The sequence below is a fragment of the Parasteatoda tepidariorum genome, chromosome 6, assembly GCF_982258835.1.
Source record: "Parasteatoda tepidariorum strain Cologne lab strain chromosome 6, Ptep-v5.0, whole genome shotgun sequence".
Lineage (NCBI taxonomy): Eukaryota > Metazoa > Arthropoda > Arachnida > Araneae > Theridiidae > Parasteatoda > Parasteatoda tepidariorum.
In genome coordinates this window covers 115,078,878-115,223,056 of record NC_141760.1, presented here as the reverse complement: position 1 = coordinate 115,223,056, position 144,179 = coordinate 115,078,878, and the positions used below count along the sequence as shown (strand labels likewise).

General features: G+C 29.7%; 3 protein-coding genes across 4 annotated transcripts in view; 1 reads left to right on the top strand and 2 right to left on the bottom strand.

Moving 5' to 3' along the window:
- LOC107439768 (rhodopsin, GQ-coupled) overlaps positions 1-9,521 on the bottom strand; it is a 15,595-nt gene extending 6,074 nt beyond the window's left edge. Inside the window, exon 1 of the mRNA XM_016052465.4 lies at positions 8,832-9,521. Coding sequence (XP_015907951.3) covers positions 8,832-9,013 — 182 coding nt within the window. The 5' untranslated portion in view covers positions 9,014-9,521. The remainder of the gene's footprint in view (positions 1-8,831) is intronic.
- Positions 9,522-29,551: 20,030 nt separating this feature from the next.
- Positions 29,552-46,404, top strand: LOC107441960 (uncharacterized). Of its 2 annotated transcripts, none has more exons than XM_016055377.4 (5): positions 29,552-29,816; positions 31,854-32,078; positions 34,381-34,484; positions 41,462-41,594; positions 46,202-46,404. In XM_016055377.4, exons 1-4 carry the CDS (start codon positions 29,774-29,776, stop codon positions 41,591-41,593), a joined length of 504 nt encoding a protein of 167 aa, XP_015910863.1. In that variant the 5' UTR covers positions 29,552-29,773; the 3' UTR covers position 41,594; positions 46,202-46,404. The 2 variants fall into 2 exon arrangements, with proteins under 2 accessions (XP_015910863.1, XP_087022627.1); XM_087166501.1 differs by having other exon boundaries at positions 29,562-29,816; positions 31,858-32,078.
- A 6,143-nt stretch (positions 46,405-52,547) lies between these two features.
- On the bottom strand, positions 52,548-111,294 carry LOC107441959 (putative lipid scramblase CLPTM1). The gene is made up of 12 exons (XM_087166500.1): positions 111,058-111,294; positions 107,126-107,338; positions 103,857-104,009; positions 98,806-98,923; positions 79,217-79,302; positions 79,017-79,134; positions 75,780-75,882; positions 64,341-64,579; positions 60,216-60,502; positions 59,238-59,373; positions 55,920-56,087; positions 52,548-52,875 (listed from the first exon to the last, which is right to left on the bottom strand). The coding sequence occupies exons 1-12, from the start codon at positions 111,124-111,126 to the stop codon at positions 52,712-52,714; spliced, it is 1,854 nt and encodes a 617-aa protein (XP_087022626.1). The 5' UTR covers positions 111,127-111,294; the 3' UTR covers positions 52,548-52,711.
- Positions 111,295-144,179: the final 32,885 nt, after the last annotated feature.

The following is a 144,179-nucleotide window of genomic DNA, read 5'->3' as shown; positions in this document are numbered from 1 at the left end:
TCCTCACTTTTAAACTACAATAATTAATACATGCGTTGCTATGGCGACCGCTGCTGCTTGATAGATAATTTTTTTTAGAATTCTTTTTTTCTTTCGCTTTTTTTTATGCATTAAGTTGGTGAGTCTTATTTTTGAGATACGGGACCAGAGAAATCCCATAAATACTTCTTGAGTTGTTAATAAAAAGAGAATTTCTACATTTGAACGATATTTTTGTTTTTATTGTTTTAATTAAGAATCTAAAATTCTAACTGACAGTTCAAACTGGATCGTTTCCATTACTAATTCAGGTGAATATGACACATAAAGAGGGTCTAAACAGATGGACACGGTTCCAAAAGTTAGAGTTGAAGCAATAAAAATAACGATGCCAAGGCCTAAACTTACCGAGGCTGGCAAAGCCAAAGAACGTAGACTGTGGAATACCTTAAGCGTTACACCCAAACGGAAAAACGAAAAGATTCCGTTCGCAAACGCAAGCATGAAGCCCGTCCCTCACAAAAGTACCAAAGTGGTTGAGAGAATTGAACCCTACCGAAGAGCGAATGGTGACTCTCCTTACCCCTTTCATGCAAATAAGAGAACTGGGTGTTGATCATCAGTTACGTATAAAAGGATCCATTGTTAACGTACCCAATGACTTGCACAAGACCGTAGACTGTCTTCCACGCAATATAAATGATTCATTCACTATTCGTCTCGCCGTGGACTGATCTCGTTAAGACACGGTTCCCAGCAGATCACCGAAGTCAAGCATCACTGGCTTCGGTCAGTGTGAGGGTGGGTGACCACTTGGATCAGCCTGCGTAGGGACCGAGGATGTGTGGTATTGGTCCTCGTTAAACTGTTTTACGTAAAGTGCTCGACTTCGCGTGCAGGTCGTCGAGCTACCGAAGCGGGAGTGCCATCCTCTCTGCAGAGGATCAAAATTGTGATTGCATGTCTTCGGATTATCTTCAGGGATGTTTCCCGGGCAGTCGCCAATAGCCCATTGTGCAGCCTAGTGTGACGTAAAGGAACAACAACAACAACATTCACTATTCGTGTAAAATTTAAGAAAAAAGCCTAGCCTTCAAATTATGTTTTATGTATGAACTTGTGAATCTGAAACGGGTGAATGATGCAGCTTATTATCTCCATCAAACACCATTGTACTATTCCGAAAATGTTAATATTGATCTCGATTGGCTGTTCAATGTCTATTCCGTCATCAAAAAATTTATACAGAATGTGTCTGGGCTGCATTCAAATATGTCTGCGAAATTCTGTACCGAGCAGTTCAAGATTAACTGCAAGATGAAAACGCAATAAAGTTGTTCTTCCAAAAAAAATTAGACAGCAACCATTTTGCCAATGGGTAAAATGTGATGGCCGCAAAAAAAAAAAAAATTTTAATATAATTTTTTAAATTTGAACCACACCCAAACATATTGCTAATCTTTTTTTAAAAGTATAGTGCTCTCAAATAAGACATTTTTTTTCCTTCTTTTTCTGATGCGTCATTGTTACGTCATTGTTACGGTTCCCGTTAAAAGATGTCTTAAGGCATGCAGAATCTATGTGAATTGTGTTTTGAAAGACCAAAAGGGCATATATATATATATATATAAATGGCTCGTCATTGAATTTCTTTCCTCCGTCTCCAAGGAAACGGGCTCCCACGTATTACAGTTTTTAAGATTACGTTATTTTATTCTGATCAGCAGAAGTACGAAATCTCAGAAAAGTGTTCATACTTTCACATACTTCTAACAAAACATTTGGTGAAAATACAGTCAGTGGATAAATTTTCTAGGTGTACTATAAGATTCTATATAAAATCTTAATTATCAGTTAATTCTATACAGCATTATTGTTTTTACGCGATTGAAACCGGTTTGTACTTGTTTACGTTCGTGTATCAATTGGTTAAATTACACGATATATGATGTAAGTTAGACGATATATTATGTAAATATACAATATTTATTATAGCAGGGTATTATATTAGTATATTATAATAATTAGACCAAATTATTAGACGCATTGTAGTGTTTTAATAATTGCATGTTTTGCACGAATTTAGAGACAATACTTTTATATTTAAACACACGTGTTATGAGTTTTATTCAGGAGATTTTTTATATACTTCCTATTTGCATACATATATTATTTTTTACGGTATTGCATAACAACGTTAACTAATTGATTTTTTCAATATGAAAATTTCCTTCTCAAAACCTATTGCATTTTAATACTGAATTTTAATACTGAAATTTAGTAATAGAAAACCTTTCTGATGCAAGGGCAGCTCCCTAACCCCTACACAGGTCGGTTGGCGAATTTGTTTAGTAGAATAAATGAATAATATAGTTTTTTTAACTTACTGAATTATAGAACTTCAATTATAGAATTTCAGTAACAGAATTACTGAATTTTATAATGATGCTGATTTTACTGAATACTGAATTTTAATAATGAAAAAATTGTTAAATAATAGAATTTTTTAAAAAATATAATTACTGAATGATAGATTTTTTTTAACTCACTGAATAATAGAATTTTAATAATACAATTATTGAACTTTCAAATAATACTGAATTTATTGAATTTTAATCATGAATACTGAAATTTAATACCAGAAAAACTTACTGAATAATAGAGTTACGAAAAAATGGAATATGTTCAATAGAATTACTGAATAATATAATTTATTTTAACTTAATGAATAATAGAATTTCAATAATAGAATTACTGAATTTTATAATGATACTGAATCTACTGAATACTGAATTTTAATAATAAGAAAATTTGCGGATGAATAAATTTTTTTTTGCAGAACGATAAGTGCAGGAATCAAAAATGAACTAAGCGAACGTTATTAACGTTATTATAAAGAAGAGTATTTGGGACGGTTAAAACAAGGCACTTATGGGTCACAAATTGCTAAAGTAAGACAAACAAATATTATTAATGAATAATATAGTACAATTAATGATTTGACGCTTACTTTGAGAAAACAATTCGATTTTTTAAAAAATTCCAAAAAAAAAAAAAAAATTTGACACTAACTTTGAATACAAGAAATAAATGTCGTTCATTTTATCATTTTACAGTCAATAACTTGATTTTTGATTTTAAAAAATAATATCATTTAAAAAGAAACACAGTGATTTAACGCTTATTTTGAGAAAACAATTTGATTTTTAAAAAAGATAATATCATTCTAAAAAACGCACTGATTTGACACTTAGTTTGAGAATACAATTTGATTTAGAAAAATATAATCGTTCAGAAAAAGACGCAATGATTTGACGCTTACTTTGAGAAAACAATTTATTTTAAAAAATAATAATATCATTCCCAAAGAAAAACGCAATGATTTGACGCTTACTTTGAGAAAACAATTTATTTTAAAAGATAATAATATCATTCCCAAAGAAAAACGCAATGATTTGACGCTTACTTTGAGAAAACAATTCGATTTTTAAAAATAATAATATCATTCTCAAAGAAAAACGCAATGATTTGACGCTTACTTTGAGAAAACAATTCGATTTTAAAAAATAATAATATCATTCCCAAAGAAAAACGCAATGATTTGACGCTTACTTTGAGAAAACAATTCGGTTTTTAAAAATAATAATATCATTCCCAAAGAAAAACGCAATGATTTGACGCTTACTTTGAGAAAACAATTTATTTTAAAAAATAATAATATCATTCCCAAAGAAAAACGCAATGATTTGACGCTTACTTTGAGAAAACAATTCGATTTTAAATAATAATAATATCATTCCCAAAGAAAAACGCAATGATTTGACGCTTACTTTGAGAAAACAATTTATTTTAAAAAATAATAATATCATTCCCAAAGAAAAACGCAATGATTTGACGCTTACTTTGAGAAAACAATTCGATTTTAAATAATAATAATATCATTCCCAAAGAAAAACGCAATGATTTGACGCTTACTTTGAGAAAACAATTCGATTTTAAAAAATAATAATATCATTCCCAAAGAAAAACGCAATGATTTGACGCTTACTTTGAGAAAACAATTTATTTTAAAAAATAATAATATCATTCCCAAAGAAAAACGCAATGATTTGACGCTTACTTTGAGAAAACAATTTATTTTAAAAAATAATAATATCATTCCCAAAGAAAAACGCAATGATTTGACGCTTACTTTGAGAAAACAATTCGATTTTTAAAAATAATAATATCATTCCCAAAGAAAAACGCAATGATTTGACGCTTACTTTGAGAAAACAATTCGATTTTAAAAAATAATAATATCATTCCCAAAGAAAAACGCAATGATTTGACGCTTACTTTGAGAAAACAATTTATTTTAAAAAATAATAATATCATTCCCAAAGAAAAACGCAATGATTTGACGCTTACTTTGAGAAAGCAATTCGATTTTTAAAAATAATAATATCATTCCCAAAGAAAAACGCAATGATTTGACGCTTACTTTGAGAAAACAATTCGATTTTAAAAAATAATAATATCATTCCCAAAGAAAAACGCAATGATTTGACGCTTACTTTGAGAAAACAATTTATTTTAAAAAATAATAATATCATTCCCAAAGAAAAACGCAATGATTTGACGCTTACTTTGAGAAAACAATTCGATTTTTAAAAATAATAATATCATTCCCAAAGAAAAACGCAATGATTTGACGCTTACTTTGAGAAAACAATTCGATTTTAAAAAATAATAATATCATTCCCAAAGAAAAACGCAATGATTTGACGCTTACTTTGAGAAAACAGTTTATTTTAAAAAATAATAATATCATTCCCAAAGAAAAACGCAATGATTTGACGCTTACTTTGAGAAAACAATTCGATTTTTAAAAATAATAATATCATTCCCAAAGAAAAACGCAATGATTTGACGCTTACTTTGAGAAAACAATTCGATTTTAAAAAATAATAATATCATTCCCAAAGAAAAACGCAATGATTTGACGCTTACTTTGAGAAAACAGTTTATTTTAAAAAATAATAATATCATTCCCAAAGAAAAACGCAATGATTTGATGCTTACTTTGAGAAAACAATTCGATTTTAAAAAATAATAATATCATTCCCAAAGAAAAACGCAATGATTTGACGCTTACTTTGAGAAAACAATTTATTTTAAAAAATAATAATATCATTCCCAAAGAAAAACGCAATGATTTGACGCTTACTTTGAGAAAACAATTTATTTTAAAAAATAATAATATCATTCCCAAAGAAAAACGCAATGATTTGACGCTTACTTTGAGAAAGCAATTCGATTTTTAAAAATAATAATATCATTCCCAAAGAAAAACGCAATGATTTGACGCTTACTTTGAGAAAACAATTCGATTTTAAAAAATAATAATATCATTCCCAAAGAAAAACGCAATGATTTGACGCTTACTTTGAGAAAACAATTTATTTTAAAAAATAATAATATCATTCCCAAAGAAAAACGCAATGATTTGACGCTTACTTTGAGAAAACAATTCGATTTTTAAAAATAATAATATCATTCCCAAAGAAAAACGCAATGATTTGACGCTTACTTTGAGAAAACAATTCGATTTTAAAAAATAATAATATCATTCCCAAAGAAAAACGCAATGATTTGACGCTTACTTTGAGAAAACAGTTTATTTTAAAAAATAATAATATCATTCCCAAAGAAAAACGCAATGATTTGACGCTTACTTTGAGAAAACAATTCGATTTTTAAAAATAATAATATCATTCCCAAAGAAAAACGCAATGATTTGACGCTTACTTTGAGAAAACAATTCGATTTTAAAAAATAATAATATCATTCCCAAAGAAAAACGCAATGATTTGACGCTTACTTTGAGAAAACAGTTTATTTTAAAAAATAATAATATCATTCCCAAAGAAAAACGCAATGATTTGACGCTTACTTTGAGAAAACAATTCGATTTTTAAAAATAATAATATCATTCCCAAAGAAAAACGCAATGATTTGACGCTTACTTTGAGAAAACAATTCGATTTTAAAAAATAATAATATCATTCCCAAAGAAAAACGCAATGATTTGACGCTTACTTTGAGAAAACAATTTATTTTAAAAAATAATAATATCATTCCCAAAGAAAAACGCAATGATTTGACGCTTACTTCGAGAAAACAATTCGATTTTTAAAAATAATAATATCATTCCCAAAGAAAAACGCAATGATTTGACGCTTACTTTGAGAAAACAATTCGATTTTAAAAAATAATAATATCATTCCCAAAGAAAAACGCAATGATTTGACGCTTACTTTGAGAAAACAATTCGATTTTAAAAAATAATAATATCATTCCCAAAGAAAAACGCAATGATTTGACGCTTACTTTGAGAAAACAATTCGATTTTAAAAAATAATAATATCATTCCCAAAGAAAAACGCAATGATTTGACGCTTACTTTGAGAAAACAATTTATTTTAAAAAATAATAATATCATTCCCAAAGAAAAACGCAATGATTTGACGCTTACTTTGAGAAAACAATTTATTTTAAAAAATAATAATATCATTCCCAAAGAAAAACGCAATGATTTGACGCTTACTTTGAGAAAACAATTCGATTTTTAAAAATAATAATATCATTCCCAAAGAAAAACGCAATGATTTGACGCTTACTTTGAGAAAACAATTCGATTTTAAAAAATAATAATATCATTCCCAAAGAAAAACGCAATGATTTGACGCTTACTTTGAGAAAACAATTTATTTTAAAAAATAATAATATCATTCCCAAAGAAAAACGCAATGATTTGACGCTTACTTTGAGAAAACAATTCGATTTTTAAAAATAATAATATCATTCCCAAAGAAAAACGCAATGATTTGACGCTTACTTTGAGAAAACAATTCGATTTTAAAAAATAATAATATCATTCCCAAAGAAAAACGCAATGATTTGACGCTTACTTTGAGAAAACAGTTTATTTTAAAAAATAATAATATCATTCCCAAAGAAAAACGCAATGATTTGACGCTTACTTTGAGAAAACAATTCGATTTTTAAAAATAATAATATCATTCCCAAAGAAAAACGCAATGATTTGACGCTTACTTTGAGAAAACAATTCGATTTTAAAAAATAATAATATCATTCCCAAAGAAAAACGCAATGATTTGACGCTTACTTTGAGAAAACAATTTATTTTAAAAAATAATAATATCATTCCCAAAGAAAAACGCAATGATTTGACGCTTACTTCGAGAAAACAATTCGATTTTTAAAAATAATAATATCATTCCCAAAGAAAAACGCAATGATTTGACGCTTACTTAGAGAAAACAATTCGATTTTAAAAAATAATAATATCATTCCCAAAGAAAAACGCAATGATTTGACGCTTACTTTGAGAAAACAATTCGATTTTAAAAAATAATAATATCATTCCCAAAGAAAAACGCAATGATTTGATGCTTACTTTGAGAAAACAATTCGATTTTAAAAAATAATAATATCATTCCCAAAGAAAAACGCAATGATTTGACGCTTACTTTGAGAAAACAATTTATTTTAAAAAATAATAATATCATTCCCAAAGAAAAACGCAATGATTTGACGCTTACTTTGAGAAAACAATTTATTTTAAAAAATAATAATATCATTCCCAAAGAAAAACGCAATGATTTGACGCTTACTTTGAGAAAGCAATTCGATTTTTAAAAATAATAATATCATTCCCAAAGAAAAACGCAATGATTTGACGCTTACTTTGAGAAAACAATTCGATTTTAAAAAATAATAATATCATTCCCAAAGAAAAACGCAATGATTTGACGCTTACTTTGAGAAAACAATTTATTTTAAAAAATAATAATATCATTCCCAAAGAAAAACGCAATGATTTGACGCTTACTTTGAGAAAACAATTCGATTTTTAAAAATAATAATATCATTCCCAAAGAAAAACGCAATGATTTGACGCTTACTTTGAGAAAACAATTCGATTTTAAAAAATAATAATATCATTCCCAAAGAAAAACGCAATGATTTGACGCTTACTTTGAGAAAACAGTTTATTTTAAAAAATAATAATATCATTCCCAAAGAAAAACGCAATGATTTGACGCTTACTTTGAGAAAACAATTCGATTTTTAAAAAAATTACAAAAAAAAAAAAAATTTGACACTAACTTTGAGAAAACAAAGTAAGTGTCAAATAAGAAATTAAGAGAAAACACTAAACAAATAAGAGTAAACAATTTGATTTTTAAAAAAATATTATTCAAAAAATAAACGCAATGATTTGACACTTACTTTGAGAAAACAATTTGATTTTTTAAAAAATTATATCATTCCAAAAAAAAAAACGCAATGATTTGAGACTTACTTTGAGAAAACAATTCGATTTTTAAAAAAATAATATCATTCCAAAAAAAATTTTTAATTTGACACTAACTTTGAGAATACAATTCGATCCAAAAAAGATAATATCACACCAAAAGAAACGTAAGTATTTGACACTTACTTTGAGAAAAAAAAAGTAAGTGTCATGTCAAATAAACAATTAACAGAAAACAATAAACAAATAAGGGAAAACAATTTGATTTTATCAAAATAATATCATTCAAAAAATAACCGTAAGGATTTGACACTTTCTTTGAGAAAACAATTTGATTCATAAGAAAAATAATATCATACAAAAAAAAAAAAAAAAAAAAAAAAAAAAACTTAAGTATTTGACACTTACTTTGAGAAAAAAGTAAGTCTCAAATAAACAATTAAGAGAAAACAATAAACAAATAAGGGAAAAAATTTAGTTTTTAAAAAAAACATCATTCCAAAAAAAAATTCAATGATTTGACACTTACTTTGAGAAAACAATGACCACTAATAGATTTCCCGCCACACTTAATATGCAGATAATAACTAGTAGAATGCCCACTGTGTAGTGGGCAGTTGAGGACACGCTCTCAAATTGGCACCAATGCCCAAACACTGTTTCATTTCCGTAACTTTCTATAAAATCCCTAGATTTGTCACATATCGACATTTGTGGTCACTTTGGACATTTGTGGCCACTTTTATTGAAAATCATTTTAAATCTTTTCAAATATTTTCATACGCTTTTCTTTTTCAAAAGTTTTGATCAATTTCTTTCCTACTTAAAAAAAACAAACAAATTATGGTTTGAAAGAGGGTGGACCTGGAGAACAAGTGGTCGTTGTCGTTTGTTGTCGTTTCTATAATGACAAAGACAGAGAGAAGATCCCCTCTCGGAAGAAGATCCCGGAGAGAGCATCCCAGTTTTTGTGCGCATGCTCATCTCGGGATTCGTGAAACAAAATGAATCTTAGTTTCTCAGACTGGTTTAAATAAATGAGGTTTCTATAAATAGAATAGAATGCTCTTCTCCAAAGGTTTTCGTACGAAATAGGAAAAAACAAAATGAAGTTTTAATAATCCTCTTTCGGAATTATTATTCTAATCCTTTCTGAAAGTGCTGATTGCGAGTGAATTAAAATAGATGGTGTTTGGCTCTCATTTCAAAACTGATCAATAAAATTGTCATCTACGTCATACTTTCAGGAATACGTCAAAAGATCTTTTTACGAGCCGTGATGGCTCAGCAGATAGAGCCTTCCAATGAGGTGAACAGGGTTTGAATCCCGGCGATACGAATTCCGCATCCGGTTTGCCCCGACCACAGTGCTGACGTGAAATATCTTCATGGTAGACGGATCAAGGGTTAGAGTCCCTCTGCCGTCAGCTAACCGTTTTCTTGGTTTTCCTCTCCATGTAACGCAAATGCGGGTTTGTTCCATCAAAAAGGATCCAGGTGCAAATCCAGGAGTTCCCTTGTCTTCTGGATAGGGTTCAAAATTATAAGCCTACGGAGTTGAACATTAGTAGTCGTAAATCTAAAAATTAGGGTCAGCTGTTCAACAACTGTTATAAAATAAAAAATATGTTTTTACAATACTTTGCAAAGGTTTGCCAACTGACGTTCCTCATATTCTGAATGGTGTCTTGTAGAAGCAGGCAGAGTGAATCTATTATCCAGTTAATAAAGAGACGCGTTTATCGTCTCAGATAAAGTGGAATACCAGTAGTAAATGGCTTCATAAGAATATATTTCCAACATTTTCTTAAAAGTCTCCTGAAAACAATTTTAATTAAAGGTCTCTTCTCTGTTAAAATTAGCACCAAAATGTAAGTACCAAGGAAAAAAATTAAATTTTTTTTTTCTTTTTTTGAATTTGTATTTCGCATCGATCTATTGTATCCACACCGTAAAAAAAATTCCAGTAAAAATAGTGGAAAAAGTAAGAAAAAATCAGGATGAAATTGCTGTTTTTACCGTAAAATCCATTTTAACGTCATCATAGTAAGTAAATATTGCTGTAAAAAGTACTGCATAAATTTTTACTGTAAAAATGGATTTTATGGATGCGACTCTCAGAGTGCTTTTTACCATACTTTGATCTGGAATTTTTTACAGTACACATTGTAAGAACTGCTATGTAATTACCTTTTTCGAATTTAGTGCAGAAAAAATCCTAGACTTATGTGAATGAATAATTCAGTCGAAAGCTGAATCGCTTAGAAACTTAGAAAAGGTTTAGTTAAATCCAGATAACCCATACTGGAAAATCCTTACATCAAGTACAGACTTATTTACACTATTAAAGAATTGCCCCTAAAACGCTATGTTTAGGGCTAAAGGAAGCCTCCCCCCTCCCCAACAACGGAACTACAAAAATTTCTGAAAATTGTCTCTGAAACTTTTACAACGATGTACGGAAGTATATTACGGCTACCGAAGCGTATTCAATGGGTATGTAATTCACCGAATATTCTCAGCATTTCAGTTGTGCTATACAGTACGTACATTTTAGTTGTGCTATACACTCTATAACAAAAAAATCGACGCACCAAAAACGCACTAAGACGCGCAAAATCGACGCTCGATCAGGCTGGAATGATGCCGACCGGGGCGTATAGTCTTTAGCGACGAATCCCGCTTCCAACTGTGTCCTGACGATCAGCGAAGACGCACAGGGGAGAGGGGGGATCCTGCCTTCACTATTGCACGCCACACCGGCCCTCAACAAGGCATTATGATCTGGGGTGCCATTTCCTTTGACAGCCGGACCCCTTTGGTCGTCATTAGAGGTACACTTACTGCACAGCGGTACGTCGACGACATCCTAAGACCTGTTTTGCTACCGTTCCTTTTGCAGCGCCCTGGGGTGGTTTTTTAGCAGGATAATGCCAGACCACATACGGCACGTGTTGCTATGAACTGTCTGCAAGCTTGTCAAACTCTTCCTTGGCCTGCCAGATCACCAGATCTCTCTCCCATCGAGCATGTCTGGGATATGATGGGAAGGCGATTGCATCTGGCACAGAATGTTGATGACCTCGTTCGACAATTGGATCGAATTTTTGCACGAAATACCGCAAGAGACCATCTGGGAGCTTTTTCGGACTATGCCACGCCGTGTGGCAGCTTGTATCCAAGCTAGAGGCTGGTCAACACCTTATTGAACTTGTTACTGTAACTCTACAATAAATTATTCAATTGTTCTGAAATTTTAATCATTTACTATTCTGTACATTGTCTTCCTATCCACCAATTTTCGTTTCAATCGGACAACTCCTTCTTGGTGCATCGATTTTTTTGTTATAGAGTGTAATATAAATATAGAATATTTATTATTTCAGGTATTATACTAGTAAATTATAATAATAAAGTCAAATTATAAGACGCACTGTTGTGTTTTAATAATAACATGTTTTGCACGACTTTAGCCAGAGTAATAATTCCCTGTTAGTCATAATTCCCACACATCTATTCTATTCCTTTATGGATTGATAGTTCTTTTCCTCACTGAGAGGTTTTTTCTTTTGGCTCATTTCATTTCAACAAAATTATGACAGAAATCGCCTATGTGACAAACATTACAATAACTGCGATAAAATAAAATAAAAAAAACAACAAACCTCTTCACTCTAAAAGTGTCAGATACGAAAGATCTTTCAATAAAAATAATGGTAAAGTGAGCAATAAAATTGATCATTGATTGGAAAATATACAACGTCCTATCAGTCATCTTAAGCGCCCTCTTGTATCATAATCTATATGGATTGTTCACGCAATCTCTTACAGTCATTTATTCTCTGGTAACTTTTTATTTGGCTTTGAATAGACAGTTTATCTATGCAATTTTAAAGCAATGTATTTGTATCGGTTATTTTTATTTAAAAATTAGTGAAAAATCGTTATAAGATACTTTTTAAAATAATTATAATTGTTGTTTTTTTTATTTGATTTGATTTGATTTGTTCATTTACGTCGCACTAGAGCTGCACAATGGGCTATTGGCGACGGTCTGGGAAACATCCCTGAGGATGATCCGAAAACATGCCATCACAATTTTGATCCTCCGCAGAGGGGATGGCACCCCCGCTTCGGTAGCCCAACGACCTGCACGCGAAGTCGAGCACTTTGCGGTAGAACAGTTTAACGAGGACCAATACCGCACACCCTCGGTCCCCACGCAGACTGATCCAAGTGGTCACCCACCCGCACATTGACAGCAGCCAGTGATGCTTGACTTCGGTGATCTGCTGGGAACCGTGTCTTAATGATCAGTCCACTGCGGGACTGTTTTTTTTAAATGCACTAAAACGAAGAAATTATTTTTAATTTTTTCAGATCTAAAACAAAGAAAGAAAGTGAGGCGGTAGGAAACTCTCCAGTTAAAACAGTGGCCACTCTTAATTTGTCGTTGAACAACCCAATAAATTGTGTAAAGGAATAAACCGGGTTCGAGTATCTAGATCGATACGAATAATCCGTATCCGGCTTGCACCGACCACAGTGCTGACGTGAAATATCCTCAGTAGTAGGATCATGGGTTAGAGACCCTTTGTCGTCATATTAACTGTGAGAGATTTTCGTGGTTCTCCATGGAAAGCAAATACTTGTTAGTTCCATCTAAAAGTCCTCCACGAATGTAAATTTCACCCGATACTTGATCCAGTAGTTCCCTTGTCTTTTGGATTGGGTTCAAAATGACAAGACTATGGAGTTGAAAGTTAGTAGTTGTAAACCAAAAATTTGGGTCGGCTGTTCAACGACGATTATAAAATATAAAATTATAAGGTTAACAATCGAGATTTCATATATATTTTAAAAGGCGTATTTCACACTAAACTTACGCTCATTCACACTCTGATGAATTAGTTTTCGCCTTATAAATTCCATTTATGTTTTATTTATATATTTCACGTTATTTTAATGGCAGTATAATTATTTTTACGAAACAATTTATGTCGATAACTTTTAACTTAGAATGCATGCGCGATATGATTCTTGAAATAAAATTTATCACAGAGAAATCATGAAACCAAATTCGAATTAGGCTTAATAAAACAGAAGAGAATATATATCATAAAGTTAAAAGACTGATCTCTTATAAGAACTCTTTATAGAAAACATATATCAATGAACGTCTGTTACTGTTAAATGTTCAACATCTTCATCAAGTCCTCCATGTTCCCATAACAAATCATACCTCTGGGAGTACTGAGCCAGGAGTTCCCTTGTCTTCTGGATTGGCTTCAAACTACAAGGCTACAGTATTGAACATTAATGGTTGTAAACGCCAAAAATTGGATCTGCCATTCAACGACTATTATACAATAATAAAATAAAAATAACACTTTCCAAAGTAATTGATGGAGACTACGCAGCTTTTCTGTTTGCTTTTTTTAAGATAATGATGATTATCCTAAAAAGAAAAACAATATTAAAATTTGATAATAATGTGGCAGTTTAAAAAGTTGTTTTTTCGCAAATAGATATTTTCTTTTAAAATTCCTTTTTGCAATTGTACCTCAATAATGGTACTCTTTATTTTTTAATGAATCATTTGTACAAAGCATTCTGACTTGTCGTCTGATGTAATCAATGCTCGAACTTAATTTCATTAATTCAAGTTAATTTCATGCAAATTAATTTCATAATTTCATTGAGAGTATTACTTACAAACTTCTACCCAATTCTATTTACATTTATGATTTTTATTTTCATATGTAACGCAACACGCCTCTCATATGTAACGCAATACGCTTAAACGCAATACGCTCATATGTAACGTAATGCGCATCTGTACATCCGAAGGTAAACTCATGATGTCGTGAAAACTAAACTAGTAATAAGTAATAAAAGTCAATTCCTACGAAGAAAAATTCTATTTTAGTTACTTTTTAGAAAATAATTAAAAAAAAATTTCCATATAAAACTGAAATTAATTAAATAAATTTAATGAATTATTTAATGTTTGAAAAAACTGTATTAATATCAAGTGTCCACTACAAGTTCAAAAAAAAAAATTTTGAACTTGAATAAAAAGTATTTAATTAACGATCGAAAATTTGAACAAGCTATAGGGAGAGTGTGATCTAATAGTATTAATTGAATAATGGAGAAAAATGGATGAAATAACAAAAATTACAGCCTTTTAGACTTCTCTAGAAAAATCAAAGCAACACGCCAATTAATTAATAGTTAATTTGATTCTCCCATAATCATGGAATACAAAGAGAAATATTGTTTCAAGACAGCATATTACTATTACAAGCTTATAATAAGAATAAAAAACTACTACAAGCTTATAATAAGAATAAAAAAACTATTGCAAGCTTATAATAAGAATAAAAAGAACTATTACAAGCTTATAATAAGAATAAAAAGAACTATTACAAGCTTATAATAAGAATAAAAAAACTATTGCAAGCTTATAATAAGAATAAAAAGAACTATTGCAAGCTTATAATAAGAATAAAAAGAACTATTACAAGCTTATAATAAGAATAAAAAGAACTATTGCAAGCTTATAATAATAATTTTAAAAAAAACTACATGCTCGTCGTTAAAAAAAAGTTCCATTCTTTATTCGGATCAACGAGATTCGATTTGAGTAATCGATGTTAATCTGTACTATATTCAGTCAAATACGAACTCCAACTCAGATAAAGAAAACATACTTACTTTTAAAACATTTCTTTAAGAGAAGTTACGTAAAAAGTATCATACAAAAATGGAAGTACAAATAAAATCTTTCTTAAAAATAAGACACAAACTTGCCCTGTCTCCATAAATAATTTAATTCAAGAAAATAAAAAGGAGTCTATTGCATCTGACAGGTTCGTATGTTGTTAATAGAATTCCTTTTAAAGATTTACTTTTATAAATTCAATTCAACTTAGAATTTATAAAAGTGAACAGAAATTCTATAGGCTTTGGAAATGTTTTTGTTATCCAACTTACAATAGAACAGTTTCTCTCTCAGTGATATCTTCTATTCTTTTTTTCTCTTCATCTCAGATTCTTTTTTTTTTAAATTTTTATTGATACCAAACGAAAGAAAAATATATTCTCCTTTGTGACTCTAGACAGATTAGTAGAAATAAAATTCTAAATACCTATACAAATTAGTAGAGACACAAAATTCTAAATATATACACAAATTGGTAGATATAAAATTTTAAATACGTTTACAAATTAGTAGATATGAAATTCTATTTATATATTTATATATATATATATATATATTATTTCTTTACATAAAATTTTTTTAACTCTGCTACTAAGTTCATTTAAGTAAGCCACTAAAATGTTGTTCGGTGGCTGTGGAAGGATTAATTTGCTCTTTTATGGATATCTTTAAAAGGTTAGAAGAAAATCGATATTTTAAAGCCATGATTTATGTATTTGAAGCTCCTTATAGTCCAGATTCAGAAACACTTTTCAAGACTCAACTGACTACATATTTAAAATGACATTCTTTGTACGTCAATTCATTGATTAGCAATTTTGAATTAAATGAACAAGCAATTTTTACAAATATACCTTTTATTTATACATAATCGATACGAATGTAATTTTACATTCTAACTTGCAGCTGCTCCTGTTTGTACGCTAAAAAAATAACTAAAACTAAATAAATAAGTTTCACCAAAATGGAGCCTTTTGCATCGTTATGGGAAATTTTTTTTTTCTCAAAGTTGTATAATAAAAGAGTCTCGGTTTATTGCATTGTGTCGCTGAATAGAAAAATGCTCGAAATGCACTTGTTTTGTTTTCATCACCAGAAGAAGAAAAAATATTCTTTTTTTACACTCCACGTATCGGTCTTTGAAAGTACTTCTTCAGTTGTGTAGACAGAGAATCTTTTATTTTTGGAAGGAGGGAAACTTCCATTTTTCCGAATTAACTTCTTAATTTGTCCGAACCATGAGCAAGAAATGTAATTTTTTCAAAGTCAATACCTATTTAGGACAATAAGGAAATACTTTATTTTGTTACTTTTTATCAAATAATTAAAAAAATTTCTTTCATAAAAAAACTTAAATAAATTAATTAAATTTTATGAATTAATTAATATTTGAAAAACTGATGCCGGGTGCGGAATTCGAATCAACCCGCTATTGCTGGGATACGAATTTCGCATGTGATGGACGGGTCCATGGGTCCTTTGCCGTCAGTCTAGTCGCGTGAAGGTTTCGTGGTTTTCATCCCCATGTAATAAAAATGTTTGTTGGTTTCATCACAAAGTCCACCACCCATCAAATTTCTCCCAATACTTAATCCAAAGCTGCACTTGTCTTCTGGACTGGGTTCAAAATTGCAAGGTTATGGAAATAAACATTAGCAGTCGTAAATCCAAGAAATTTTGTTTGCCGTTCAGCGACGGTTATAAAATAAAATATAAAATTATGATTGAACACTGTATGCAAGGCCTAAATAAGGAAGTATAACTACGGAGTTATTCAGTTGAATAATTAAAAAATTAATCCTAGAATAAATTGCATTCGTGAAGCTTCAGATTTGTGTTTATGTGGAAACTTCTCAAAGTGTTTGCAATTGATTGTTCTCAGAATCAATGTGAAAAGCTATTAAGTCGCAATAAAACACATAGCTTAAAGTTCGGTGAAAAGGTCAGTCTTGTCATCATTAATCCGATCGAATAAGTTAATAGGTGCCTTTATTTTCCCTTTCAATCGGCCATTCAATCAAGTTCTTGTGAATTATATTCTTTCTCGGAGAAAGAGTTTTTTTTTTTTAATGGCGGGCACTTGTGTCTATTTCCCATTGGCCACAGAATTGCTACTCTCTTATGATTACCCGTCCAGCACTGAACTGATCGTAAAGATGTGGTTCCCAGTAGAACACCGAAGTCAAGCATCCCTGGCTGCTGTCAGTAAGCGAGTGGGTGACCACTTGGATCAGACTGCGTTGGGGCCGAGGGAGTGCGATATGGGTCCTCATTGAAACTGTTCGACCGTAAAGTGCTACACTTCACGCCCAGGTCATCGGGTTACCAAAACTGGGGAGCCATCCCGTTTGCAGAGGATCAAAATTGCAATGGTATGTTTCCCAGACCGTCGCTAATAGCCCATTGTCGAACTCTAGTGCGACGTAAATAAAGTACCTACCTTATCGTTATCCAGTGGGCACCTGTGACTAAGCCACTATGGTGGAGTAGCGTCACCCACATCCACAAACCCGTTTATAGTGCGGGTTACATTCACACAGAAGAAAGGACGTAGAACACAGAGAAAATGACATCCATGCCTGCTGTGGGATTCGAACCCACAACCACTGGCCCCTTAGTCCAGTGCAGAAACCAATAGACCAGGGATCGGCACGCAAAACCGTTAATAAAAATGTTGATTCTATTATATGAATTTAAGGGGGAAGGGTGATTCTCTCTGAAAAAGGGAAAAAACCCTGGTATTTTAAGAACGCCGCTGGAATTCAAACCGAAACTCTTGCAATATAATATAATGAACCGACGCAAATTTCGTGGAAAAAGTCTGTAATTAGGCGTTAAAACTTTAACTTATAATAATAAATCATACCTTTTTAATACTCTCTACTAATTTTCATTTCAATTTAATCTTTTCACAGAAAAGAACATATTTGAAATGAAAAAGGATTCCCTCTATGTTAACCTAAGCAGAATTATATCAATAATTGTTAATTATTTCTTACTAATTACTTATAATTGCTATTACTAATTACTTTCTAATTACAAATTATTTTTATTGTTTCATTTTATTCATTGAATTGCGCCTTTCGAAACATTTTTTTAAAGGTAATAAGTATTTTGTAACACTTTTCAAAAGTTTTAAAAAATACTTCTGTTGTCGTCGGCCATTGAGGCAGAGGGGGTGCGATATTTCTTATTTTCCAATGGCGCCATCTACGGATAAGAATTCGACTTCTACCACATCCATTTTTAGAGTGGAGCTACTCATACATCCATACACTCATCGGCAGATCGTAATTGTGACCTGAACCAGAAAACGATCAATCTCCGATTCAGTACCCAAACAGATATTGATTTGTTATGGGAGTATGGAGGACTTAGTGACCCGACAGATTTAACGTACACCAGCCACCATTTATTACACGGTTAGTCTTCAGCCGACTAAATTCGAATCTTGCGATCTGTCAACCAGGCGATCCCGGCCAAAAATACTTCTAAATTTGGCAATTAACTTCATTAGAAACATTTTTATAAATAAAATGAAACAAAAAGTATTCATAGAAATTTATAAAAACATATCCGAGCTGGAAAACAGTCTAAAATTAATAAATAAATACATTGCATATATTGTAGTACGGGAAAATAAAAATGGATTACTCTAAATAATTTTTGATCTAATGCTCGAATCGTCACAATCCAATTTTCCAATTTTTTTGAAATTTTGTCAACCCTTTATATTTTGAGTCTCAGGAATCCAAATCTTATGAAAAATATATGTGTTTGTTCAGAGAAAGTACGTTTTAGTGTCTGATTTCGTAACTTAACTGATAATTAGCTATAAATAATTAGCATATTTGAGATCACCACCAGAAACCATTGAGATTGACACTTAATTCGTTAAAATCCGATCATTTATATCCGATCGAAAGTTATTCAGCTCAATATCTTTTTTATTTTGCGCACTGTACATTGAGCCGAAAAAATGGACCACTCTGAATAACTTTTGATCTAATGATAGAATCAATCTTAATGATTCTAGGAAAGTTACCTTAAATATGCTAATTAATTAGCGCACATGATGTTACGAAATCAAACACAAAAACGCACTTTCTATAAATAAATACTTTTCTTCGCCATTGATTTGAATTTCTGATCCCCAAAATACAGCGTGCAGTCGCAATTTTCGAAATATAGTCCTAATAGTTTAGTCAGGAAAGCTATCCAAAATTAATCCCTTAATGTTAATTTAACTTTTTGACTATTTATTTGACATAACATAAATATAGAACTTCATAAGTGAATTTAAAAGTTTTTGCATAGAACTATGAATTTCATTTATCTTAAGACAAATTCGACGCAAAGAATAATTTGTCGTAAATATAGTTTTTTATTATTTTATTCAATAATATTCAAAAAATTTTAAATTGTGAAATAAGCAATGTTTTACATCATTTTTAAAAATGTAATTTTACAAGATACAATTTAAAAAAATTGTGCGAATTCGGCCAAATAGATCATGAGAAATCGAATTTCAAAAAATTAGTACATTAGAACATATTTAACCAAATTTTCGTCGATAAATTTTAAACAATTATTTATTTTGAAAATAAATATTTGTGCTATATACATTTCTAAGCTCAAATAGCTTACAGAAAATTAGTTTATCCATTAGTGTATAAGCATAACAGCTTATATAAATAATTAATTGCTGCTATGACAGTTGGATAGCTAATTTATTACGTTAATTTAATAGGTCAGAGCATCTATCTTAGAAAATCATCCAAGTATTAAAAGAGAAAATAGGCCTTGGCTCTATGCCATAAACTCACAACATTGATCGTTTGGCGTAAACAGTAGCATTTTATACGCTATAAGAACAATTTTTAAAAAAATAAATTTTTAAAAATTCAATTTTTTTGAAAAATTTGAATTTGAATTTTCTGAAAACAAATGTTTTTAATTTTGTAGCAATGTACAGTCCGCAAAAAAAAAAAAGATATCACCCTGAATAACTTTCGTTCTAATGATCGGATTTTCACGTACTAAGTGCCAATCTTAATGGTTCCTGGGGGTGACCTCAAATATGCTAATTAATTATTGCTAACTATTAATTAAGTTACGAAATCAGACACAAAAACGTACTTTCTCTGAATAAACATATAATTTTTTTTTACATATTTGGATTCTTAACCTTCAAAATATAGGGGGTAGCCGCAATCTGGGAAATATGGTCCCCATAGTTTGGTCAGGAGAGCGATCCAAAGTTCGTACCCCTTACTGTTAATTTCACTTTTTACGTTTTTAGTCATATTTTTAAAACTAATTAAGCAATTCAAAGAAAATTTCACCCAGTCATAAAAATCACTTACCCAAAAATAATTTCATGAAAAAAATAATTTTTAATAATAATTAATTATTTTTTATTATTTAATTAAATTGAAAATGAAGAAATATTGAATTATAAGGTATGAATTTTTTTATACCATATTAATCTACATATTTTTCAATTGAAAAATCTAAAGTTTCAACTGTTTTTATTTATTAGAAGCTGAGAAAAATTAAAATTAATTATTTAAAAAAAATTAATTTGGCGACAATAAAGAAATGATTAAATAGGGCGATTAATATTAAAATGTGATAAACTTGCGAGAACTAGACTTCGCGCGCGTCGCGTAAAATTTCATTCATATTTTTTTCGCTAATAATCGTTTGCTAATCTTTTTACTTTTATTTTTTTTAAACTATAAAATACAATGTTTCTTTTTTAGTCTTCTAAATATCGATTTGCAATTTAGTAAAGAATTTGGAATATGAATAAATTTGGCAATGAAGAATATGAATAAATTTGGAATAAAATATTTATCAATTTCTTGAATATATATTTTATAAATATCAATAAAAATGCGTAGTCAACATTTTTAAGCATCTCTCACAACATCGCAAATTTCTCAACATCTTATAGGGTAAACTAACCAGTGAATGAACACTTAAGCTTAACTTGCCCTTAAAAAAAAATCATAAAAATCTCAAAATTTGTAATTTTAGCTAAATGATAGTGTCGACGTATTTGTTATTAAATGCAAATTATGTAAAAAAAATTTAGATAACTTACATAATATTGTTTTAAGCTTTTGGTGGCTTAAATAATAAGTAGTAAGATAACCAAGTGAAGGAACAGTTCTTACCAGTGAATAAACACTAAATTTTCCAGTGAATGAACACTTAATTTTGAGAATGTTTGATGCTCGTTAGGAATCCATAGGCCACACAAATGCCTAAAAACAAGATTTTTCTTGGAATTACAACATATAACCACAGTTAACGTGGAAAATGTTACTTTTTTCAGGCATGGAATGGAAAGTAAAATATGTTTGAATACATAATTTAAAAATATGTTTTTCATTTTTTTTTCTCACAGTTTAGTAGTCCGTTCTAAATTATGAGCGTTTATCATTGTGTAATCCGGTGATGTTTTTATTATTATTATAATTAGATCATTTTTTTGTTTACTTTTTTCCCTATATTTTTTAAGCTTTTTTTAAAATTTTTTTTAAGTATTTTTCTTCTCTTCGTCATACTTTCTGCTATAACTTTTTTTTCCAGCTCTTTCAATCTCTTTAAATTTTCGTTCTTTTTCTGAAGTTAATGCAAAAAAGTAATTTATTTCTTTTTCTTTTGATTTAACCTTCCTCTTTTTTCCAAATTTTTGGCCAATGTAAATGTATCTTCAAAATTTCTTTTCATTTTTCCAGTACCATTTCTAGAATTCCTCAGTGGATAATAAATGAGAAAAAGGAGTTTTAAGTTTGAGTAAAATCCATCTCCCATTGACTTATATCTAGTGGATCTTCAGCAGTACTTACCATTTACTTATGGAACCAATTTTTTTGCAACTAACAATGCCTCAAGAGGGCTTATCTCAAAATCAGTTTTCAAGATACTTTCATTATCAATGTTAGTTGTATCAGCTTCAGTGCCAAAATTTGATTAACCAAATTTTCTTTTTGAAATAAATTCTTCAATATTGAGAAAAGCACAGGCTATTGGATATTTGGGAGATAAAATTTTTCTGTCAATGTTCCTTTAAAAATTTGCAACATAACTTGTGAGATTTCCTTCACAAGCTTCTGAAGAAATAGAGCATCGTTACTCTCAAAGCATGTGTTTTGTTAATAAGCTGTCTTGCTCATTAACTCTTGGTGTCTGTCTCACATGCATTTGTTAAAGTAAACGTTTTCTACATCGAATGGAAAAATATCGCATTTCATAAAAGCATTTTAACTTCATCAGTTGATGCCTTAAAATCTTATTTAAAAATGGATGTAAAATTTTCCCGGCATATGTTTTACTATTCTTTTGTTTTCAAGATCTAACGGGAGAGTTCCATGAATTAGGTAGATAACTAAACCAGAAAATTTGTTTTGATGAACATAACTTGCTCAGTTTCTAATGAATATAAGATTTATACATATCCAAAACAAGCAAAATAGGGAATTTGATAGCATTTTTAATTAGCCATGGGTAGAAACATTTGCAATATATTTGTAAAATGTCGCTGCGGTCATTGTTTCATTTCAAGAATCGCTTCTTCCAATGAAATATGTAGCAGGGACTGATTCTGTAATATCTCAAAGAATTCTTCAGTAAGGAAAAACTACCAGTGGAGGTACTTTTTCTTTCCTGGGTACTTAAGAATATAAATCCTTGTAATTTTTAGGGCCAAGGATTTTTCCCGTTTAAGGGCAGTATTCAATTCTTGTTTCGTTCGCATTGTAAATGCAATCACTTTCTAAAAGGATGCCAGGGCTACTTCCCTCCTAAAGATTCATCCAAAGTTCGTAAAACCAGTATTTCGAATATTATTCTCTAAGGGAAGTTTTGCCTTTTGAAATTATCTTCGCATTGCACTGAGTTATCGGTGGATGTCGCCTTAAGAAAAACTTTACCCATTTTTCACCTGAATGATTGTCTTTAAATGGATTTTTCCTACTAGTTCCCGTCAGGACATTAAAGACCGCAATAAGATAACAATTTAGCTCATTATTGGCACAAAAGCCTGCAAAGAAATTTCCCATTCAAGCTTTTCTTATTGTATTTAGTTGTTATATTTAGTCAGTAAGCATAGTTTATTAAGGTATCTAAGGTATGATGTAATAACTAATCACTACATTTATAAAAATAAATAACAATAAAATTAATACCGTAAACCGGGGCGAGTCTACCCATTTTAGTTTTATTTAATTTTCACTATTTTAAATTGCAAAAAAAATTTTTTTTACCGACGGAGGACTTAGTTCAGACTCTAAGGAAGATGGAGCTGTAGTAGTTTGATCCGTTTTTATTTATTTGTTGTCTTTTTAACCGACCTGTTCAAACGTCTTTTGAGAGATTTGTATTGAAAATCAGCAAACTTTTAGTTGGTGCTCCGTAAGTATATTATTATTATTATTATTTTCACTTTGGTTAAGTGATAAACTTATCTAAGACTAAGATTACATTAATTTTATATGAAAAAAAACAAAAAAATGTAAGTTTTGCTGTTGTGAACAAAAAGCCAGAATTCGCGGGGCGAGTCTACCCATTCGTATTTAGTTTTAATAAAGCATAATAATATAATTTAGAACTTTGTTTATATTAAAATTAAGTAATTTTAAATGAATTTGAGTATATTATTTCAATTCTGCATTGATAAATTTATCAGTAATAAGAAAATTTATAGGTTAAATATAAATGTAAATATAAAATATGTTTATTTTACCTATTTTTTCAATTTTTATATTACAAAATTAACTTTTTTTATTTAATATTATATTTCAACGAGAAAACATTGTAAGAAAAATCACACCTCCCAAAAGAATGGGGAAAGGATTTTTCATGATTATCCCAATGTTTGAATTTCGATTTTGTTAATAATCTTTAATTATTATTATTTATTAATTATTTAATTGTAAATTTATATTAATTTTAATTTATTTTTATCAACAATAATGAGAAAAAAATGTTATTTTATAATGTTAATGATTATAAAAACAAAACTGTGATCAAAATGTGATAATCGATCAAATACTCAATTTGTGTTATTTTATGAATAAAAAAATGGAATATATAATAAAGTTAGGAATTTTACTTCATACATATCCCATATGGTAACTAAAATAACAATTTAATAGTAAAATTTGATTATTTACAATGTTAACATTCATTTTAGTAGAATGGGTAGAGTCGCCCCATACGAGAGATTTGTCAGCAGTTCTATAAAAATATACAGTAACAGCGTAACTGTTAATATTTTCTAAAATCGATTTCACAGCTTTAAAGAGGGATAAATAGCGATTCCGAAACACCTATTAAAAGCCTTTTTTCTTTAATATTTACAAAAGTTTGACCACTTGAAAGTTGACAAACTGAAAAAAATGGGTAGACTCGCCCCGGTTTACGGTATTATAATTCATTAAATAAATTTAGCAATTAAATTTGCATTTTGAAATGAAATTGTTATAGGAACTATTCATGCAATATTTAACTGAATTTTAGGAGTCCTCCATGTCACAGAACTACTAATTATCCATGTAAAATCATATTTCACACATACTGTTCATTCACTGGGAAATCTATTCCCAGTGAAGGAACATGCCTGTTCCTTCACTGGTTAGAAGTTGTTTTTCGTATTTTTAACATAATTTTGATGAATAATATGGCAAAAGGTACAAGAAGATTAAAATTTTTCTTTTATTTTCATTAACTTGAAAAAATCCCAGTAAAGGAACACTTGTTTATTCATTGGTTTTTTATCGTTTGGTAATCCAGTTAATAAGCACTCCCTAATCTCAATACTTGCTTATGTTATGATGCTTGAAATAAATAAAACGTAACTTCAATAACCATATTTTTAATTCTCTTTTTCACAATGAGAAAAAAAAGCATTATTTTATTCAATTAATTGTACTTTAAACGGATAACTACAAACACTGACCTTATAATTTTGTCAAAGAAACAAGGCGTTGAACAGATAATAACAAACTCAAAACTTTTTCCAATGAAGACTCTAAGACCAGGTAACTCAATGCATTGTTAGATGACTTCCTATTGTTAGGTAGAAAGCTACTGTTACCAATCAATCTAAATTAAAACGTTTAAAATATTATTTTTAAAAAATATCTATGAAATGTTCCTTCACTGGGGTGTGTTTCATCACTGGTTGGTTTATCTTATATCGTCTTAATCTTAAAAGAAATTTCCAGAAGTGTTTCACAAGTGTTTCGCAGAACTATTTTACTAATTATTTAAGTAAATTTTGACATTTTTAAGAATCTTATTCTTTACCCTTTTACGTTTATTATTTCTTCATTAAAATACTAATCAATTTTTTCAGTTCTTTAATTTAGGTTTTCTTTAAAGTAAAGTTCCTTTCTAAATTATAGTCAAGCTTTCTTAAAAAGAATTATTGTCAGCTAGCTAGGAATAAAACCTTGTTAAGAAATTAAAAACATTCTTTCAATGCAAAACAGCTGATTATTTACTAAACATACTATTTTTTTGAAGAAAAAATATAAATTATTGATTGTCTTTTTTTTTTTTTTTTGTTTCTCGTGACTTTAACATAGATTATCTAAAATAGTTTTGATGTTTTATAAGTCACTACAAAGAGTATAAAGATACAGAACATAAAAAGCTGTCGAATACGTAGCCAAATTTTTAAGCGTCTTAAAATATCTCAGTATCTTAAATGTCGTCCTAACATCTGAGTTGTGAAATTAAATTTTTAATTATCTGACCACGTGTGATTCACTAATTATTTCATTATATCTTTTACTCTTTCTTTATGATACCAAGTAGATTTTTTTCCTGATAATATACTAAACTATTTTATTTAATTTTTTACTTTAGCGCGATTCCCAAGATATTATTGTAGTATAATTTGTTATCAGGAAAATGCCTTATTTTGTTAAGAAGGAAATACTAATAATTGAAATTTGTGAGAAGATTCTGAAGCCGGGCCAATTTTAAAGTCATCTAATTTAAAAAAAAATGCTATAAGAAATACGCAACGCAATTTCCGAACTTATTTTAATAAATAAAATAAAAAAATAATAAAAAAATAAATAAATAAAAAAAAAAACGTGGCAAGAAGGCTAGCATACTTTTTACAGAAACTGTGAAAACTAATTTTTCCTATATTTTGTCTAAGGAGGATAAGAATGATATTGCTCCAAGAGACCTACTCAATAATTTCGCTATTTCCAGAATGAAATTTGCTTGATCGAAACATATTATTCCTTGAAAATTAAAACGAGGAAGAAATGAGCTTTTATTATTTATCTAAGCTTATTCCATTTATTTAATGATAGCGGTATAAGGTTAAGAATATGCGATGGAAGCCCCGTTTACTATTGTACTATAAATGCATTAAATCATGTAGCTCGAATAATTTATTTTAAGCAAATTATTTAATAATTTTAAGCAAATAAGGGTGTAAAAATAAACTCGATCAAAATACTCCGAAAGTATACCCTAAAATATATGTAGAATAAACTTTGGCATCTATATATAAAAAATATCTTTTCAAAACTTATTTTAATATCGAGTGAAATAATTTAATATGTTGTGTAACTAAATGGATAATCCCAAGAAACTGAATCGAAAATATAAAAACTTCATTGATTTAAAAAAATAATAGATGATAATAAAAGTAGACATGTTTAGAGCGTCCAATAATGAAAGTCACAAGTTATTCAAGCCTGACAAGTCTTGAGAATGGGCGATTATATTTGAAAGCTCGAAGCATGTCGACTTTTACTTCCCTCTTCTTATGTTTTGATGCCAGTTGAGTTTTTATCGTCAATTATACAGTTTTACATTTGGGTCTTGATCATTATTTTGATAAGGATTTTACACTCGTTAAAGTAAGCATATGCATTTTAATATTTTAACAGGATTCATGTGGTCTTTAAAAACGTAAGAGCATCAATATTGCAAAAGTTATATTTAACTTAAAAATTAAAATTTTGAGACCGGATATTTTGTGTTTATGAAATTAAATATTTTATCTTTTAAGTTTTTGAGCCCCATTTCAGTATCTTAAGCATCTTACTAGCTCTGTTTAAAAGTAGAGTATCAGATGTATATAAGAAAACATAAATAATCATAGTAGCAGTATTTGTTGGTAAATGTAGCTTATCGTAATTGAAGAATATGCTGTGCGACATTGTATGGTGAATTTGCGAACGTAAGTTTCAGAATGCATCGAAACACGAGGATGCTATTTGCTAATCATCTTTATCCAAAGAAAACCATGTAACCTAAATATCTAGCAGAATGAAGCGATTTTATAAACAACGAATCATACAATATGCAACATATTATTTCAATATGTTATTCTTAAACATAACATATTTCAATGTCTTTAAAATGCCACTAAACATTCAGCAATTCCTTGTGTTATAGAAAAAAGAAATATCGTAAACTACAGAAAACCTTGTGAATGTGCATTAGAATTACTATACAATCTACATTTTATTTTTCAAGCACTTTTTTTTCCTTCAAACTTTCTTGCCTAGAGGACTCGATTAACCCTTTCGCGCCGACTGTCACAAATGCATGACAGCATAAAACAGTATCAACCAGGGTAAAAAGATAAAACTGGTAATCAAAGTAATTCTTTAGCAGTTTATTTGTGTGCGGGGTTATAATTGTTTGATTTATTTAATTCACCATTACTTAGTTCAAAATAAAATTATTTAGTTATACTTTGAACTAACATTGATTATATATATGATTAAACTAACAATAATTAAATTCAAGGCAAAGTAAGTCTGTGAAATTAGCAACGCCTGCATATAAGCTACCGTTTTTTATTTATTTACATTCTGATTCTGAATTTGTACGAATGCTTTCATGAATCACCCGTCCCCAAGGGGTTAAAGCTGTAAAAATGATCATCCCTAAAATTTTGTATATAGCTGTAATAAGTTATGTTAATTTGATTTTAGTATGAAATCCTCGAATAAATTTAGCAAAAACAGCATAATCTAAACAATATCAGATAAAAAGTTCATGTATTTAAATTTTAAAAACTTAGAAAATCATAAATAATTTATAAATCGATTCAAATTTTCTTTTCAAAGGACATTAAAATAAATTTGTTTTTGCTTTTTAGACAGAAATCAGCTTAAAAATTGTCTATTGCCTAAAAACTTCGAGATATTTACTATTAACAATGAATTAAACCTCTCTGAGCAATCACAAAACATTATTTCAATTTTTTTACAGTCATAGCATGGTTGCCTAGCAACCTAAAAATATTCATTTGCGCAGGCGACTTTTTTTAGCGGTTTTCTGGACTATCGCCAAATATATAAACCTTTATTGCGACCCAATTTACGATCCAATTTTTTTAAAATTTTGTCTACCCCACTAATTCAAATGTCTAGATTCCAAATATGTAAAAAAAAATCATATGTTTATTCGGAGAAAGTACGTTTTTGTGTCTGATTTCGTATATTAATTAATAGTTAGCACTAATTAATTAGCATATTTGATTTCACCCCCAGGAACCATTAAGATTGACACTTTGTTCGTGAATATCCGATCATTAGAACAAAAGTCATTCAGGGTGAGTCGTTTTTTTTTGTTTTTTTTTTTGCGGACTGTGCATCTTAAAACACAACAGTAAATCATATATATATATATATATATATATATATATATATATATATATATATATATATATATATATATATATATATATATATATATATATATATATATATATATATATATATATATATATATATATATATATATATATATATATATATATATATATATATATCATGGATTAAAAAATTATTTCATTTGGTGATTAGCAGTTCATGGAGTTCCCTTCTTTAAAGATCAGAAACCCGTCACACAAAAACTTGGATAGGCTTTCGTTCGAAAGAATTGGAAAAAAAAATTCTAAGATAGTTTCCAACTTCCAAAAAAATCTCCATACAGTTTTCCAACTTAAAAGATTTTAATCTATATGAAAATCAAGAGAGAAACTAACGCACTTCCTTCCTCTGACGTTAATGGACTTTCTACACGAAAGCATGTGAAGTGTTGCCATAGGTAGAGAGTTCTGCTTACGCCACCTGCACTAGATCTGCACAATGGGCTATTGACGACGGTCTGGGAAACATCCCGGAGGATGATCCGAAGACATGCCATCACAATTTTGATCCTCTGCCGAGGGGATGGCACCCCCGCTTCGGTAGCCCGACGACCTGCGCGCGAAGTCGAGCACTTTACGGTAGCACAGTTTAACGAGGACCAATACCGCACACCCTTGGTCCCTACGCAGACTGATCCAAGTGGTCACCCACCCGCACACTGACCGCAGCCAGTGATGCCTGACTTCGGTGATCTGCTGGGAACCGTGTCTTAACGACCCATCCATTGGAGTGCAACTACTCAATTTTAAGAGGTGGCTGTATCAATAGAGACTTAAATTTTGCTAATTTTGATGTCCTTTTTTTTTAGAAGAAATAGATAGTCGGAAATGTGAAGCATAAGGATAAATGTAAACACAATGAAGTTTACTTTATTGTGATTATCTAAAATTGTCTCAAATTATGTAAATGTTATTTAATTTTAATAATTCACTTTAATAACAAAAATTTCAAGTTTCATTTAATGTAGTTAAATTATTATTCTCTATACGTCCTTACATTTCCCCCACCATATCAGTAAAATTCGGTTGGGAAAAGATGATTTCGATTTGTGTTCTTGTAATTATTCTCATCACTCAAGGTAAGATAAATATGAAGCGAATGCTCTAAATTTCTAATGCTAGAATCGTCTCCAGAGTTTGCTCACATCGTATCGTTTAAATTTCGTTGTGTATATCACTTCCGATTTTTTATTTTTGTTATGATACTCTTTAGTCGAGGTAAAATTTATATTAATCTAAAATTCTAAATGGGAGATATTTCCTTATCGTGATCTGTTGAGCCAACTACAATCGCCGATGTGCCAAATAGATTTTAAACTTGCAGATTTAAAAAAAAAAAAATATGTAGATGTTTCCTCGGGGGTAGCTACAAGTTATACCTTTCGAGTTTGTCCCTCTCTGTGATAATTTTTTTTTAGTTTCTCGGGGGCTACTGCCAGGCAGTAAAAATCATTCGGAAATAGTAACCCGGAAGTCTTAGCAACAAATTTTAACTCCAAATGCCATCTGTGCTTAGCTTTACACAGTCAACCAAACATAATAATATTGCCTCTAACGGGCAAGTATCTTTTTTTTTTTTTTTTAAATTAAGAGTCTATTTTAAAATGTAATGACATAGTGCATTTTAATTTGTCTAGTCCTGGTTTATACAATATCGGTAGTATAATCTCCCTGGATATTGTTTCAACCAGTTGTACTCATTCATAAAATTTATCCGACTCCATTTATTAAAATATTTCTAGCCTAAAATAACTTCATCATTAACTCTCACCATTTTCATGTTTTTTATTTCAGTTTCAGCTAGAATTCAACCTATGTTGCCTTTTAAAAAAATTAATAAAAACAAATATAACTTTTATAAGAATGTGTACAATAAATTGTGTCATCAAATTTATATCGTTTGCAAAGGCTGTTAATCTCTTTTAAACCTGGTGTGTAGCGTTTTTAAAAGAGCCTAAAGGTGCTTTTTTCATTAGGTGTTTTTAAAAAGTGGTTAATTTTTCCTTTTCGATCTTTTCCATGCTGATTTCCTTCACGCATTGAGCAAAAGAATGCTTTTCACATTGTTTAACATTTTCTCAATTCATGCAACCACGATCTATTGTGGCTTTCCGATGCTCCATAGCGTATGAAAGCGCCAATCATTTTATATGTTTGATGAAATACTTGTAAGTCAGCATGTGCGTCTACAGCGCTGGGCTCGGTGAGATTATTGAAATCTCAAGCACAACTCTGCTGCATTTTGCAAGATATTCTTAATTTCATGTTTCATTTTCCACCCTCTTAATATTTAACCCAAAAATTTATTGATCATTTATAATCATTATTATAATGCCTAATAAAATTAAATAAAATAGTTCATTGTCAGAAACTAGTTATTTTATCATGATCATGTAATTGTCTTTGAAAATTATATTGCATTTTGTAAAAGTATATAGTGCTTAAAAATATTTTTTGAGTGCTTAAAAAGTACTTAAAAGGTGCTTATTTTTTGTTGAAAGATAGGGCTACGCACCTTGTTTAAATAATTCTAAATTCAAATAATTTTGAAAGGCTTTGCAAAACTTCCAAAAACAGTTTTTTAGTGCATGTTAACCCGAGAAAGAAAAAAAAATTGAGGGTAAGTGAAAATTTGTTTATAACTGAAAACATGTTTTTTTTAAACTACAGTACAGAACCTCTTATCCGGAAATCAGAAAACCGGAACGAAATTTGATAAATTTTCCCCGCCATTTGTTTTAAAAAATGTTTTTTCCTCATAAGATTTTAGGATTTTTCTTTCTTTTTTAAAAGATACCTTACCATCATTTTAGAAATAATCACTAGTGTATTATGCGTATTACTTTATCCTTTTTTCTTCTTTTTTAAGATTATTTCTGAATAAATATTTTTTTTAAGTTGAGTTTGACAATAAAAAAACGGCTTTTTGTAGCTATTCAGAAAACCAGAAAAAACAATTATCTGGAATAGTGATGGTCCCAATCGTTCCGGATAATTGGTTCCCTACTGTACTTTTAATTATTGTGTGTTTATTATCTGTCAGTAAAAGTATGCATTGGTGTTTAAGCGCATAAATAGTATATGCAAAAATATATGCATAAAATACTTCTTTTTAGACAGTTTGTGCATTGATGTGAGTTCTGAAGGGCAATCAATGAATGAAGTAGAAGAGAAAAATATCTTGAATGAAGAAAAAAATCTTTATTATCTTCCTCAGCAGACAGTGTTTGGGCAGCCAAGATCTTTAATAGAAATCGATGCTTCAAAAACTTCACCTCCTTCTATAATGATAAAGCCTTCTACTACTCTTCGGATGAAAGAATCTGAACCACCCACCAAAGGTTCTTTATAATAATTGAAAAAAAAGTTTAAAGTATATGACTCAGATAATCTGCAGTGTCCTGTGGCAGAATCGTGGCGACATTGTCTCAGAACTTAACAGATTTTTTGCAGAAATATTTCTCTTTTTGGAAGTAAATAATTTTGATTTGCTTTTCTGCAGAAATTTATCCTTAAGGTTTCAATTGCGCATTTAAATAACAATCTTTTGAAGTGCTCAATTTATGCCGATATCGTAAATCCACTTTGATTGTATTTTCGACAGTTATATTTATCCCAATAAATTTAAGATGATATTAGAAATTTGAAATACTCATTTGATCATTTATTTTTTAAGACAATTATTACTTTTGCTTTCCACATTGTTTTTAAAACCCAATATTTTTTATACAATATTATTTATTTCAACTATCGAGTCTTGAAAAGGATTATGCATTTGAGTAACCTCTTTCTGAAGAGTCCGATGCTCGCGATTTCATCATTGATCTGTTTTTGAAATAATTTGATGTTTTAAATTGTTTTTTTTTTTTTTAATGTGATGATGTTTTGCAAAATGTGATAAAAGAAATAATTAGTGCATTCGCCCCCCCCCCACCAACAAAATGTAAAAATATTGCCCATAGAATAAAAAAAGATATTACATATTCAATTAAAAAAATTAAATTGTTTTTAGCTCTAGAGTTTTGTTGCAGAAAAGCCGAAAAAATTCTGAGAATGGCTTCTAGAATGGCGAGAAAATTCTGTTAATGACTTCAATATAGGAAACTAATGAGCTTAGTTCTAAGTTAATCAATTAAACAGAATTAAAGCTTAATAGATATTCCTGTGTGGCAGAATTTTTTTGGACTCTCTGTAACATACCTCTCTATTACTCATATCTTTCTGCAAGATACTTTTAAAAATAAATTAAAGTAACAAAAGCATAAAAAAAGAAACCTTTCGGATCAAATAAAATAATTTTTTAATTAAATATGTAATATTTTTTATTCTATTATTGTGGGCTATATTCTCGTATTTTGTAGGGGGATAGGGCTAATTATTTCCTTTTTCACATTTTGTAAATCATCATCCCATTAAAAAAAAAAAAAGATTAAAGAATTTTTAAATCTGTAGTAGTAAATCGAACTCTTTAAAAAAAGGTTACTAAATACAAATTTTCATTTTGAGATTCAGTTGTTGTAATAAATAATTTATTAAAAATTTCGGATTTTAAAACTGTGTGGAAATCAATAGTAATAACTGTATTAAAAAAATTAGAACAAAATTTTCTGCAGAAAAGAGAACCAATTTTTTACCTTCATTAATCTTTATTTTTCATTGTTCTCAAATGAGAAAAGAAAAAGCATTTTTTTCTGCTCGGATGCGTGAGAAAGGCATCTTTTGAATATAATTCTGAAGAAAAAATAAAATCTTCCGAAAATTTCTGCAGAAAAGAAAAACTTTTTACTTCACAAAATCTTTCTGCAAGAACTCATTCACGTTCTGCAACAATGTTGCCGTGTCTCTACTATCCTGCCACGGGGATAGATATTGTCTCTAAAGATATTTCTCCCTGAAATATGTAAATTTTTTTAATTATCTTATTTAAACAACTTAATGCTATGGCATTTTTAATTTTAACTGTCACCTTTAGATGGAAAAAGGATTCCCACCATATTAAACAATGGAAAATTATTTGAACATAATTAATATTTTTTCCATTTAGTTCATGAAAATGTGCAATTCAAATGTAGTTGCCAAAATTTTAAAGGTTTTATAAGTTTTTTTCAACTTAAGATTGGATTCGTATAATTCTTGATAGGTTAACATAGAGAAAAATATAATCTCTTTTTTTTTATTTTATTGAATGCTTTTCAATTTTATTTTAAAATGAATTTAAAATGTTTTTGTTTTTTGTGTATTCCATTTAAATATGTTTGCATTATTTTTAATGGAGTAGGGTGTTTTATATTTGTGTTTTTAAATAATGGTAATTAAAAATAATAAATAAAACAGCAGTTGAAACAAATATAGTTTGTCTACGATAAGAACTCCCCCCGCCTCAAAGTCTGTGGAAATGAGAATGGCCCATTTTAGGGAAGGTAGCTTTTCTTCACTCTAGGGTTAACACAATAGACTGAAGAAAAAGAATTCAAGAATTTCCTGTCCTAAACAATGACCCCACCCCCTAATTTAAATAGTCATACCTCGCTGTCACTGCCACGGGTCCAGACAAAGGGCTAGGGGAGTTCTTAATTTAGTAGACAAACTATACAACTTCTATCAAACACAATAAACTTAATTGCATTATTTTTGTTATTATAGATTTTACTGGTGGTCGAGCTTATTCCAGCTTTTGCACTTCGGAAGTCAGTTCAAAAGAAGTATTAAATTCAGAGTTACTGCCTTCAAGGGATATTTCAAAAGAGGTAAGTTTCTTCAATAGAGGAAAATATTTTATCATTTTGCTCTGCACTCATAATCAGGGACAGTGGAGCTCTTGCCCCTTCACATTTTATAAAAGTTAAAATATTGAGAAAATATGGAAAATAATAAAAAATAATGACAAGAGAAGAAAAATCATTAAAATTATTTTTTAAAAGTATTTAAAAAAATATTTTTTATTTATCTAAGAATTAAAAATTTGGAAAACAAAATAAAGGTACACTATTACCCTGTAATATAATACCTGGTCCAATTAAAATATTATAGGTCAATATTAAGGTCCGATACCGTGCCGTTATTTATTATTGAAAAGTGTCTTCGAATTTCCTTGTTTTAATGCACTATTTAAAATATACATAGTGTACCCCCTAATTCACCTATAATTGTTTCCCGTGGTAGGGTACACTATTACCCTGTAATATAATATGTGGTCCAACTTAAATATTATAGGTCAATATTAAGGTCCGAAATCGGGCTAACAGTGAAGAGGGACTTCGCGCTTCCTATCTTTAAAGGGTTTTAGAAGGCGAATTTCCTTATTTTAAGCTCTTCCGAACACTTATTTTTGATACGAACACATAGTAAAATACAGGAACTCATTGTGTACCCCCTAATTGACCTATAATTATTTCCCGTGGTAGGGTACACTATTACCCTGTAATATAATACCTGGTCCAACTAAAATATTATAGGTCAATATTAAGGTCTGATATCGCACCTTGCGTTAGTTAACCATTGAAAGATGTCTTTGAATTTTTAAAGCATTTTAGAATACTTATTTCTTCATTTTAAGCTTCTCAGAACACTTTATTTCACATAAGCATACATAGTAAACTTTAGGGTCACGCTGTGTACCCCCTAATTGACCTATAATTATTTCCCATGGTAGGGTACACTATTACCCTGTAATATAATATGTGGTCCAACTTAAATATTATAGGTCAATATTAAGGTCTAAAATCGGGCTAACAGTGAAGAGGGACTTCGCGCTTCCAATCTTTAAAGGGTTTTAGAAGGTGTGCCCCTTCACATTTTATAAAAGTTAAAATATTGAGAAAATATGGAAAATAATAAAAATAATGACAAGAGAAGAAAAATTAATAAAATTATTTTTTAAAAGTATTTAAAAAAATATTTTTTATTTATCTAAGAATTAAAAATTTGGAAAACAAAATAAAGAAAGGATATAATATAATCTCTTCATCAGCTCACACGATTATATCCGCAAAAAGGAGTGCTTTCTAATATTGTATCATTATAGCCAAAGCAAAATATATTAATACAATAGTGTGAGGAGCATTAAAAAAAATTTTAACGAAAATAGAACTCATTAAGTTACCGTGTTGCAGTAGAATGTGCCATAAGATATCACTTTATTTATGCTTCTGTTTTCATATTTTGTAATCTTGCAATCTTGTTAAGAAAATATTTTAAATCATTCTTGAGAGATTTCAGTATGCGTATGTTTACTTTAATTTGCTCATCGCTATATAGATTTCCTTTCATGTTTTGTTTTGTAATTTCTTTACATTTTATTTTCTGTTTTTTGCTTGATATGTTTTATTTCATATATATATATTTTACTTAATATGTTCTATTTTCGTTTAAATTTTCTTGAGTGCTCCTCACACTATTGTATGGATATATTTTGCTATGGCTATATTGATACAATATTAGAAAGTACTCTTTTTTGTGGATATAATCGTGTTAGCTGATGAAGAGATAATATATTTTCTTTATTTTGATTTCCGGATTTTTAATTTTTTTTCTTTTTAGATAAATAAAAAATAATTTTTTTAAATACTTTTAATAATTTTTCTTTTCTTGTCATTATTTTTTATTATTTACCATATTTTCTCAATATTTTAACTTATTTTATGAGTTCTATATGCTAGAAGCTTATGCGCAGTTAATAAAACTTATTAATTTTCTTTGTTTTTCTCCCTTTTCTTTTTGTCTTTATTGTGCTAAATATGTCTGTGTGTATGTGTAAGTTCAAAAAATATTTCAAAATATTTAGTTCTATATACTTGCAGATTATGCACAGTGAATAAAACTTATTAATTTTCATTTTTCTCTTTATATCCTTTTTGTGTTTATTTATAGTGCTCTATGTATGCATATATATCTATAAATTTGTATATATATATATATATATATATATATATATATATATACAGTGGTGGCCAAAAGTGTGGACATTTTTTTAAAGTTCCATTTTTTTCAATTTTGTGTGCTTGTAGAATATATTAATTTTCACTTAAATACAAACGTTTGTATATCAAATTGAAGGTAATTTAATGTAAAATTTAATAACAGAAACAGAATTAAAATATCTATATTACTAAAACAGTTATGCTCATTTTAGTAGAACAAACACAAATCGTCTTGAATAAGGACTTGTTTTGTAATAAAAACGTATTAGCCAATTACAAACTCTGTTCTTAGGACCAATCAAATGACTGTAACTATAGTTTAGGTTATTATTGTTGTGGAAATATTATGATGCATACTAGTACAATTAAATAGAGTATTGCTGTTTTTGAATATTTGAAGTCCCTTTTTTTAATTAAACAAATTTTAAACAATGTCATCAACAAGAAGAACTAACTGGACATCTACAAAAAGAAGCCGGATTGTCATATTGAGAGAAAATGGCCTCTCTTATGCTGAAATTGCAAGACAAGTTGGTGGTTCAGTGACTTGTTCTGATGTACGTAAGTTCTGTTTACATTATGAAAAACGAAATCAGTGGAAAATAATGCCAAATCAGGCGGGGGGCTAATTCACAAGTGCTACTGCCGATAGAAAAATGAAATGGCTATGCCTTCAAGATAGAAAAATTTCATCAGATGCCATTCGATGTGATATGAGTGCAGCGGGTATTGCACACTGACACCAACATTTAACCACGCACCTATGCCCCTAAAAGAGCATTTATCGGTTAATGGTTAAGGTTGGAAGAAGCGGGTATTGCAGTAAGTTCAAGAGCAATAAGAAGAAGGTTATCAGGATTTGAACTACAAGCTAGAATTCCGAGGGAAAAAAAACATATTTAAATCAAAAGCAACGTGGAAAACGAGTTAAGTGGGCAAAAGAACACATTAAATGGTCAGAAAATCAATGGAAGCAAGTAATCTGGAGCGATGAGAGTAAAATATCGCTCTTTGGTAGTGATGGTAGAAAATACGTGAGATGTAGAGTAGGTGAAGCACTTCATCCTGATTGCATTGAAGCAACTACAAAAAACTCAACAAATGTCATGATTTGGGCATGTATGTCTACAGATGGTGTGGGGCGAATTCAATTGATTGATAGCATCTTGAATGCAAAAAAATACATTGAAACTGTCCTGAAACCAAAATTGATGCCTTCCATCAGGGATCTCTTCCCCAACAATGCACCATTTATTTTTCAGCAGGATTCAGCTTCATGCCACACAGCAAAAGTATGCAAAGCATGGTTTCAAAATAAAGGCATAGATATATTACCATGGCCAGGAAACAACCCTGATCTCAATCCAATTGAAAATTTGTGGCGACGTTTGAAAATTCTTGTACGAAAAAACGTCCATCCAATAAAAGACAACTTATTGAAGCTATAATTGATTCTTGGCACCATGTGATTATGAAAGATAAACTCCAAACACTCATTCACTCGATGAAAAGACGCTGTGAAGCTGTCTTAAAAAATAAGGGTTACCCTACTAAGTATTGATTGTGTAAGTATCACTTTAAAGAAATGCAAATCTAAGATAGTTCTTATTATTAGTGTTATAACTTTTTTTGTAATACTGTATTTATTATTAAATTTTACATTAAATTACCTTCAATTTGATACATAAACATTTGTATTTAAGTGAAAATTAATATATTCTACAAGCACACAAAGTTGAAAAACGTGAAACTTTCAAAAAGTGTCCACACTTTTGGCCACCACTGTATGTGTATATAAATATGTATATTTATATATAATGTATATTTACGTACAATGTAATTAATACAATTAAAACAATGGAAAAACCAATAAGGATGATACTTCAATATTTAACAGAAACTAGACATGAGTTACGTAGACTGATGAGTCACACACTCATTTTTGAACCACGCGGGTTTGCTTTTCCAACTCTCTCTTTTTTTTTACATCAAAACAGTTTAATTACAGGGTGAGTGACATCTATTGGCCTTTTGTTGGTTTTCTTACACGGAGGTTGTTTCGTTTGTTACACACACATATATTCTTCTGCGGTCGCTGTTCATATTTATATATTATTATTAGGTGACATGTCACCCTCCCACAAACACTGTAAGCACATGAGATTTGCTCTAGAGGCAGTCAGATGGATTAGGATATTTTCGATATTGGGATATTTTCGGAAATCTAAGGTCCAGAAGTTTCAAGAAATCATCGATCACATTTATTCTAAAAATTCTTGTATATTTTATTTAAAAATATTACAACTAGAACAACTAGCATCACTTTCATTTGTAAATATTTTTTCTGGTAGAATAATAAATGTTAATTGGAGATAAAAGTAAATTTATAAGGAATTAATTTAAATTATGCTGCATATAATTTATTTAGAATTTCATGTTGTGAAACTATCAATGATCTAAAATTTTAAAGACATTAATTTTTTTGAAAAAGCATCAGAAAGGTCCTGGGTTCGAATCCTGGACAAGGCATGGATATTTTTTTTCCTTTTCTTCTCTGTGCTGTCTGTGGGAGAAATGTTGTCTCACCAAATATGATGCCCATGAAAGAGTGAACAACATATTTGCCTTTTTGATACCGGAATAACAATGTGCGGGTGGGAATTACCACTGTTGAGTCCCCTGATATATGGCATGCCACAAAGTTTAAATAAATGGTTTGCAATAATATTTTTGGTGACATACAAAATGCTTCTTGCTCATCTTTGTAATATTACATTTGAGGATAATAATTTTCCTTTAATTTTTGTAATTATGATATTCTGACTCAAACGTTCAATTAAATCAGCCAAAATTGAAGCCCACATAAATAGGTTTCTGCGGTGAAATTTAGGGTTTTATGTTCCTGAAGCATATAGGTCGCAGCACTTTTTTAAAAATTTTACTCATTGAATGTTTTTTTTGTTTTATTTTTCAAGATTTTCAAAAAGGGATCAGCACTTGATTTATTTCTGAAGTTTTCTTAATGAATTGGCAGTTTATATTTTATTTTGATGTGGCTATTATAACTGTAACTTTATTTATTTTTCTTATGTGTGGATGTCTCTTTATTAAGTCTTCTCTGTGTACTTTTAAATCATTATCAAGACTTACTCTATGTACTTTTAAATAGTGATTGTTTGTCATCAATTTTTCTTTACATTTATACATTTGAATTTTTCTAATTGCTTTTTCTTATTAGTTTTTCCATTATGGGATCTCGGGGCACTGTCAGTTTTTGATTTCACCACTGACTTCAGAAAGGCTCCAGTGTGCTGGTAGACAATGTGTCCCTTGATGAAGTGCTGTCCTGCTAACACACGTCTTATTTTTTTTGTTGTTTTCTGTTAGAATTGTATTTCTGACTTTCTAAATGAGAATCACATGATTAATCTGCCAGTCAGATGCCTCAACTCAAGTTTACTAACTGTAACTGCCTTCATTAACGAACATATAATTGAGAGTATGTGCAAAGGATTACCCCCCAGATTAAGACCTTTATGATTTTGAAAAAAAAGCCAAAACCCTTATTGAATGGCTTGCAATTGTTTCTAAAACTAATTATTAAAGTTCCCACTGTTTTACCACTAAATAAAAACAAACAAAAAGATTCAAAATTGAGTGGAAAATAAATAATCGGTGTCAAAATTGTAAAACACGACAGCCAAGTCAGTTAGTCCAAATTATAATTATTATCAGTGACAAAATGAACAATTTTCCTAGATAAGTCAAAATTCCTACCAACAATTCTAATATAATCCAAATTATTTTTGAATTTAATATTAATTATGGGAAGTTGGGTTTATTTTTGGTTATGTTATCTCTTCCCATACTCCTAACTGTCGATTGGGAGCAATTCATTTACTTTCAATTTCGAATTATTGGCCAACTGTTGAATACAAAATATTCTTGATGTGAGGAGAATGATTTCTTTATTTTCATAACTTTGGAATGTGGCCATGTTCAATTTAAGTTTTACATAATAAATCAATTTTTCCCAAACTATTTCATCCATTTTTCTGAGATAAATATCCCTACATTATATCCAAATTCAAATGTATCCTACAAAGAAACTACATGCTACTAACCACTATGGCTAAGAATTTGTACTAAACTTGCTACTTCCATAAAGTTACCTTTGTAGCTAATTATTTCGATGATGTTGTTATTTTTTTAAGCACTTTTGAAGATCATTTAAATCACCCTAAGAAAATTTTTGATGAAATTTGCAAAAAACTGCTGACAATGATAACGTTAATGTATTTAAAGTAATTATATCTCTTCAATGCTTCTTAGGTTCAATAAATGTATATCATAAATTTATAAATACCTATGCAAAAGCTAGACTGTAGGTGGTGTAAATAAAAACAATAACTGACGAAGGAGATTTAACTTTTGAATTGTATGAGATTTGTAAACAACCCAAAATTATTAAATGCATAAAAATAAATAGAATGAATTGGATGACCCACAGGATTTAAACAGAGAAAAAGATATTGCTTTTTAGACCTATTGAAACAAGAAAGCTGTTGAGATGGGATGATTATCTTGCAATGAGTGATAAGAATTGGAAATCAAAGATAAATCGGAAGTCGTTATGGAGAAATCTTCTGAAGAAGGCATTGGCCCACATTGGGTTGTCTGACTAACTATGAAGATGATGATGGATATAATGTTTTTTGATAATATTAAGCATTACTAATATTTAAAATTTTAGTTAATAAATGTAAAAAAAAAAATTATTATAATTTTTGTTTATTGTTATCTAGAGTGTTGTACTATCTGGTTACATGGAAACACCTTCTAAAACGAGTGATGACCATCACCATCATATGCTAGAAAAGTCTAGACTTGTCTCCATATCTTCTGATGACAAATTATTAATTGGAAGTGCTTTTTGAGGTTAGTTATTCATTTCTTGCTCTCTCATTTTCAGAGGGTCTTCAGGGTTCCCATGGTCCTTAAAAATTACTCAATTTTTAATTTGGTAAATAAGGGTCCTTAAAAGTACTTCATTTTGGTTCAAGGTTTTTAAAATTCCTTTATTTTTTTTAGCATCATTATGGTTGATAGGAACAATTTTTCAGTTCAATTTTTTAAAACAAAATGTTGTAGAATTCAGGGGTCGCATTCCCCCTAAAATTCATAAAATTCCTAAAACTATGTGCAAACCCTAAAATTCCTAAAAATCTGATAAAATTTTGTTGGTGTTCCTAAAAAATTAGAGTTATAGTCTAAATATAAATAAAAAAGCAATAATCTAAAATATAAGAATTTAACTACATTAATTAAAACTGTTTTAATTTTGCCACATGGGAATTCTGATCCTGAGAGAGGTTTTTCGATAAATAAAGCAATGCTTAATGTGAGTCACCATGAGAATACTATTATGTCTCTTAGACTAATCAAAGATACTATTTGAAATTATGGAGGAGTGTTGAAGATCACCACAACACTATTGAGGGCAGTAAAAGAATCTCACAAATCATATCAAGAATATGTTAGAAAAATGATCATGATTAATTTGTTTTTCTCTAACTTCTAATATAAATTGCTGATTTGAAATCTAATATTATCACACAATAGTTTTTCTTAATAAAGTAAGGTAAAGGGTAATAATAAAGTTTTGATTAAGAAGGTAAAAATTAAGTAAAAATCCAAGTTGGTGTTAATTTTTTCTCTTGATTTATTCTCACTTTTGCCTGTTCCTGAATTATGCACTTAATTTCTGATAGGTAATATGTAAAGTTGAAATTTCATTTTTACACTTTAGAGATTTCATTCTTGACTTAATAAATTTCAGAGCTTTATTTTATGACTCGCAATTATATATGATATGTGTGGATGAATTGTAATAATCTTCTGTTATGTAATAAACTACCGTGTGATCTGTTTTTAACCTAGCAAAATCATATATTACCTCTAAAATTTACCTAAAATGTTTTGAAAAAAGTTCCTAAAATTACCCTAAATTTTTAAAAAACTTTGCTGCTACCCCTGAGAATTAGACCATGCATCGAGGGTAAAGCCTTTTAGAGAGACAAAAATTAATGTGTGGGTGGGTGGCTACAGGCAAGGGGAAGAAAGCTTTTATTAATATATTGGTTCTTTCCTTAATATATTCTGCCCTTTTCCTCGAATGATGCTCTGTGTGGAGAGTGAAGCATTCTAAAGGAAAAGAATAGAAGGGGAATACTGCACATGGAAGAGATGGTGCTTTTGGTAACGCATATGCTTATAGCAGGGTTGCCACAGAAAAAAATGAACAAAATAGTTGCTTTTAGTAGCCTAAAGCATGAAAATAGTTGCCTAAATAAGAATAAAAATTCAGCAAAAATAAGACTAAAATTTTATTAAATGACTTAATTCAGGGATGAGATTTTTCCGCTTTTTAGCGGATTTCCGCTTTTTTAACTTTTATCACTTGAATTTCAGCTTTTTTGTCAAAAATTCAGATTTTTCTAAAAATTTCATTTTTTTTATAAGTATTCCGCTTTTTCAGAAAATTTACCGATTTTCAAAGAGAAACAGAAAATTCAAACTGCATAGCTACCAAACCTTTCTCATTTTTACTTATTTTAGCTGTTTTCTCTCCGTTTACTCACAGCAAGTAAGATTTTCGGAATTTTTTACCCGCCCTCCAGATAGATCCGATTTTTGTAGTTCAAACGACGCTGCTTCTGACAAGCCTTTTAGAGGTCCCAAGCCTGGAATCTGCTAATATCTCGATCTCATTCACACGATTTTAATATCAAACATAGCTTATCATATTTGTGTGTTGCGATTCTGATTCACGTGATTTGAGTATTGTATGTTACGATTCTTATTTACAAGATTTAAAAATTCGATATTGTGATTCGTATTTGCGCCTTTTTAAAAACCTATGTAGCGATTCATATTCACACAAGTTTAAAATTCAATGTCTTGATTTGCTTTTCAAACAAAAATAGCAATTTTTGTATGTTAAGGAGTTACTATATATTTCTACTTCACTGTTATTGATATGTTTCAAAGGGCTCTAGTTAGATTAAACTATAATATGAACATAATGATTCGATCCATTGTTAAAGTTTTTTTCCCCAATATAATTTAAAAAGTAATATTACTGATATATTTGCTATAAATCACATAACAGTATTTATTAAAAGAAATGAAATATTAATGTATATTCTCAGTAGTTTTAATTTGCTGTACCAGGTAGTTTTTCAAGTAATAATTGTCTCTTATGTGAACTGAGGAAAAATATAATTTCCAGCTTTTTTTTTTCAATTGGTAATTTTTATTTTCACTAAATGTTAAGTATCAATGTAATCATTTCTATAATAATAGATTAGTACCAATTGTATGTCAACACATTATTTATCACCTTAAACTGTCTGAAATTTATTATTAAAGGGTTGCGCTTGCATAAAATTTACTATTGTGGAAATTCAGCTTTTTTGCCTTTTGGCTAATCTCATCCCTGTTAATTGTCATATACCATGATACATTTCGTCAAGTTGGTGGCAAATACAAAAATTTTTATGTAAACGTTAGTGTTCTAGCGCTAAATTTTTATATATAAAAATTAGTATATTTGCAGAAAATTAAATACTTTTAATTACTAGAATTCATTCAAAAAATACTTTTTCATTAAAAAAAACACACACACACTTTTTCTAAGAAATTTTCCCTTTCATCAATAATTGATTTAGCAAATATATATATGTACATATATATTGTGAAAAGTGATACTCAAATTCAAAATTCATGCATTGTATTAAAAATAGGGATTTTTAAAATCATGCAGAATTTCTTAGCAATTACCGTTCAAAAGGCGATCGAGAAATGAAATAGACTTAAATCTATGCAAATTGAACTCATTAAAAAGTTATGACTCAAATTTACCATCTAAAACTTTTTATTTTTTAATGTTTTAATTATTTATTTAATTTTTTTAAATTTTTATTTTACATTTCCTAAGAAAAGAAATTCAGTGTCTTCAGAAGATTTTGCGGGCTGCAGGTTTTCAACCCAATTATGCTAAAAAACATTGCTAGGAGTACAGAAAAGTATCCTAATAGTCTCCTTTTCGTAAAAATAGTTGCTTTTTTAGTCTTTTCAGGCAAAAAAAAGTTGCCATAGTCGCCTCATGCTGAAAATAGTTGCATTTTAGTCGCCTGTGGCAACTCTGTTATAGGGATGAATTAAAACGCTAAGAAAAGTATCAGAAAAAAATTAGAACTAGAATCCATAACTAAACCTATTTCCTAAAATATTGAATTAAACAAATTTGTATAATATTTCAATGTATAATAAGTAACTGTAATTTTATAGAAAGCATAGCATTTTTTAAAATTCATGATTATACTGAAAATGAAACAGATTTGTAAGAAACAGGGTTTGAAAAATCCCAGCCCACTTAGGTTTTTCATCAAAAACCTGGGGTATTTTGGTGAAAACAGTGTTTTTTAAAAATACTTAAAAAAATTTTCCTGGGTACTAAATAAGAAAACTGGATTTGCTTCTAACGAGAAATTTAAATATTTGGTAACTATTTATAATTTGTTTTGTTGTAATGTAAAATTTTGTTACGCTATTATTTTTATTTCTTATGGATAGGCAAATTTGCCTGGTAATTCTTTGGCAAACCCTGTTAATTAATACAATTATATCAGTGCTTACATTATAATAAAATTGTTTTTATTAATTTTTTTAGAAAAGTAAATAATTTGCACTGTCACTGATGGCATATGTATATTCGAAAAAATATGCATATGTTATTTTCAAAAAAGTACTTAATTTTTTCAAAATAAAAAGTCCTTTAAAGTGCTTAATTTTTTCTTTGTTGAAAGTGTGGGAACCCTGTCTGTATATATTAAATGCCAAATCTTCGTAACCCTGGTCTTGTATGTATTAAATGCCAAATCTTCTTAATTTCTTCTTCTGCAGTTTTGCCTCATCTTCTGGATTGAGACTCAAATCTTATGCATTATGAAAATTTGCAATAAAATTTTGCTTATTGATGCTGAATAGAATAAATTAATGCAAACTATTAGGTGCTAAGATTTTGGTTGTAGAAAAAAAAAATGTTTTTCTGCGATTTTTGAAGTATTTGAACTGATAGTTATTAATTCTCACGAACGCGAGTCCAGTGTCCTGTCAACCAGGCCAATCTTGATAATTATAAAATAAAACTTTTTTAGTCTATCTGAAAAGGAACACATGGTCCAAATTTGAGACTTCTATCTTTTTGATAAATTTTTAATTTTAGCATAACTTTATGCTTGTTTTAATAACGGTTTATTACAATAAAATTAGTATTCTTTTAATAGGGTTTTTCATGTTCTTTAATTTCTGTTAATAATGCAGTTCCTAGTAAAGCAAAAAAAAAAATTAAGCGCCAGTATAATTTCTTTCTATTATATTGTTTGTACTTTTATAATAATATTTTTTTACTATCTTCTGCAGTTTTAATTATATTTTAGTTGTTTTTAAAATTATTATAGTAAATTTCTTTTATTTTTCAGGTATTTCAACTTGTTAAAAAATCGGAAGTTTTAAAGCACTTCATGTATAAATTTATTTATTTTCTTTCATTGTAACTTAAATATATTTCTGGTCATTGTATATTTATTTTCATTTTTTTAATATTTAAATGTTCATTTTTACTCTTGTACACCTAAAGTTAACTGTGCGTTTTTTTATATTAAAAATAAATAAGTAAAATGTCTCTTTGTTGTCTATTGGCAATCGAAATAGGCTACAGGTGGCATAGAGCAGAAGAAGTTTAGTTTCTTCTTTGATTTTCAAATAGATTAAAATCTTTTAAGTTAGGAAACTATATGGAACTGAAACCTAAATTAAATGTAATTCTAAAAGAAACCATCATGGAAATTTTAAAAAATGTTAAGGGGAAAATATTGTAGTAAATTCTATCTGGCAATTGGGGCTGTCTACAGGATGAGAAGACTTATTAAGATCTAGGTTTCTTTCTTGAATTACAAAGCTCTTAATTTACAAAACTCATGACATATGCTTCTGAAGCTTGGACAATGACAAAACTGGAGGAAAATTGCACCGCAATAGTTCAGAGAAAGATTTTGCGGAGTATACTCTGTGGTGTAAATGAAAACAATAACTTTGAGCTGTACAAGATTTATAAACAACCTGATATTATGAATAGGATGCCCACAGGATTTGAATGAGTGATGACAATACAATAAAATATATATTTTTTTTTAGACCTACTGGAACAGAAAGCGGGGAAGGCCGCGGTTGAGATAGGCCATTTGATTTTCTTGCAATTATAATCAAAGAGAATGAGTTATGATCAAAGTCGTTATGGAGAAATCTTCAGAGGAAGGCATTGGGCTGTCTGGCCAACTACGATGATGCATTACTTTTGTATAAATTTTTCCACCACTCTACCCCCCCCCCTCCATAGCTGCTGTTTTAAGAAAGTAAAGAAGCGATAACTTCCCGATGAACAAAAGCCATTAAAAAACTTGTAGACATTTCAAGCCTCCGAACATTTTCCAGGGAATTTTTACTGACGACCAGTCTAAGGCCTCAAGGGAAGTAACAATCGTCTTAAAAGGTAGAATTGATTTTCGAAGGAATTATCTTTTTTTAAAAGCAGAAACAGGGTTGCCACTCAAATTTGGAAGGTAAAAAAATTCTCTGTGTTTTCCTTGTATGTATTGTACACAATTACTGTACTCTTGTATGGGCTAACTATACTAGTTTTAATTGCTGGAAAAGGAAAAACTTGGAGTAAAAAAGGAACAGCTGAACATACTTAAATAATGCTATAGTATATGAAATAGTTTTTTGTATTAATATCTTCCTTAACTATCCCATAGATTGCGCTTTGAGTAGTCACCATTTTTTAAAATGCGAAAATAAAAAACAAATTCCCTGCATTTTCCTGGTTTGTAAAGAAATTCTTTGTTCATTTTGGAGATTTTGAAATTCGTATTTTCCAGTTTTTTCTTGTTCTCCCTATAGAGTGGCAACCCTGAGGAAAAAAATAAATGATTAAAGCAAAAATTTTACGAGGAATATTTTTAGTCCTGGCAAAATATTTTATTATATGAAACTTAAATCCCAAGTGTTAAATACACCTACATTTCCATCAGGTGATACTATGCAGCTTTATTCGATTGAAACCAGTTTGCACTTGTTTACGTTAATGTATCCATTGGTTAAATTAGACGATATATTATATCAGGTATATAATTATAATGTAATAATTAGATCAAATTATTAGACACACTGTAGTTTTTTTTAGTAATTACATTGATTTGCACGAGTTTATAGGCAATACTTTTATAGTTAAACATGTATGTAATGGGATTTTATTCAGAAGATTTTTTTATATACAGTAGAGAACCGATTACCCGGAACGATCGGGACCATCGATATTCTGGATAACTGATTTTTCCGGTTTTCTGAATCGCTACAAAAAGCCGTTTTTTTTAATAGTTAAACCCAACTTAAAAAAAAAAAATTGGAAATTATCTTAAAAAGAAGAAAAAACGATGAAATAATACACTAATGATTATTTCCAAAATGATGGTAAGGTAAACATCTTTCAAATAAGAACGAAAAATCCTATGAGGAAAAAAAAATTAATTTTTTTTTTAATGGCAGGAAAACTAATTGAATTTCGTTCCGGTTTTCTGATTTCCGGATAACGGGTTCTGTATTGTACTTTCTATTTGTATTTATTTTTAACGTATTGATTTACAATGTTAACCCATTGATACAGGAGCGTAAACGAATGCAAACCAGTTTCATTTGAGTAAAAACAATACAGCTGTATACAATAAGATCACCTGATAATTATACTTTTACATAGAATCTTATCGTCTAATAATATGGTATGGAAATGTAGATGCATAACACAGCTTTTTAATGATTGGTAGACACCTAAAAACCTTGAAAAAGAAAAAAAAAGACTTGAATAAATAATATTAATGCAGAGATGCAATACATTTTATTCATTTATAAGAAAGAAAAAAACATTTGCTAACAACTGTATAATGTGTACCATTTTATGGTCTTTTTTTTTTTTTTTTTAAAGCCAAATAAATAATTACAGATACAAGACTAACAATCACTTTTAAGCATTATAAATAAAGAAAATAGTATATTTTTTCATTTATAAACTCTTTTTTTTATTTTCTATTAAGAGAATAAAAATATATCTTGACTACGAATGCAATTAAAAAAAAATTATCTTGCTTAAAAAAGAACATAAGTCTACACTTAAATGAAATAATAATAATAATAAAAAAACTAATGTAACTAATCAAATGAAATATATTAGAAAATTTAAATACTATTAAAATCAAAATATAATTTATTAAAATAAAAATAAATTTTTTTAAAGACAAAATGGTAACTATCAAACAAACAGAACCTTTAAAAATGAAACGTATTCAAGTAAATATTGATTTTGAGGCAGTAGATTTAGTCAATATAGCAAATGCATAGCTGCCAACATAGACAGGAAAAAAATCCAGTAGATTTTACAAAATGATATAAATTTCATAATAGTTGTTGCATAATGTACTAAATATTTTACATATAGGGAATTTTTATAGACATCAAAATAAAAAAACTGCAATATTTTCCGATGATGATTGGCATTAAATATGCTTGAAATGTTGTGAATTACGTTTACTCATAATTTTGAATAGTAATAGGCATTTAATTCATAAATAATTAGGATTTTTTAAATTATTTTAGAAAGGGAGTTCTGAATATTTTCGTACAAAAAAAAATTTAAACTGATGTTTATAAATGAGGCTAGCTTAATTATATATTAGCAATACTTATTTAAATATTCAAGCAAGCAATATTCTGCGCAAAAATTTTATTTCAATAGGGATTTTTTTTGAAAACTTACTCAATTTTAGGGAATTTTCTAAAATGAATAAAGACTAGGAGAAACGAAAAATCCAGTAAAGTTGGCAGCAATGCAAATGTAACATATTTTTAAAAATTTAGACACAAGAAGTTTCATTTTACTAAACAACCCTGTAGCAGAATTTTTTTGAACTTTCTGCGACATACCTTTCTAATACTAATATATTTCTGTAAGAGATACTTTTAAAAATAACAAATATATGTTACTAAATTAAAGTAATAGAAACTTCAAAAACAATTTTTTTAAGGATCAAATAAAATAATTTTTTAATTTAATATATAATATATTTTTTTTCTAATATTATGGGTGATATTCTGGCATTTTGCAGGGGGAAAACACACTAATTATTTCCTTTGCATTTTGTAAATCATCATCACATTAAAATCGTGAATACCGAGAAAAAAAAAAGCATCGCCGAAGAAATCACGCAAAGTAGACTCTTCAAACAAGGGTTACTAAATGAGTGTTTTTATTTCGAGATTCAGTTGTTGTAATAAATATCGAATTTTAAAAACTATGTGGAAATCAACAGTAATAACTGCATAAAAAATTAAAACAAAAATTTCTACAGAAAAGAAAACCAAATTTTTTACTTCATTATTCTCAAATAAGAATAGAAAAATCTCAATAATTTTTTTCAGTTCTCCTATGAGCGAGAAAGGCATCTTTTGAAGATTTCTGCAGGGGGAAAAAAATTTATTGCAAGAACTCAGTTTCGTTCTGCGACGTCGCCGTATCAACATGATTCTGCCTCGGTGCTAAGAAATAAATATATAAAAATTTAAGTTAATGAATAGTAATTATGTGTAAAAAAAGTCAAGCTTTTAGAGAAATCAAAATTTATAACTATAAGTAACTCTAAACAAACTATGAGACTGTTCACAGTAAAAATAGATAATAATAAACCATAAAAAAATTCTAAAATAAGAAAAGAAACTGAACATTTAACGGTCTTCTTCATAAAAATCTTTGACAAAAAAGTAAGTAACAATTAATGAAAGTAATACCTACTCAAACTATTTTGCAGAAATTCTTATGCTCGTAATAAAATGATTATGTATTTGAAAGTATAAAATTGATCTAACAAATGTACCAATTCAATTTGGGAACAAAATACCTCACGATTATTCTCAACATTTAAATGACAATATTAACTATATTTTATACAGATGGAAACTTTACAACATTGAGAATTCACATTGACAAGTATCAAAAGAAAAAGCTGTGTTATAGTACAGGATTGCCACTCAAATATGGAAACAATTCCCTGTGTTTTCACTCAACATACATCACAATCACTGTGCTCTTCTATGAGCTGTATAGGGCTAAATATAACAATTGCTGAAAAAACTTAAAACAAATAACGCTATAGTAAATGAATTAGTTTAATATAGTTGAAATATCCTTAAATATTCCATAGGTAGCTCTTTGAATGGTTACCATTTTTTTTAGATGAAGCAAAATTCTCTGTATTTTTCCAGTTTCTAAAAATAAAAACACAAAATTCCCTCTTATTTTAGGCGATTTTTAAATCTCCTGCATTTTCCGTGTGGAGTGGCAACTCTCTAGTCAGTATAAATACTTTTAAATAATTCTGAAAAGAAACCACCTAGAAAGAATTTAAAGGACCAATCAATAGAAAAATTGCAATAAAAAGGGAAACTTCAATAACTCAAAACAGTGACAGAAGTCAAAACATTCACAGTTATTGAAAATAGCACTACCCAAAAAATTAAATTCACGTTGTCTTGTTTCAGTTTATTATTATTCTTTAAAAACAAAGATTTTGTGAAACTTGAATAACAATAAAACTTTTCTTTTAACTTTTTCGTATTATCAAAATATTTTTGAAAATGAATTATGAAAATAAGTATTAAAAAATATTTGCTGTTTTTTTTCCAGAGCTTTTAGGCATAGAAAAGAATATTAAAAAAAAAAAAAAAAAAATTCTGACATAATTTTTTAAAAGGTTTCAAACTTATGAAAGGGATCACATTAACAATAGTAAAATTGAAAGAAATTTAAGAGTGCAGTTCTCTAGAAAATTATTAGTTTTCTTCTATTCCTTGAGTCTTGACTAAGAATTTAAAATTGTTTTTAGTTATCAAAAAATTGAAATACTATACACTTTGAGTTATACAAGTTTGACTGACCTTCACAAATACACCATTGCTTTCATCTAAATACAATATGCATGTAATATATTTTCTTAAAATGTAATAACTTTTTTTTATAATACCCGAGGGCTTGTTCAATTAATCTTTAAATTTTGGTAGATCATAGCAATTGAAAAATAAACTATTTTCTTGTTTTTAAATCATCTGAATGGTTTATTTACTTATTAAAATTATTTAGATTATCTTTCTTGATGGTTAACAAGTAAAACTATTTATATATAAGAATCTTTTTTAACAGGGTTGCCATGCAAATCTGGAAAGAAAAAAAATGCCACGTGTCTTCCCTGTACATATTATACACAATATATTAAGAGGAAACAACAATTGCTGTGCTCTTTTGTGAGCAATATTGGGTTAACTATATTTATTAGTTTTAACTGCTGGAAAAACTTCAAGAAAAAAAAAACAGCTGAATTTATTTACTATACATAAATGATGCTATAGTAAATTAAATAGTTTGGTATAGCTGAAATATCATCCTTAAATATCCCATTGTTTGCACTTTGAATGGTCACCTTTTTTTAGAAAAAAAAAAAAAGATTAAAATACAAGGAAAATTACATGTAATTTTCAGAAAGGAAAAAAAAAAAAAAAAAATCAAAATTACTTGCATTTTACCTGTTACATTAGATGATTTTTTATTTCCTTGCGGAGTGGCAACGCTGTTTACAGATTAAAGAATTCACAAACATTTACATGTGAATTTTGGCTTAGAAGAAATGTTTTTAAAGTTAAATTAAAATAGTCATAGAACCTATACAGTTGTAGAATGCTCATAGACGAATTTTATTATAACACAGCTTTTACTGAACATTTGAAAGTACACAGCTACAGAAATATTACACAGATTGTTCCTGAAAACAATTTTCATAATCACAACATCCCTTTAAATAATAATAAAAACGGAATCTTTTAAGACAATATATTTAGTCTTTCTTTTTATCTTCAATGGGTTTAGCTATAGTGCTAACTGTTCCATTTGCATCGGAGCGTTGCGTCTCTATTTCTCCACTTGTTCCAAATTCATTCATTCTTTTTGGATCTACTCGATAGATCCATCTTTGGTACAAATAAATGAAGAAAACTATATCTGCAAGATTTTATCAATATTTAAAATGTTGAAGTCATTTTTAAATAAAATACAACACATTTAACACTAAACATGCCAACTCTTAATATATACCTATTTCTACCAACTCTTAATATAACGCTATTTCTACCATAATGACTGGACCATATGTTTCTTGATTGAATGTATGAAATTATGGATGTTAGGGAGGAAATAAACTAAAAGAAACTTTATTATAATTAAACAAAATTGTATATTGCCAATTTTTATGTATTGCAAACACAAAGAATAAGAATTTTTAATTCTTTGCTCAATGCATTTTTTACATATACAGGATGTTTCCATTGTACATTTTCTGCAAACATATTTCTTCTAATTATTATTATTTCTATATATCCTATAATTATTCTTATTAATTAACATTATTTCTTGTGTTGTCTTGATTGTTTCGACATTTTTCCGGGTAAAAACTAACAGTTAATTAGAAATGAAGTAAAGCTATCAAAATAATATATAAGCTATTTACCAAAACATTTAGTTTTTGACACAAAAATGCCAACCTAAAATTTTAGGTACTTTCTTGTAATTTGATTTCTCAGTTATTCTTACTGAACTAACTCCGCAACAGTCTTTGCAAAAATGTGCAATTAAACGAAGGCAATACGTTAAACATTCATTACATCGTCATGTCTGATCCGATAACCTTATAAAGCAATAAATTCTTCTCCCGGTCATATGACCAGTTGTGGTAGAAATAGATATTATTATACAATTATTATTTGAAGCAAACAAAATAATAATAGAATATTAACTGTATATAATTGCTAGTAAAAATCATGTGCAAAAACAATAAGCTCATTTTTGCTGCAAAAGTTCTTAAATGGTTATTTGAGCGGTTATGGTATGTTCGGTGTTAACAATGATGATACAAAATATATGCATGTGATGCCACAATAGGCATTACATATTTCCTCCTAGCTTTTCTTTAATTTCTTAAACTTATTTTTTTCAAACATTCTCAATCAATTTTTTGTTAAATTAAACCAATTATTTATTGTTAATTAAATTTTATAAAAAGCTGATATAAAATATTTTATTCTTATCTTAACAATCAATGTAACAGCTAACTTTTTATTTCAATGTAAGACTCATGAATTCCCTGTCGCAACTAAATCGAAAACAAAAAGCTATTCATAACTTTTTATTTCTTACCACAAAAATGTTTCAGCTACACGGTTATACTAATTCTCAAGTCTTTTTGGCAATTCGCTTGCGTCAAATTCTTTTCAAATTTAATATTGATTATGGGGGGTTGGATTCATTATTGGCAATGTTATCTTTTGGTAAATCACCAGCCAGGGATCTCTTCCCATGCATCTAACTGTCAGCAGGGAACAATTCATTTATTTTCAATTTCGAATTATTGGCGATTAGATTGGGGGGCCTTTCAGTCCCAACCGTTGAATCTTCATAAAATATTCTTGATTTTCTTTATTTTTATAATTTTTGGAACGTGGCCATGTTCAATTTAATATTTACTTAATAAATCAATTTTCCCAAAACGATTTTGTTAATTTTTCTGGGATAAATACCCTAACATCATATCCAAATTAAGATGTATATGAAACAGCCAAAAATATGCTTATTACTACAACCTCAACTAACGATAGGAGAAAATTCAGTTTATTTTATGAAATAATATAAATTTTATGATAATTGCTATATAATGTACTAAATATTTTACACATAGGGATTTTTATAGTCATCAAAGTAGAAAAACTGTAATATTTTCCAGTTTCAATTGACATTTTAAACATACCTGAAATGTTATGTATTATGTTTACTCGTAATTTCAAATATTAATAGGCATTTAACTTATCAAAAACAGTTAAAAGATTTAATTTAGAAAGAGAGTTCTGAATAAACTGAATATTTTAGACCAAAAAAAGCTTTGAACTGATTTCTATAAATGAGGTTCGCTTCATTATGTATCAGTAATACTTATTTAAATATATAAGCAATAATCTGTAAGAAAATTCTTTTGCAATATGGATTTTTTTTTCCAGGAAACTTATTCAATTTTAGAGAATTTTCTAAAATGCACAAAAACCAGGAGAATTTTAATTACACCAGTAGACCAGGAGAAAGTGGCAAAATTCAGTAGTCTACTGGAAAATCCAGTACAGCTGGCAGCTATAACTAACCAACCCCATCATTTTACTAAAATGTTTTGAAAGGAGAGAGTAAATCCATTAATCAACTGAGTTCACTTGTTCATAAAAGTCACAGTATGTCATGTAACTTTTTATCATCAATAGGAACAATTTTACCTTGGCCCCAGTTGAGCTTAAAATTGGTTCAATGTAAATGAATATGCACTGATGGACCAATATTGGGATGGCTAGATTTTTTAATATTTGTCCTATATAGGGCCAATACATTGGTTGTAAAGCGGCTGTAAAATATCGGGTGAATAGCACAATTTTATATAGGGCCAATATTTGTGAATATTAGTCCAATGAGGGCGCAAGTTATTTTGCTGCTTAGGAATGTTGTAATTTTTTACATTTTAAAAAAATCAATTCCATATTTCAATACATTTATCTTAAAAAAATAAATCATAGAAAAAGGCAAGAAAAGTTTTTTCAATTTTTGAAAATTTGACTGAGTTGATCTTGAATTATGTTTTTAAAAAAAAAAAGCTTTTCCTTTGCCTGAGGGCAGTTTCCCAAAACACCACTAACTCTATAATTTGTCTACAATAAGAACTCCCCTACTCTCGCCTCAAAGTCTGAGGGCGTCTGCTACTATAAAAACAAGAATTGCGCATTTCAGGGAGGGTGGGTAGCTTCTCTTCACTCTAGGGTTATCACAATAGACCGGAGAAAAAGATTCTATTTCTCTCACCGACCTGAGCCAAAACCGGTCCTAAGCAGCGACCAAACACCCCTACTTGAAATAGTTATACCTGGTTACCGTAGTCACCGCTACGTGTCTAGACGAAACTCTAGGCGAGTTCTTACTTCAGACAAATTCTACTTTGGACACAGTAAAAAAATACTCACCATCTCTGAAACAACCGATTCTGTACATTGTTGGCATTTTAATGACAAAAGCAAATATGTCATCAATAAAAGTGTTGAGGAACTTATATGACAGCATTCGCCAAGGAAGGTGTGCAACTGACTTCAATTTGTAGTTGATGAAAAGTTGAGGTGTCATCATTATGAAACCTAAGCAAAAATTGGATTAGTAACATTTGCAGAATGATTATTTCAGTTTATTATCAAAAAAAAAAAAAACATACCTATAATTCTCAAGAGAAAAAAATTAGAAGATTTTATTTAATTCATTCCATAATTTTTCAGGAGAAGAAATCATAATTAGGGGTGGCGCATTTTATCAAAAGAAAAAAGATTTTAAAATATCAGAATTATCATATCCTTGAAATTTGTGCACGTTATAGACGTTTGTTAAGAAATGGATGAAAAGAATTTATCCTCAATATCGCAGATCATAAATTTTGGGTGTTTAGACTACTAAATTATTTTTTTTTCTCTTTTTAAAATATCAGCGTTTGAAGGGAAAATGTATTTTATTCTGCATGGAAATTAGAAAATGTAGAATATTTCAAATGGTTTTAAATCACGAACCACTTTTAGTAAAAAACGGATCAGGAAGATCAAGTACAGGTAGTTTTCAAATTGTAGCAAAATCACTGAACAAAACCACAAGAGATTTAATCTGAAGCGAAATGAAAAGGAGATGAATTATTGCTTTTTATTATCAATATTATTTTTATTTCATAACCTTCCTCGAACAGCCGACCCAATTTTTTGGGTTTACGACTGTGATTTATGCAACTCATTAGTGTTGTAATTTTGAACCCAATCCAGAATATTGGGAGAAATGTTGCATTCGTGGTGGTTTTTGAGGGAAGGGAAAACATGGAGGAGAAAACTATTAAAACCTCCCACAATTAGTCTGACGGCAAGGGGACTCGAACCCATCAGCCTTCTACCACAGAGGATATTTTACGTCAGCACTGTGGTCAGTGCAAGCCGAATGTGGAATTATATTGCTACGGAATACCATCCAGCAATCGCTTGATAAATCGCCCGGCATGGATCTCTTCCCAAGCACCTAACTGTCAGCAGGGAACAATTCATTTACTTTCAATTTCGAATTATTGGTGATTGGATTGGAGGGCCTTTCAGTCCTGTATTGTATATACCACTACACAAAAATAGAATTCCAATTCACTAGTATATAAGACATGTTAACTCGATTCTATGATGGGGTACCTTTTCATAGAAGAAGGTTGACATGTGATTGATAACTACAATTTCCCTTCACCTCTTTGAAGCAGGGATTTCAGAATCACAAGGCCTTGCTCAAATAAATGTTGCAGCCTATTATTGTTCTGCTGTTGCCTTCCCCATAAAAAAAATTGTGAATGAGGAGCAATGAAATACTTAACCAATTTAAAAAAAAAAAATCACAAACATATTTTCTTCTGAGCCATGGTGGAGCAGGAGATAGAGCGCTCACCACCCAATGAGGTGAAAGGGGTACGAATTCGGGCAATGGCTGGTCGGTTCAAATTCCGCATTCGGCTCACACCGACCACAGTGCTGACGTAAAAAAAGTATCAGTGGTAGGATGATTCATGGGGTGGGGTTCTCTTACTGTCGCACTACATAGAGAGGTTTTCTTCTCCATGTAATGCAAATGCGGCTTATTTCCATCAAAAAGTTCTCCATGAAGGCACATTTCTCCCAATAATTGATCCAGTAGTTTTCCCTTGTCTTCTAGATTGAATTCAAAACTACAGAGCTGAACATTGGTAGCGGTAAACTTAAAATTTGGTCGGCAATTCAACAACGGTTATAAAAAAAGCTTATTCTTTTAGTACATATATTAAAATCTGAACATGAAATATTTTTAAAAAATACAAATTTAGTATTATTATAACTGTACTTTTGATTAAATTAAAATATGCATACTTTTACAGTTTTACTCGTAGTGTAATCTTACATTTAACGTTTCGACACTGAAGAAGGTTAATTATAGAACTACCTTGTTTTAATTTAATTCATACAAGCGAATGTGTTAATTATTGCATCAATTTAAATGTAATAAAACTCCTCTAAAATAATCATATAATTTATTTAGAAACTTCTATTCATCTGTTCAATTATCCATCTCTGAACAAAAAGATATAAAAATGTGATTTAAAATAAATATATATAAACACCCAGTTACTGCAACAGCCATGTGGAATGATAAGCAATTTTATCCCACATTTATTCAAGAGACAGGGTTGCCACTTGAATAAATGTGATGTTGTTTTTAACTGCTGTAAAAACTTAAGGAAAAAAAGGAAAAGCTAAACATATTTTGATAATTTTATAGTAAAGAATAAATTTAATATAGCTGAAATATTCTCCTTAAATATCCTTTGAGTGGTTACCATTTTTTTAAAGACAAAAATAAAAACAGGGTATCTGCAACATTTTAGACTTTCAAATTCATTACTAATTAATTCCAAGAACTTTTCACGACTTAACGAAGTTACTATTTTCTCCAACAAAAACAAAACAATAAATTTAAAAAAGCATTATAATAATATTAAGTGAAATGATAGGTAGAACCAAAACTCTGCATCTTCATATTTAAAGATTTTAAATTTAAAAAACAGAGCAAAGAAAGAGTTGAAGGAATAAAATAGCTGAAATAAATACAAAAGCAAATAATTTTTTTTCCTCTTTTTTTTTCTGCAGAATTATATTCTAAAGACACTTTTCTTGTTCATTGGAAAGGAAAAAAAAAATACTCCAGATTTTTCTGTTCTCATTTCGGAATAAAAAACATTTACCAATGACTGCCTTGTTTCAGCTAGGATTTGAAATTAATAAAAAAAAATAAATAAATAAATAAAAAAAACAATAACAAAAATTCTGAAATCACAGAAGTTTAAAAGATAGTTCCCTCTAGAAATGATGTTCTTCCTTTCATTTTTAGAAAGAACAAAAAATTTTTAAGGAGCATAATAAAATCATTTTATATTTTAATAAAATATGACTGTGAGTGGGGATTTTGTTACAAATTCAGATATTCCGAACACCATGAAATTGGGTGGGTGGGGGTAAATTCCATTTTTAAATTAAATTAAAAATTAGATTTTTCAGTGACCTAAATTCATGTGTTTTTCCTTTTTTTTAAATAGGTAAAATCATGACAAATTTTGTTCAATACTGAAATTTATAACTTTCCATGATTTCTCATAACTTTTCAGGTGCGCAGATACCCTGGCATTAGTTAACATGAAACACAAAAAATGAGAAATGAAATAGAAGATTAAAAAAAAAATATTCACATACCAAAAGTTAATAAGAATCCATAAAGCATGCCTAAAACCCATGAATACCATCCTTTATGTTCCAGATAAAGGAGTGAGTAGACAGCATAGCACCCTAACAGAGGAAACAATGCCCAAGACAAATATCGGAATGCCAACTAAAGAAAGTGAGAAAACAGAGAATAAGAGCAAACAGTTTTTTTTCTCAATTTTTAAAGAATTGAGAATTTGAAAATCTGTATAAAAAAACTAAAAAAATTTTCTCTCCAATCTTATGTTTTTTTTTAAAATCTATTAAAAACAATTTTACTAGAACTTTTCAAGATCCTACTTGAACTTTGGTTCAGAGTTGGTCAGTCCTATTTTTTCATGCCACTTTCATTATTTCTTTTTCTTCTTGAAACAAAACAATCACTGTAGGTTTTTTGCCTCGCCTGCTCTTTCACAAAGGTAAAGACACTCTCCTTGCCCCTTTTGTAAAACTTTTTTATTTCGACAAAAAAATGCTCTTTTTCTACTTAGAAAAAGACATAGTAGCATCATTAAACTTCAAATTATAATAAGCAAACCAAAATTTTTTTCATTTTTGTAAGAATTATTATTAAAATTTTAATTAATTACGATTAAAACTTTTTAAGAGGAAATGTCTTTCTGCAGGAACTCTATGAAGTTCTATGACAATGTTGCTGCAATTCTCCCACAGGGTGTATACATATGAAATTTCTTTATCTTTTCTCTTTGTATTATAAAGATTTTAATTTTTAAAGTTTAAATAAATATCAATGCAAATTGTTATTATAGATTATTTCTATATCATTGCAATTATTCTGAAAACAATATATGGTGTTAAATATTATTGTTACTGTACCCTTCCAATAAATGGACAATTTTAGTGAGAGGACAATTTTTTTAGAACAAGTGTGTCTAAACTGTAAATACTTAAAAAGTGAAAAAAATTTCTTATAAAAAAAGAAATAAAAATAAATTAAGTTATACTTACTATGTCATACTGTTTCGTAGAAGATTCCACATATGAACCTTTGTCTGTAATTTTTATTTTAGGTATTATACCAAAGAGCTTTTGCTCTCGGTTAATTTCAATATTTGACACTTTATGAATTTTCCATATTTCAATGAGAAGTCCAACAAACACAGATATTCTCACAACCATATTAGTATCATTATCTAAAACATAAAGGAGAACAACCACTGACTGAAAAACATTGAAGAAAACAGAACGCACTGATAAGCCTTCAAGGGATTTTCTGTTGTTCCAAAACTGAATATCTGAAAGAAAAAAATTAATCTGAATATAGGATTCAAAAAGGACATGATGTACCAAACTGTTTGTAAAGCAAATCAAAAGGTAAGATACACAGTGCAAATTATCTTTAAAAAAAAAAACGGTACATAATACACAAGTCAAAATTTTTGATGGTAACCATCAACAATTCTATCATGAACCATTTTTTGATGGTAAACAACATAAGTAATCATCAACCCAATGTAGGAATTCAGACTGATTTATGATGGCATAACATAAGAATAGCAACTTGTTTTGATGGTTTGTTCAGGTTGAAAAATCAGAAATTTCCATCATAGTTTCTTAGAAATCAAATGTTGGAACAATCATGAACAACCATCATCCCAATGTAGGAGTTTGGAATGATTGATGATGGACCAACATAAAAAAAAAATTGTTCTGATGGTATATTCCTAAGAACCAGCAAGAATTCCCATTAAACCATCATGGAAATGTCTAGTTGGAACCATCATCATGAATCATTGGTCCAAGAGAATCAAAATTCTCTTAATGGTTAACTATCATAGAGAGTTAACCATCATAGAAGCATTTTTCATTATTCCATGATGGAAATTGTTGGTATATCAAAAACTATGAACGCTTAATGGAAAATGTTGGAGATCATCAAATGATATTGAACCATCATGAATCACACTGAAATCAACATAAACCATCAAAATTTTTTGATGGCACCATCAAGAATTTTGACTTGTATACACAAATGCTTTCAAAAGTGAATAAAATCAGACAAAAGTGTTAATGCACTAAAATGATATAAACAGGTGAAAATTTTACGTAGGTAATAAAATAAAAAGTTATTAAAAACAGCACAATATTTTTAATAATTTTATTAACTTTTTATTTAAAGAAGAGCATAAATTTTATTAATTATTTATGCACTTCATTTAAGGAATCTTTCATTCATATAATAGAGCTAGAGAGCATTTATTCATAAAATAGAGATTGTGGTTGAATGAATTGTGAAAACATTGCATAGAACAATGCGAAAAGCACGCTTTTGCTGGTGAAAATCGACATGGTACAGAAAAAAAAATCTAAATTTCAAAAAGGGAAAAATCAAGCACTTTTTAAAAACAGACAAATGAACCGATGGTACACCGAAATAGATTGTGGTCCATGTGGCAGAATTTTTTCGAGCTATCTATGACAAAACTTTCTAGCACTAATATTATTCTGCAAGATACTTTTAATAATAACAAACATATATGTTACTAATTTAAAATCAGGGTTGGGTTTTTGACGTCAAAAAGTGGTTTTTGACATGACAAGGGTATAATACTGGTTTAAACCGTCAAAAATGTCAAAAACTGGAGTTTGCCAAGAAAATATATAAACTTCAAAACTACCAACAGTTGCCATGCATTATATTGAAATTTAATTATACTATAGGTAATCAGCAGGTTTTAAAATATTTTTTAATTAAAATTAAAGTAAAATAACAGATTTAAAATCTCAGAAATTTATATTCAAATGCATGTGCAGAAAAATTTTGCACAAAATTTTTTTAAATATTTATATTTTGAAAAAAAAAATTTTTTTTTTTGATACTTAAGAAAATTAAAAGTTTATTACTATGCATTTTTGGCATATAAGGAACATATAACTAATATTTATAAGGAACTTACAAGTTATGTTGTATAAATACAAACTTGATACAAGTGTATGAAAAAAATTTTTAATGTTATACCGAATATCTTTATTATCCAGTATGTTAATTTGAATTTAAAAGTATAGTTATATTTGGGAATAATAATAAATATAATTCATATTGTTTATTATATTTATTTATAATTATTACACTTATCATTTTAAAACAATTTTTACCTCTTAATTTTTTATTCTCCACTTGTATTAAGAATACAAGTAATACATATCTTGAAAGCAAGAAGTAATTATTCAACAGCTGAATATTTAGATATTCAACAAAACTATATACAGTATTCAGCAAAATGAAATTCACAAGTATTTGGATAAACTAAATTTTCAGCATAGTAAATGAATAGGCTGAATATACTGTAAATCGACACTAACTACTCTGCGTATCAGAAAGCACTTAAATTTGTATTGTCTTATGTTAAAAAGATTATTAAGAAGATTTAAAAGAATATTAAAAAGATTTTTCTTTAAAAGATGTCTAATGTACAAAACTGCTAATATTTATCTTTATAATGTCTAATTTTTAGTATAATCTATACTATACACCAAATTTGGTTATAAATAAATTTCTTAATAATATCACTGCAGATTTTCAATAACACATGAAAATGAATACATAATATTACAAAAGATGTGAGCTTTCAAAAGTACAAGATTTTGGTTACTATTCAAAATATAAGTGTTTCTTCAAAATTTTAAATTTATTTTTTCTAGAACATATTTAGAAACACTATCCTTTATAAAAAATATATAAATTTTATGTATTAATTAAATTTCACATATAAATATAGGTTTTTGACATTTTCGACATTTTTGACAGTGAGGTTTTTGACGTGACGGTTTAAACCATGGTTTAAACCGTCAAAAACTGTCACATGTCAAAAACCTGCCAACCCTGTTTAAAATAAAATAAAAATTGCATTTACAAAAAAAAAAAAACAATATTTTTTATTGAACATGCAATAGTTTTTTATTTTAATATTATGGGTGATATTCTTGCATTTTGTTTGGAGCGAATGCACAAATTATTTCCTTCCTTGCATTTTGTAAATAATCCTCACAATAAAAAAATAATTAAAAATATTCGTAATTGCCAAAAAATAGAATTGTGAAAACCTTGAATAAAACAATATGAAAAGCCCGCTTTTGCATATATGTGGCGAAAATCGACATGGTAAAGAAAAAATATATCATTTTCAAAAAGAGAAAACTAAGAACCCTTTAAAAATACCCAATGAAAATAGTTAGTACCTTTAAGGGCTTCTAAAAACGGATGTCGAAAATAAGCTCCTTTAAGCACTTTTTAAAAACGCTATGCACCAAGTAAGAACATACACTCTAAAAGTATTTTAAGACTGAATTTATTTTTCTGACCAATTAACACATTTGAATTTTCAGAAATTTATAGCTCAGATTCCAAAATGTACTTTCTATAAGGATATTAAATCCAATATCTAATTTTTTACAACAAACAAGATAAAAATAACAACTAACCATGTACATCTTTTTATATCAATCACTGAATTATAAACCACTCATTTTTTCTTTACATATCTCTACTTATTTTTTCCCATCATCATTATTCATATTTTGTTCTATCTCTATAAATTTCTCTTTTTCAATATATATATATATATATATATATATATATAATCTAAATTTTACTTCTGCCAGCATTTCAAAACATTGGCAAAAAATAAAAACAAGAAAATTTAGATACAACAATATTCCGAATATTGTTTAAGCAGGCAAGTATTGAATTTCAATCTCATCTTTACTAATGAGCAATACCATTACTTGATCATTTTGCAATAATTACAGTTAACAATGTTAACATTAAAATACAATTTTTATTTAAACAGAAAATATTTGTTGCATTTTTAAGGAAAAACAAATATTTTAATATTACAAACAAATAGAAAAATATTAATTTTTGAAACTTAATCTATTGACTTTCTCTCAGGACTGAAGAGTGGCCAACCATGTGTAAGAGGTAGACTCCTAGCTTAATAACAAGGGAATTTATAGAATTTTGTGACAGGGGGAGGAAGAATGAAAATAACAAGAAAAATAAAATTTGCTATTTAGTTAAATTTGGTCTCCTTGATCAGCAAAAATTCGAGAGACAACATAGTTAATACATACCATTTTTAAAAGCAAGGAACTCAAAGATGCTGTGTACAATAGAAACAACAAAGGTGAGTCCAAGAAGGTAGGGAGAAGTCTCCAATAGAGCTTCCTTCATCGAATCTTGATCGTCGTCACTCTCTTCCATCAGATCTTGACCAAGGAAAGAAGTCCATCGGGATCTCATGGCCTGAGCAGTGTACAACTGCCATCGGAACAGTGACAGAGGTTGAAATGTCAGGTGTACAGGTAAAGTACTGTAATAATGATTATTTGTGTTAATTACTGAAAACTAATATGATTTACTGAAATTCAAAGGTTTGTACAAGGTATCTGCTATATTTTAGATTTTCAAATTCAAGACTTTCCATAACTAATTCTAAGAATTTTTCACGACTTAACGAAGTTTCTCCGACAAAAACACAACAATCGATTTAAAAAAGCATTATAATATTAATTTAAATGATGGGAATAAACAAAACTGTTATACTCAGTATCTTCATATTTATAGATTTCAAATTTAAAAAACAAAGTAAAGAAAGAGTTGAAGCAATAAAATAGCTAAAAAAATATATATATACATAAACAAATAACTTAATACAGTCAGATATATGTAGATATTTAAATCTGTTTTATTTCTTCTTAAAAGAAAGTGTAATATAAATAGCCTAAACCAGAATTTTAAATTGATCAAATAAAAATTCTAAAAGAGAAGTTTAAAAGAAATTTTGCTCTAGAAATGATGTTCTTTCTTTCAATTTTTGAAAGCACACCATAATTTTTAAAGAACAGGATAAAAACATTTTATATTTTAATAAAATATGACTATGAGTGGGGATTTTGTTACAAATTCAGATATTCAGAACACGGTGATAATATAGATTTTTCAGTGGAATTAGATTTTTTGGCAACCTAAATCCATAACTTTCGATGATTTTTTTTATTTTCAAAAAATAGTTAAAATCATGAAATTTTATGACAAATTTTGTTCAATACAGAAATCCATGACTTTCCATGATTTCTCATGATTTTCCAGGTGCGTAGATATCCTGTTTGTAAAAGAGACAGAGGTTAAAATGTTAGGTGCACAGGTAAGGTGATAAAAATAATATAAATAAAAAATAACCCAATGATTACTTGCGTAAATTCTGAAACTAATATGATTTACTGAAATTCAAAAGAGAAAGTATACATATATTAGATGAGTATTTTCAAAGATAACAAATTGTTATTAATTTTGAGCTTTAGAGTAAATAACTCAAGTTGGCTCTTGAAAGATTAAGGTAAGTTACTCTGATGCCCTGTTGTATAGTTTGTCTATGGTAAGAACTCCTCCTGCCACAAAGTCTGAGGCTGTTATAGAAACAAGAATAGTGTATTTCAGGGAGGGTAGCTTTTCTTTACTCTATGGCTAACCCAATAGACAGAAGAAAACTTGGCAGTGACTATACCTCGTTATAGTCATTGCCACAGGTCCAGACATATGGCTTGGGGAGTTCCTACTTTAGACAAACTATAAATAAGTATATAAAAACACTAAGTAACATCAGGAGAGAACAATTATTTTGTGAACATATGAATGGGCAATCTTCAAAAAGATGTATAATAAAGATATATTAAAAAGTATAGTATACCTGTGATATAATTTTATAATCTAATGTCTATTCTAAATTTTATTTTACGATTCCTCAGAAAAGAATACAAAACAGAGTCACAAATTATTATTTCAGTAGGAAAAATGCATACCTGCTAACATTGGAAAAATAAAATAACAAAGATTTTACTAGCGACATTTTTTTGGCTACGAGTAAAGTTTTGATGCATAATCATGTAAGTCAAAAAGAGAAACTCAAAATTGGAAATAATATAAACATTTACATACACAGAAGGAAAAAAAAAGTATATAATCTGAATTTAAAGAAAAATTTTTTACACCATTATTTATAATTACTTAAACTACAGTCGAACCCCGCTATAGTGAACCTGGGATATAGTGAACACTCGGATGTAGTGAACTTTTTTAGCGGTCCCGTCCGTATTCCTATTCAAATAATGTTATTTTTAACGCTTATAGTGAACAGCTTAGAACTTGGAAACTCGGTTATAGTGGACTCAAATTTCATTTCTTTAAATATCTTTTTCAGTCCTCCATCTTTAAACTTGTAGGTGTTGGGACTGAAAATAAATGCATTCCTATAAAATGAGTCATATTACTCTCCTTTATGCTTATCACTTTTAACTATACTGTAATAAATGTCAAACAGATCATTTATCTTATACTCCCCCCTCCCTGACAAGCCTCGCTTTCTCTCTTTTCCCCAAGCTTGCTCTACAACTAGTTAACTTGGCCACCTGCTGAATTTTTGGAATTTTCTTATCTGTTCAAACCATATTCTTTACAAATCACCCCTGGACAATCAAGCTGGGGAATAATTTAACTCATTCTACAGCTGTGAAATTGGCAAATTCTCTAAAGAGAAAAGCGTTTTCGATAGAGGACAAAGTTAAAATTGTAAAGCGTATTGATGATGGAACCAATCAATCGACACTGTGCAAGGAATTTTCCTTGTCAAAATCTACAGTTTCAAACATTTGGAAAAATCGAAGTGCAATTCTTGCGGCATACGACAAAAACATGGTTTCTTCGAAAAAACTGCGTAGAGCTGAAAGAGAAAACGTAGAAGATGCTTTGTCAAGATGACTCGAAATCTAGTACAAAATGTAAAAATCTTGCATTCTTTGCACATTGTAGATAAGAAAATTGATGAACTCAATTTAAAATCAAATTGTGTTCAATCAAAAATCACGTAATTGCTTTTTCCATCAATTTTTGCTTTATTATCTGTTAATTAGTTAATAACTTTTTTAAATAACTTATGCAAAATTGCAAAGCAAATTTTCAATCATTCAACTGTCTTATGCAAAAAATATTCTTCAAAAAATTTGGATATAGTGAACCATCGGTTATAGTGGACACATTACTGAGTCCGCAGACGGTTCACTATAGCGGGGTTCGACTGTATTAACACTCAACATATTGCAGTACTGGCAATAGCACTATCTGCTGTATTTTTGCCACCAGTGGATATCTTATCACCAAAATTTCTTCAATAGTCTATATATATTTAACAATATAATTAATATATTTTCATTAAGCATAAGAAAATATTTCCAGGTGATAATACATCAATAAGTTTTTATATTTATTTAAATTTCAATATAGAGTCATTTTATACTGTATTTTATTCAAACAGTGCTCTTTATAAAATTCATTGATATAATTTTCTTTAAACCAATATCAAAAGTCAAGTGTTTAAATAATGTTGTTTGTACTTTATTAGCACTATTATTTTAAGAGATATTCAACATTCACAAATACAAAATTGTCAAATTTCTTGCTGCATATACTATAGAGCAAAACTAGATAAATTAATAAATTTTAAATTAAATTTTTAAATTTTTTTTTTCTTATTTGAAATTAGAATATTTAAAGAATTCTAATCTAACCACATTGTTCCTTAGTTTAAATTAGTAAATTGTTTTTGTTTTTACAACTAAGCAATTCCATGGTGTGGGATGTAAAAAATTAACATTAATTTCGTACAAAAACTATATTATAAAACGTAAGCTTATAATCATCAAATTTTTAGTACATTCTAATCTATCGAAAAACAATTTGTTTATAAAAACTGATTATAATAAGTTCAAATTAAACTAATTAAATTGTCGGTATCGGATGTAAATTGCAATAAAGCAAAAAATGATTACTCCTTTACAAACTGTCTAAACTCTGCAAATATGTCTGTAATTTAAATGTAAACTTGACTCAACTTTGAAGCTGACATTTGAATAAAAAATTCTATGCAGTTCTAAACTTGTAAAATATGATAAATAATTAATTTCAAATTTTTTACTTCAGAGTCAGATGTAAATTTTTCAAGTTGGACATAAATTTAAGTTAATGATAACCATTATAATGACTGAAAATTACTTTAATTTAAATCTTAAAACTATAAGCATTATTTTTTTTAACTAAATAGCTTCTTTATATTTCAATTGCCTTCTATTTTCTGTTGGAATAGATGGATCAATGTGTTTTATAAAATTTTTCGTTTTGTAAAAGTTAGTTAAAAATCATTCATTTTAGTTTTAACTGTGCAACCTATATTAACAATAGTGTAAATAGAACTCATATTTAAGCAATATTTCCTTAAATTTGACAATTTTAAAAACCCTGGATTAAAAGGATTGCAATTTTTCTTAAATATATATATACATAGGAAAAATGCTGAAAAGTTTCATTATTTTTAGATACAATAAAAAAATCTATTGAAAAAAAAGTCACTGTACATTAAAAGGAAAGAAAACAATTTTTTTTTAATGTATTATAAGCCTATAAAAAAAAGAAAAAAAGATCTCGGAAAAAAAGATTGTTTCGTGTAGAAAAAATTATAATTTAATAGCTTTATTTATCGCTTACATTAAATTAAATAATCGTTTCGTGCAGTTCTTACAATCTATCGTATTTGATGTTTCAAAGCAGACGATATCAACTGATACACCTTTTACTTGTATTTAGTAGCACTGATACACCTTTTACTTGTATTTAGTAGCACAACTAGTGGTAAAGAAGAAGGAGCATATGTACCCAATTGTAGCATTAGAAATGTGCCAAATATATATTTAAAAAAAATTTTATATGAATTCCAAAATAAATTTTATGTTTTTTTAATACCCTTCTCTCCAGTTTGTTTTACCAATTTACTAACAATTTTTTGTCCCATTTAACTAAAAATTGAAAAGGATTAGTGTTATTGTTGTAGCTTGCTATGCAAGTAGGTTTTCTTTTTTCTTTTTTTTTTTTTTCAAAAAATACTAATTTCTTTCTTTACTGAAAAAAATGAATAACTACAGAATGTTCTGAAAATTTTTTTTAATAAATACATACATTTTTCAAGCAAAATGATTGCTTTAAAATGTTCGAAATGAAGTTAAATTGTTTCTCAAAAAATTAAAACTGAGTTGCTTACCTCAAATAAAAAAACTTAATAAAATAAAAATATATAGAAACTTCATTGATCAATTTTAACGGATGGTAAAATAATTTAAATTAAGAAAAAAATTCCAGCCTTTCTTTGAAATTCCCTGATTTTTCCAGTATAAGGATTCCCTAACAATTGCAGGTTTTCAAGGTGGGTGGCTACCCTGTTTTAGTTATTTTTAACATACATGTTAGTTTATTCAAGAATTATGTAAAATCAGATGAATTTTCACCTTTTTTGCATAAGAAAAATTATTAGCGAAAAATTTTAACAGTATATAGTTTACCATCAAAAAAGTATTCTGAAAAAGTTATTGTAACTTACTGTATTTTTGGACAGGTTAAATATAGCACAAATAACTTGATATATTAATTTGTTTATTAACTGGTTTGAATTCCATAAGTTTATGACAGGGACCCAGGGCTCGAAGAAAGTCAGAAATTTTACCCGTCCCCGAGGACGGCTTGTCCAACAATGTACCCGTCCTCCTTTGAAGCTAACACGTAGCTTCTAATTAAATAAAAATATCATTTTCTCTTATTTATTACAAGCATTTATATAAATTGCACAATGAATTAGTAGTTACTAGGATTACAAATACTAGGTTATTAATAGTAAAACCTAGTATTTCTTTTATGAAATAATTTATTTCTTTTATGAAATAATTTAAATGACAAAAGTCAAGTTATCTGGAATGTCAATTTATCCGAGGGTACTTCATTTTTTAAATGAAACAAATATGACGTTTGCCAGTTCCACAATCAAGGCAATGATTTACAGAGATTTCTGCACAGAAATCTGAAAGGGGTAGATGTTCATAAGGTAGATGTTGAATTTAGGTAGATGTTCATAATTGCGTTTAACGCTTCTTGTTTAAGACCAGTACGTAATGTGTTTTTTTGTAAGCTCATTGCTGAAAAGCCTCTTTCAACCACTGCAGTACTCCCAGACAGAGAAAACATCAATTCCACCAAGCGCAATATGTTGCTGTATTTCTAGATTAGAGGGTCATTTTAGAAGTGAGGCGCTAGACTCTTGTAAGATAACAAAAATTTAAAATGTATCACGAATATTAACGGGAAAATGGGCGTCCGGACGGACACCGGATTTGAGATATTTGTTGTCCGCAGGGAATTTTTGACCGCCGAGGACAGGCGGACGGGTGGTTTTTCGAGCCCTGCAGGGACCTTAAATTTCAATATATTTTGATTTTTATTATTTTTAACATACACATTAGTTTATTCAAGAATTATGTAAAAACAAATAAATGTTCACATTTTTTGTAAAAGAAAAATTTATAAGCAAAAAATTTTAACAGTTTACTATCAAAAAATTATTCTGAAAAAGTTATTGTAACTCAGGGATGAGATTAGCCAAAAAGCAAAAAAGCTGAATTTCCACGATAGTAAATTTTACGCAAGCGCAACCCTTTAATAATAACAGTTTAAGGTAATAAATAATGTGTTGACATACAATTGTGTACTAATCTATCATTATATAAATGATTACATTGATACTTAACATTTTTTAGTGAAAATAAAAATTACCACCTGAAAAAATAAATCTGGAAATTATATTTTTCCCCAGTTCACATAAGAGACAATTATTACTTGAAAAACTACCTGGTTTAGCAAATTAAAACTACTGAGAATATACATTAATATTTCATTTCTTTTAATAAATACTGTAATGTGATTTATAGCAAATATATCAGTAATAATCAGTAATCTTTTTCCCCAAAAACAAATTAAATTAAATCTCTTTTTAAGTTATTGCTTTTGTTCGCTATATCTTTTATGTTTTCTACATTTAGCCGTTAGTCCATCTTCAAACATCTTGTGACAAATCCTATTTTTTCTTCTTTGCAAGCACAGAATGTAAGTTTTGAATATATTCCCTTCCAGTTTCTCTGATGTTGTAACACTTACATATACTAATAATCGTCCTTAGAAAAACAGTCACCTTTGTAGTAACTAATTTTAAAAAAATGTACTTCTTACAAGAATCGTGATAGTTGATCTTAAAATTGCGTGAATATGAATAACAATTATGGGTTTTGAAATCACATGAATATGAAACTAGATATATGATTTTGAAAATGAGAAAATACATACAGGGATATAGAATTTTTAAAACGTGTAAATACAAATCACGATTCATAATTTTTAGATCGCGTAAATACGAATCATGATGCGTAATTTTTAGATTGCATAAATAAGAATTATGATGCATAATTTTTAGAATGCGTGAATGAGAATCCCAATGCCTTATTTTAAAATCACGTATAAATACGAAAATCAATGTTTGATATTATAAACCGCATGAGCAAATCAAGACATTGAATTTTAAACTTGCGAGAATCGCTACATAGGTTTTTAAAAAGGTGTAAATACGAATCACAATATCGTAAAATATTAATTCAATTTTCAAATATTAATTCATTAAATAAATTTAATAATTTTAGTTTTATATGATTGTAAATTGTAATTATTTAATCAAAAATAACATATTTTAAAGATAACATCAGTGATAATTTCTAACTTATAGCTGTATATGAACAAAAAAATAGTCATCAGCATAATGAAAAAAGTTTGGGTTGTCGTCAGCATAATATTAATAAGTTTGGGCTGCATCAGCATAAAATTAATAAGTTTGGGTTGTCATCAGCATAAAATTATTTTTGGGTTGTCATCAGCATAATACTAAAAGTTTGGGTTGTCATCAGCAGAAAATTAAGTTTGGGCTGTCATCAGCATAAAAACTATTTTTGGGTTGTCATCAGCATAAAATTTTTTTTGGGTTGTCATCAGCATAATATTAAAAGTTTGGGTTGTCATCAGCATAATATTAATAAGTTTGGGCTGTCATCAGCATAAAAATTATTTTTGGGTTGTCATCAGCATAATATTAATAAGTTTGGGTTGTCATCAGCATAAAATTAATAAGTTTGGGTTGTCATCAGCATAAAATTAATAAGTTTGGGTTGTCATCAGCATAAAATTAAGTTTGGGTTGTCATCAGCATAATATTAATAAGTCTGGGTTGTCATCAGCATAAAATTATTTTTGGGTTGTCATCAGCATAATACTAAAAGTTTGGGTTGTCATCAGCATAAAATTAAGTTTGGGCTGTCATCAGCATAAAAAAGTTTTTTTGGGTTGTCATCAGCATAAAATTAATAAGTTTGGGTTGTCATCAGCATAATATTAATAAGTCTGGGTTGTCATCAGCATAAATTTTTTTTGGGGTTGTCATCAGCATAATATTAAAAGTTTGGGTTGTCATCAGCATAATATTAATAAGTTTGGGTTGTCATTAGCATAAAATTAATAAGTTTGGGTTGTCATGAGCATAAAATTATTTTTGGGTTGTCATCAGGAATGTCTAATGGAATTGTTTTTTTTAAATTTTATTATGTAAAATTTAAGCAAAAAGATAAAGTAGTTATTTAAAGAGGTGTCTAATCTTAATAACTGTTTTACAATTATTATTGTGTACATTAAATATTATACTAATCTATTATTATAAAAACGATTACATTGATACTTAACATTTAGTGAAAAAAAAATTACCAATTGAAAAAATAAAGCTGGAAATTATATTTTTCCTCAGTAATAAGAGACAATTATTACTTGAAAAACTACCTGGTTTAGCAAATTAAAACTACTGAGAATATACATTAACTAGCTGCCCTTACTGTGGGAGCAACAATGGCCAATCTAATATGGTGTCCCTGAAAGAGTGGCCAACAAATCTGCCCTTCAGGTGCCTGTATGACCTATGTCATTATCCAGGTGGGCATTGGAAAAAAAAATATTTCCTTTTATTTATTGCTAAGAATGTTTTTATGCTATTTTTTACTCAATTTTCGAATAAATTTTTTTAAATTAAAAATAACGATTTTACTTTTTTTTTAAATTTAAAATATTAGCAAATTTTAATAATAATTATTTATTCTGTTTAATTTAAATACCAATGAAAGAAAAAGGATAAATTATAAAAATAGAGAAGTTAAGCTAAAGAAGTATGAAAATTGTGTTAAAACTCTCTATACTATTTGCATCAAATTTTATTTGTTTTACTAGGAGGCTCCGCCCCCTGCTCGCTAACGCTCGCCAACCCCCGAGAATTGCTACGCAATCCTATGTGGTTCACGCTGTGAACCATGGCTCTCTGCGCTCGCTTGCCAATGAACACAATGTTCTAGCACAAAGACATAGTATATTATCATCAAAGACATAGTATTTTATCATCAAAGACATAGTATTGTACTTATGTAGAAGAATTCTATCAATTTGCTTTTAAAAAAGTATATTAGCTATTTAGATTGTACATGGTGAAAAAATCAAAACATTAGCTAAATAAGAAACATAATAAATTATAAAGCATAAAGCAAAATAAATTATCTGAGATAATAACCCTCAAAAAGTCTTTCATTTTCAAGAACACAAAAATTTGTTTTATCGCCAAATAAAATATTTTTTGGTGATCAGCATTATTGAAATCAATTTCTATATTAATTAACATTTGTGATAAAGTACATAGCATTTTAGAACAAAATAAGGATGTTTTACATACAATAAATTAAAATGCATGGCTGCTAGCATCACCCGAGAAATACCACGTGGAGGTCGCCATGCTGCATTTCTAATCGGGGTGTTTTGACTTTGTCAGTTCCCCTTGCCTACTGCCAATAGAACTTTCAATTAAATTTTTTTCCAAAAAACATTTTTTTCTGCAAAGCTCTAAGAAATTAACACTAAGCATTTAGAATTTCTTTGAAAACACAATTATAGATTTGGCATCTTGGAGCAATTACTGAAAGGCTGTCAAATGACTTAACTCTTGACAGGCCAACATAAAGTTGTCCATGACTAAAAACTTGACTACATCTTTAACAGTTATTATTGCACTTGATCTCTGCAATCTACGCCTTCCATAACATTCCTCAATACTTTCTTTCTATACAAAAATTGCTATTTTAGTTTGAAAAATTACATGACAATCAGCAACTGTTTAGATAATTGTTTCGTATTTGATAAGAATTTTGCATTTTATAGCATAAATAACAGCAATTATAAATAAAATTTTGATGATGAGTTAATTAACTCTTTTTCCCCAAAAATTTTTTTTTAATTAAATCCCTTTTTAAGTGATTGCTTTTGTTTGCTTGGGACCCCTGAAAGGCTTGTCAGAAGCAGCGTCGTTTGAACTACGAAAATCGGATCCATCTGGAGGGCGGGTAAAAAATTCAGAAAATCTTATCTGCTGCGTGTAAAGGGGAGAAAATAGGTAAAATAAGTAAAAATGAGAAAGGATTGGTAGCTATGTAGTTTGAATTTTCTGTTCCTTTTTGAAAATCGGTGAATTTTCTGAAAAAGCAGAATACTAATTTTAAAAAATGACATTTTTAGAAAATCTGAATTTTTGATAAAAAAAGCTGAAATTTAAGAGATAAAAGTGAAAAAAGCGGAAATCCGCTAAAAAACGGAAAAATCTCATCCCTGGTAACTAAAAAAACCTGTAGCAGAATTTTTTCGAGCTTTCTGTGACAATTCTCTCTAGTACTAATACCTTTTTGAAAGGCATTTTTAAAGTAGCAAATATATGTGTAACTAATTTTAATTAACAAAAGAGATTTCTGTTATAAAAAAAAGGGCTGTCATGTACAGAATAGAACAGTATATAATTTTTTTAATTATAAATGCAAGAATTTTTTTTAAATTTAAATATAAAAGAAAACATATTCTAATATTATTGGCGATATTCTCCTGTTTTAAAAAAATATTTGTATAGTTAACATTTTTTAAGTTTTTGCTATTTTGAAATTACTTTTTATAATATCAATCTAAAATTCTAGATAAAGCCAGTCATTGCAGAATTTTTGTTATACCCAAAAGAAAGTAGAGGCTCTGAGAATTTTCTTTCCACCTGGTGATATCAGTTTAAATTAGACAATATGACAGGGATTACTGAAAAATTAATGAGAATTCTGATTTATTGTAAGAAAAAATACTGTTTTTATTATAGGAGATTCAATTGATTTAAATCTTTTACAGCCGATTGCTAGGGGTAACATTCCGTAGTTAATTTAATATTCATAATTCAGTAGATATTCAGTGAGAATTCGGATTAATTCTAAGAAAAAATACTGTTTTTATTATAGGAGATTCATTTGATTTAAATCTTTTACAGCTGATTGCCATGAGTAACATTTTGTAGTCAATTTGATATTCATAATTCAGTAGCGCTTTAAATGTATGTATATATATATATATATATATATATATATATATATATATATATATATATATATATATATATATATATATATATATATATATATATATATATATATATATATATATATATATATATAAATCAAAGGCAGTTGTTGATAAAAGGTAATGCTTACTTTACAGTTTCATTGATAGGAGTATATTCTCTCAGTAAGTTCCAATAATCATTGACATAGAGGATTGGATAGTAATCACCAGAAATAGGGTCAAATTCAACAACTATAAAAAGAGAGAGCATTTATTACTAATGCTAAATTATTCGGCAGATATCTCTTAAGCAATAAAAGCAGCAATAGCATAACTGATAATGTGACAAACCTCACTTTTTATTTGACTGAAAAGAAAACAAATGCCATGTGAAAAAAAACTAGTATACATTACATTCAACTTTAACAGGGTGCATAGTCATATTCTTCAACAAAAAATAAGCACCTTTTAATGACTCAAAAATATTTTTAAGCACTACCTACATTAACAAAATGCAAAATAATTTTGAAACACTTTACATGGATCATGATAAAATAACTAGTTTCTGACAGGAAACTCTTTTAACAAGAACACATTTAAACTACATAAAGTAATAACATATTTGCAAATTTTTTCTGAGAAGAGTCCAAATATGATATAAAAAATTTAAAACTACTTTTTTCTTCAAAAAAAAATAAATTTATTTGTACATAATTTATTAAAATACTGAACAGCTTTTATTTTGATACTGTTAATAATGCATAAGATTAACTTTTTTCGCAATAGCAAATTCTAAAAATCATTTAAAAACTCTTAATTCTCTTCAATAACTAAAGAGAAATTTAATTACAGTAGAGTCCGATAATCCAAGCCCCGGTTATCCGAGTTTCCGCTTTAACCGAGCTATCAAATATTTTATGGATTTTTTTGTTCTAGTTTATTTTTTATTTTTAAAAATACAGCCGAAAAATAAATCTGGATTTTATCTTCCAAACACTCAGGAAGACGAAATCCAACAACTTGATCCGATGAAATTGTCGTTAATATCGTCAATAATGAAAATGAATCTAGCGAAGATGATGAAGACAGTGATGATTAAAAGCAACACATAAAAATCTCTCATACAGATGAACTAAGAGCTATCGAAAATGCTATTGAATATATAGAACAAGAAAAACAGGTGACACCAGAAATCCCTAAAAAATGGCGAAACATTGCTGCAGAAAAGCACCAAAGTTATGTAAAACAAAAAAAGATTAAGGACTTTTTTTAAATAAAAACTATTTAATTCTAGTAAAGTATGCTTTTTATATGTTTTTAAGTAAGCCTTTTCATTTTAATATGAATTACGTATACTTATGAATTACGTATATGAATTACGTATTAATGGTATACTCGTATAAATGTTGTATTTGTTAAAAATATTACATTTATACCTACTCTTCATCTTTCCTTTTCGTACTCTTCATTTTAACCGAATTTCTCAGCTATCCGAGTTAGTCGCGGTTCACATTAACTCGGATAATCGGGACTCTACTGTACTACTACTTACGATTGGTAAGTGTAAACATAGATTCTAAATAGTGAGGCAGAAATCTAGAAATTCACTCACATTTTTTTCACACAGTTACGGAATCAAAATATCGATTTTGAAAATTTTTTTTTAACCCTTGAGCCTTTTCTGTTATTTACTTCAAAACAACGATGCATGCATTGATCTTATAACAAAACTGAGTAGAGGGCATTTATGGCTAAATTAAAAGGGATATATTCATTGATATCTTTTTAGTCTTGCTGCTTAAATCTGGAGAGAAAAAAATCCCTATGTTTTCCCTATACATATTATACAAAATATATTAAGAGGAAATAACAATTACTGTGCTCTTGTGTGAGCTATATTGGGCTAATTATATGTACAGTACAGAACCCGTTATCCGGAAATCAGAAAACCGGAAAACCGAAAAACCGGAACGAAATTCGATAAATTTTCCCGCTATTTAAAAAAAAATTTTCTTCTTACTCATAAGATTTTAGGATTTTTCTTTCTTTTTTGAAAGATGTTTACCTTACCATCATTTTAGAAATAATCATTAGTGTATTACTTCATCGTTTTTTCTTCTTTTTAAGATTATTTCTAAATATTTTTCTAATTTTTGTTGGGTTTAACAATAAAAAAACCGCTTTTTGTAGCGAATCAGAAAACCGGAAAAATCAGTTATCCGGAATAGCGATGGTCCCGATCGTTCCGGATAATCGGTTCCCTACTGTATTTGTTGTAATTGCTGGAAAAACAGCTGAACATGCTTAAAAAATGCTATAGTTAATGAAAAAGTTTAATATAGATGAAATATCATGTTTAAATATACCATAGACTGCGCTTTGTTTGGTCACCATTTTTTAAAAGACAAAAATAAGAAACAAAATTCCCCGTATTTTCCCAGTCTGTAAAGAAAAAATCAAAATTCCCTGCTATTTTAGGTGATTTTTAAATTCCCTATATTTTCCAGGTTTTCGATGTGGAATGGCAACTCTGCATTATTTTGAACTTCAGTTTCCATACAAATTATCGATTGCATTTTATATAGAATCATTTTTAAAAACAATTAATGATAACTTCACGCAAAAATTTATACAATGCAAATAAGCTTAAGGATTATGTAACAGGAGGTGTAGTCAAATTTTTGAATAAAAACTAAGCACCTCTTTTCAGTTTTCATGCATTCAAAAAATATTCTGAAACTCTTTATCAAAAAAAAAAAAAAAAAAAAATATGGCAATGTTTCCATATCATGATTTGTCAGGCCAACTACAATCACCAAGGTGCCAAATAGATTTTAAACTTTAAATTTAAAAAAAAACATGTAGCTGTTTGTCTGGTGGTGGCTATGAGTTATACCTTTTGAGCTGGTCCCATTCTGTGATGTTTTGTTTTAGTTTCTCACGGGCCACTGCCCGGAAGTTGCCAAGTGATTATTCTGCCACAGATCATAATACGGAAATCTCCCCAAATATAATTAGGATATATATGCACCTATATGTTCATACATACATATGAACTTTCAATGGGAAGAATTTTTTTTTTTATTAGTGCGCAGATTCCAATATTATCAGGAGTCTGTCTAGATTTTTCTGAGAGGTACCTATTTTGCGAAAATTTAGACATAATTTGTAAAAACTAAAAATTATATTAAAAAATCAACACAAAAATATGGATTTTTTCATTTCTCACAGGATACAAAAATATAATTTTAAGAAAAAGTATTTTGCGAAAGTACTGCTTTCAGTACTCTTTAAAAACTCGATGTTAAATGGTTAGGCCTCAAAAACTGACATTTCAGAAGATAGATCCATGTAAAGTATGGAATAATTATAAAAATACTACATACATTCATCTAGAGGTGGTGGAACATGCCCTTGTACCCATGCTGTGTGGTCATCAATGATATTAATGGTCAGATTGGGATGCCAATGGGACAAGATCTCAAGAGGCGTTTCCTCAGCCTTCTGAAAGGATAAATAGACCACCATTTTTTAACAAAGGTCTTCTGAAATAATAATTTTTAAAGTGTATTTAAGTGACACTTACTTTTATATCTTCAGCACTGGCAGAAGTTTCCCCAGTCAATAAGTTATGAGTACGTCGATAACGAAGCTTTTTATATCTGTTCATTCCTGAAAAAAATTTATAAAATATATTTCTAATAAGAAATTTTTGCAGTAAAAATAATGAGCGAAATAAGAAATAGAACAGCTATAAAGATCTTGGTGGCAAAAACTTTCTGAAAATAGAAGAAAATTTTCCAATTTTGAAAGCTCCTTATATTCATTCCTGAAAAATTTATAACACTGTTGAATAAAATATATTTCTGATAAGAAATTTTAGCAGTAAAAATAATGAGTGAAATAAAAAATAATTAAAAAATAGAACAGCAAAATAAAGATCTTGGCTGCAAAAACTGCCTTTTAAGAAAATGCAGAAAAGAAATGAAAATTTCTGACAATAGAAGCAAATTTTGGATTTTTTAAATTGGCGTAAAATACACATCTTGACAGTTTAAAAAAAGTTCTAACAACAAAAATTAAAACATCTTACACTTATTTAGGTTAAACAAAGATGAAAACTGTTTCAACTATAAATATTTAAGAAATAAACTAGTAAGGAAAAATTATTTAAGCTAAATATTTTCCTCACTTTATTTTTCTAAGTTTTCTGTGTAAAGAACCCCCCCCCCCAAAAAAATATATATATTAAAGACTAATAGGCAGAAAATATTACTTAAAAAATATGTAAAGGCGACAAAAGGCAGTGAAATTTTATCCCTGTACTAATAAAGACACATGAAGGTAATAATTTCCACTCATCATTATGATTATTAAACAGCTGCCACATATCATTATGATTACAGGGGTCTGTCCAGACATTTTGTGAAAGGTCCATTTTTGTAAAATTGTGAAAAAATTCCTCGTAATTTGTGAATATTTAAATAAACGTTAAGTCACATTCTTTCAACCAGGGTTCTGCTTTTGTGAATTTGTGCAAATAGGGTCCTGTTATTGCAAAAAACTTTTTCAATAAGTTTTTAAATTGTTAAGACATACAAGATCATGCTCAACACTGTAAAATTATAATTAAAAAAATAAAATTTTCAAAAATAAACAGCAATTGATGCTACTAAATTAGAGGTGCAACATACAAATATTAGGTATTTAGCCTATACTGCTGAATGCAGGATATTCATTTTGGACGAATAAAGGAAGAAGTTCTTAAGAAGAAGACAAAACTTAGTTCGTTTACATCTGTCTCTCCTTCCTCCACCCCTTCCTGGGAAGGGTTTATTCGATTAAAAAAAACAATAATGAAGATAAACAAATTTGTGAAGGGTCCAATTAAAAGATAAATTATTTTGTGAAGGGTCCGTTTTTAAGATAAAATTTTTGCGAAGGGTCCGTTTTTATGAAAAGATATTTTGTGAAGGGTCCGTTAACGGACCCAAATTTCTTCTAAACAGACCCCTGAATTATTTTCCCTGTACTTTCGCACAAACAGAGTTACATTTGATAAGATTTTAAACATGAATGATGAAATTAAGAGAGTTATAAAATATAGTTGAACCTGTATATCTCAAACCTCTTTATCTCGAAAACCTCTATATCTCAAAGTTTCTCAAATTTCCTACGTTTACTGTCTGAAATCAATGTATTTTCCATGTTTATGTCGAATTTTTTTCTTTCAACCCTTCAAACCCTTCATTTCTTGAATTTCTATTAATACAGCACAAATGTCAAAAATTTTCTTTCACTTGCAGCAGACAGAGATTAATTTCGTGAGCCCACAGGGATGAACAGGTTGGTCTTGGAATTTTAATCACCATCACTGCACTTCCCTTACAATGATTCTGGCAGTAAGTGATAGGTTAATGATGACCAGCAGGGGCGAACTTTTCAACACAGAAAAGAAAGCTAAGAATAGAAATTCACTTCCATCTCAAAATTGCAATCAAAGGATAATTAAGAGTTTTAAAGTGAACTATAGGAAACCATTGGCAAGCATTGTAGATGAATTCGATGAAAAAGTTCCCTTCCAAAAATAAAGATGTTAGATGCTATCAGAATTACTGTCTTGCATGGAGAAAAGGGTTTAAAAACTATCCAAAATGGTTTTAAAAACCTGGTTTCAAGAATAGCTGTGAAGATGGTGAACAAGAGGTTGAAGGCATCAGTAAAGAAGAAACTGTTGACGCTGAAAAGGCAGTGCCAGATTTGATAGAATGGAATGCAATAAAATCTGGATTTAATGTTGACATTGATTTTGAAGATTTTCACAAGTGGACAACTGCCTGGCAACATGCGGAACATAGACAGATGCGGAAATCATAGATAATGCCAAAGGAATATCAGATGAAGAGGAAGAAACTGAAGATTATATAGATAAACCAAAAGTGGATGCAAAAGAGGTAGAAAAAGCTGTAGAATTCTTATAAACTATTCTTGAATCCCAGGAAAATGTTGGCTACGAGGGATCTGTGCTCTTTCTCACCTTAAAAGAATAATCGAAACAAAAAAGGTTATACCTTAAAGATTTTTGAAAAATTATTTTCAGTGTTAAAGGTATGTTAAAAAAATTTTTATGTACATAGATGTATGTGGTTTAATTCATTTAAATAAATTCCTATTCTTTTTTACAAAAAACAATTAAAGCACTTTTAATAGAATTTCTTAATTAAATGTGATTTTTTAAAGTACCTGCATAACTCAAAACCACTTTATCTCACATTTTTCGCCTTTCCCGCGAGATTCGAGACAAACGGGTTCGACCGTAACATGTTTCTCAAAAGTAGTGTTAAAAACAAAAGCTTTAGCTGGAAAGCTATAAAAGTTTAGTTGTAACATTTCAGCAAGCAGCATTTATAAAAAACTAACCACTTTTGGAGATCCGCTTGGTCACCTTTCAAAATCATCTTGTACAACATATAAACTTTAATGTTCGCCAAGCACAACACAACTGCCTTTAAATATTCTTTAGCCCTTCCTTAATCTTAGTTAAAAAGAATATATCAACCAAATTTTTTCACTGACTAGCCGTGGCCCACTAAATTTTCACAACTTTTAAGAGATGTCTGCGATACACTATCCTGTCAAAAGTACCCGGACAACCAGTGGTATGGATTTAGAGAACATAGTAACCCCTTTCCTAATTATACCGAGTTAACTCGGGTATGTATATATTGCAACTATTTATTATCCCGGGAAAACTCGGGCATAGCAGAACTTGCCAGTATGTTTTGTTTTTATTACATTTTTACTCGGCCAGAAGAAAATAATTAATAATATTGCTGAAATATATATACATATATTGGAAGCAGGGCCAGGATAGCCTGGCTGATAAGGCACTGGACCCATGTTCAAGAGTTCGATCCCCGCCGGTCGAAGTCTCCCCGTGTAGTAAATGGCGACTGATGCACGTTAAATCTGTTGAGCCGTTAAGTCCTCCATGTTCCCATAACAAATTAATACCTCTGGGGGTACTGATCCAGAAGTTTCCTTGACTTCTGGATTGGTTCAAAATGACAAGGCTACGGAGTTGAACATTAGTACAGAGCTAATTCTAGGCGGGGTTTGTGGGGCGCTCCGCCCCGTATGCCCTTTTGATGAGAAATTTCCGCCCTGTTGCCCTTTACTCCTTTCATCCCGCCCTGATATAATAAAATGCGCCCTGGGATGCCCTCTCTGGAAAGATCCCACCAATTAGTCTTTCCTGCAAGAAAGAATTTTTTTGTTCTGTCCCCCTCACACTTTTCTTGAAATCAACTTGTCCTTCTAGCTCAAAAACTATGAGTAAATAGGATTCCACGAAGCGCTCCCCCCCCCTCCTTACTATTTCCTCTTGAAGTTAGTAGTTGAAATAAGAGATCTTCCGAGAAGTTCCTTCTGTCAGGGAATGCAACCCCTCCTGCAGCTGTGTGGATTCGTATTTCTCCTTCTGGAAAAATCTCTTTTTCTTAGGACTGGAAGTATTGCTTATTTTAAGAAACCATACGGCAATGGTGAAGGTCAGTTGGTCAGTAGGCCTGCCAAGAGTTTTCTTGGAAAGAATCTTTTAAGGGAAGAAATCCTACTCACAAAGCCTGTAGACTAGTTTAGGGGTCGGACTAGGTCATTGAAAGAATTGATACATTCTGATTTATCTTCCGCCCTGCACCTCTCTCCCTACTCTACTTTATTCTTTTGAAGGAGGAAAGAAATTTTTACTTTCTGTTTCAAAAGTGGAGGGACTTAGACAATTAACTAACGAAATAAAAAAAAGCTTTTGTATCCAAAAGAAAACAAAAAAATATTAATTTTTTAATGAACTTTTTTTATACAATGACACAACAAAGTTCTTACGATAATAATGAATAATAAAGGCATTTCTGCTTTACTGTGCAGGCCACGACCCGATTGTCCCTCGCAGTTATCACATTTCTTAACAATCTTTCGTAAGGAAGTGCTTATCAGGTGCTGCGTTTGAAGGAGAAAAAAGGACAGAAAAACAAAGATAATTGTGGTCCGGGAAAAAGTCGGAATTACCGGATTTTTCGTTAATCACGATCCGGAGTTTTAAGGTCCAAAAGTTTATGGTTATGTTTCATTAAAGGTTTTTTTAAGAATTTATATTGGCAAACTACAATTTTTATTCCATTTTTTTTATTTATTTCTCTTAAATATTTTTTCCAGTAATTTCTCATTACGTTGGCAAGCTGCCAGCAGTATAAACAGATCATCTTTATTTTTTTATTTTTTTTACTCTATATCGCTTAGCACTAACTTTCTCGTTTTCATTAAAATTTGTTCGAGCAGTCTATTATTTTATTTTTTTTTATTAATTTGTTTATTCATACTATTAATAGTGCGTGCAAAAGTATAACTGTGCCTCATAAGGGTTGAATCAAACGTACAATTTATTTGTAGATGAAGCATACTTAATTCATTAAACGTTTTATCATTATTTATTTTCTTATTTATTATTTTGTTCGACTGTTAATCCTAATTGATACTAAAGAAGCTAATTTTAAGAGGAAACTTTTCCCTACATTTAGAATTTTTAACTCATTAACAGTTCAATAGGAGGTTTTTATTTCGACGCTGACGCTATCACAAGTGCTCCGATAATCGATGGCGATGACTCAGTGACATCCAGACATTACGAATGATGTAATTATTTCGGTAAATTTAAATCCGAAACTTTTCTTTATCATTTAATATTATTAAATTTATTTATAGCTGTGTGCTTGTACCTCAAAAATATTGAAAAATAAAATTCATTTGATGATACAACATGTCTTATTTGCAAATTTATTTCTTTATTTTTTCTGAATGATCACAATGTAGCTTCAATTCGACAGCGCACTTGTTTTCCTAACTACCTGTTTATAATTTTAAACAAAATAAGCTAATACAACTTAATCCTGGATATTGCACACAAACATGAATTTATTTTTTAACGCAATGTATTTATTTTATTTTAGAAGCATCTTTGAACAGCCGATCCAATTTTGGGTTTACGGCTACCTATGTTTAACTTCGTAGCCATGTAATTTTGAACCCGATCCAGAAGACAAGGGTACTCATGGATCGAGAATTGAGAGCAATTTTCCTTCTGGGTGGACGTTTTGATGGAATAGGTGATAGAGGTGAACCTTTCAATGAGGTGAACCGGGTTCGAATCCCGGCAATGGCTGGTAATAGAAATCCGCATCCGGCTTGCGCCGACTACGGTGCTGACGTGAAATATCCTCAGTGGTAGACGGATCTTGGGTTAAAGTTCCCTTGCCATCAGGCTAACCGTGGGAAGTTTTCGTTGTCTTCCTCCCAATGTAACGCAAATGCGGGGTAGTTCCATCAAAAAGTCCTCCACGAAGGCAAAATTTCTCCCAATACTTAATACAGAAGTTCCCTTGTCTTCTGGATGAGGTTCAAAATTACAAGACTACGGAGATGAACATTAGGAGCCTTAAACCCAAAATCGGGTCAGCAGCTCACAATTACCACAACGATCGCTGCTACGATGCATCGTTAATATTGTAAATTGAATTTATTTGTATATAATAAGCAAATTTTTAGTTCGATTCTTTTTAAAACCTAAAATGTTCATTTAAATACAATAAAAAGTGCTGCGCTCACAATTTTTTTTTTGATTAAATTTTATTTATTTACATTATAATAATTTGTAATTGCTTTAATCCTTATATTTTTTTTCTTTTAATGGCAGGGTGCATACGCACCGGGAATTTTCGAAGAAATTATATTAAAAAAAAAAAAGTCATGGAATTGTTATTGAAAAAAACTTGTACGTTTTTGAAAACGTAATTTGTGAGATTTCACTTTTCCGTTTTCAATACCGTAATACCCTTGCAATTTAGAAGATTTTTTTTTTTTTAAAAAAAAGGAGAAGAACATTTTTATTTTTTTTTTTCTGACCGACCGTTATTAGGTGCAAGATTCTTCTATTATTTTTAAGCGTTTTTAGAGTGAGTGAAGTCAGAAAAACTCAAAAATTCTGCTCTGAGAGTTTTAATATATGTTAGGTGTTTTAATATCTAGTAATGTTTCTCAATTTTCGCTATCCTTCATTTATATGATAATTTATTTTTTCATTATTTCAGATAAAACATTAATTAGGACGAACGAAATTTATTTTTCTCATCGGCTTTGTTTGTGAGCTTTCAAATAAAGAACTTTTTTGAATTTAATAAATTTTGATTCCTCAGAGGCGCGGTATCATTAGCAAGTTGCGCATGTCACACCTGCTCTTCTTTTAAGTTTGATACTTCCATATAGAAATAAAAACAGAATATTGTTTATTAATAAACGCCGACAATGATTTATTACTAAAGACTAACGATTATTTTATAAAGCAGGGTTTAGCTTTCTCTTTTTACAAAAACTTTTATTTCCTCTGCGTCTCCGTTCAAAACTTTGTACTCAATGAATTAGTTAATTGCTCATGGACTTTAAGATAAAGTTTTTATTTTTAATTAATTTAATTTAATTTTATCATGGACTTTTGGGATTTAATGTTTATGGTAGGGCTTCTTTTAACTATCGTTTCCGTTTGGTAATTTTTAAGTGCCATTATTATTTAATTTTATTAATAAATTTTCTTGCATTTTATCTTTTATTTAAAAAAAACAACTTATAATTAGGTTTGAAGCACATTGCGTTCATTAACATTGCATTGCATGCAATTTTATTTTACATTAGTCAATTTGGTGAATTTATTAAATTTTTAGTTTTTTATAATTCCGTTTTATTTAATTTATTAAAATTAGTTTATATTTCAGAAACTGCGATAATTTTTCCGGTCAGGTTTAGTTTATTTTTATTGATTATTCTTTCAATAACAGAAAACGAAACGTTTCGTCGAAAATTAATTCAGCATTTTTAATATCTTTGTGTAGAAGCACTGCTGTATTCGGGAATCATATTTATCCCTTAGTTTCGCACGCTTTTTTTAATTATGTCGTGGTGGAGGCCAAACTTGTTACTAAATTTTATTTTTAGTACTTAAGAGTGCTAAGAAACATTTGTTTCTGATGAAATTAATTAAATTAAGATTGAATATCGAATTTCAAAGCGCATTAGTTTTATTATAATGTAAAAAACTGTAGAGAAATTGAGTTGGCTTGAGCTTTTCTGTTTGAAATAATTGAGCTCAGTTTAAATTATGGCTGCTCGTTCAGTTTACAATGAATAAGCTATGATTTATTCTTAGCCAAATAAATAAAAATGACGGAAAAACGATTAATATTGAACTTTTTGAGATTCTAATCATTAAATAAGAAGAAAACTTTAAAAATAAGTTAAAATTTCATATAACTTAACAATTTTTGTCCAACTTACATTTCGCTTTTAGGTGGGCGGACCCCTGTTCCCTAATTAGTGTGGAGGAGACCTAAAGGTGCCCAGCCTCTTATACTCTAGGCCAATGAACCAGTAGGTATCCATGGCAGTAAAGGAAAGAAAATTTCTGACTGGTCGGGTTATTTTAAAAATTGACAATGATATCATCCGTTCACAGTATATAAGGTCCCAATCACATTCAACAGTGTTCATTATAATTTTGGTTGAACTAGTTTACATTTCAATAACGTCTCGAATTCAGTTTTAAGTGCGATTTTCAGTTTTCGTTAGTTTTTTGATTGGTGCTCAAACCAAGCTCGTACGACTTTAATTACCTTTCATATTTCACGACTTCCATGTTCTAAAATGCCATCCAAGAACAGGAGGAAGAGAGAAAACGATCGCCTGCTTCATCAAGAGGGAGCGAAATGCATGAAGTTGACTACTTTTTTTGGAAAAAATGTAAGTTTGTTTTATTCTCTAAGTATAATTTATAAATAGATTTAATTTTATTTTCTTAAAAAGTAGTTCTTATTAAATTGTGATTTAAAACATAGTGCAATGATTTACAGTGCTTACTTATATGAACTAAAGGCATCTTTCTATGCATATCACAACCTTAAAAATGTTTTCAAAATTAAGAATAATAATTTTTTAGGCATAATATAATTCTCACTACAATATTAATTTTTGAAATACCAAAATTTGTTTGTTGCTTAATACAAATCAATAGTAGAAGTATAATTTTTTAATTTTTCTTTTTTGAATTTTAAATACTATTATCGAAATATTTTAATGAATATGAATAAATTATAAAAATTGTTTTTTAAAATTTCAATAAGGATTTTGAAAATTTAATTTCAATCAAAAATGAAGTATCATTTTTTAATTTTCCTTTTTTCAATTTTAAATATTACTGAAAAATTTTGTTATTTTAGTTACAATGAATAAATTATAAAAAAAAATTTTGAAAATTATCTTAGTGTGGATTTTAAAATTTTAGTTTCAATCAAAAATGAAGTATCATTTTTTAATTTTCCTTTTTTCAATTTTAAATACTATTATTGAAATATTTTAATGACAATGAATAGGTTATAAAATTTTTTTTTTTAAATTTCAATGTGGATTTTAAACTTTTAATTTCAATCGAAAATAAAGTACTATTTTTTAATTTTTCTTTTCGCAATTTTAAATATTATTGAAAAATCTTGTTATTTTAGTTACAGTGAATAAATTATAAAAATTGTTTTTTAAAATTATTTTAATGTGGATTTTAAAATTTTTTAATTTCAATCAAAAATGCATGATTTTTTAATTTTTCTTTTTTCAGTTTTAAATACTATTATTGAAATATTTTAATGACAAAGACAATGAATAGATTATAAAAATTGTTTTTTAAAATTTCAATGAGGATTTTAAAATTTTAATTTCAATCGAAAATAAAGTACTATTTTTTAATTTTTCTTTTCTCAATTTTAAATATTATTGAAAAATTTTGTTATTTTAGTTACAGTGAATAAATTATAAAAATTGTTTTTTAAAATTATTTTAATCTGGATTTTAAAATTTTTTAATTTCAATCAAAAATGCATGATTTTTTAATTTTTCTTTTTTCAGTTTTAAATACTATTATTGAAATATTTTAATGACAAAGACAATGAATAGATTATAAAAATTGTTGTTTAAAATTTCAATGAGGATTTTAAAATTTTAATTTCAATCGAAAATAAAGTACTATTTTTTAATTTTTCTTTTCTCAATTTTAAATATTATTGAAAAATTTTGTTATTTTAGTTACAGTGAATATATTATGAAAATTGTTTTTTAAAATTATTTTAATGTGGATTTTAAAATTTTTTAATTTCAATCAAAAATGCATGATTTTTTAATTTTTCTTTTTTCAGTTTTAAATACTATTATTGAAATATTTTAATGACAAAGACAATGAATAGATTATCAAAATTGTTGCTTAAAATTTCAATGAGGATTTTAAAATTTTAATTTCAATCGAAAATAAAGTACTATTTTTTAATTTTTCTTTTCTCAATTTTAAATATTATTGAAAAATTTTGTTATTTTAGTTACAGTGAATAAATTATAAAAATTGTTTTTTAAAATTATTTTAATGTGGATTTTAAAATTTTTAATTTCAATCAAAAATGCATGATTTTTTCTTTTTTCGTTTTAAATACTATTATTGAAATATTTTAATGACAAAGACAATGAATAGATTATAAAAATTGTTTTTTAAAATTTCAATGTGGGTTTTATAATTTCAATCAAAAATGAAGTATCATTTTTTAATTTTCCTTTTCTCAATTTTAGATATTATTATTGAAATATTTTAATGACAATGAATAGATTATAAAAATTGTTTTTTAAAATTATTTTAATGTGGATTTTAAAATTTTTAATTTCAATCAAAAATGCATGATTTTTTCTTTTTTCAGTTTTAAATACTATTATTGAAATATTTTAATGACAAAGACAATGAATAGATTATAAAAATTGTTTTTTAAAATTTCAATGTGGGTTTTATAACTTTAATTTCAATCAAAAATGAAGTATCATTTTTTAATTTTCCTTTTCTCAATTTTAGATATTATTATTGAAATATTTTAATGACAATGAATAGATTATAAAAATTGTTTTTTAAAATTTCAATGTGGATTTTAAAACTTTAATTTCAATCAAAGATGAAGTATCATTTTTTAATTTTCCTTTTCTCAATTTTAAATACTATTATTGAAATATTTTAATGACAAAGACAATGAATAGATTATAAGAATTGTTTTTTAAAATTTCAATATGGATTTTAATATTTTAGTTTCAATCAAAAATGAAGTATCATTTTTTAATTTTCCTTTTCTCAACTTTAGATATTATTGAAAAATTTTGTTATTTTAGTTATAATGAATAAATTATAAAAATTGTTTTTTAAAATAATTTTAATGTGGATTTTAAAATTTTAATTTCTTGAAAATCATTTAATGAAGTACATCGATGTAAAAAGATCTGGAGAACAGAATTTTCATTAAAATCTCTCCATTTAAAATTTTTATCCTTCAGAATCCTAATAAACGAATGCAATATAAAAATAAGCTTATCTGATGTCACTTACTCAGTAAAAAAGTCTAATGCAAAATAAAATTTAAAAAAATATTTACTATATTTTGCCTTTAATTAATTTTGGATAAATTGGGTGCAAAAATATTTCAATTCGCTTAAGAAGTTCACGATATACTGTGAAATATGCAAAAAGTAAAATTAACATTAAGAAGTACTTATACTTTAAGTACAGTTTAATAAATATTTTTAAATTTGCTTTGTATATATTTGTTACGTTTTATCTCTGTTAAGTAATAACTATTTATTGAATGAAAGGAGTCCCAATGTAATAATGGTTTCAATTTATCCTATGCTCAGCTTCTTTTTTAAAGGTCAATAATATTCGTTCGTCTCAATGCGTCGGAACACTGGCTTATGTTGCTGGTGTAAAAAGCTCGCTGTGTTACAGGCAAAGATCCTTGCCCTTGATTTTGTTAGTTTCCATTTTCTTTTAATTTTTTAAAAAGTTTTTTATGCATGTAAGTAGTGCTTTTTTTTTTTTTTTTTTTGAATATAATTATTATTTTTAAGCATATAAATCTTTAGTTGTTTTTAGTTTCAAAAGTCCTTTTTATTAAAAAAATAAATAAATTAATTAAACAAAACATTTGTTTTTATTTTTATTGTTGAATTCAGCCATTAGCTAATACAGTTTTAATATTTTAATTAAATAACATAAAAGGGCTAGTGATGTTTCAAAAGCCTGTTTTTTCCCGCCAAATTTATTTTATATTAGAGATTTTTCTTACCAATCTTTTTATACTTTTAAAAAATTTCTAACAATACATATATAAAAAATATTTTGAGGAAATTTTATTATAAAAATTTTTTTAATAAATAAAATTAAAACAAAGCTTATGCTTGTTTATACTTTTAGAATTTGGAAAAATTATGCTTTGTTATTAATATTCTGAAAGCATTTTCCTTTAATAAACATTTTCTTTTTTCATATATTTATTTCTTTTATCTATTTCAGACTGTTTAAATATCTCTGAGTGCGTAGTTTAGATTTAAAAGGGAAAAAAACATTCGAGCCTATGTTAGGTCGTGATTTCTATCAGATGATAGAAATTACATTCAATTACAATTACTTCTTACATTGTCCAGCCCTGACCTTAATTTTGGGTACTTACCGAAGGCAGATTTAAAACACTTTAACCATTATGTAATAGATATTTACCTGACTTACATTTTCCGTTTTTAGTGTAATAAAAATTAACTATTTTACCTCTTTTAAATTCACCTGAAGAATGTAGTTTTTAAAATTTTTATTGAATCTAATTTTTTTTCTGTTACTTGTATATGTCAGAAAGTGCTTAAAATTTTAATTAATGCTACATTTCATTTGGTGTTAAATTCTACGAGTAAGAAGCAAAACACAATTTAAACTTGTATCATTATTTAGTGCAGAGTTTTAACTGAAATTCAAGTGTTCGTGATATTTGAAAATTAATTGAATAAATTGATAACGTTGTGATCTGGAAATATTTGATATTTTTATGATCAGACTAAGAGAGATTATATAAAGGTTTAAGTGCTCTAGCTAGTCTAAAAATTTTAGAAATTTTGATTATGAAATTCTGTCGTCAAAGACGCAAAAGTTAGTAAAAACATATTAAAAATTATAAATAGTTTTGCAGTTTAAAAGTGAAATCAGGAGGTGCCATTTAATTATAGAGATTTTTATTAACTTGTCTTTCTCTTACCTTGTACTATTGCAATAAAACCAGTTTCAAAACATCATACAATTTAAAATTAACATAATTAACAAAATAAAATTAACATAATTAACAATTTAAGAAAAACATAATAAATTGACATAATTTAAATGAACACATGTTAAACTTTCGTCTTTATTAATCTATGTGATGAGAGTATGAAACTTTTTACTGTGCTGCATTGATTTTATTTATTATTACCTTTGTAGTCTAGAATTCGAAAAAAAATCAATATCTTATGCTAAATAAGAATAATTTTACTCTGTAGGACTCGAACAATAACAAGCTGGGGGATCCATTGCTACATCCACCAAAAATTGCTGAAGGTGCAGGTAGCCTTTCAAAATCTGATAGTGTAGAATTTGTGGCTCCAAATATTGAAGTAGCAGGCTGCTCTTCATTGCCTGGTGATACTTTCAGCCCAGTTAATGAAGTAGGTGAAGAAATTTCTTCAATTGATTCTACCCAAAAAACAGTTGATGTGGAACCCAACTTGGAGACAACAAGTGCATCAAGTAAACATAAAACTGTATTTGATCAAACTTGGTTGCAAAAATTTCAATGGCTGCAACATTGCAGAACAGATGATGGTAGGGAAATTCTATTATGTAAACTGTGCATAAAACACAAGCAAAACTCTAGCTCTCCATGGGTGGAGAAGGGTTGTGTAAGCATCCGCTTAGACAAAATTAGGGCCCATGAAAAATCATTGGCACATCTTGAGGCAATAGCCACTGAAACCAATGCTAAAGGCAATAACTTAAACGATTCAACAGCGAATGAAGACACAAAAACTTTTAAGGCTGTGACTGCAGCGATGAAGTGCCTTAATTTTTTAATTAAGCATAACTTGCCGCACACTACTTTTTTTGAGCACTTCATAAACTTTTGTATCGATGATCTGGACTGCACAATTTTAAAACCCTTAAAGAAAGCGAAAAATGCTGTATACACCAGTTATACAGCTGTGAATGAGCTGTTAGAATGCATGGCCAGCGTTAAGGAGGAGGAAATTTTAACTGACATCAACAGTAGCCCTTTCTTTTCTATGGCTATAGATGAAACGTCCGACATTAATAATAAAAAGCACATGGGTGTAGTCGTCAAATACATGAAAGATGGAGACGCAAAACACTCTTTTGTAAGAGACTGTAGTCTGCCAGATGGAAAGGCAGACACAATTTTATCGGCCTTATCCGAGGTTGTCAATGACTGTGGTTCGATACATAAGATGTCCGCATTCGTAAGCGACGGAGCCAGTGCTATGGTAGGAAAAAAAGAGGGAGTAGTCACAAAATTAAAAAAAGAGAACAACAAAATAATATCTGTAAACTGTATGAACCACAGATTGGCATTGGCAACCAAAGATAGCTTTGAGTGCCTTAAAAGATTCATTAAAGTGGACGAAATTCTAAACAGCACTTACAAATATTATAAAAGCAGTTCAGCTAGAACGACTAGCTTGAGAAATGCTCAAAATTTATTTAATGTAGAGAATAGAGGTACAACAATTAAAAGAGTGGGCTTCACTAGATGGTTATCCCACAATGAAGCAGTAAATTCCGTTCGCAAGAACTATGAAGCCATATTGGTTGATTTAGAAAACGCTGCAGTGAATGACTCTTCAAAACAGCTTTCCGGACCAACTGCCAGCGGTTTGCTGAAACAATTTCAGAATTATGATTTTTTTAAAGCAATTCACTTCCTATGTGATGTGTTATCCTCGGTCACACATCTCAATTTAAGCTTGCAACAAGAGAACATTGACATAGGGTTGATAGAACCTAAAGTGAGAAACACTTTAGCTGAATTGGAGAGACTTAAAAAGAAACCCGGTGGGACATTTTGCAAAAAGTTAGAGGAACGTGCTCGACTCCTCAAGATAATTGCACCAATCGGACCGAGCGATGGTGCGTTTGAAAAAGACGCAAAGGAGTTTTTAGATCTTCTCATTAAAAACATATCAGAAAGGTTGGAAAATCAGCAAGTGATTTCGCACTTGAGTATATTTAATTTAACGAGATTTGTAGACGGAATGTCAATTGAGTTGTATGGCAATTCAGAGATAATTGAACTTGCTGATTATTTTGAGTTTGATGAAGAATTGTTGTGTGAAGAATGGAGTGATTTTAAAAATCTTTATCTTTCCATGTCAAGTATTCCAAACAGTGCTCTTTGTATAAAAAAACTAAACTCAATAATGCATGAAACAAATAGCTCCAGTAGATTTCCGTTAATCACCCAATTAGTCACAATAGCAAATATTTTACCCGTTTCTAACGCAGAAGTAGAAAGAGTGTTTTCACAACTTAAATTAATTCTAACAGATAAAAGAAATTCTCTAAAATTTGAAAATATTAATAGATTGATGATATTAAAGTTAAATAGTGAGTGTAATTTTGTTGCTGCCGTAAAGAAATGGAAAGAAATGAAGAAGAGACGGTTATTTTCATAAATGATATTTATTTTAATATTTTTAATTAGTTATTTAAATATTTTTCTTAAAAATAACCAAACCTAGTTTTTCTTATAAAAATATTTTTAATAATTTTAATTCAATTTAATAAAACCAGATAAAAAATATAAAATTCGCTTTCTTTTTTTTATTTTGAACTTCACACTACAAAATATCACTAAAATATGTTCATTTGAGCAGATCATCATTAAATCCATGTTCTGATAGTTTTTTTTAATTGGTTCAATGTAATTATTGGAGAACTTTGCATTTTATTTTAACAATATGCTTACTATATAATTAAAAGCATAAATTATAGAAAGACACGCTTTATTGAATTTTGTATGTTATTCAATAGTTTAATTCAAAAAATGTTTTTTAATTTGTATGGTATTAAAAAGTTTTTTTATGAAAATATCTTAAATAATTTAAATTCTTATTTCTTGCATAAATTTTTAATTTAATATAATCAGATGAAGAAAAAAAAAGGAAATTTTCGACTTTTTTTCAATCTTGAACTTTATTACAAAATGTGACTATAAAATATGTAAATTTAAGCAGATTTTAGTTTTAGGCTTACCTGAAAAATGGTGGAAATAAGAATCGACCATCATTAAATACATGTTTTGATAGTTTCTTAAATTGGTTTAATAATAATATTGAAGGAGAACTGAGTTTATTAAATTGGTTTATATTGAAGGAGAACTGAGTAAGATGCTTTATTGAATTTTGTATGATATTTTAGTTAATCTTTAAAAAAAAAAAATTTTTTTTTCATGATTTATTTGATATTGAAAACATAAGCTCATTTGAATTGTTATTATTTTATTTAATGTATATTATTTAATGCTGCATTTTTAATTATATTGTTATGTTATGCTACTTAAAGCACCTATGATAAAATTAAGAGCTGAAAAGCATTCTTTTAATTATTAATTCATTACTATAAGCACACATTTGTTATTATTAATATATGCATGCATATTCAATAAATTACTAAGCTAAATAACTCATTAACTTGATTTATATGTTAATTTATTAATAAAATTTTTTAAATAATATTATTGCTTTGGTATTTTTTGTAAAGTAAAAAGTTTTTTCTTTTCTTTTACTAATTGACTGCGTTTTTTTAATAGAATGTATAAAGCCCATAGAAAGAAATTATTGCCTTTTTAGAATAATGATGCCCTTTTTTTAAACTTTTGCACCCTGCCCTTTTTTCTGCCTAGAATGAGCTCTGCATTAGTAGTCGTAAACCCAAAATTGGGTTGGTTGTTCAACGACTCATATAAAATAAAAAATATTGGAAGCAATTAATATTGCTGAATTTGCATAGAAAAAAAAAAGAGTAAAAAAAAAATGACAAGTCATTTCCTTGGCACTTGGAAAGTATCATTTTGTGTTGTCTCTTGTTTTAAAAACTAGCATACAAAAACTTACACGTTACTTTTTTCGTTTGCCCAAGACTGCTCAGGATAGTAAACTGGTGGTAAATTAAATGTTTTTACACATAAAAAGATATTAAAATTTCCACTTAAAACTTGCGTATTAAGTTTTGTTTTAGTTCCTAGTATTTAACTAATAAAATTATGTATTTTTTTCTCCAAACAAATGGGTAAGGGGTTAATAAGATGTGGGTGACAGCCTGCACACAAAGATCTTCCCACCAGTTTTTGAATAGGACTCAGGGGCCTGTCCAGGCCGAATTTACTACCATTTAGCGGTACCCCCACAAATTCAACTTTAGGAAAAACGGTAGTTTCACAAAATACTTTTTCTTAAAGTTTTATTTTTGTATCCTTAAGAAACGATAAATCCATATTTTTGTGTTGATTTTTTAATATAATTTTCAATTATGTTTAAATTTTCACAAAATAGGTACCTTCCAGAAAAACCTAGATAGATCCCTGAGGCTTCCATCACAGCTGAAGTGAGCCATTTGGATGGCAATGTAATCTGCTCTCTAATTTGTCCAAAAGGCTGTCCCATCGGGACTCTGAAAAGGCAGTTTTTGAACACCCATTTCTTCAAACCACGCCTGTGCAAGTCTCGATGTGTGCATGAAAGATAAATGGGCCGAAATATTGCCGTAGAGTGCAGCATTGTCCACATACACAACTCAAGAGTTCAAACCACATGAACTAACAGGCACCCCCACGCCATAATGCTTCCACCACCGCAACAAGTGGGTTTTGGACAGATAGTGTATTATCAAAGTTCCTCATCTATTGAATTTTAATAACAATTTAAAGTCTCTTCAGCAGTCATTAAATCACACAAACTACCATGAGTAGAGGACAGTTCAGCACAGTAAACAGCAGTCAATCTATGTCATGAGACACTATCACAATGAGGTGCTGTACTACTTCCTCGTGCACTACTCGAGCCATCGTATAATATACAGTAAAACCTAGCTACAACAATATTTTGGGGACACAATAAATATAGTGTTCCAGAGGGATATATTGTTATATCGAGGGTCTGCATACTTTGGGGACACAAGATTTTTTTTTTAAATTTTAATGTTATATATGTATTAACTATAAATCTATTTATATATTATCTAAAAATTTAATTTGCAGAGTGTTAGTTATGGTTAAATATGAAATCAGATAGGAATGTTACATCTTCTTAAGAGATAAGGTAGGCAATTCTAAGAATGGAAGGTCTTGGGGTGGTCTATGTGCATCATTGAGATCTGAATACAAAAGCCATTCACTGCAGTGAAAAGAAATAAGATAAGTACATAATCAGCAGTGAGACTTCTCTTGTCAGAAAAGACCAGGAAAAAATTGGCAAAATATGATAAAATAAGATTTTTTTAAATTATTTGAAAACCTATAATAAATGGAGAAAAAAAGGTTGAAATTAGGAGAAAAAAAATCATTTTACAGGGAATATTGCTTCAAAGAATATCACAATATTGAGAGGTTGATAACATTAATTAATATGCAAGTTCGTAGTGACTATAAAACATTATTGTAATAGAGGGAGTTATTGTTGTATCGGATATTGTAGTAGCGAGAGTTCATCGTATATGTGCTATTCCTCAAAAAATCTAGCCACCAATAATCGGTATGACAGTATGAGGCATCATTGGATCCACTTATGCTTAAAATTTCTACAGTCACTTTAGAAAGGATCAAAAATAAATCTAAATAATTATTACATAGCTTAAGTTTCTGTTTTTATAAAAATACAAAATAATTTTTTTTTAAAAATTCCTAACGAATAATTATTTAACATTACTCGAGACAAGCTAATAAATTGAATCTAAGTAAATATTTAGTGCAAAAAAATTTTTTTAATCGTACTTTTAAATTATTACTCGAAACAACCTAACAAAATAAATAATAACTTATAGTGCCACATAATCTGAATAATATATATATATTTAGATTATTGCTCTATCATCCGCATGCATTCGTAATTCTGATTGGCTGTTATGTGAGCTACTAATCGCAAGTCTTCTGTGATTGGCTATGTGTGTATTTCATTCTTATTTTAATATTAAAGATAGATATACAGTCGGACTTCTATTTAACGAAGTCACTAAATCCTGATAAGTTCGTTACACGGGTAATTTGTTAAATAGAAAATCATCATTTGAAATACTAAAACACAAAACAGGTTTTAAATTCATAAACACTAGACATAATTAAACACTTTCATCTTGTAAATTATTATCTACTATCAAATGGTTTCAAATGATTTTAATATTTCATCATATGAAAGTGTGGTGATTTCTTCATAATTTCTGTCTTTGTCATAAATTCTGTCATAAATTCTTTGTCTTCCTCACAATTTATTGCTGTATTGTTCTTATTTTTCACACTGTCCAAAATATCAGATTCAGTTAATGTTTCTGCGTCTGAATCAATAAAAAGAAAATCATTAATCAGTACATCATCATTAATTTTTTGATTCTCTCTTAGCTGTACCCACATTTTAAGTTCTTCCACTGGAATATGATTCTCGACCTCCGCACTTTCAAAATTCACCGCGCTGACTAAAAATCCAGCTTTAGTAAAACTGTTACAAATAATATGACCTGTAACATCATAGTACCAAGCTTCAGAAATTTCTCGTGAATTGAATGCTATTATTGAATGCTTTCTCGTAAATTGATTTTTCAAATCGATTCCTCTTTGAGATGCAAACAAAAAGGGAAAAGAATTTTACTACTTTTTCTAAAAGTAGGAAAATTTCAATTCAAGGTCATTTCCCCCATGAAATGCTTAAACAAGTTTGAAATATTTTGGGAAATAGGGAAAGTGGATATCAGAGAAAAGTTAGTTAAATAGAAAATTCACTTCGCTAGTTGAAAGTTATCTTACGAAAAAGTTTCCAAAATGTTCTCGGTTCCTCGAAAAAAAATCGCAAAATGGAAGTTTATTAGATAGAAGTTTGACTGCATATACACATGACATATTTTATTAGTTTAAACTTCATAAGAAATCGGGAATAAAAATTGGAACCTAATAAAATTGCATAGGATAAAAACATTTAACTTACTTTTACTTTTGCAGACACCGTCACCCCACGAATGCTTCTTTTTATTCCTGGGATTTGGAGATCGGCCTGTTTTTACAATGCAAGTGTGTAACCAAATACTACAATTTCTTTGCATATTCTTAAAAAAAAAAGAGACAAATTTAATGTGAATGTAATAATACATTAAAATGATTTTGAAAACTACAGACCTTCAAACTTCCATATTTTTCGGTCCTTTTTTTTTATAATCAAATACGAATACCTACTTAAGATACAAATCTTTATCCTTTTATTAATTTTCATTCATTATTATTCTATCTATTGATAGACAAAACAAGAAGAGTTTTTTTTTTGTTTTTAAACAATCAAGAACTTAAGACTGAGTAAGCGCCTGCTTCAAGGAAAAGCAGCAATGATGATGCTAATCAAGTTTACTTTAATTTTTCCTTTCAGCGAATAATACAATGAATAGAGAAAAATATTTTTGTTATGTATACTTAAAGTTTAATTTAGTAAGTCAGAAAAAGATAAAAAAAATTTTAAGATATGTGTGTCGGCACCAATTTTTCTTATTTGTTTTTCCATTATGGAACCTCCGGGCACTGTCAGTTTTTGGTTTCACCACTGACAACAGAAAGGCTCCTGTGTGTTAGCAGACAGTGCGACCCCTGATGAAGTGCTGTCCAGCTAACACACATATCTTAAAATTTTTTGTCTTTTTCTGCTATTGTTTTTCTAACTTACTAAATAAAAATAAAACAAATTTGGTTTTAGCTGCTGTAGGTGCTTTTCCATTTTGATTTATTATTTTAAATGTTACTTACTTACATTGTCTTTTTCTGAATTTGTAAATTAGTTTCATTCTTTGATTAGATACTTAAAGTTTACTTACAATTTTACATACATATATCTGCTGGTGTAAAAAATTTTCTATGCTAAAGAACTCTGTATCACAGACGATGCGTCACAGCAATAACTTATTTATAGCATAACTAACATGTCATCCAATTACTAATTTATAGCAGGCCATTACTAATTAATAACAGGCCATGCAATATTTAATTTATAGCAACCTCTCTTTGGCATATTTGACATGTTACAGTGTGTTAGTGGAATTAGTGAGCTTTTTAACAGATTTAAACTCAGAACAAAAAATGAAGAATGAAATCGATATTTTAAATTCTTACTACTTTTTCAAGTGAAAAAGAATAAGTATTTTAAAAATAAATGCAGCTCACTCACACTTAAATACATATAGATATGATCTCATGTTACAACAGGGATGCCACTCAAATCTGGAGGGGGAAAAAATCCCTGTGTTTTCCCTGTACATATTATACACACAATATTAAGAGGAACCACAACAATTACTGCCTTGTGTGAGCTATATTGGGACAACTATATTTATTAGTTTTAATTGCTTGAAAAACTTAGAGAAAAAAAAAGGAACATCTGAATATACATAAATAATGCTATAGTAAATAAAATAATTTGGCATAGCTGAAATATCATCCTTGAATATCCCACAGACAATGCTTTGAGTGGTCACCATTTTAAAGATGAAAATACGAAACATAATTCTCTGTATTTTCCCAATTTGTAAAGAAATAATTAAAATTCCCTGCATTTTCCTTGTTACTTTAGGTGGTTTTTAAATTCCCTGTACTTTACAGGTTTTCCTGGAGTGGCAACTCTGTGTTATCTCATTAATAAATGAAAACTGCAAACCAAACAAAACAATTAAATCTTTACAAAATAAGAGTTTTTTTTTTTAAATATAAAATTTTATATCGAATGTTTTCAAGTACATTTATTTCTAAATGAAACAATTAAGCATCAATTTAAAACAAAATTCAGGAATTAGTATTCTTTAAAAATAGCTTGAATACTAAAAGTTAGGTAGGTACTTTATTTCTATCGCTCAAGAGCTGCACAATGGGCTATTTGCGCATATCTGAGAAACAGGCCTGAGGATGTTCCGAAGACATGCCATAGCAAATGTGATCCTCTGCAGAGGGGGTGGCTCCTCTGCTTTGGTAGCCTGACAACTGGAGCAAAGTCGAGCACTTTCCAGCAGAACAGTTTAGCGAGGACAGATACCGCTCACCCTCGGTCCCTACACAGACTAATAAAAGCTGTCACCCCACCCGCTTACTGGACGCAGCCAGTGATGCGTGACTTATGTGTTCTACTGAGAACCGTGTCCTTACCATCAGTCCACTGTGGGACTTGAATACTAAAAGTTAATTAAAAGTAATAAAAAGTTAAGAGTTAATTAAAAATAGTTAAGAGTTCTACAAAATTTGTTTTAACTATTTCAGTTATGCCAACTTTTCACATAAGTTATCTGTTAGTACAGTAAAACAGAAATATATACAGTTAGCGCTTAAGAACTTTAAATTTGGATAATTTCAAGGTCATACACAACTTAATTCTATACAGGTATATAATATTAAAAAAAATATGCATGAATTAAATAATAAAATAACGAACAGATAAAGGTACAGAATTAAAAATTATCAGGGGTCTGTCTAGGTTTTTCTGAGAGGTACCTATTTCGTGAAAATTTAGACATAACTCGTGAAAATTAAAATTACATTAAAGAATCAACACAAATATAGATTTATTGGTTATTACGGGACACAAAAATAAAATTTTAAGAAAAAGTATTTTGTGAAACTCCCGTTTTTCCAAAACTTGAATTTGTGAAGGTACTGCTAAACGGTAATAAATTTGGCCAGGATAACCCCTGATTATACAACACTGAAATTATGTACTTAATTAAAACATGATAGAATTAAATTGATTACTTAGAATAAACGATTTTAGATTTGGTTAAATTATTATTGCCTTGTTACCATCCTAGATTTGCACCACTAAAATTTTTTTTACTGGCCTCATTTCACATTTAAGTTTATGCTCTTTTGCTTTTCTATAAACATTCTTAGGCAAAACATTTCTGCATCAATTAAAACAAACCTCAGAGGTTAATATTTTAATATTAATCAGAAAAATAGCTAGAATACCAAAAGTTTACTAAAATAATTAACAGCTATATGAAAATTGCTTAAACTATTTCAGAGGTTCCAACTTACAAATTGAATGGATTAAAAATTATTGCTCACAAAATTTCAATTTTAGTTTAGTTCAATTTAGTCAAAATTTCAAATTTTAGAATAGCTTGTTGGAAGAGGAAAAGATGAGATTTCTTTGCTTTGCATACCCTCTTTCAATTAAATCGGTTTTATTTATTTTTCGGACTAGTTTAACACGTTGACTGCCGTGCTACCCATATTTGGGTGACAACAAAGATTCTGATCGGGCCATGGCACCCATATTGGGGTGACGCTTATTTGACTATTTGCGAAGGAAATTCGTATGTATTTGAAAAGATATTTCACAGAAGATAACAAAACTATCAGGGGTCTGTCTAGGTTTTTCTGAGAGGTACCTATTTTGCGAAAATTCAGACATAATTTGTGAAGAATTAAAAATTATATTAAAAAATCAACGCAGAAATATAGTAAAAATATGGATTTATCGTTTCTTAAGGGATACAAAGATAAAATTTTAAGAAAAAGTATTTTGTGAAACTGCCGTTTTTGATTCAGTTGAATTTGTGAAGGTACCGCTAAACGGTAGTAAATTCGGTCTGGACAGACCCCTGATTATTGAATTGTTATATAAGTAATACAAATATGATTTCTTAAGAAAATTATAGTGTGTCCTGCAAAAGCTTTCTTGCTCACTGCTATTTGACCTCACTAAGAAATAAATTTCCATTTTTATTTTTGAAATTTCAAGAATTTAGGGTAAAAATTTTAAGTTATACTCATCTTTACTCAGCAAAGATTCAAACTGATCGTGTGAAGTGGTGAGAGGGGAAACAGCAACGGATACAAATAAACAGGCACGATACCATGGAAACAAATGGAGCGAGATATTATTCTTGTGACCACCACCAGACAATCACATTATCAACATATCGGTGGGAGAACTTAGCAGAATACGATTCATACAGGGGTACTCGAGCAGGATGCATAGCCAATCTTTTAACAAGAAATAAGCACCTTTTAGATGCCCGATGGCTGAGTGGTAGCGCTTCGCGCTCCTGTGCCACAGATCCTGGGTTCGAACATCGAGACGGGCACAGTTGACTCAGCCTTTCAGTGGGTCGATAAATGAGTACCAAGCATGCTTGGGAACTAAACATTGGGGGTTACGCGTTCTGCTGACCATCTTATCGGTACATCAGCTACTGCACCCCAGAGCACAAGGTGAAAAAAAGTGAGATGGGCACAGTAGGCCTTGGCATTCTATGGGCTGTCACGTACTTTTTAAGCTATGGGCTATACTATGTACTGTCACATACTTTTTACTTTACTACTTGCATACTTTTTAAGTACTCAAAAACTATTTTTAAGCAATATATACATTAACAAAATGCAAAATAATCTCCAAAGACTTTACATAATCGTGATAAAATAACCAGTTTTTGACTAAGAATATTTTTTGTAAATTATATTAGCTATTATAAAATGATCAAGAAAATTTTCGGTTCGATATCAGAGGGTGGAAAATGAAGCCTGAAAATGAGAATATCTTGCTAAATGCAGCAGTCGCACATGAGAGAGAAAGAATCTCAATTAACACAGCTCAGTAGAAACACATACGGACTAACAATTATTTAATCAAACATGCAAAACAATCAACGCTTTCACATGCTACCGACCGACGGTACGTGGAAATGGATTGTGAAATTGTTGAATATAAAAATGAGAAAAGCACGGTTTTAAATAATATAAGGTGAAAATAGACACGGTAAAGAAAAAATCTCCTTTTTGAAAATGAAAAATTAAGCACTTTTTAAAATCACCCAATGAAAAAAAGCACCTTTAAGGGCTTTTGAAGAACAAAAATAAGATCCTTTAAGCACTAATTAAAATGCTATGCACCATGTCATGGTGCAATTATTGTAGATTAGTTGCAAATAACAAAATTCCTAGGCTCTCTGCAGTTAAGGAAAAGAAGATTAGATTATGGATATTCAGAAATGTGATTTAATGACTCACCTTAGAGGCATTAATTTCTGTTTCTATAGCGTAAGAACCATCACCATTTGGGCCTCCATACCAATCACCATAAATAATATCTGGCTTGAACCACACAAGAGATTCTTCTTTATACGCGAGCTTCTCATTCTCATCAATATATATATACAGATCCTAAACAAAACAAGAGATAATTTTAAAATTTAGAGGTAAATTTCAAAACAGAAATCACATTTCCAATTTATCATACCTACCAACATTGGAGAAATAAGATGACGGAGATTTTACTAGCAACATTTTTTAGGCTACGAGTGAAGTTTTGATACATCATGCATAATTATGTAAGTCAAAATTGAAAATATAAGCACTTACATTTAATGATTTGTATATAAATCTTAATCTAAAGATTTTTTTAAACCATAATTAATAATTGCTTAAACTATAAATACTCAACATACTGCAGCAGTATTGGCAATAGCACCATCTTTTGAGGAAAAAGAGTACTTTTGTCATCAACAGAAATTTTATTGCCAATTTTTTTTATTAAAAAAAAAAGAAGAAACAGGAAACAGTCGTAAAATACAAGCATACTTGCCAACTTAAAAAAACTGCCATCAGTAAAACTTTTTTGACGAAAAATTTAAGACCATTCGAATTATTTAATAAGTAACAATACACCACAAATGAATAATAAATATATTAATTATAGAATCTATCACATGATTGAATGTTGATGAAGTGAGAACCAAATTTTCAGTAAATTTTTTAATTGCACTTGTTAGAAAATGTAACGAAATATCTAATCAACCAATCATTTATCATCTCAAATTCTATTACAATTATTTCAAATTCTATTACAATTATTTCAAATTCTATTACAATGATGCTACTTTTTAAAAAAATGTTATATGCAAAATAAAATAGTTCTTTAAGGGTTTTCCTCTAAATCAACAGCAAAAGAGGATGCTGAATTTAAAGAAGCTGAAGTAGCCTTCTTTGCTCTAATTAAAAAATCTTTTTCAAACACTTGTTCGTGACAGATTTTAGAAAATTTGGTTTTTAATATAAGCAGGCTTTCTAAAGTTTTATTAGACATAATTGTTCGCGATTCAGTACGGTTCTTTCTAACCAAACTAAAAATTCTCTCACATTCTGAATTTGAATGTGGTATGAGAAGAATTGACAATACAATGTTTCCAAATTTTTCATACTTAAAAATGCCATCAGCACCTTTCATTTGACTTATCATTGACCACTGCACATCAATTGATCTATCTGAAACAGTTATTTCACTCAAATCTTCCAACTGAAGTTGGCAAAACTGTTTCTGCAGTTCATCCATTGCTGTAAGCTTGGTTTCATTACTTTTTGTTTTTAAAAGGAAGGGAAACAAATTTACAAAATATCTCACGCTTTCAAAACTGGAGTTTTCAATTTTATTTAAGTCAGCAACTTCAGCATGTTTGAGTACTTGATCATTTAAAGGGAATTTCTTAATAATATATTCACAGGCAGTTATGAAATATTTGATAACAGCTGAATAAAACAATGATTTTTCTTCTTCCGAAGAATTTGAAATTAAGTCCATTGCTGCGTTGCCTATAACTAAATCTTGCTAATCTTTATGGTTGAAAGAAGAATGAAAATTGACGCATGTTAACTCTTTTCCTTTAACCTCAGAAGGTTTAATAAACTTGGAAAAAAGTTCTTTTAACAGATCCAAAAGAAGAGCTCCTAATCGATGAATTTGTGGGGAAGATGACTGCAAAATCACATTAACCTTTTCAAATGTAGGGATAACATTTAAAAGAAATAAACTAAAGCACTTATTTAAATCTGAAGACAAATACATAAAAATTTTCTCTTCTTTGGATAAAGTTGAAGAATCTTTTTTAGCTTTATGTCTTTTAACCATATTCACACTTTCTTGTTGTGAACTTTTCCTTTTTTTTTTATCATTAGTTGGGTCCTGTTTATGTGTCATAGGCTGTTTTATTATAGCACAAGTCTTAGTTTCCACTTTAGGCTTATCCTTCAATTTATCTACTGTGTTGCTTTCTGTATCAACTACTTTTGGTATTTTGAAAAATGACAAAGTAGATGATACAGACACACTGGAAGTAGAAACTTCAGCTCTAAAATAGCTCATAAGTGGATCCCACTGATTAACCAAGCGTGTAAGACTTCTCCCTAACGATAACCAGCGAGTTGACACATGTTTAAGCACTTTTTGTGCTTCTTAACCATACTTCTTTACCATACATATCTTAAGAGAGTCCTTACAATTAACGCTCCTTTTTAAGTGGTAAAAAATATCTACCAAAACTTCATCTATCCTAACGGGAAAAGTTGCAGCAGCTTTTTCAGAGGCAAGATGTATTAAATGGCAGCAGCATCAAATTGATATTATGTGCTCATTTTCCTTCTCTAAAAATGAAATCACACCATTTTTCTTTCCCTGCATAACAGAAGCATTATCTGCACTGAATGCTATACAATTTCTAAAAGGAATGTTATATTTAGCAAACACATTTAAAAGAAGGGAGCTTATATTTTCACCTGCGGAGTTTCCTTACAAATTTGGGATTGCCAATAAAGTACTTTCAATGCGTTTAAGATCCACGTTAAAATAACTCACCACAACTGGGTTCAACTTATAATCAGCTTCGTGACTACCATCACATGCTGCAGTAAATGCTTGTTCTTGCAAATATTTAATAATTTCTGAAGTTCGATCCATAGCCATTTCATGGACAAGGGATGCAGTTTTGGTTTTAGCACATCCGTAACGTTTCGCAATTTCACTTTTCGGAAACATCTTTCGAAAAAGCGGACCCACATGACTGGCGGCATTTAGCGGAACATTATGCTCAACTAAAAAAGAGGTAAACAATAACTCAGCACTTTACAAATGGTTTTACTCTAGCTCCGTAGCAGCTGATAATCGCGGAATTTTGCCGATGCGCTAATCGTGCAACGCTAAAAACGGGGGATCCGTATAAATTTCAGGTTAATCCATAGGCCTGCAAAATTAGACGTAAATCCGTACATTTTACGGATAATCCGTAAAAGTTGGCAAGTATGTACAAGAGTTTTGATTTTAAAAAAAAATTTAAAAAAAAAAAAAAAAAAAGGAGAAGTGGCAGGTAGGAAAATATTATTTTTCATGCATGAAACTTTCTTTTGTGGCTTAATGAATGCAATTTAAACATATTTCAATGAAAATATTACCACATTTTACAAAGTTTCTGTTTGGCCTAAAAAATAAGCAGCATAATTATAATACGTACTATATGAGTTCCATTGGGAAAAAGATTCTGAGATGTTTTTGTAGGCATGCTAGATGACTGTGAAGAAGTGCTAGTATTCGCCTGGGGACGTCTGAAAAAACTGGTAATGAAGTAAACAATGAGAGCTCTTAATGCAATACCCTTAATGATAGACCAGATGGAGTGCTGAGGAGCAGCTGGGGGTGGCACCTGTTGCTGACCACTTTCACTCCCCTAAAAACAGTAAAATGTTACACAAATTATTTTCGTTCCTGTTATGGTCTTTAGAGGGGATAGCTCCCCTGCTTTGGTAGATAAGTCAAGAACTCCTGTGGCAGAATTTTTTGACCTATCTGCAACAAAATTCCAGCACTACTATCTTCCTGCAAGATACTTTTAATAATTAACAAACACATATGTAATTAATTTAAAGTAACAAAATCGTTGTGTTTACTAAAGAAAACTATAATATATATTTTTTTAATTGAACATTTAATAATTTTTTATTCTCATATTACAAGTGATATTCTTGGATTTTGTTGGGGGAAACGCACAAATTATTTCCTTCTTTGCACTTTGTAAATTTAATCATCACACTAAAAAAAATTAGAAATAATGAAATCTGTAGTGGTAATAACTGGGGAAAAAATTGACGATGAAACCGAGTGAATTGGACTCCTCAAATGCGTGTTTCATTTTGAGATAAGGCTGTTGTAATGAATAATATCGTATAAAAATATCGCATTTAAAAACTATGGAGAAATCAATAGCAATAACTGGCAAAAGTCAATAGAATTATTTAAAAAGTAAATACTCAAATACACAATTCGAATTTTCGATATTGTTTGAAATATATAGAGACATTTAAAATATATGAGAAAATTAAATCAATAATAGCTGAAAATGCAATCGAAACATTGCATGGATTTACAATACTATTTGCGTAAATGGAGCACGTCAAAAAGTGATTAGGTCTAAATGCATGATTCAAATATTATGTGTAAATTTCTGTAGAAAAGAAAAGTAAAATGCTTCTGCAAGAACTCTGTAATGCTCTGCGACAATGTCGCCGCGATTCTGCTACAGGGTCAAGTACTTTACTAAAGAACAGTTTAACGAGGACCGATACCACGCACCCTACATAGCCTGATATAAGTGGTCACCCACCCACTTATTAACTGCAGCCAGTGATGCTTGACTTTGGTGTTCTACTAGGATCTTTAAGATCAGTTCACTGTGTGACAGATACAAAAAAGAAACACATAATATGTTGATATGAAATACAAATAATGGAATTTCTACTTATGAATGCAATATACTATGAAAGACTGCAATATGTGCATCTTACTGCCTGCAATTCACCATTGAGTCTTCTTATATAAAAATGCTCTTTTTCAATTACATTGATTTCCAAATTATAAAAGATAGATATAAAATATTTAAAGTTAAAACTATACCTTAAAGGCGTTAGATAATAGTAAAAAGGAAAAGGTGTTAGATAATAGTGAAAAGAAAATAGGTCACTCAAAAAAAGACACCAATCCAGGGCGCATAGCTTAATCTTTCAGCAAAAAATAAGCATCTTTTAAGTACTTTTTAAGCACTATACTAGTTTCTGACAAAGAACTCTTTTCTTGATTATGTTAGGTACCATAAAAAGATAGATTTTTCGGTTCGATTTCAGAGGGTGGAAAATGAAGCCTAAAATTGAGAATATGCATCAGAGTGGCATATGAGAGTTCAAAAATCTCAATGAACCCATCTCAGTATATGTACACGAGGACCCACAAGTTTCTCATCAAACACGTAAAATGATTGGAGCTTTCATATGCTATGGACCGACGGTAGGCTGAAATGCATTGTGTTAGAATGAATTGTGAAAATGCTGAATAGAACAAAGTGAAAATCATGCTTTTGCATAATATGTGGCTAAAATCAACAAAGTAAAGGAAAAAAAATCTCATTTTCAAAAAGGAAAAATTAAGCAGTTTTTAAAAACACCAGATAAAAAAAGCAGAAAGGTTTTGCAGTTTTATCTTTTCCTTAAGTTTTTGTTATTTTTCAATAATAACTAAACTTAACTTATACATAAAACTATTTATACTTAGTTTTATACATGAAAAACCATTAACATTATTCATTAATGATTTTTTAAAGCAAAAAATGTGACTATTCAACCAAATATTTAGTATTCAGCCAAATCACTATTCCTTACATTCCTATTTGACCGACTTGCTTTGTGCAAACAGTAATAGATCCGATAAGTTGAAAATACACTAAACATAGATGTTTAAAAAAAATTAAAAATTTAATGGTTCATTACAAGGCAAACACAAAAGCATGACTGAGAAATCATTAATAATTGGCTTTTTGATGCGGATAAAGAAAGGAAAATTAAGAGAAAAAAAAAATTCTCATAGTTGACAACTGCACACCTCACAGCGATCCTCCAGTTTGAAAAAAAAAATTCAATTGTTTTATTTCCCCCTTAACTGATTCTATAGCCATTAGATTTGGGCATAATCAGGGGTCTATCTAGGTTTCTTTGAGAGGTACCTATTTTGTGAAAATTTTAACTTAGATTGCGATATTATAGAATAAAATTTTACAATAGTAAAATTATTTTAAAATATTATAAAATTAACTATTTTTAACACAAAAATATGGTGCTAATACAAAAATATTTTCAAAAATTGTTACTACAAAATAAAATCATTTACAAGTTTCTATATGTTTTTCCTCTGATATCAAAAAATAATTTTACTATTGTAAAATTTTATGCAAATTTAAAAATCCATAGAAACCTTTGCCCATGTTAAATTTCAACTAGAATTTAATAAAAACATGCATTTAACAATACTACCACTAAAAGTTATTCCCATTATGAGAACATTTTTGACTAGGTTCTGCAAAAACAAAATTTTAAGAGGGAGAAATAAGAATCTTAGAACTTGCTTTACATAAAGTATTTTGTGAAAATAGTGTTTTTTCTATGATGGAATTCATGTAGGTACTGCTAAACAATAGTAAATTTGCCGAGGACAGACTCCTGACAAAGTATTTCAGAGGATAGCCTACTATCGAAAACGATTAGTCCAGAATGCTGTTTATAATCTGGACAATTAAGTTCTAATTCCTTATGCAGTTGATGTAAAAAATACATGTGATTGAGTTTCTGATGGTAAGGATTTGCTGGCACAATCCACTATCTAAAATTATTAGACAAAAGCTTTTTTTCTTTGAAGAAAACATAATAAGTAGACCAAAATCACTACCGAAAGAGAGTCTGCAGTTGGTTTAACTCCAATTGTTAGTGCTTTCCAAAGATCAATCAGTCTTTTCCCTTGAACATGCATAAATTTTCAAATTCAAACAATGATGTGTTGGTTTTTAGCAGTTCAAGGGATGAGGTATTAACAGAAATTATTCTAGTGATGAAAAGATAAGGAAGAGACAGATTACTGTTAACTCAAATTTCACTCAAGAGTGCCATAACATTAGTTAACATACTGCAAGACTTTGTTTCAACGTTATCAAATGTATTTTATGTTTATTTGAACTCATTAGGGGGACAGAAATCTATGATTATGCAAATGTTAATTGCTCCAAAAAGTAGGCAAGCATAATTAACTTATTATTTTCTTTAATGAGTTCTGATATGTTATGAAACATTTTTAAGGAATGCTAGACTATTTTAAGCATAGCCATTTCACACATTATTGTTTGAAACTCATATAAGAAGTTAAAATATTTCATAGTTTTAAACATGTGCTTTTGTGCAACTGTAATTTCTAATTGATTGACAGTTCAAATTTTGTTTAACGATAACTCGGCTATAACGATATTTTATGGAGGTCCCTGTGGTATCGTTATACACAGGTTTTATTGTATATGCATTAATTTAAAGTACTACCAATATTGCATAATAATTTCATAACAATCAGCTGACATACTTGATTCCCAACAGTTCCATCAGAATCAGCTACAGCGTTAATTTCCTGTGATGCTTCTTGATTACTCATATTTTTCAAAGTATTTAAAATAAGACTATTACTATTTATCACTCAATGGAAAATAATATATTTTGTTCAAAAATTACAATCATACCAGGTAAAGTGTGTGTTTTAGAAAGAGAGAGGTCGAGAGTTAGCACCAAAAAACTCGAACGCGAAAACGTTCGTAAATATCTTAAGGACTATTCCCACTGCCTTAAATTTCTCATAAGTGTAAGTTAGAGGTCTAGTGAAAAGTATTTACGCGCACAAAATTTAGCCAATCAGATTTAGATTTGGGACATTTTTTCCACATGCAGAAAAATCACTCACAGTGAGAGTCCCGCAGTGGACTGATCGCTAAGAGACGTCTCCCAGCAGATCACTGAAGTCAAGCATCACTGGCTGCGGTCAGTGTGAGAGTGGGTGACCACTTGGATCAGTCTGCGCAGGGACCGAGGGTGTGCGGTATTGGTCCTCGTTGAACTGTGCTACCGTAAAGTGCTCGGCTTCGCATGCAGGTCGTTGGGCTACCGAAGCGGGGGTGTCATCCCCTCTGCAGAGGATCAAAATTGTGATGGCATGTCTTCGGATCATTTTTAGGGGTGTTTCCCAAACCGTCGCCAATAGCCCATTGTGCAGCTCTAGTGCGATGTAAATAAACTGCAACTGTTTCCTTTCCTCTAATTGGCGATGGATAAGGATTGCAGATGGCGCACAGCAAACCTCTTTACCTATGGCAACATTAAGGCTTTCATCATTAGCGTGTGGAGCCATAGATGACAGAAAAATGTTAGTTCCTGTCTTGATTTTCAAACTGATTAAAAGCTTTTAAGTTAGGAAACTACGCGGAAATGGAAACTACATTGAACTTACTTTTAAAAGAAAGTGGTGTGGGGATTTTAAAAAACGTTTTTGACAATTAAATACGAAAATTATTTAAAAAGGGGAAAATATCGCAGTACATTCCTATACAACTGAGAACAGGAGGAGAGAGAAGGGGGGAGGGTCAAAAAAGGAATCGGTCTTCTCTCCACATGGCGTATTCGAGCGTTTCAATCGGATATATTTTTCGTAAATTAATGGATGGGTGATCGTGTAAAGCTAAGGGTGGTGGCGCTAGTGGTAAAATTGCTCTTTCAAGACTTCCGGGTTATTGCTTCCGATATATTTTTACGCCGCAGATTGAAAAAACGCGCCATCATATTATTGCATCATATCTTTTGCAGTATTTCACATATACCGAGTTCTTTCTTTCAGCCTTTAAACTTCAGCATTATCATATTAATATTATAATCATTAGAATATTTTCTAATTAGTCTAACTTAAAAAGATATTTTTAAAGATATTTTATTCAAATGTAGCCAAATAAGGGATAAAATACAAAACATGGCAAACCTTAAGAATTATTCACAGTGAGATATTAACTTTCCAAAAATTTTTTTTGGCCTTACGACCTCTGAGAATCAATACATTTCTGAAAGCTCTTATGAATGGTACAATTATGTTTAGATTTGAACCCAAATTACAATGACAAAACTGCATAGAATATTTGGCTTGTTCACACATCGCCTCGTAGACATAACATAAGCGGAGGGATACACCGGAAATTTTCTAAATTTCTTCCGGTTTAAGGACGCTTGTTATTGTTTACATTAGACCACCCATCCATTATCAAAAATATTTTTTAAAATTTTCTCGACGCCTTATTTTAAAACTATGTTCGACTTAGTTTTCAGGTCCATACAGTGTTCTTAAAAGTTTTTATTCTCTTTGAAAGTCAAGACAGAAGCTAACGTTCTTCCTTCTCCATAACTCTCTACACGCTAATAGTAGAAGCATGCAAAGTGTTACCATAGGTAAAGATTTCTGCTTTACACCACCTGTGCCCCATTTTATTGCCCCAATGTGGGGACGGATTATCGACAATGCCAACCTTCATCTATCTGGTACCTCGCGATTGAATCAAGATAGCATGTCTTATATACCATTGAATTGATGTAAAATTTTCGTACTGTCAGTTACGCCTCAATACTCCCCCACCAGAATTTTGTCACGGATAGAATTCGATGGACGGATACCACTAGCTGCTGTACTTGTGAGAAACCGGGAGATCTGCAATTAAGGTCACCGGGTTTTTTAATGCTGAATGTGAGAGGTAGATTAATTTCACAGTTGTAGTTGCTCCTGTGTTGGCATTGCGGCAGAACTTAAACATGGCTCCGCGTTCGGCGTGTAACTTCTTATGTATTTTTAATCTAGAAATTATTTGTATTAAAGTTTATGTTTAAGTAATGAATCAAACATCATTGTTGAGCTACACGAACATGAACAGCATTAACAGTCGAGTGCATGCAGGCAGCTGTTGTGTCTAATCGAGACGAGACTGAGTAGCAACAGCGTGAGGAGGATTGGAGAATGTTGCAGTCACAAGTAGCAAGACAAATGTTTAAACTAAATACTCGCGGTGCTGGTATGTGAAGTGTGGCGAAGTAGGTAGCGCTTTGGCAAGTTAGATACGAAGTCTAGGAGTTCCTGGGTACGAAACCCTGTGATGGTCGACTTTCAAATTTTTTTATATAATTTTTTTTAATGTATTTTTCGATATTTTAACGTAAATAAAGTGCTCTGCTTATAAAAATAACTATTTTTTCTTTAGGAAATAGCGAATAATAGCTAATAAACGGATAAATATACGGATTGGATAATTTTTACTTATTTATTTTATTTTATATTATATTTTTAACTTCTTTTTCAATATTTTAAAGTGAATAAAGTGTTATATATATGAGAAGAATTATTTTTCTTTGTTAAAGAGCGAATAATGGCTGAAAAAAGGGAGAAAAGTCGCATCAGGGGGCACACACACATCACACCCCGTAACTCCCTATAATATAAACCTATAAATTCCAAACTCATTACGAAATTAGAGGTTAATGCAACAAACAATTGTAGCACAGGGTAATTGTTACGGTAACGAACAATTGTACCAAAGGAATTTTTTATAGACCAAATAGCGGACCCACAATGGGCAAAAATAAGTTCTGTTGACTAACCGGGAGGTGGTGTTTTTAATCTAAATATTTATGGGTCTCGCATGTGAAGAGTGGCGCAGTTGGTAGTGCTGTGAGCAAGGTTCTTATGTAGTCCCGGAGGTCCTGGGTTCAAAACCCTGTGATGGTCGCCTTTCAAATTATTTTATATAATTTTTTTAATGTATTTTTCGACATTTTAACGTGAATTACGTGTTCTGTATCTATAAATAATTATTTTTCCTTTGGGAAATAGCGAATAATGGCAGAAAAAAGGGACAAAAGTTGTATCAGGGGGCAAGCACACATCACACCCTGTAACTCCCTATAATATTAACCTATAAATTTCAAACTCATCACGAAATTAGAGGTTAATGTAACAAACAATTGTAGCACAAGGATATCTTATAGACCGGTTAGTGGGCCCACAATGGGCCAAAATAAATTTTGTTGACTAACTGGGAGGAGGTGTTTTTTAATCAAAATATTTGCGGGTCTAGCTTGTGAAGCGTGGCGCAGTTGGTAGTGCTGTGGGCAAGGGTGTTGTGTAGTCCCGGATGTCCTGGGTTCGAAACCCTTCAAGGGTCGACTTTTATTTTTTTAAAATTTATTTTATGTTTTTTAATATTCTTTTCGACTTTTTAACGTGAATCAATTGTTCTGTATATAGATATAATTATTTTTCCTTCGGGAAATAGCGAATAATAGCTAATAAACGAATAAATTTTGGATAATATTTATTCATTTATTTATTTTATATTATTTTTTAACTATTTTTTCAATATTTTTAAGTGAATCAAGTGTTCTAGATATGAAAAGAATTATTTTTCATTGTTAAAGAACGAATAATGGCAGAAAAAAGGTGCAAATGTCGTATCAGGTGACACGCACACATCACACCCCGTATTTCCCTACAATATTAACCTATAAATTTTAAACTCGGCCTGAAATTAGAGCTTATGTTATCGAACAATTGTACCGAAGGAATTTTTTATACACCAAATAGTGGACCAACAATGGGCCAAAATAAGTTTTATTGACTAACTGGGGAGGAGGTATTTTTAATCTAAATATTTCCGGGTTTAGCATGTGAAGCGTGGTGCAGTTGGTAGTGCTGTGGGCAAGGGTGTTATGTAGTCCCGGAGGTCTTAGGTTCGAAACCCTTCAAGGGTCGACTTTTTTTTTTTTAAATTTTATATTATGTTTTTTCATATTCTTTTTGACATTTTAACCCTCTGATTCCGATCGAGTCCTAGAATTTGTGTTCCTTCATTACGGGAGTTTTCTGAAAGCAGTTTCTATGATTGAACTCGTCCAAAGCTATCTTCCAGTGAGGGGTTGAGGAGGGGTCATCGTTTTCTCGCAGTTGAGTATTCAAAATCACTCATGCGGCAAAGGAGGGGAATTGTTGACAAATTAGAACATTTACACGAAATATAAGTTTTCCGAAAATAAAAGTTTAGCACTTTATTGGCGATTTTCAAGTAGAGGAGTAATAAATTATACTTTAATTTTTTTACTTCATTTATTTATTTCGTTCTTCTTTCCTTTTTTTCTATTCTTTCGAAATTTTAAATAAAAGATGAAGACTCTTTTGATAAGTGCCGAATATTCAAATTATCTCATCCTTTTAATTTTTGTATAAGTACAGCGATTTATTAATTTTATTTAATGTAACATGGTTTATGAAATCTAATATTATGATTGTGTTATCTTTAAATTTTTTTCTTAAATAAAGAAATTAATAATAAAAGGTTCCGAGTTATATTTTTGTAAATTTAAGATTATTAGCTTTTAAAATAAATCTATAATAAGAAACGGCTGCTGAAACATATCTTTCATTTTATTAAGTGTCCTGACCAAAAAAAAAATTAAGATGCATGCAATATAATAGTTCACGACTTGCTTCTTAATTCAAATCAACAGTGTTCAAATTGACCGGATTTGCAATCATAATTACTTTGCAATAACGTTACTCAAGAATACAGTTGAATGAAAATATAAAAATTATAATAGTAATTATTATTCTTGTATAATCATAAATCAGTCATTCATATGTAGCGGGATTGATATAATTAAAAGTATTTTGTTACAATAAATTATTTTTATAGATTGTCATAATTATAATGAGTAAAATCTACTTACTGAAGTTAAAAAAGTTTTTTTTTTATAATTTCGACAGTAATTTATACTAAAATATAAGAAAATTTAAGCATATTTATTTTGTGCGTTTTTTATTTTATTTTTCTCTACATCTATATTTATATGCATCCATATTCATATACACCTATAACTATCAATTTATGAGTTTGTGTTTCGTATTAATTAGGACCGTTAGTGCATTTTAAAATTTGGACAGAAGATGAAAGAAACTAATTCTGCCACTAATCTTAAAAATTCTCTAAAAAATTGAATTACATCGTTCAAGAGTTTGAAAAATAGAATTTACTCATTGGTTTTACAGATACCTTTGCTCTAAATTAAACAATAATTCAACAATTTTAAATACATGTATTTTTATAATATATATATTTTAAAGATAAAACATCAGTAATGTTTGCTAGCTCATAGCTCTATTTAATTATAAAAAGAGTTTATTGCACGATATTTTCAAGTGTTATTTTTTAATGTCAGATAAACCCAATGATGAACAAAGCTATGGTTGAACAATGGTTGACTACGTCTCGAAATTAGTAAGTTTTCCGAAATCGCATGTTTATTTTGTTCAAAGTTATACTTTTAAAATATTTTTCTATAATACAAAATAATTTAAAATCAACATAAGTGGAACAAAAAAAAAAAAAGATTATGTTCTGAATGTCACAATAAATGAAGAGAACTAGTATGTTTAGGACAAACGTAAAAACTCGCTTTAATATTATTGATACCAGTGATAATTAGTCAACTTTATTAATAGATACTTATTGAAATAAAAAAGAATAAACTATGTATTAAAAAGTACAATGGATGGAGAAAAGGTTCTGCTATTTAGGGGAACCGTATGACGCTTAAATAATTTTAGTGACTTAATTTTAGTATGAACCAATTATGATTAATTTCAGTTAGTAAATATGCCCTACTAATATTATGCAATTGATACACCGCTAATCTAGATATAGTTGAAATAGTTTTTTGGTCTCGTGAAAGGAATAAGTAAGTATGCTTTGTTGATTGTGTTAAATTTTATTTTAACTATCATTATAAGTTGGCATCGGACAACAGAATATATATATATATATATATATATATATATATATATATATATATATATATATATATATATATATATATATATATATATATATATATATATATATATATATATATATATATATATATATATATATATATATATATATATATATATATACACACTGAGTGGCCAAATTATTATGACCACCTCAGAGTTTTATGCAAACGAGTTATTGCGTCGCAGCGCTGCCGCTAGAGGGCAAAATAACAATAACATGGGAATGCTGGACAAGTGAGTCATCAGTTATACTGTGTTGCTTGCTCAGATATGGGAAAGAAAAGCGATTTAACTGAATTTCAACGTGGAATGATTGTGGGTGCGAGATGTGTCGGAACGAGTATCAGCAAAACGGCTGCACTTGTGGAGTGTTCTAGAGCAGCAGTTGTTAATGTGTACAAAGAATGGACAATCAAGCAAAAAACCGGTTCTCAACGTCAGACTTGTGGTCGTCACAGGGTACTGAATGCTCGATCAGAGAGAAGGCTGGCCAGGGTTGTGCAGCGCAACAGAATAGCAACAGTGTGACAAATTGCAAGTGATCTTAATCAAGGAGCAACTGTGAACGTCTCTGAACGGACTGTTCGACGCACATTGCGCCGTATAGAGGCGCAATGCGTGCCGTACTAAAGGGATAGTCATAATAATTTGGCCACTCAGTGTATATATATATATATATATATATATATATATATATATATATATATATATATATATATATATATATATACATTATATATACAACAAAGAAAAATTATAGACATATGAAAAAAAAAGGGGGGGGGGAATAATAAGTATCGTATATAATAATATAAGAGGATATAATCGTGTGGGCTGAAGAAAAGACTATATCTTTTTTTTCCCGGTTTTATTTTTCCGGTTTTTTAAATAAAATTTCCTCCTTTTTTTTTTTTTTTTTTTAAATTGTTATATATATTATATAATCTGCTGTTTGTTATTTTTTACTTATTATTCCCCCCCCTTTTTTTTCATATGTCAATAATTTTTCTTTGTTTTATTCTTCATTTTGAACTTATCTAATGAGTTCTGTTTACTTGCAGCTTAAGCGCAATAAATGAAACTTATTGCTTATCTTAACTTTCTTCGTGTTTTCTTGTATTTACTTATTTATTTTATATATATATATATATATATATATATATATATATATATATATATATATATATATAGCGAAATGCAGACTTTATAGTTTTTATAACATAATAATAATAATTAACTTAACTTATAGAGAAATGTTATAATAGATCATATTTTTAGGTTTTTAAGAAACTTTTTAGGAAAAAAAAAATTTGAATATTGTTTCAGGAAATTCTAGTATTTTCTTTCAGGACATTTAATTTTTCCTAATTTTTCGTTAAAATGTATTTTTTATTTAAAAAAAATTGAAAATAATGTGACTATAATATATTTTGTAAACATTGCTCATTGACCTCACCCCTTTTGCTAGAAAAGTGAAATCTCAAACTTCCTTCTTTCAATATTTTAAAGTGAATAAAGTGTTTTATATGTGAAAAGAAATATTTTTCTTTGTTAAAGAGCGAATAATGGCAGAAAAAGGGACAGAAGTCATATCAGGAGGCACGCACACATCTCACCCCGTAATTCCCGATAATATTAACCTAAAAATTTCAAACTACGCCCAAAATTAAAATTTAATGTATGGTACAATTGTACCGAAGCATTTTTTTATAGACCAATTAAAGGGCCCACAATGGGCCAAAATAAGTTTGTTTACAAACCGGGAGGAGGTGTCTTAAGCTAAATATTCGCCGGGTATAATTGTGAAGCATGGCGCAGTTGGTAAAGCTGTGTGGCTAGTTAGATTTGTTGTCCCGGGGGCTATGGTTTCGAAACACTGCCACGGTCGACATTCAAATTTTTTCTCTTTTTCATATTATTTTTTTTAATATATTTGTTTTATATTTTAACGTGAATCAATGTTTCTGTATATAAAAAAAAAATATTTTTTCTTTGGGAAATAGCGAGTAATAGCTAATAGACTGTTAAATTTCGGATAATTTTTTATTTATTTATTTATTTTAATTTATTTTATTTGTTTAAATTCTTTTCAATATTTTAAAGCGAATAAAGTGTTCTATATGCGAAAAGAAATATTTTTCTTTGTCAAAGAGCGAATAATGGCTGAAAAAGGGACAGAAGTCATATCAGGAGGCACGCACACATCACACCCCGTAACTCCCTATAATATTAATCTGTAAATTTCAAACTCCGCCGAAAATTAGAATTTAATGTATGGAACAATTGTACCGAAGCATTTTTTTATAGGCCGAATAGTGGGCCCCCAATGGCCTTAAATAAGTTTTGTTTACAAACCGGGAGGAGGTGTCTTAAGCTAAATATTCGCGGGGTAGGCATGTGAAGCATGGCGCAGTTGGTAAAGCTGTGTGGCAAGTAAGATATGTTGTCCCGGGGGCTATGGTTTCGAAACCCTGTGAAGGTCGACCAAAGTTTTTCTTTCTTTCATATTATTTTTTTCAATATTTTTTTTTTATATTTTAACGTGAATCAATGTTTCTGTATATAAAAAAAAACTATTTTTTTTTTTGGGAAATAGCGAATAATAGCTAATAGACTGTTAAATTTCGGAAAATTTTTATTTATTTATTTATTTTAATTTATTTTATTTGTTTAAATTCTTTTCAATATTTTAAAGCGAATAAAGTGTTCTATATGTTAAAAGAAATATTTTTCTTTGTGATAGAGCGAATAATGGCTGAAAAAGGGACAGAAGTCATATCAGGAGGCACGCACACATCACACCCCGTAACTCCCTATAATATTAATCTATACATTTCAAACTCCGCCGAAAATTAGAATTTAATGTATGGAACAATTGTACCGAAGCATTTTTTTATAGGCCGAATAGTGGGCCCCCAATAGCCCTAAATAAGTTTTGTTTTCAAACCGGGAGGAGGTGTCTTAAGCTAAATATTCGCGGGGTAGGCATGTGAAGCATGGCGCATTTGGTAAAGCTGTGTGGCAAGTTAGATATGTTGTCCCGTGGGCTATGGTTTTGAAACCCTGTGAAGGTCGACCAAAGTTTTTCTTCCTTTCATATTATTTTTTTTAATATATTTTTTTTATATTTTAACGTGAATCAATGTTTCTGTATATAAAAAAAAAACTATTTTTCTTTAGGGAAATAGCGAGTAATAGCTAATAGACTGTTAAATTTCGGATAATTTTTATTTATTTATTTATTTTAATTTATTTTATTTGTTTAAATTCTTTTCAATATTTTAAAGCGAATAAAGTGTTCTATATGTGAAAAGAAATATTATTCTTTGTCAAAGAGCGAATAATGGCTGAAAAAGGGACAGAAGTCATATCAGGAGACCCGCACACATCACACCCCGTAACTCCCTATAATATTAATCTCTAAATTTCAAACTCCGCCGAAAATTAGAATTTAATGTATGGAACAATTGTACCGAAGCATTTTTTTATAGGCCGAATAGTGGGCCCCCAATGGCCTTAAATAAGTTTTGTTTACAAACCGGGAGGAGGTGTCTTAAGCAAAATATTCGCGGGGTAGGCATGTGAAGCATGGCGCAGTTGGTAAAGCTGTGTGGCAAGTTAGATATGTTGTCCCGTGGGCTATGGTTTCGAAACCCTGTGAAGGTCGACCAAAGTTTTTCTTTCTTTCATATTATTTTTTTTAATATATTTTTTTTATATTTTAACGTGAATCAATGTTCCTGTATATAAAAAAAAACTATTTTTTTTTGGGAAATAGTGAATAATAGCTAATAGACTGTTAAATTTCGGATAATTTTTATTTATTTATTTATTTTAATTTATTTTATTTGTTTAAATTCTTTTCAATATTTTAAAGCGAATAAAGTGTTCTATATGTGAAAAGAAATATTTTTCTTTGTCAAAGAGCGAATAATGGCTGAAAAAGGGACAGAAGTCATATCAGGAGGCACGCACACATCACACCCCGTAACTCCCTATAATATTAATCTATAAATTTCAAACTCCGCCGAAAATTAGAACTTAATGTATGGAACAATTGTACCAAAGCATTTTTTTATAGGCCGAATAGTGGGCCCCCAATGGCCTTAAATAAGTTTTGTTTACAAACCGGGAGGAGGTGTCTTAAGCTAAATATTCGCCGGGAATGCATGTGAAGCATGGCGCAGTTGGTAAAGCTGTGTGGCAAGTTAGATATGTTGTCCCGGGGGCTATGGTTTCGAGACCCTGTGAAGGTCGACCAAAGTTTTTCTTCCTTTCATATTATTTTTTTTAATATATTTTTTTTATATTTTAACGTGAATCAATGTTTCTGTATATAAAAAAAAACTATTTTTCTTTAGGGAAATAGCGAGTAATAGCTAATAGACTGTTAAATTTCGGATAATTTTTATTTATTTATTTATTTTAATTTATTTTATTTGTTTAAATTCTTTTCAATATTTTAAAGCGAATAAAGTGTTCTATATGTGAAAAGAAATATTATTCTTTGTCAAAGAGCGAATAATGGCTGAAAAAGGGACAGAAGTCATATCAGGAGACCCGCACACATCACACCCCGTAACTCCCTATAATATTAATCTCTAAATTTCAAACTCCGCCGAAAATTAGAATTTAATGTATGGAACAATTGTACCGAAGCATTTTTTTATAGGCCGAATAGTGGGCCCCCAATGGCCTTAAATAAGTTTTGTTTACAAACCGGGAGGAGGTGTCTTAAGCAAAATATTCGCGGGGTAGGCATGTGAAGCATGGCGCAGTTGGTAAAGCTGTGTGGCAAGTTAGATATGTTGTCCCGTGGGCTATGGTTTCGAAACCCTGTGAAGGTCGACCAAAGTTTTTCTTTCTTTCATATTATTTTTTTTTAATATATTTTTTTTATATTTTAACGTGAATCAATGTTCCTGTATATAAAAAAAAACTATTTTTTTTTGGGAAATAGTGAATAATAGCTAATAGACTGTTAAATTTCGGATAATTTTTATTTATTTATTTATTTTAATTTATTTTATTTGTTTAAATTCTTTTCAATATTTTAAAGCGAATAAAGTGTTCTATATGTGAAAAGAAATATTTTTCTTTGTCAAAGAGCGAATAATGGCTGAAAAAGGGACAGAAGTCATATCAGGAGGCACGCACACATCACACCCCGTAACTCCCTATAATATTAATCTATAAATTTCAAACTCCGCCGAAAATTAGAACTTAATGTTTGGAACAATTGTACCAAAGCATTTTTTTATAGGCCGAATAGTGGGCCCCCAATGGCCTTAAATAAGTTTTGTTTACAAACCGGGAGGAGGTGTCTTAAGCTAAATATTCGCCGGGAATGCATGTGAAGCATGGCGCAGTTGGTAAAGCTGTGTGGCAAGTTAGATATGTTGTCCCGGGGGCTATGGTTTCGAGACCCTGTGAAGGTCGACCAAAGTTTTTCTTTCTTTCATATTATTTTTTTTAATATATTTTTTTTGTATTTTAACGTGAATCAATGTTTCTGTATATAAAAAAAACAAACTATTTTTTCTTTGCGAAATAGCGAATAATAGCTAATAGACTGTTAAATTTCGGATAATTTTTATTTATTTATTTATTTTAATTTATTTTATTTGTTTAAATTCTTTTCAATATTTTAAAGCGAATAAAGTGTTCTATATGTTAAAAGAAATATTTTTCTTTGTGATAGAGCGAATAATGGCTGAAAAAGGGACAGAAGTCATATCAGGAGGCAAGCACACATCACACCCCGTAACTCCCTATAATATTAATCTATAAATTTCAAACTCCGCCGAAAATTAGAATTTAATGTATGGAACAATTGTACCGAAGCATTTTTTTATAGGCCGAATAGTGGGCCCCCAATGGCCTTAAATAAGTTTTGTTTACAAACCGGGAGGAGGTGTCTTAAGCTAAATATTCGCGGGGTAGGCATGTGAAGCATGCCGCAGTTGGTAAAGCTGTGTGGCAAGTAAGATATGTTGTCCCGGTGGCTATGGTTTCGAAACCCTGTGAAGGTCGACCAAAGTTTTTCTTTCTTTCATATTATTTTTTTCAATATTTTTTTTTTTATATTTTAACGTGAATCAATGTTTCTGTATATAAAAAAAAACTTTTTTTTTTTGGGGAAATAGCGAATAATAGCTAATAGACTTTTAAATTTCGGATAATTTTTATTTATTTATTTATTTTAATTTATTTTATTTGTTTAAATTCTTTTCAATATTTTAAAGCGAATAAAGTGTTCTATATGTTAAAAGAAATATTTTTCTTTGTGATAGAGCGAATAATGGCTGAAAAAGGGACAGAAGTCATATCAGGAGGCAAGCACACATCACACCCCGTAACTCCCTATAATATTAATCTATAAATTTCAAACTCCGCCGAAAATTAGAATTTAATGTATGGAACAATTGTACCGAAGCATTTTTTTATAGGCCGAATAGTGGGCCCCCAATCGCGCTAAATAAGTTTTGTTTTCAAACCGGGAGGAGGTGTCTTAAGCTAAATATTCGCCGGGAATGCATGTGAAGCATGGCGCAGTTGGTAAAGCTGTGTGGCAAGTTAGATATGTTGTCCCGGGGGCTATGGTTTCGAAACCCTGTGAAGGTCGACCAAAGTTTTTCTTTCTTTCATATTATCTTTTTCAATATATTTTTTTTATATTTTAACGTGAATCAATGTTTCTGTATATAAAAAAAAACTATTTTTTCTTTGGGAAATAGCGAATAATAGCTAATAGACTGTTAAATTTCGGATAATTTTTATTTATTTATTTATTTTAATTTATTTTATTTGTTTAAATTCTTTTCAATATTTTAAAGCGAATAAAGTGTTCTATGTGTAAAAAGAAATATTTTTCTTTGCCAAAGAGCGAATAATGGCTGAAAAAGGGACAGAAATCATATCAGGAGGCAAGCACACATCACACTCCGTAACTCCCTATAATATTAATCTATAAATTTCAAACTCCGCCGAAAATTAGAATTTAATGTATGGAACAATTGTAACGAAGCATTTTTTATGGGCCGAATAGTGGGCCCCCAATAGCCCTAAATAAGTTTTGTTTTCAAACCGGGAGGAGGTGTCTTAAGCTAAATATTCGCGGGGTAGGCATGTGAAGCATGGCGCATTTGGTAAAGCTGTGTGGCAAGTTAGATATGTTGTCCCGTGGGCTATGGTTTTGAAACCCTGTGAAGGTCGACCAAAGTTTTTCTTCCTTTCATATTATTTTTTTTAATATATTTTTTTTATATTTTAACGTGAATCAATGTTTCTGTATATAAAAAAAAAACTATTTTTCTTTAGGGAAATAGCGAGTAATAGCTAATAGACTGTTAAATTTCGGATAATTTTTATTTATTTATTTATTTTAATTTATTTTATTTGTTTAAATTCTTTTCAATATTTTAAAGCGAATAAAGTGTTCTATATGTGAAAAGAAATATTATTCTTTGTCAAAGAGCGAATAATGGCTGAAAAAGGGACAGAAGTCATATCAGGAGACCCGCACACATCACACCCCGTAACTCCCTATAATATTAATCTCTAAATTTCAAACTCCGCCGAAAATTAGAATTTAATGTATGGAACAATTGTACCGAAGCATTTTTTTATAGGCCGAATAGTGGGCCCCCAATGGCCTTAAATAAGTTTTGTTTACAAACCGGGAGGAGGTGTCTTAAGCAAAATATTCGCGGGGTAGGCATGTGAAGCATGGCGCAGTTGGTAAAGCTGTGTGGCAAGTTAGATATGTTGTCCCGTGGGCTATGGTTTTGAAACCCTGTGAAGGTCGACCAAAGTTTTTCTTTCTTTCATATTATTTTTTTTAATATATTTTTTTTATATTTTAACGTGAATCAATGTTCCTGTATATAAAAAAAAACTATTTTTTTTTGGGAAATAGTGAATAATAGCTAATAGACTGTTAAATTTCGGATAATTTTTATTTATTTATTTATTTTAATTTATTTTATTTGTTTAAATTCTTTTCAATATTTTAAAGCGAATAAAGTGTTCTATATGTGAAAAGAAATATTTTTCTTTGTCAAAGAGCGAATAATGGCTGAAAAAGGGACAGAAGTCATATCAGGAGGCACGCACACATCACACCCCGTAACTCCCTATAATATTAATCTATAAATTTCAAACTCCGCCGAAAATTAGAACTTAATGTATGGAACAATTGTACCAAAGCATTTTTTTATAGGCCGAATAGTGGGCCCCCAATGGCCTTAAATAAGTTTTGTTTACAAACCGGGAGGAGGTGTCTTAAGCTAAATATTCGCCGGGAATGCATGTGAAGCATGGCGCAGTTGGTAAAGCTGTGTGGCAAGTTAGATATGTTGTCCCGGGGGCTATGGTTTCGAAACCCTGTGAAGGTCGACCCAAGTTTTTCTTTCTTTCATATTATTTTTTTTAATATATTTTTTTTATATTTTAACGTGAATCAATGTTTCTGTATATAAAAAAAAACTATTTTTCTTTTGGGAAATAGCGAGTAATAGCTAATAGGCTGTTAAATTTCGGATAATTTTTTTTTATTTATTTATTTTAATTTATTTTATTTGTTTAAATTCTTTTCAATATTTTAAAGCGAATAAAGTGTTCTATATGTGAAAAGAAATATTTTTCTTTGTCAAAGAGCGAATAATGGCTGAAAAAGGGACAGAAGTCATATCAGGAGGCACGCACACATCACACCCCGTAACTCCCTATAATATTAATCTATAAATTTCAAACTCCGCCGAAAATTAGAATTTAATGTATGGAACAATTGTACCGAAGCATTTTTTTATAGGCCGAATAGTGGGCCCCCAATGGCCTTAAATAAGTTTTGTTTACAAACCGGGAGGAGGAGTCTTAAGCTAAATATTCGCGGGGTAGGCATGTGAAGCATGGCGCAGTTGGTAAAGCTGTGTGGCAAGTTAGATATGTTGTCCCGTGGGCTATGGTTTCCAAACCCTGTGAAGGTCGACCAAAGTTTTTCTTTCTTTCATATTATTTTTTTTAATATATTTTTTTTATATTTTAACGTGAATCAATGTTTCTGTATATAAAAAAAAAACTATTTTTTCTTTGGGAAATAGCGAATAATAGCTAATAGACTGTTAAATTTCGGATAATTTTTATTTATTTATTTATTTTAATTTATTTTATTTGTTTAAATTCTTTTCAATATTTTAAAGCGAATAAATGTTCTATATGTAAAAAGAAATATTTTTCTTTGCCAAAGAGCGAATAATGGCTGAAAAAGGGACAGAAATCATATCAGGAGGCAAGCACACATAACACCCCGTAACTCCCTATAATATTAATCTATAAATTTCAAACTCCGCCGAAAATTAGAATTTAATGTATGGAAGAATTGTAACGAAGCATTTTTTTATGGGCCGAATAGTGGGCCCCCAATAGCCCTAAATAAGTTTTGTTTTCAAACCGGGAGGAGGTGTCTTAAGCTAAATATTCGCCGGGAATGCATGTGAAGCATGGCGCAGTTGGTAAAGCTGTGTGGCAAGTTAGATATGTTGTCCCGTGGACTAAGGTTTTGAAACCCTGTGAAGGTCGACCAAAGTTTTTCTTCCTTTCATATTATTTTTTTTAATATATTGTTTTTATATTTTAACGTGAATCAATGTTTCTGTATATAAAAAAAAAACTATTTTTCTTTAGGGAAATAGCGAGTAATAGCTAATAGACTGTTAAATTTCGGATAATTTTTATTTATTTATTTATTTTAATTTATTTTATTTGTTTAAATTCATTTCAATATTTTAAAGCGAATAAAGTGTTCTATATGTGAAAAGAAATATTTTTCTTTGTCAAAGAGCGAATAATGGCTGAAAAAGGGACAGGAGTCATATCAGGAGGCCCGCACACATCACACCCCGTAACTCCCTATAATATTAATCTATAAATTTCAAACTCCGCCGAAAATTAGAATTTAATGTATGGAACAATTGTACCGAAGCATTTTTTTATAGGCCGAATAGTGGGCCCCCAATGGCCTTAAATAAGTTTTGTTTACAAATCGGGAGGAGGTGTCTTAAGCTAAATATTCGCGGGGTAGGCATGTGAAGCATGGCGCAGTTGGTAAAGCTGTGTGGCAAGTTAGATATGTTGTCCCGGGGGCTATGGTTTCGAAACACTGTGAAGGTCGACCAAAGTTTTTCTTTCTTTCATATTATTTTTTTTAATATATTTTTTTTATATTTTAACGTGAATTAATGTTCCTGTATATAAAAAAAAACTATTTTTTTTTTTGGGAAATAGCGAATAATAGCTAATAGACTGTTAAATTTCGGATAATTTTTATTTATTTATTTATTTTAATTTATTTTATTTGTTTAAATTCTTTTCAATATTTTAAAGCGAATAAAGTGTTCTTTATGTTAAAAGAAATATTTTTCTTTGTGATAGAGCGAATAATGGCTGAAAAAGGGACAGAAGTCATATCAGGAGGCAAGCACACATCACACCCCGTAACTCCCTATAATATTAATCTATAAATTTCAAACTCCGCCGAAAATTAGAATTTAATGTATGGAACAATTGTACCGAAGCATTTTTTTATAGGCCGAATAGTGGGCCCCCAATGGCCCTAAATAAGTTTTGTTTTCAAACCGGGAGGAGGTGCCTTAAGCTAAATATTCGCCGGGTATGCATGTGAAGCATGGCGCAGTTGGTGAAGCTGTGTGGCAAGTAAGATATGTTGTCCCGGGGGCTATGGTTTCGAAACCCTGTGAAGGTCGACCAAAGTTTTTCTTTCTTTCATATTATTTTTTTTAATATATTTTTTTTATATTTTAACGTGAATCAATGTTTCTGTATATAAAAAAAATCTATTTTTTCTTTGGGAAATAGCGAATAATAGCTAATAGACTGTTAAATTTCGGATAATTTTTATTTATTTATTTATTTTAATTTATTTTATTTGTTTGAATTCTTTTCAATATTTTAAAGCGAATAAAGTGTTCTATATGCTTAAAGAAATATTTTTCTTTGTCATAGAGCGAATAATGGCTGAAAAAGGGACAGAAATCATATCAGGAGGCAAGCACACATCACACCCCGTAACTCCCTATAATATTAATATATAAATTTCAAACTCCGCCGAAAATTAGAATTTAATGTATGGAACAATTGTACCGAAGCATTTTTTTATAGGCCGAATAGTGGGCCCCCAATGGCCTTAAATAAGTTTTGTTTACAAACCGGGAGGAGGTGTCTTAAGCTAAATATTCGCGGGGTAGGCATGTGAAGCATGGCGCAGTTGGGTAAAGCTGTGTGGCAAGTTAGATATGTTGTCCCGCGGGCTATGGTTTCCAAACCCTGTGAAGGTCGACCAAAGTTTTTCTTTCTTTCATATTATTTTTTTTAATATATTTTTTTTTATATTTTAATGTGAATCAATGTTTCTGTATATAAAAAAAAAACTATTTTTTCTTTGGGAAATAGCGAATAATAGCTAATAGACTGTTAAATTTCGGATAATTTTTATTTATTTATTTATTTTAATTTATTTTATTTGTTTAAATTCTTTTCAATATTTTAAAGCGAATAAAATGTTCTATATGTAAAAAGAAATATTTTTCTTTGCCAAAGAGCGAATAATGGCTGAAAAAGGGACAGAAATCATATCAGGAGGCAAGCACACATAACACCCCGTAACTCCCTATAATATTAATCTATAAATTTCAAACTCCGCCGAAAATTAGAATTTAATGTATGGAACAATTGTAACGAAGCATTTTTTTATGGGCCGAATAGTGGGCCCCCAATAGCCCTAAATAAGTTTTGTTTTCAAACCGGGAGGAGGTGTCTTAAGCTAAATATTCGCCGGGAATGCATATGAAGCATGGCGCAGTTGGTAAAGCTGTGTGGCAAGTTAGATATGTTGTCCAGTGGACTAAGGTTTTGAAACCCTGTGAAGGTCGACCAAAGTTTTTCTTCCTTTCATATTATTTTTTTTAATATATTGTTTTTATATTTTAACGTGAATCAATGTTTCTGTATATAAAATAAAACTATTTTTCTTTAGGGAAATAGCGAGTAATAGCTAATAGACTGTTAAATTTCGGATAATTTTTATTTATTTATTTATTTTAATTTATTTTATTTGTTTAAATTCATTTCAATATTTTAAAGCGAATAAAGTGTTCTATATGTGAAAAGAAATATTTTTCTTTGTCAAAGAGCGAATAATGGCTGAAAAAGGGACAGAAGTCATATCAGGAGGCCCGCACACATCACACCCCGTAACTCCCTATAATATTAATCTATAAATTTCAAACTCCGCCGAAAATTAGAATTTAATGTATGAAACAATTGTACCGAAGCATTTTTTTATAGGCCGAATAGTGGGCCCCCAATGGCCTTAAATAAGTTTTGTTTACAAATCGGGAGGAGGTGTCTTAAGCTAAATATTCGCGGGGTAGGCATGTGAAGCATGGCGCAGTTGGTAAAGCTGTGTGGCAAGTTAGATATGTTGTCCCGGGGGCTATGGTTTCGAAACACTGTGAAGGTCGACCAAAGTTTTTCTTTCTTTCATATTATTTTTTTTAATATATTTTTTTTATATTTTAACGTGAATCAATGTTCCTGTATATAAAAAAAAACTATTTTTTTTTTGGGAAATAGCGAATAATAGCTAATAGACTGTTAAATTTCGGATAATTTTTATTTATTTATTTATTTTAATTTATTTTATTTGTTTAAATTCTTTTCAATATTTTAAAGCGAATAAAGTGTTCTTTATGTTAAAAGAAATATTTTTCTTTGTGATAGAGCGAATAATGGCTGAAAAAGGGACAGAAGTCATATCAGGAGGCAAGCACACATCACACCCCGTAACTCCCTATAATATTAATCTATAAATTTCAAACTCCGCCGAAAATTAGAATTTAATGTATGGAACAATTGTACCGAAGCATTTTTTTATAGGCCGAATAGTGGGCCCCCAATGGCCCTAAATAAGTTTTGTTTTCAAACCGGGAGGAGGTGCCTTAAGCTAAATATTCGCCGGGTATGCATGTGAAGCATGGCGCAGTTGGTGAAGCTGTGTGGCAAGTAAGATATGTTGTCCCGGGGGCTATGGTTTCGAGACCCTGTGAAGGTCGACCAAAGTTTTTCTTTCTTTCATATTATTTTTTTTAATATATTTTTTTTATATTTTAACGTGAATCAATGTTTCTGTATATAAAAAAAATCTATTTTTTCTTTGGGAAATAGCGAATAATAGCTAATAGACTGTTAAATTTCGGATAATTTTTATTTATTTATTTATTTTAATTTATTTTATTTGTTTGAATTCTTTTCAATATTTTAAAGCGAATAAAGTGTTCTATATGTTAAAAGAAATATTTTTCTTTGTCATAGAGCGAATAATGGCTGAAAAAGGGACAGAAATCATATCAGGAGGCAAGCACACATCACACCCCGTAACTCCCTATAATATTAATCTATAAATTTCAAACTCCGCCGAAAATTAGAATTTAATGTATGGAACAATTGTACCGAAGCATTTTTTTATAGGCCGAATAGTGGGCCCCCAATGGCCCTAAATAAGTTTTGTTTTCAAACCGGGAGGAGGTGTCTTAAGCTAAATATTCGCCGGGAATGCATGTGAAGCATGGCGCAGTTGGTAAAGCTGTGTGGCAAGTTAGATATATTGTCCCGGGGGCTATGGTTTCGAAACCCTGTGAACATCGACCAAAGTTTTTCTTTCTTTCATATTATTTTTTTTAATATATTTTTTTTGTATTTTAACGTGAATCAATGTTTCTGTATATAAAAAAAAACTATTTTTTCTTTGCGAAATAGCGAATAATAGCTAATAGACTGTTAAATTTCGGATAATTTTTATTTATTTATTTATTTTAATTTATTTTATTTGTTTAAATTCTTTTCAATATTTTAAAGCGAATAAAGAGTTCTATATGTGAAAAGAAATAATTTTCTTTGTCAAAGAGCGAATAATGGCTGAAAAAGGGACAGAAGTCATATCAGGAGGCACGCACACATCACACCCCGTAACTCCCTATAATATTAATCTATAAATTTCAAACTCCGCCGAAAATTAGATTTTAATGTATGGAACATTTGTACCGAAGCATTTTTTAATAGGCCGAATAGTGGGCCCCCAATGGCCCTAAATAAGTTTTTTTTACAAACCGGGAGGAGGTGTCTTAAGCTAAATATTCGCGGGGTAGGCATGTGAAGCATGGCGCAGTTGGTAAAGCTTTGTGGCAAGTTAGATATGTTGTCCCGGGGGCTATGGTTTCGAAACCCTGTGAAGGTCGACCAAAGTTTTTCTTTCTTTCATATTATTTTTTTTAATATATTTTTTTTATATTTTAACGTGAATCAATGTTTCTGTATATAAAAAAAAACTATTTTTTTTTTTGGGAAATAGCGAATAATAGCTAATAGACTGTTAAATTTCGGATAATTTTTATTTATTTATTTATTTTAATTTATTTTATTTGTTTAAATTCTTTTCAATATTTTAAAGCGAATAAAGTGTTCTATATGTTAAAAGAAATATTTTTCTTTGTGATAGAGCGAATAATGGCTGAAAATGGGACAGAAGTCATATCAGGAGGCAAGCACACATCACACCCCGTAACTCCCTCTAATATTAATCTATAAATTTCATACTCCGCCGAAAATTAGAATTTAATGTATGGAACAATTGTACCGGAGCATTTTTTTAAAGGCCGAATAGTGGGCCCCCAATGGCCCTAAATAAGTTTTGTTTTCAAACCGGGAGGAGGTGTCTTAAGCTAAATATTCGCCGGGTATGCATGTGAAGCATGGCGCAGTTGGTAAAGCTGTGTGGCAAGTTAAATATGTTGTCCCAGGGGCTATGGTTTCGAAACCCTGTGAAGGTCGACTAAAGTTTTTCTTTCTTTCATATTATTTTTTTTAATATATATTTTTTTATATTTTAACGTGAATCAATGTTTCTGTATATAAAAAAAAAACTATTTTTTCTTTGGGAAATAGCGAATAATAGCTAATAGACTGTTAAATTTCGGATAATTTTTATTTATTTATTTATTTCAATTTATTTTATTTGTTTAAATTCTTTTCAATATTTTAAAGTGTTGTATATGTAAAAAGAAATATTTTTCTTTGCCAAAGAGCGAATAATGGCTGAAAAAGGGACAGAAATCATATCAGGAGGCAAGCACACATAACACCCCGTAACTCCCTATAATATTAATCTATAAATTTCAAACTCCGCCGAAAATTAGAATTTAATGTATGGAACAATTGTAACGAAGCATTTTTTTATGGGCCGAATAGTGGGCCCCCAATAGCCCTAAATAAGTTTTGTTTTCAAACCGGGAGGAGGTGTCTTAAGCTAAATATTCGCCGGGTATGCATGTGAAGCATGGCGCAGTTGGTGAAGCTGTGTGGCAAGTAAGATATGTTGTCCCGGGGGCTATGGTTTCGAAACCCTGTGAAGGTCGACCAAAGTTTTTCTTTCTTTCATATTATTTTTTTTAATATATTTTTTTTATATTTTAAAGTGAATCAATGTTTCTGTATATAAAAAAAAATCTATTTTTTCTTTGGGAAATAGCGAATAATAGCTAATAGACTGTTAAATTTCGGATAATTTTTATTTATTTATTTATTTTAATTTATTTTATTTGTTTGAATTCTTTTCAATATTTTAAAGCGAATAAAGTGTTCTATATGTTAAAAGAAATATTTTTCTTTGTCATAGAGCGAATAATGGCTGAAAAAGGGACAGAAATCATATCAGGAGGCAAGCACACATCACACCCCGTAACTCCCTATAATATTAATCTATAAATTTCAAACTCCGCCGAAAATTAGAATTTAATGTATGGAACAATTGTACCGAAGCATTTTTTTATAGGCCGAATAGTGGGCCCCCAATGGCCCTAAATAAGTTTTGTTTTCAAACCGGGAGGAGGTGTCTTAAGCTAAATATTCGCCGGGAATGCATGTGAAGCATGGCGCTGTTGGTAAAGCTGTGTGGCAAGTTAGATATGTTGTCCCGGGGGCTATGGTTTCGAAACCCTGTGAAGGTCGACCAAAGTTTTTCTTTCTTTCATATTATTTTTTTTAATATATTTTTTTTGTATTTTAACGTGAATCAATGTTTCTGTATATAAAAAAAAACTATTTTTTCTTTGCGAAATAGCGAATAATAGCTAATAGACTGTTAAATTTCGGATAATTTTTATTTATTTATTTATTTTAATTTATTTTATTTGTTTAAATTCTTTTCAATATTTTAAAGCGAATAAAGTGTTCTATATGTGAAAAGAAATAATTTTCTTTGTCAAAGAGCGAATAATGGCTGAAAAAGGGACAGAAGTCATATCAGGAGGCACGCACACATCACACCCCGTAACTCCCTATAATTCTATAAATTTCAAACTCCGCCGAAAATTAGATTTTAATGTATGGAACATTTGTACCGAAGCATTTTTTTATAGGCCGAATAGTGGGCCCCCAATGGCCCTAAATAAGTTTTTTTTACAAACCGGGAGGAGGTGTCTTAAGCTAAATATTCGCGGGGTAGGCATGTGAAGCATGGCGCAGTTGGTAAAGCTTTGTGGCAAGTTAGATATGTTGTCCCGGGGGCTATGGTTTCGAAACCCTGTGAAGGTCGACCAAAGTTTTTCTTTCTTTCATATTATTTTTTTTAATATATTTTTTTTATATTTTAACGTGAATCAATGTTTCTGTATATAAAAAAAAACTATTTTTTTTTTGGGAAATAGCGAATAATAGCTAATAGACTGTTAAATTTCGGATAATTTTTATTTATTTATTTATTTTAATTTATTTTATTTGTTTAAATTCTTTTCAATATTCTAAAGCGAATAAAGTGTTCTATATGTTAAAAGAAATATTTTTCTTTGTGATAGAGCGAATAATGGCTGAAAATGGGACAGAAGTCATATCAGGAGGCAAGCACACATCACACCCCGTAACTCCCTCTAATATTAATCTATAAATTTCATACTCCGCCGAAAATTAGAATTTAATGTATGGAACAATTGTACCGGAGCATTTTTTTAAAGGCCGAATAGTGGGCCCCCAATGGCCCTAAATAAGTTTTGTTTTCAAACCGGGAGGAGGTGTCTTAAGCTAAATATTCGCCGGGTATGCATGTGAAGCATGGCGCAGTTGGTAAAGCTGTGTGGCAAGTGAAATATGTTGTCCCAGGGGCTATGGTTTCGAAACCCTGTGAAGGTCGACTAAAGTTTTTCTTTCTTTCATATTATTTTTTTTAATATATTTTTTTTATATTTTAACGTGAATCAATGTTTCTGTATATAAAAAAAAAACTATTTTTTCTTTGGGAAATAGCGAATAATAGCTAATAGACTGTTAAATTTCGGATAATTTTTATTTATTTATTTATTTTAATTTATTTTATTTGTTTAAATTCTTTTCAATATTTTAAAGCGAATAAAATGTTCTATATGTAAAAAGAAATATTTTTCTTTGCCAAAGAGCGAATAATGGCTGAAAAAGGGACAGAAATCATATCAGGAGGCAAGCACACATAACACCCCGTAACTCCCTATAATATTAATCTATAAATTTCAAACTCCGCCGAAAATTAGAATTTAATGTATGGAAGAATTGTAACGAAGCATTTTTTTATGGGCCGAATAGTGGGCCCCCAATAGCCCTAAATAAGTTTTGTTTTCAAACCGGGAGGAGGTGTCTTAAGCTAAATATTCGCCGGGAATGCATGTGAAGCATGGCGCAGTTGGTAAAGCTGTGTGGCAAGTTAGATATGTTGTCCCGTGGACTAAGGTTTTGAAACCCTGTGAAGGTCGACCAAAGTTTTTCTTCCTTTCATATTATTTTTTTTAATATATTGTTTTTATATTTTAACGTGAATCAATGTTTCTGTATATAAAAAAAAAACTATTTTTCTTTAGGGAAATAGCGAGTAATAGCTAATAGACTGTTAAATTTCGGATAATTTTTATTTATTTATTTATTTTAATTTATTTTATTTGTTTAAATTCATTTCAATATTTTAAAGCGAATAAAGTGTTCTATATGTGAAAAGAAATATTTTTCTTTGTCAAAGAGCGAATAATGGCTGAAAAAGGGACAGGAGTCATATCAGGAGGCCCGCACACATCACACCCCGTAACTCCCTATAATATTAATCTATAAATTTCAAACTCCGCCGAAAATTAGAATTTAATGTATGGAACAATTGTACCGAAGCATTTTTTTATAGGCCGAATAGTGGGCCCCCAATGGCCTTAAATAAGTTTTGTTTACAAATCGGGAGGAGGTGTCTTAAGCTAAATATTCGCGGGGTAGGCATGTGAAGCATGGCGCAGTTGGTAAAGCTGTGTGGCAAGTTAGATATGTTGTCCCGGGGGCTATGGTTTCGAAACACTGTGAAGGTCGACCAAAGTTTTTCTTTCTTTCATATTATTTTTTTTAATATATTTTTTTTATATTTTAACGTGAATTAATGTTCCTGTATATAAAAAAAAACTATTTTTTTTTTTGGGAAATAGCGAATAATAGCTAATAGACTGTTAAATTTCGGATAATTTTTATTTATTTATTTATTTTAATTTATTTTATTTGTTTAAATTCTTTTCAATATTTTAAAGCGAATAAAGTGTTCTTTATGTTAAAAGAAATATTTTTCTTTGTGATAGAGCGAATAATGGCTGAAAAAGGGACAGAAGTCATATCAGGAGGCAAGCACACATCACACCCCGTAACTCCCTATAATATTAATCTATAAATTTCAAACTCCGCCGAAAATTAGAATTTAATGTATGGAACAATTGTACCGAAGCATTTTTTTATAGGCCGAATAGTGGGCCCCCAATGGCCCTAAATAAGTTTTGTTTTCAAACCGGGAGGAGGTGCCTTAAGCTAAATATTCGCCGGGTATGCATGTGAAGCATGGCGCAGTTGGTGAAGCTGTGTGGCAAGTAAGATATGTTGTCCCGGGGGCTATGGTTTCGAAACCCTGTGAAGGTCGACCAAAGTTTTTCTTTCTTTCATATTATTTTTTTTAATATATTTTTTTTATATTTTAACGTGAATCAATGTTTCTGTATATAAAAAAAATCTATTTTTTCTTTGGGAAATAGCGAATAATAGCTAATAGACTGTTAAATTTCGGATAATTTTTATTTATTTATTTATTTTAATTTATTTTATTTGTTTGAATTCTTTTCAATATTTTAAAGCGAATAAAGTGTTCTATATGTTAAAGAAATATTTTTCTTTGTCATAGAGCGAATAATGGCTGAAAAAGGGACAGAAATCATATCAGGAGGCAAGCACACATCACACCCCGTAACTCCCTATAATATTAATATATAAATTTCAAACTCCGCCGAAAATTAGAATTTAATGTATGGAACAATTGTACCGAAGCATTTTTTTATAGGCCGAATAGTGGGCCCCCAATGGCCTTAAATAAGTTTTGTTTACAAACCGGGAGGAGGTGTCTTAAGCTAAATATTCGCGGGGTAGGCATGTGAAGCATGGCGCAGTTGGTAAAGCTGTGTGGCAAGTTAGATATGTTGTCCCGCGGGCTATGGTTTCCAAACCCTGTGAAGGTCGACCAAAGTTTTTCTTTCTTTCATATTATTTTTTTTAATATATTTTTTTTATATTTTAATGTGAATCAATGTTTCTGTATATAAAAAAAAAACTATTTTTTCTTTGGGAAATAGCGAATAATAGCTAATAGACTGTTAAATTTCGGATAATTTTTATTTATTTATTTATTTTAATTTATTTTATTTGTTTAAATTCTTTTCAATATTTTAAAGCGAATAAAATGTTCTATATGTAAAAAGAAATATTTTTCTTTGCCAAAGAGCGAATAATGGCTGAAAAAGGGACAGAAATCATATCAGGAGGCAAGCACACATAACACCCCGTAACTCCCTATAATATTAATCTATAAATTTCAAACTCCGCCGAAAATTAGAATTTAATGTATGGAACAATTGTAACGAAGCATTTTTTTATGGGCCGAATAGTGGGCCCCCAATAGCCCTAAATAAGTTTTGTTTTCAAACCGGGAGGAGGTGTCTTAAGCTAAATATTCGCCGGGAATGCATATGAAGCATGGCGCAGTTGGTAAAGCTGTGTGGCAAGTTAGATATGTTGTCCAGTGGACTAAGGTTTTGAAACCCTGTGAAGGTCGACCAAAGTTTTTCTTCCTTTCATATTATTTTTTTTAATATATTGTTTTTATATTTTAACGTGAATCAATGTTTCTGTATATAAAATAAAACTATTTTTCTTTAGGGAAATAGCGAGTAATAGCTAATAGACTGTTAAATTTCGGATAATTTTTATTTATTTATTTATTTTAATTTATTTTATTTGTTTAAATTCATTTCAATATTTTAAAGCGAATAAAGTGTTCTATATGTGAAAAGAAATATTTTTCTTTGTCAAAGAGCGAATAATGGCTGAAAAAGGGACAGAAGTCATATCAGGAGGCCCGCACACATCACACCCCGTAACTCCCTATAATATTAATCTATAAATTTCAAACTCCGCCGAAAATTAGAATTTAATGTATGAAACAATTGTACCGAAGCATTTTTTTATAGGCCGAATAGTGGGCCCCCAATGGCCTTAAATAAGTTTTGTTTACAAATCGGGAGGAGGTGTCTTAAGCTAAATATTCGCGGGGTAGGCATGTGAAGCATGGCGCAGTTGGTAAAGCTGTGTGGCAAGTTAGATATGTTGTCCCGGGGGCTATGGTTTCGAAACACTGTGAAGGTCGACCAAAGTTTTTCTTTCTTTCATATTATTTTTTTTAATATATTTTTTTTATATTTTAACGTGAATCAATGTTCCTGTATATAAAAAAAAACTATTTTTTTTTTGGGAAATAGCGAATAATAGCTAATAGACTGTTAAATTTCGGATAATTTTTATTTATTTATTTATTTTAATTTATTTTATTTGTTTAAATTCTTTTCAATATTTTAAAGCGAATAAAGTGTTCTTTATGTTAAAAGAAATATTTTTCTTTGTGATAGAGCGAATAATGGCTGAAAAAGGGACAGAAGTCATATCAGGAGGCAAGCACACATCACACCCCGTAACTCCCTATAATATTAATCTATAAATTTCAAACTCCGCCGAAAATTAGAATTTAATGTATGGAACAATTGTACCGAAGCATTTTTTTATAGGCCGAATAGTGGGCCCCCAATGGCCCTAAATAAGTTTTGTTTTCAAACCGGGAGGAGGTGCCTTAAGCTAAATATTCGCCGGGTATGCATGTGAAGCATGGCGCAGTTGGTGAAGCTGTGTGGCAAGTAAGATATGTTGTCCCGGGGGCTATGGTTTCGAGACCCTGTGAAGGTCGACCAAAGTTTTTCTTTCTTTCATATTATTTTTTTTAATATATTTTTTTTATATTTTAACGTGAATCAATGTTTCTGTATATAAAAAAAATCTATTTTTTCTTTGGGAAATAGCGAATAATAGCTAATAGACTGTTAAATTTCGGATAATTTTTATTTATTTATTTATTTTAATTTATTTTATTTGTTTGAATTCTTTTCAATATTTTAAAGCGAATAAAGTGTTCTATATGTTAAAAGAAATATTTTTCTTTGTCATAGAGCGAATAATGGCTGAAAAAGGGACAGAAATCATATCAGGAGGCAAGCACACATCACACCCCGTAACTCCCTATAATATTAATCTATAAATTTCAAACTCCGCCGAAAATTAGAATTTAATGTATGGAACAATTGTACCGAAGCATTTTTTTATAGGCCGAATAGTGGGCCCCCAATGGCCCTAAATAAGTTTTGTTTTCAAACCGGGAGGAGGTGTCTTAAGCTAAATATTCGCCGGGAATGCATGTGAAGCATGGCGCAGTTGGTAAAGCTGTGTGGCAAGTTAGATATATTGTCCCGGGGGCTATGGTTTCGAAACCCTGTGAACATCGACCAAAGTTTTTCTTTCTTTCATATTATTTTTTTTAATATATTTTTTTTGTATTTTAACGTGAATCAATGTTTCTGTATATAAAAAAAAACTATTTTTTCTTTGCGAAATAGCGAATAATAGCTAATAGACTGTTAAATTTCGGATAATTTTTATTTATTTATTTATTTTAATTTATTTTATTTGTTTAAATTCTTTTCAATATTTTAAAGCGAATAAAGAGTTCTATATGTGAAAAGAAATAATTTTCTTTGTCAAAGAGCGAATAATGGCTGAAAAAGGGACAGAAGTCATATCAGGAGGCACGCACACATCACACCCCGTAACTCCCTATAATATTAATCTATAAATTTCAAACTCCGCCGAAAATTAGATTTTAATGTATGGAACATTTGTACCGAAGCATTTTTTAATAGGCCGAATAGTGGGCCCCCAATGGCCCTAAATAAGTTTTTTTTACAAACCGGGAGGAGGTGTCTTAAGCTAAATATTCGCGGGGTAGGCATGTGAAGCATGGCGCAGTTGGTAAAGCTTTGTGGCAAGTTAGATATGTTGTCCCGGGGGCTATGGTTTCGAAACCCTGTGAAGGTCGACCAAAGTTTTTCTTTCTTTCATATTATTTTTTTTAATATATTTTTTTTATATTTTAACGTGAATCAATGTTTCTGTATATAAAAAAAAACTATTTTTTTTTTTGGGAAATAGCGAATAATAGCTAATAGACTGTTAAATTTCGGATAATTTTTATTTATTTATTTATTTTAATTTATTTTATTTGTTTAAATTCTTTTCAATATTTTAAAGCGAATAAAGTGTTCTATATGTTAAAAGAAATATTTTTCTTTGTGATAGAGCGAATAATGGCTGAAAATGGGACAGAAGTCATATCAGGAGGCAAGCACACATCACACCCCGTAACTCCCTCTAATATTAATCTATAAATTTCATACTCCGCCGAAAATTAGAATTTAATGTATGGAACAATTGTACCGGAGCATTTTTTTAAAGGCCGAATAGTGGGCCCCCAATGGCCCTAAATAAGTTTTGTTTTCAAACCGGGAGGAGGTGTCTTAAGCTAAATATTCGCCGGGTATGCATGTGAAGCATGGCGCAGTTGGTAAAGCTGTGTGGCAAGTTAAATATGTTGTCCCAGGGGCTATGGTTTCGAAACCCTGTGAAGGTCGACTAAAGTTTTTCTTTCTTTCATATTATTTTTTTTAATATATTTTTTTTATATTTTAACGTGAATCAATGTTTCTGTATATAAAAAAAAAACTATTTTTTCTTTGGGAAATAGCGAATAATAGCTAATAGACTGTTAAATTTCGGATAATTTTTATTTATTTATTTATTTCAATTTATTTTATTTGTTTAAATTCTTTTCAATATTTTAAAGCGAATAAAGTGTTGTATATGTAAAAAGAAATATTTTTCTTTGCCAAAGAGCGAATAATGGCTGAAAAAGGGACAGAAATCATATCAGGAGGCAAGCACACATAACACCCCGTAACTCCCTATAATATTAATCTATAAATTTCAAACTCCGCCGAAAATTAGAATTTAATGTATGGAACAATTGTAACGAAGCATTTTTTTATGGGCCGAATAGTGGGCCCCCAATAGCCCTAAATAAGTTTTGTTTTCAAACCGGGAGGAGGTGTCTTAAGCTAAATATTCGCCGGGTATGCATGTGAAGCATGGCGCAGTTGGTGAAGCTGTGTGGCAAGTTAGATATGTTGTCCCGGGGGCTATGGTTTCGAAACCCTGTGAAGGTCGACCAAAGTTTTTCTTTCTTTCATATTATTTTTTTTAATATATTTTTTTTATATTTTAAAGTGAATCAATGTTTCTGTATATAAAAAAAAATCTATTTTTTCTTTGGGAAATAGCGAATAATAGCTAATAGACTGTTAAATTTCGGATAATTTTTATTTATTTATTTATTTTAATTTATTTTATTTGTTTGAATTCTTTTCAATATTTTAAAGCGAATAAAGTGTTGTATATGTAAAAAGAAATATTTTTCTTTGCCAAAGAGCGAATAATGGCTGAAAAAGGGACAGAAATCATATCAGGAGGCAAGCACACATAACACCCCGTAACTCCCTATAATATTAATCTATAAATTTCAAACTCCGCCGAAAATTAGAATTTAATGTATGGAACAATTGTAACGAAGCATTTTTTTATGGGCCGAATAGTGGGCCCCCAATAGCCCTAAATAAGTTTTGTTTTCAAACCGGGAGGAGGTGTCTTAAGCTAAATATTCGCCGGGTATGCATGTGAAGCATGGCGCAGTTGGTAAAGCTTTGTGGCAAGTTAGATATGTTGTCCCGGGGGCTATGGTTTCGAAACCCTGTGAAGGTCGACCAAAGTTTTTCTTTCTTTCATATTATTTTTTTTAATATATTTTTTTTATATTTTAAAGTGAATCAATGTTTCTGTATATAAAAAAAAATCTATTTTTTCTTTGGGAAATAGCGAATAATAGCTAATAGACTGTTAAATTTCGGATAATTTTTATTTATTTATTTATTTTAATTTATTTTATTTGTTTGAATTCTTTTCAATATTTTAAAGCGAATAAAGTGTTCTATATGTTAAAAGAAATATTTTTCTTTGTCATAGAGCGAATAATGGCTGAAAAAGGGACAGAAATCATATCAGGAGGCAAGCACACATCACACCCCGTAACTCCCTATAATATTAATCTATAAATTTCAAACTCCGCCGAAAATTAGAATTTAATGTATGGAACAATTGTACCGAAGAATTTTTTTATAGGCCGAATAGTGGGCCCCCAATGGCCCTAAATAAGTTTTGTTTTCAAACCGGGAGGAGGTGTCTTAAGCTAAATATTCGCCGGGAATGCATGTGAAGCATGGCGCTGTTGGTAAAGCTGTGTGGCAAGTTAGATATGTTGTCCCGGGGGCTATGGTTTCGAAACCCTGTGAAGGTCGACCAAAGTTTTTCTTTCTTTCATATTATTTTTTTTAATATATTTTTTTTGTATTTTAACGTGAATCAATGTTTCTGTATATAAAAAAAAACTATTTTTTCTTTGCGAAATAGCGAATAATAGCTAATAGACTGTTAAATTTCGGATAATTTTTATTTATTTATTTATTTTAATTTATTTTATTTGTTTAAATTCTTTTCAATATTTTAAAGCGAATAAAGTGTTCTATATGTGAAAAGAAATAATTTTCTTTGTCAAAGAGCGAATAATGGCTGAAAAAGGGACAGAAGTCATATCAGGAGGCACGCACACATCACACCCCGTAACTCCCTATAATTCTATAAATTTCAAACTCCGCCGAAAATTAGATTTTAATGTATGGAACATTTGTACCGAAGCATTTTTTTATAGGCCGAATAGTGGGCCCCCAATGGCCCTAAATAAGTTTTTTTTACAAACCGGGAGGAGGTGTCTTAAGCTAAATATTCGCGGGGTAGGCATGTGAAGCATGGCGCAGTTGGTAAAGCTTTGTGGCAAGTTAGATATGTTGTCCCGGGGGCTATGGTTTCGAAACCCTGTGAAGGTCGACCAAAGTTTTTCTTTCTTTCATATTATTTTTTTTAATATATTTTTTTTATATTTTAACGTGAATCAATGTTTCTGTATATAAAAAAAAACTATTTTTTTTTTGGGAAATAGCGAATAATAGCTAATAGACTGTTAAATTTCGGATAATTTTTATTTATTTATTTATTTTAATTTATTTTATTTGTTTAAATTCTTTTCAATATTCTAAAGCGAATAAAGTGTTCTATATGTTAAAAGAAATATTTTTCTTTGTGATAGAGCGAATAATGGCTGAAAATGGGACAGAAGTCATATCAGGAGGCAAGCACACATCACACCCCGTAACTCCCTCTAATATTAATCTATAAATTTCATACTCCGCCGAAAATTAGAATTTAATGTATGGAACAATTGTACCGGAGCATTTTTTTAAAGGCCGAATAGTGGGCCCCCAATGGCCCTAAATAAGTTTTGTTTTCAAACCGGGAGGAGGTGTCTTAAGCTAAATATTCGCCGGGTATGCATGTGAAGCATGGCGCAGTTGGTAAAGCTGTGTGGCAAGTTAAATATGTTGTCCCAGGGGCTATGGTTTCGAAACCCTGTGAAGGTCGACTAAAGTTTTTCTTTCTTTCATATTATTTTTTTTAATATATTTTTTTTATATTTTAACGTGAATCAATGTTTCTGTATATAAAAAAAAAACTATTTTTTCTTTGGGAAATAGCGAATAATAGCTAATAGACTGTTAAATTTCGGATAATTTTTATTTATTTATTTATTTCAATTTATTTTATTTGTTTAAATTCTTTTCAATATTTTAAAGCGAATAAAGTGTTGTATATGTAAAAAGAAATATTTTTCTTTGCCAAAGAGCGAATAATGGCTGAAAAAGGGACAGAAATCATATCAGGAGGCAAGCACACATAACACCCCGTAACTCCCTATAATATTAATCTATAAATTTCAAACTCCGCCGAAAATTAGAATTTAATGTATGGAACAATTGTAACGAAGCATTTTTTTATGGGCCGAATAGTGGGCCCCCAATAGCCCTAAATAAGTTTTGTTTTCAAACCGGGAGGAGGTGTCTTAAGCTAAATATTCGCCGGGTATGCATGTGAAGCATGGCGCAGTTGGTGAAGCTGTGTGGCAAGTAAGATATGTTGTCCCGGGGGCTATGGTTTCGAAACCCTGTGAAGGTCGACCAAAGTTTTTCTTTCTTTCATATTATTTTTTTTAATATATTTTTTTTATATTTTAACGTGAATCAATGTTTCTGTATATAAAA

What these genes read in the sequence shown, in the direction of transcription:
- LOC107441960 (XM_016055377.4), top strand. Translation starts at nt 29,774, where the DNA reads ATGATTTCGATTTGTGTTCTTGTAATTATTCTCATCACTCAAG. An exon ending in ATCTGAACCACCCACCAAAG is followed by an intron (nt 32,079 to 34,380) that starts GTTCTTTATAAT and finishes TTGTTATTATAG; the next exon opens with ATTTTACTGGTGGTCGAGCT. An exon ending in CAAGGGATATTTCAAAAGAG is followed by an intron (nt 34,485 to 41,461) that starts GTAAGTTTCTTC and finishes ATTGTTATCTAG; the next exon opens with AGTGTTGTACTATCTGGTTA.
- LOC107441959 (XM_087166500.1), bottom strand. Translation starts at nt 111,126, where the DNA reads ATGAGTAATCAAGAAGCATCACAGGAAATTAACGCTGTAGCTGATTCT. An exon ending in ATGGAACTGTTGGGAATCAA is followed by an intron (nt 107,339 to 111,057) that starts GTATGTCAGCTG and finishes TACTGTTTTTAG; the next exon opens with GGGAGTGAAAGTGGTCAGCA. An exon ending in CGGTGTCTGCAAAAGTAAAA is followed by an intron (nt 79,303 to 98,805) that starts GTAAGTTAAATG and finishes AATTTTTTTCAG; the next exon opens with GAATGAACAGATATAAAAAG.